The 144,179-nt window shown below is 35.7% G+C and overlaps 5 protein-coding genes across 9 annotated transcripts; 2 read left to right on the forward strand and 3 right to left on the reverse strand.

Moving 5' to 3' along the window:
• Positions 1-5,400: 5,400 nt before the first annotated feature.
• Positions 5,401-31,173, reverse strand: LOC129255765 (protein CFAP20DC-like). Its single transcript, XM_064096672.1, has 19 exons — positions 30,888-31,173; positions 21,902-22,027; positions 21,166-21,252; positions 20,720-20,813; positions 19,087-19,159; positions 18,429-18,543; positions 17,614-17,770; positions 17,127-17,224; positions 16,427-16,508; positions 15,807-15,922; positions 14,778-14,841; positions 13,122-13,253; positions 12,001-12,621; positions 11,422-11,491; positions 10,790-10,907; positions 9,852-10,328; positions 8,382-8,603; positions 7,575-7,657; positions 5,401-5,612 (listed from the first exon to the last, which is right to left on the reverse strand). The coding sequence occupies exons 2-19, from the start codon at positions 21,920-21,922 to the stop codon at positions 5,459-5,461; spliced, it is 2,784 nt and encodes a 927-aa protein (XP_063952742.1). The 5' UTR covers positions 21,923-22,027; positions 30,888-31,173; the 3' UTR covers positions 5,401-5,458.
• A 6,754-nt stretch (positions 31,174-37,927) lies between these two features.
• On the forward strand, positions 37,928-44,336 carry LOC129257584 (death domain-containing protein CRADD-like). Its single transcript, XM_054895951.2, has 3 exons — positions 37,928-38,315; positions 40,840-41,198; positions 41,908-44,336. The coding sequence occupies exons 2-3, from the start codon at positions 40,853-40,855 to the stop codon at positions 42,309-42,311; spliced, it is 750 nt and encodes a 249-aa protein (XP_054751926.2). The 5' UTR covers positions 37,928-38,315; positions 40,840-40,852; the 3' UTR covers positions 42,312-44,336.
• An 11,590-nt stretch (positions 44,337-55,926) lies between these two features.
• LOC129257583 (centromere protein K-like) lies at positions 55,927-67,296 on the forward strand. 2 transcript variants are annotated; one of them, XM_054895949.2, is made up of 9 exons: positions 55,927-56,152; positions 57,850-57,996; positions 58,700-58,759; positions 60,093-60,168; positions 60,722-60,851; positions 61,471-61,578; positions 62,325-62,448; positions 63,020-63,061; positions 63,626-67,296. In XM_054895949.2, the coding sequence occupies exons 2-9, from the start codon at positions 57,916-57,918 to the stop codon at positions 63,782-63,784; spliced, it is 780 nt and encodes a 259-aa protein (XP_054751924.2). In that variant the 5' UTR covers positions 55,927-56,152; positions 57,850-57,915; the 3' UTR covers positions 63,785-67,296. The 2 variants fall into 2 exon arrangements, with proteins under 2 accessions (XP_054751924.2, XP_063952743.1); XM_064096673.1 differs by having other exon boundaries at positions 55,961-56,152; positions 60,671-60,851.
• Positions 67,297-80,535: 13,239 nt separating this feature from the next.
• LOC129257582 (inner nuclear membrane protein Man1-like) lies at positions 80,536-101,046 on the reverse strand. The gene is made up of 14 exons (XM_054895946.2): positions 99,438-101,046; positions 98,095-98,123; positions 97,090-97,159; positions 96,112-96,194; positions 95,028-95,122; positions 94,134-94,285; positions 93,176-93,277; positions 92,733-92,835; positions 91,680-91,848; positions 90,947-90,986; positions 89,117-89,204; positions 87,261-87,366; positions 85,322-85,400; positions 80,536-84,744 (listed from the first exon to the last, which is right to left on the reverse strand). Exons 1-14 carry the CDS (start codon positions 100,969-100,971, stop codon positions 84,605-84,607), a joined length of 2,790 nt encoding a protein of 929 aa, XP_054751921.2. The 5' UTR covers positions 100,972-101,046; the 3' UTR covers positions 80,536-84,604.
• A 5,358-nt stretch (positions 101,047-106,404) lies between these two features.
• On the reverse strand, positions 106,405-130,197 carry LOC129257580 (dystroglycan 1-like). 4 transcript variants are annotated; one of them, XM_054895944.2, is made up of 3 exons: positions 129,992-130,197; positions 122,281-123,162; positions 106,405-113,179 (listed from the first exon to the last, which is right to left on the reverse strand). In XM_054895944.2, the coding sequence occupies exons 2-3, from the start codon at positions 122,581-122,583 to the stop codon at positions 110,798-110,800; spliced, it is 2,685 nt and encodes an 894-aa protein (XP_054751919.2). In that variant the 5' UTR covers positions 122,584-123,162; positions 129,992-130,197; the 3' UTR covers positions 106,405-110,797. The 4 variants fall into 4 exon arrangements, with proteins under 4 accessions (XP_054751919.2, XP_063952745.1, XP_054751920.2 ...); XM_064096675.1 differs by lacking the exon at positions 129,992-130,197 and adding an exon at positions 123,490-123,543; XM_054895945.2 differs by lacking the exon at positions 129,992-130,197 and adding an exon at positions 123,372-123,510.
• Between the last annotated feature and the right edge of the window lie 13,982 nt (positions 130,198-144,179).

Consider the following 144,179-nt stretch of genomic DNA (forward strand, 5'->3'; position numbering starts at 1 on the left):
ACAATTTTGGAAATTTGATTTTTGCAATTTCATGGCTCTCTTATACTACAAATATACCAGAGAGTAAAATCTGTAAAATGAGTAAAATGTATTGTGAAAATTGGCAACAAGCAAAACCACTGCAAATTATTCAGCTTTAGATTAAGACTATAATAATTGGTCTAAATTATTTGGTCAACATTCGACATACTGCTATTTCATCTATTTCCAGCAATCTCCAGTTCATATACTGTCGGTCTAATACTACATTGCTACCAATCTGATAAGAATAAATGAACAGATAATAATCTAAATCAAAAGGTCATCAAACAGAATGAAGGAAATTTATGAAGCTGAAGTGGCAACTAGAAAATTTAAATGACAATAACTTAGTCCCAAAATATAAAGAACTAAATTGAAATTAAACAAAATTGATGGTATAACAAATGAATATAAAGACTAAATAAAGGCTGCCATGCAGAGCATCTACAGGTAATGGATATGTATTAGGCTTCAGTCATCCAATGGATGTAGGTAGGATTCAAACCTGTAATGCTATTGAGGTTTTAAACAGATCAGTATCCTGCAGAATCTTAGCCCCAAGGTATGAAATACTGCAAAAAAGAGAGCATACATATATATGCAACCTTCAAGTGTTCTTTTCTTTTTCGATTCCCTCCTTCCTTTCCAACCTTCCCTTTTGCAGTTTTCCATATCCAGTTTCCACCTAACAACTCTCTACCTTTCTTCCAATTTTCTGTCTTTCTCATCCTCATTACAAGATGATGATGACAGATATCCTCTAAAATTGTATTTGCTTCATGACTTTCCTTCAGATTCATGGGAATTTATTCGTGAAAGCTTCTATGAGATTTTGTCTTTAAGACAAACTGATTATGATCTTACATGGGTGATTTCAAGTTTGGTGTTGAGAGCGTGAAAAGGCTGCTCGACCGAGCTCCAACACCGAGCTGGATTCAGAGGAATGATATCAATTGCATTATCGATAGCCTATAACCTCATGCCTATGTGCTGCACTGTTGATCATCTCAGTTTTATGTGAGAACTTCTTCATGAAAGTGAAATCGGGTAGAAATTACAGTAAAATCTCATCATACAGAATGCTAAGGCTAAAATCACTTCAAGAATCCGAAAGCGTAAACATTATTGTCCATTAAATTGTTGAAGGCTTGAATGATTTGCACTTAATCTTAACTGTAAAAATCTCATTTCACGGGGATATTTCATCTTGTTCGCCATCTGTTCATGGGCTTCAACTAACCAACACCAACACCGAGCTTGAATTCATGATTTTTCCCAATCCCTGGAGGTTGACGTTGGTGAATTGGAGAATTACACGAAGATCGTCAACACCAGTTGTGATACTCGGTTCAGCAGACGACATTCAACACCAGCGCTCAAAACAAACTGCCGGAAATATGTCACATTTTCCGAGGTCAATCCCAACACCAGCATGATTCAAGTACGGTGTTGTGGCTGGTGTTGGTGTTATCATAACACCAACACCAAATTTCAACACCGGACTTGAAATCACCCAATGTCATTTCATACAGCATCATGATGAATGAAATTCAAGATGTTTATATAGGTCACATTGTTGCTGTGGGTATCTCAAATTTATGTCAAAATCACTTGTTTAGTTTTTACGATTATATATTCAGGGATGCCACTAGATTTCCTTTAAAAAAATCTGAAAATGTTTGGAGGTCAGGAGCCAAAGCCCTAAGCATGGTCCAGGCCCCTGTAGGAGATTAGGGTTCTGGACTTCTGGGGCAAAGCCCCCCCCCCCCCCCCCCCCCCCCCCCATCGATGATGCTTAATTAACATTTGACAACCCAAATGCCATCAAATTAACACTAATACACACATTTTAATAAAGTGTCAAATTAGTGGCATTCTGGAACAATTGCAACATACTGAAAATCATATATACTCTTGTAATAAGATGTCATCCATCTACAGTACTTGACAGGAGTTGGAATTCCGACTTATTCAGAAAAGTGGCATTCCTGTGCAGATAAATTCTACCTGTTCCTACAAAGCAATCATATTTTGAACTCCTTCCAATAGAAAAAGAACTGTGATTGGTTTGACATCAAGAATTTCAATTCTTGATACAGAAATAGGATTAGATGGTGAAACAGTCCCTTTATTTTTTCTTTTTCTTTAGTCTATTCTTGATCAGATGAGATTATCATGAGAACTTGGGAGAAAAAAATTCAAACTTTGTTTGAGGGCCTACCAAAAACAAAAAGAATTTTCAATAAGCCAAAATACTTCATTGAAATTTTATGTATTTCAATTATTACATCAAATACCAGCAAAGTTGGTATTGTTTACAATTACATATGAGTCAAATCAAACAAACATGAAAATAATATTTACGAAAAATACCAGAAACTTTCTTGTAAACAAATGAATTTAAGGTACAGAAAAAACTTCTAAGGAGGCATGAGAACCATTTTCCAGTAGGGGATGCTTAAATCATTAATCACTCCACACATGAAACCTGTTTCTCTTGGGCGTAGTCACGGTTCACATGCCCCGTCATATAGAAAAGCATATTTACACATCACGTGTAGATAACAAGTGATAATGGAATTTTCTTCGGCAGATGGTTATAGCTCCCCTTGGCATCTAACTGGACTTGATTATTCTCCTTGAAGAGTATGTAAACACCATTCCGATAAATATCCCAGGATGGAAATTTAAACACTTTCTCGACACATATCTTTCTCATGGAAACTCTGATGTCTATTCCAGAGTACGTATCAGTGTTTTGCTGTCATTGCCAATTTCATGATTCAATTGTGGATGCTTTGTTGCGCACATGACAATCACATTCCCTTTTCTTTGTTTTTCAGCATTGTAAAATGAGGTCTGCAATATGAAATGGACACCGGAAATTGGATGATGATTGAGCTGAACTGTATCATGTGTTCTCTTTACCATTGTGTGATAGGGACAAAGGAGCATGCACTGCTTTTGTTTAAATTGTTGATTAGTCAGTAAAGATTATTGTGGTTTAAAAGAAAAGGAAAACAAGAACTCTATCATCTTTACAATGATGGTGGTTTCAAGTGATGCAAGGATAATTTTCCTATTTTTTTCAGGAGAGCTACAAAGTATTCACTTTATTTCATTAAGACGGTGCCATGGACTATGAATGGCCTGGCAGTGTAGTTCTTGCCCAGCAAGAAGTAGATGATAGGCTCAGATTCATTTGGTTTTAAGAGTGATTCTACTTTATAATTTCACAGATCAATCAATCATTACTTAAATGGTGCAAGATCCTAAATCTTTATATTGATCAAATTCTCTCAAAATTGTTTATGCACGAACTAAGACAGCTTTAATCGGACATAAGAAGAAAAAAAACACTAAAAGGACAAGTCCACCCCAACAAAAAGTTGATTTAAATAAAAAGAGAAAAATCCAACAAGCATAACACTGAAAATTTCATCAAAATCGGATGTAAAATAAGAGAGTTATGACATTTTAAAGTTTTGCTTAATTTCACAAAACAGTTATATGCACATCCTGGCTGGTATGCAAATGAGGAGACTATGACGTCATCCACTCACTATTTCTTAAGTATTTTATTATATGAAATATTATAATTTTCTCCTGATCGTCAAGTGATACAACGATTAATTCCTCCCTAAACATGTGGAATTAGCAATGTTTAATACTATATGGTTCAGTCAAGTTGGTCCTTATTGTCAAATCTATAAAAAATGAAATATTGTATAATTCAAACAATAAAAAACAAAAGAAATAGTGAGTGATGGACATCATCAACTGACTCACCTAGTTGTGCATATCACTGTTTTGTGAAAAATAAGCGAAACTTTAAAATGTAATAACTTCCTTATTTTACATCTGATTTTTATGAAATTTTCAGCACTATGCTAATTGCTAGTTTGATTTTTCTCTATTTATTCAAGTCAGCATTTTCCTGGGGTGAACTTGACCTTTAAAAAGGGTACAAAATTATGAACAATAATTTTTTTTAGCAACTTCACAATTTGTCTTTTTATACACATAGTTGAACTCATTTTCACTTAAAAAAGGGCTGGTTTCATGAAATGTGTGACCACAAATTCTAGTATTCTTATGAAGCATTGCAATAATCTAATCTCTTACACATTCCAGTTGCTAAGAAATCATGCGGGGAACGGACCTTTGTATGTTTCAGGGCCTAACCTGTGGAATTCTACAGAGTTTTAAAACCAAGACTTCAGTGACCACCTTCAAGGGCAACCTGAAAACATACCTGTTTAAAAGTGCTTTTTGATAGACATCGACTTATTGTTCAGACATGTATTATATGTAAATAGCTTTTGTTGTTCTGCTCTGAAAAGCCTGGAGCATCTAATCAAGATGGAAAGTGCGCTATACGAACCTCATATATTATTATTATTAAAGTGCAAACTTACAATTACTTGCTGGTTTGTTTCTTACAAATACAGTAGATAATGATCTGCTAGGCTAATGATGTTAATATCACATTGATCTTTTTATTGCAAATTATCAGTTGAAATTTGCAATCAGTTGCTATTAGCTAATTAAATAGCAAGATTTTAGAAGCTTGTTACTTTATGATAATTGATTTTCACCACTTGACTGTGGAATGGGTATAAATAACATACATGTACTTGGTGAGTGTCCATTATGCATGGAGCACGTAGTACATGTATGTTATATGCTCTTCCTATTGTCTGTTTTAAAGCGTCAGCACTGCGTTATTTATATGGCAAGTTCCCCCAAGTCTGCGCAGTCCCCCTTGTCTATGCATACGCGTATCTGCGCTATTCTAGTAAAAAGATACGCAATGAACACAAATTTTTCACATGCAATACATAGCGTAAATATTAATAAAAATATCTGACTCAAAATGGTGGAAAAATAATGAATTTTGGGCATTTTATGTGACAGCGTCTAGTGAATGGGTGCGCAGACATGGGGCACCATTTTTTTTTAATTTGAAAATGACTGCCTGAGGTTTTTTCTAAGAAAATCATTAATTTCATATAAATTTTTATGAGATATTTGGCCCACTTACTCATAATAACATAAGGAACATTATCAACTGAAAGATTTTGTGAAATAAAAAGAAATTCAAATTAATTCTTAACTCAAAACGTTAGGTGCGCAGACTTGGGGACCACCATCATATTCTACAGTTCAAATAGTACATAATATTGAAATCAAGATGGCGCTATTCCACAAAAATTATTGGGGCTTTCCCCAAGTTTTTATTAGGGCCCAGATCCAACCATACACATCATTACAGTTCAAAATGGCATCTTACAGTGGGATGTGACTTGTTTTAAAGATGGCTATAGTGAAGGATAGGGATGATTAAGTTATAACAATAGTTTGAATTTTTTAGTTTTTCATATGTTAGTTTGTTTGTATGTCAAGAAAACGAAAAAATTGCCTTAGCATCATGGTTTCATTCCGCGATATAGCCTATAGCAATTAAGTGGTTATGACTGATATGCTTACCTGATCCAAACTCATTGACAGGTGAAAGTTGGGACTGTTCATTCTGAAGCTTCTTCTCACTAGGTAGCACAATGGGTGGACTAAAGAGATTGGACCAGTCTCTGCAGAAGTACCAAACAATAATATTCTAATAGTTAGTGGGAGAAATTATGATAATTAATTTTCAAACTAATACTGGAGCCAATAACAAAAAGAGTTGAAATCAAATTCACCCTGATTTTGAGCCAATCAGATGCACACATTTAGACTTGCGCTTGATTATTTTACTATTTCATGTTCAGAAGCTTCAAAATGCTGCCGTTCGCATTGTTTCTCTATCCACCAGGTGCACTCACATTACTCCTATTTTAAGATCCTTACATCGGCTCCCTGTAAAACAACGTATTATGTTCAAGATTTTGTTGTTAACTTTCCACTGTGTCCATGGCTCTTCTCCCCAGTACCTCATTTCGCTGATCAAAAGTTATACCCCTTCAAGATCCTTACGTTCCTCCTCTTACGTTCCTCCTCCTCGTTACCCCCAAAGTTTCCAAAACCTGGGGGGAAAGATCGTTTGTTCACTCATCCTCCAAGTTGTGGAATAGCCTCCCTGAAAACATTAAACAGTGCTTGACCTCTGGAACTTTCAAATTCTTCAATTCTTCTTAATTTCCTTTATAATTTCCTAAAAAGCACCTTGAGCACTCTACAGAGTGGATTTGGCGCGATATAAGTCTAATTATTATTATTATCATTATTATTTTTCTTAGTTGTGTTTAAGTGCAACTCACTGTGCAACAGGCACCAGGTCACCTGACTAACAAACCAGATGGAGTTCTGAGAGTCATTAATTCTAAATTTTAAAGGAATATGTAAATACAATATCAAACCAAAATATATGCATCAAAAACAGAATATGTTCTAAGATATTAATGTAAATTATACATATTTTTGTGAGAACTTTTAATTTGCAAAGCCATATCAGGCTTTTCCAAAGGTTCTCCTTTTCCATTATTAATCTTTGTAAATGATGAACATTTTTTATGCATTATTGTTTCGATTTTAATATTTGTATATACATATGCATTGTTTGTAATAATTGTGTAAATATGTTTTTATGAGAATGGAATAAACGATCAATCAATCAATCAATCAATCAATCAAAAATAAAAGATTAGACAATAAGCAGATAAAGAAATGGATTCTTGACAGTGCAGTAAAAAATCTTGGCCGCTGCCACTGCTAGATCTAATATATATATACTTCATTCATGAACTGGAGTTTAATTCTAATTTATTGGACCTTTAACCTCTATGCCCTTTGACCTTGTGACCCCCAATATCTAATCGGACAACTGCCACTCCAGTATGTATAAATGACACAAGTTTGAAATTGATCCATTAAACAATTCTTCGGTATAGATACAATGGTGCCAAAATGTTTAGATTAAAAAAAAGAGTTGGGGGGTCAAACCAATGTTTACACACAATAGTTCGCCCCTCCTAAAGCTTTGTCTTGTCGGAATGTTCAAGCACCACTGGATAGATAGACGGACACAGGGACAACCCCAAAAGATAATAGTGAGAAATCAATATGCACATTCTCTAGAGGACTACAACAAATTTACAAAGCATGGTTGATGAGGCATGGACATAAATCTATACAGACTATCTATACATAACTAAACTGTGATTCTTTTATGAATTTTTTTGCGACAATTTTGACATAAGGGAATCACAGACAAAAAAAATGTGTTACTTTTAGACAATTTACATTTCAACTACTCTCTGCTTGCAGAATAAAGTCAATGGGATCCATTTTGTGACTTCTACTGTGTTATTGTATATTTTGTATAGTTGACTTGTTACAGTCCGAACACCATAACAAGAGTGAACAGGTTCGAGAAATCTCTTACAAATGATGAGCTGAGATGCGTATTCATACTGCTTCAAATTGGGCTGCTTACGTCATATCTGTTTGTCACAGTCGACTAGTGAATATGCAAATCAAAAGTTTAGTAATGCCTCCAGCAATTATCTATGGTGGGCAGAGGCATGAAAATTTACACACTCCTCAGTACTCACCTTGGATTTGACTGCATAAGAGGGTTGCCAGTTGGAGCATAATTCATTTCTTCTTGATAACCTTTGCCTCTCCTCAAATTATCCTATGAATATAAGGAAAATATTTACAAAATGGATTATGTACAAACTAGAGTTTAAAATACTTGAAGGAAACATGGAACGCATGCTATTGGAGATTCTGAGGGATTCTGCGTTTACAAGATTTCTAAATTCATATCTCATAATTTGAAAGTAAAAGATGCTGTTTAGAATAATGTCATGAAATTCACATTGGTAATAATTCTCCACAATCTTCACTCTGATGCATGAAACTTCTCATAGATTAAATTGCTAACAAATGCAAAATTAATAAGACAAATTGACTCTCAAAAAATCAAACATTGTTCCCACTCATGATGGATAGTACAAACAATCATCAGTGGTGATCAGCTAAATATCATAGCACATTATTCCCACATTATGAACACTTGCAATAGGTAACACATTTTACTCTCTTCATTGGTAGCACTGTGATGTATAATGTGTCACTATGCATTTGTCCAACGCAAATAAACGTGTGCTGTATTCACTAAGCTCTGCCCAATTCCTGCCCAGTTTCAGTGTATTATACAATCTATCAAACATACTTTAAACCATGAGTGACCTATATTTTTAGCATATGTCTTCCAGTCCAAATGCTTTAATTCATTATTTTTGTTTGCAAGGAAGAAAATAATAAAAAAATTCTAAATAATCATACTACAATTGATCAGTTTGACATTTGTAAAATACATATTTGTATCTAATGAAATGAGATTAAATTCATACCGGTGGTTTCCAAGTGCTAATGGTTGTATTGGTATCATCACTGGAGCTGCTCTCATCATCGTCACCATAATTGTGAATCTCAAAGCTATTGTTCGCTGCTCCCTCATTACGATCTTCATAGAGCTCTTCAAGCTGTTGTCTCTTAAGGCTTGCCAGCATGTTGGCTTCAAGTGAAGAGGCCAGCGAACTGTTATTAGATTGGTATTTCCTCCAGTCATAGTCCTGTGGAGAAATCATTTGATTCTATTTGATGATGCATGGTGTAATTTGGTGCTTAAGATTTGATTTTCTCCAAGCTATTAACATACTACTTATAACATGGTATTGTTTTAAGTATGGGGATCCATTGAGAGAAAATTTGATGCATTTTGGTCTTGACCATATGGTTTTTTTTTGTATGTTTTTAAAGCTAGTTTCTCTTTTATTTTTGTTTTCAATAAATGAAATGAGAAAATAAAATCATAAAAATCTTCTATTCTTACTCTTTTTTCCCCCTCCTATTTTGTAGGTGCTCAAACCTCCACAATTAAATGCTCTGTTTGATCTTGAAGCAAAGCATGAAGAATAAAATATCGAACTGTTTCTGGTTATCTTGGCTGCTTAACATCAGTTTGCTTTTCTATCAACAATCATGTGATGGCAGAGATCAATGCTCAAGGCATTTTTCAGATCCTGATTGACAAAACATGATTCTTCTCTAAAACATCATGTCAGTTGTGTGACATTTGATGTAACAGTTTTTAAATCTAAAGATGCTGTACCAAATGTTCACTGAGAATCAAAAGAGAATTGAATAATGTTTATATGTATTTCTCCCAGTGATGTTTTGTAAATGATTTCATTGTGTTCCTACATAATTCACCATCAAACATTGATATGTTCTTTGAGACAGTCTAAGACAGTATCACTAGAAGATTTGGGTCAAATGTGCAAACACTTCTCAATGCCAATTGTATCTAGATCTAGGGAGAGGGGGCAAAATGAGCTTTGATGATAAACAGTTGATGATTATGTGCTTATGAAATCAATGGATTATTCAAAATTCACTGGGAAAATAAGCAGTTGTTTAAGAACATAGGTGCTTAGTGTGAGATATGATAATTATAAATTTTATAACAAATTTGTTAACTCTCCATAGATGACACTAAAAACATAACTGAGTACATAGACTCATATGCAACCTGGCATGAATGTTCTGCCAAAATTTCATTTTTTTTTATTTTTCATATATCCAATACGAGTCATGTGCAAGGTGATTATTCAACTTTTTGTAAGGTAGTTTTAACTGTGATATTTTTACTAATCACTATGATAAAATTCAAAAGGTGCTAATTAAAAAAACCCTCTTCCATTCATGCAATCTTATTCCCACAACAATCACTCAGTACTCATTTTCTTTAATTACCTATTTGACACTTGAAAAAAACATTCATATAAGTTAGAAATAAAAAACTTATTACTACTACTTACATCAGACACCCTTGGATCATCCTTTGGTATTTCTTTGAGGTGTTTTGATCTGATACTCATCCTTGATACAGAAAGCCTAGCAGGTTGCTGCGATGCCCCTCCTTGGCTTTGAGCCAAGGAAGCAAGCTTACTCCGACGTAACGTTGGTGATAAACTCATCGACGGCTGTTGACGTTGATTAGATCTACTGCTCTCAGGCATTGAAGTAATGTTTTCATTTCCATCATCATCACCTATCCTATTCTTCGGGGAACGTGACCGCGAACGCTCAATCGTTCTATTGACATTCAATCTACCGTTCCCTTGCCAATCGTCTTCAAGATCAGAGTCATCGTTCAGCTGGGCGTGTCTCAAGAAATCCGTCTCGGGACTAATAAGTTCTCTGGATGATTGTTTCACAGTGTCAAAGTTGTCCTTGTGTTTGTCCTCACTGAGGTTGCTTGGAGTTGAACTATCTAGGATGGCTTGCATTTTCATCTGAAATATACATATCATGAAACAGGTATTCCATGGAGATATTACAGAAATAAATATGATTAGATATCCACGCAACAATAATGTCACAATTTATCAAGCTCTACATAAACAATACTCCTCTCTTGGGTAAATACTAAAGAAAATTTTTAATTCAGATATATGTGGGTTTTTTTTTATTCACACTAAATCTTCTTGTTCAAAGAAATACTCTGCAAAATCAATTATCAGCATCTATATAAGAATGTATTGTTATTGATAGTGTAAGTGACAATCTCAAAAGCAATCCAATTGGCTTCAACAACGTTGAGGAAATATATATGGAAAGAAAGGCAGAGAAAAGTTATTTTTGTAATAATTGACATTTTTCAATTGAAAATTAATTTTTTCATTGATTCAAAAGATCTAAGCTTCATAACCTATCGATGAATTCATATATAAAGCAGAGAGCTAACTTTACTTACCTGAAGTTTACTTGGATCTAGTTGTCTTGAATTGTCTGGTGCTCGAACTGGAACAGTGTGAGGAGGTGACATGAATGTATAAAGGGCATTCTTATCTTTACCATCTGTTTTAATTGATCTACAGAACAAACACAAAATATCAAAAATCAGTCAGAAACTCAATTGTATGATGAGATGCTTGGGACAGATATCAAGTTTAAAAATTACCTAAAACTGAATCATCACAAACTTCAATTAGATGTGTCTTCATCTCAATACACTTTCTTTGCTACAATTCTGAGGAAAATTGTATTTCTGCCCCAAAAATGTGGGTAGAATCTCCATGCAAACACAATTAGAAATTTTAAGGATATCACAGACAGAGTGAACATAATCATTGCAATAGAAATCTTGATAGAAAAATCCTCGAAAGAACCTCTGATTGAATTTACTGGTCATGGATGCTTCTATTACAAGCATTCGCACGTTCCATTTTGGGGGGGTTTGTATACGAGCAGTACCAAATTCAAATAAGGAATGTGCCAAATACTTTGCATAGAATTTCACACACTTCTGTTGATTGAAATCGCACTATACACCAACACAATTTCCATGTCGTCAAATGTGTGAGAGAGACAAGCTTTAAATTTTACCTGCTTGAAGATACAACAGAATGACTGCCTTCAGGTTCAGACATTTCAACTGAGAATGCCACACCTGAATCTAAGAGGGAGGGAAAGAGAAAGGGGGACAAAGAGACAGGAAATGTGATATTTATGTATAAACACTTTTGATGTACGTTTAGTGGAAAACATTGCAAATTCAGTAGGTTTTGAACTGGTATATAAATGAAAAGCCTTGATCAAATGTTAAATACTGTTGTATGCAAAATATATTCTTAATAGAATCACAGGAATATCATTTGGCTTAGCACTTTGCTTGGTAAATGTATGTGATGAATATAAGGATACTCTACATGTTGCACTATAACAATCTAATTCTTGACTGCATGTAATTACTACTTTTGCCTTAACCCTTGCTGAATAAGAAATATACATGTATATTACACACTTAACTTCAAATAGTTCAACACTAACAAGGTCAGCTATGACTTTAATTTTGTATAAAAAAAAAAAATATTTTTGAGCACCAACAAGTTTCCTTTGTAGAGGAGGTTTCTTGAAATATATTTATAATAACAAATACACAGAAAGACAAGAAAATAATTCTACCTGATTCTCCCATCTTCACACTAATATCATCACCATTCTTTACAACTCTCCCTTCCACAGATTGCACTGAAGTAACTCTATCTGATGACTCCTTCTTGTCTCTTGATCTAGCAGTCCTTGAGCCAACATTATCACTTCCTACCAATTCTTCCTTTTCTGACACACCAGTCATTTTACTGCTACCGTTGCTTCTGTCCTTCTTCCTTCTCCGAGGGATCTTACTGCGCCCAGAGGCAAGTCTTCCGTTGCGCCCATCTCCAATGGCCTCTTGGTGATCGTCCGATTCAGACAGGCTATCTAAACGAGTCCTACCTCTTCCTGCTGATTTGCTGTTCATGTTCTGCATGCCAGTGGACAAAGCGGCCATTGAATCACTCTTATTGGCATTTGAGGTATTAGCACCCGAGGTGTTGCCTCTTAGGCTGAATTTTTGCTTCCCTCTGGCTGAGGTCAGGTCCACATCGCTTGATTCCGAGGCATCGCTTTTCTTCCCGCTGCTTGGACGAACCTTGACAACTCTGCGTGACTTTCCACCCGAATTCTCCCTGGGTGGGTGTGGATGCCTTGCAGAATCCTCCCTGATTACAGGTGCTGTCCAAGTCTTACTCCCAGTTAAAGTATCTTTGATTTTAAAAGTTACAGATTATAAAGCAAGGTTTTAGCAAAGCTCTATTCTGGTAGACAGAATATCAATCAATGAAATATCAAACCTTGGAGGGAGTTAATTTTATGATGGTATTAAAAACTTCAGCATAGCATTCTTAATATTCTCAATCTATTTGTTAAAATGACAGTATACAAATGTAAATTAACATTTTAATACCTTATCAACATCTATGAAGCCAATGACATGTCTTTTTCTTAATCTCCTTCAAGATTATCAGAATATAAATAAATACATTTGTTGTTATGCCTTTAAGCCCCTCCTGTTCAAGTTTTTCAGTAATGCCATGTATAATTTCACAACGAGCTTTATGATAACACCAAGGGTATATTATAACAGACTGCTGTTCATGTGTTGTTGATGCTTGTGATAGATAAATAAAATACAATTAGATTCACACAGCAGGGATTTTAATTATCATACAGTATGTCTAACAAGAATATCAACTAAAAGGCACCTTTATCAACTTTGTCTGGATTGTCAATCTCAGTTCCTGGATCTGACTGCTGACGAGTGTGGCCATGCACAACTAGTTTGTCTACCTTTTCACCAATAGGAGGAGCTACACCTCGTGCACTAGGTAAAGGATCTAGGGAGGAATAGATGAGAAAATGTGTAATATTTGTATTTTATCGTTTGAAGAATCTATATTTGTAAAAGTGACAATAAATACTTTATCTCAGCAATGCAGATGGAATGAGAGCTGTATTAGAGTCACCTAATCACTGTAAAGACATCAAATTGTCTGTAGACTACATGACAAACTTGTGGAAACTCTAGTCTCTGTGTATTTCAGAGATGTCTCCTGGAATTTATCCAGGTCTCCAGGAAGTAAGAGAAATCTCTTGAGACTTTAAACAATCACCAGTAGGTCTCAATGGTTACTAGTATGCAGCAAGGTTTCCATGGTGAAAAAGAAAGAGAGTGCAGAGGTTTCATGGTATACCATGTATTCTTTGATGGGCATGTGTTGGTCCTGTAGGGACCACCAAAACTTGACGTTTCAACAGTGTGTTCTTCTCTTGAAGACGAAAAAATACACTTGTCGATAAGTCAAATTTGGGTGGTCCATATCAAAACCAATACATGCCCAGTAAAGAATACATGGTGTACCGTGGAACCCCTACAATGCAGCAGTTACTGAATATAGCATCAGTGGAAGCATAAACCCTTTTCGTCTGTAGTTACCAAAGGTGTCATGGTAAACGTGGTTAGGTTCATCCCATAGGATAGGCCCTTCAAAGTATAACAATGCAAATTACTGTATATACTTGTACATCATGTTCTACTTCTGTCTTAAATCCAACTAATTGGGAAATATAAGGAAAAGGTAACTATGAAGCTGCATAATATTATGTTGACAGTTGTAACTCAATTTCTATTGCTACTTAATGATCTTCCTCTCATTTATTGTTCATATATACAGATTGAGGCCAGAAGTTAACATACACACACCCAGGAAATTCAAAGAAAACCTGACACTTGCCAAACATCATAAAATTTACTGTATCTTATAAAATATGTGTGTTATCATGATGAATTTGATATCAAACAAATGAGTATGTCATGCCCCTTCATCAAATTGCTTTGTCACCATGGGCTGAAAAATATTTAGGTGTCATTTTTTCCCCAAAAAATCTTTATATTTTAGACAAATTAAAAATAAAATCTTGACAAAACATTTCATATTTGTACAAGTTACCTCTCAACACAAACATTTCAGATTACACTTTTTAGTTCAGTGGTTACATACCATGGTAGAAAATGTAATATAAATCATAGATTTGACATTTATATATTTCTACGAAATGATGTTTGAAAATATAATAACTAACAATAGAATACATCTGGAACGAATATTACTTTTTTTCTTCAAAGAAAATTCCACCTGAAACATACTTTGATCCCAACGGCATTCCAATCACGTGAAATGGCTCAATATGCTGTTTCATTTGATACCAAATTCGTCATGGTAGTATTTATATTTCTGAAGATACAGTGAATTTTACAATGTTGGGCAAGCAAACAAATTTCACTGAATTCCATGGGTGCATGTAAACTTTTGGCCTCAACTGTACCATTAAGATAATTCAACAGAAGATGGAAATCTCACCATCTGATGCCTGTGACCTGGAATGTGACGATCGACTTGGTCTACTTCCACTGTGACCTGAACTCTGAAAATATCAAATCAAATTCATGAATGACATGAGCTGTAATCAATGACAGTTTACAGGCTAAGAAATCCTAGTTGATTGGATGACAGTTGCATATATATATTACACCTTTCATAAAACAGAGCCAGGCCAGGGGATATAATACAAATGTTTACATTGGATTAGAAAAATGAGAGAGCAATTCTGATTAGTTCTTGGTCAGTGTTCCGAACAAGATTTACATGCAACAATATACAAATAATGAATGTTCATGAGTGCAATGGACAGAATACTTCATGAGGTGAAAGATGAAATGATCCATTCAACGAGGCGTAGCCTAGTTGAATGTATCATTCATTTCATCTTTCACCAAATGAAGTATTCTGTCCATTGCATGAATGGAAAGAACATTCATTATCTGGTTTATACGACACCTAAAAATTTATTCTTTTTCATATGAAATTAATTAATTTTGATGCAAAAGTGGTCATGCAGTGTGCGCTCGGTCTGCTGATTATCGTGTACATAGAACATGCCCGCTTCAAACACGAGTTTGTTTTGTGGTGCCTGCTGCACTGTCTCGGTGCGTGCGTGCAATGGACAAAATTGTATGGATCAAAAATTGCACGATGAATGGATCCTAAATTGCATGGATGATGATGTCATTGTAAAATGGACTGAATGATCAATATCAAACAACCAATCAAATGACAAGTATCTATCTAGGTGTCATATGATCTTTATTGGCCACTGCCATGCAAAGATTGATTGAAAAACCCTTGCGCTGTGGAGCTCAGAACATCATAACATTTCTTCTGTTCCAATTGGAGAATGAAGTATTAACCACATTCTCTATTCTTTTGAATATGGTCTCTCATTGGACAGTATAATAAAGGATTACACCTGCCGAGACAGACTGATCCTTATGTTTTCCTTCATCTCCCATGATGCATCATGATCTACAATACAAACTAGCCATTACTTACCTCTCTTTCTCTTGCAGATACCTTTCTCCCAGATGATGTTTGAGGAGCATATACTTTAGTTCCAAATGCTATGTGTGTTGGTCTATCATCTTTGGCCCTCAGACTGGAATTCAAATCTGGAAATTATATCAAGTGTGATATTAAAATAAGCTCCAACAAAAGTTTGGTGACATCTTTTTCAATAGAAAATATAAACAATTGTAAAAAAAAAAAACATCAACAAGAACAGGTTCAGATATTACTTATGTACAGCACTATGCAGGTTGCCATAGCCTCTAAATATCTGTAGCAACAAATAAACATTGAAGTACCAGTAGGTCTACACTTAAAAGTATACTCCCCAATGTATGAATTCATGTGGATAATCATTTGGTACACAATGGAAGACATAGTAGAACGTCTCTAATGTGTGATACTATGATTCCACTTATCTGATTTTACTAAATCTGCTTGGCCTTTCTTGAAAATTGGTTCAATTAAACCCAGCAACATCATAATTCTGTTCAAACATTTGTAACCCCTCCCTGTGTAAGAGGAGATCTAAAATTCATTTGCATATAAACCTCGAACGTAAAACTAACTTTTGAAATGCTGAAGAAAATAAAGTTATTTTTTCTTACCAGGTTCACTGGATGATGAAGGCCTGCTTCCGTCTCCTCTTAATTTGAACTCAGCATGTCTTAACTTAGACATTGAAAGAATCTAAGGAATGAAACACAATATAAATATCAAGTATTGGTAATGGTGCTTTCAAAGAGATGGCATGTGTTTTTTTATTTTTCAAAAGGAAATGGCAGTGTTAGCTACATGAGTATTAAGTGTTAAACAAACATGAGTATTAAGTGTTAAACAAACATCTGTAAGCACTTTTTCATTTATTCATAATAAGAACCATTAGCATAAAATCTGAAAATTAATGGGTAAGAAAAGGTGAATTCATCAGATCATCATACATTTTTATCACATGCACAAAATATATAAAAAATGAGAAACAAAGATGTCAAGTGAAACTTCAACTTTATCATCAAACCCCCCTCACACCTCTCCTAACCTGAATGCTCAAGCGCCCAGGCATTTTGAATTGTTGACAAATTTGAAAAACAAAAAATCAAACCAACTTTCAATTCAAAACCATTATTACATAATAGATTACATGCAACCTATACAAAAATAAATAATTTTGTTACATCACATAATTGTATGTAGGCTTATGTAATCTTAAAAGAAATCACTTTGTATTTCTGTTAACAACAAATCTTTTCTACAATTCAATGAATAAGATCAAGATCATTCTTAATGATCTTAGAGTTGGTGCTTTACCTGGGTGTGATAGGGAACATCTGAAGTAAATTGGCAAGCTTTTGGTACAGGTGAAATATCTGAAGCACTGTTGGTTAATGGCGTACAATCATACAAATCTGTAGAATATAAAAAAAACATGAATGTTTATTAAAAAGTGTCATTTACCAGTACAGCATACATACTGACTTAGCTACCGTACATAAAAAGTATATCACTGGTCTCGCTTTATTTCTTGCTACATGGGTGTTTACACAAAGAGTTTTTGTAAAGTTCTTAATTGTTAGTGGTATATACCATATCATGTTGGTCAGATCAGTAAGAGGCAACACTCCTTATTTGGTATTCTCCCAATATCTTTGATGGAATAAAACAAAGGTCCAAAGAAAGAATGGTCCTAAATTGGAAGGCTTTGACAGGTCCCCTAGAGTGAGCGTAGCAATCTCAGCATATCAATGAAGGGTTTCTTTAGAAGATACAAAAGATCAATTATCTTAGAGTTGCTTACCGTCATCATCAGTGGTATCTCCAGGTTGGTCTTTCAAGGTGAATATCTTCCTGAGCTTACAGCATGCTGAGATGATGATGGTATCAAGTGACTTGAACGTTTGACCCCTGAACATCTCACCAACAAGTGAAACCATGTCAATAGTAAGATTTAGCCACTACAGAAATGGAAAGGTTACACATCACATTATGATCTCACATTATGATCTGACTAAATCCAATCTCTAGATAATTATTGGTTTTTAGTCTTACCTAATAGTCTATACTCATTTAAAAAATGTCATTTAACTATACCAGCACAATTTTAATCTTCAACATCACATGGAGTCAAAGCTTGACAGTAATTTTCTTCATTTATTTCTAGTTAAACTTATACACAACACAATAAAGAGGGCTCCATCCTTGAACCGCCATTCAATTTGTCCTAGACCAGGGGCCCATTTCATGAAGCTGTTCATAAGTTAAGAGTGACTTTAAGAACGACTGGTGATCCTTTCTTTGGGTAAATGATATTCACCATTTAATATTCATTGGTGATTATTTAGCATGCAAGACAGGTTCACCAGTCGTTCTTCTTCAAGTCGCTCTTAACTTACGAACAGATTTATGAAACACCCACCTGCATGTTCATTTGTCACTTTAAATCCATCAAGAAAGCAGTCCACAGCCCTTGCTCATAGCTTGTGGAACAACATTCACATATCACAAAGCACACACAATAATCCCATGTTAAAAAAGCAGTACTTTTATAACATCTTCACTTCTCTCCATTACAGGCAATACTCCAGATTCCCTGAAGTTTGAGTTTGTACTCACAATTGCTCTCTTAATAATGGTGAGAGGTACTTTAGCATGGAGTGGTGTTGCAGAAGTCTCCTTCTGAGCAGTAGAGAAAAACAACCGTCTCTTGTTGTTGCCCATATCAGTGACCCTGAGAACATAACCAGATTGTACATCATCTTTAAACTTAATGAAAGAACAGGGCCTTGCTTTATTAACACTTTAAATAGCAAGTTGTAAACTACTGTTAATGAAATCCAGTTATTTCAAAGGCCAATAGCTATTTGTCCTGGAATTTCAGGATTTATCATCAATAATTAGATTTATGAAACAGGACCCATACACATACCAGTAGCTGGGTCCTTCTACAAATGAATATATAAAAAGAATTCATAACTATGATTGAAATAAACAAGGAATTGCATTTAAAATCTGCAACTGATTCAATAAGAAAATTCAATACATGACTATTAACAATGTAGTCGTAATACACAAGCACTTTTTATACACTTTTTTAACAAATATAATTTCATTTCACGAATTAAGTTTGTGATGATTTCATACAAGTTTCAAGCTCGAAGAGGGTAGAGCCAGCAACTTTCATTCAATCCTGTGAACCTAACAAAACTGTCAATATTTTCTGATTATACTCCCTTGACATGAAGTACTTGTTTAATCACAAGGAAATACTTACCCCAGTTCCATGGAGAAGTCTTGACCAAGAGGGATGAATGACTGTATTACCAGATACCGTTGAATAAGCAACACTGTTTGGGATAAGAGTACATTTATGGCTTCAAAAAGACACTACATAAGCTGAAAATATTGCAATGAAATAGTGTTTACATCTGACAGTAAACATACATGTACAGCAATCCATTAGCATTGAAGTTTAAAGTAAAGGAGCGGTAATTTGATGTCCTAAAACGGCTCTACAGGAACTATTGGAAGAATAACATCGCTTACATTCCTAAGCTTCTCATTAAGAGTTTTGTTCATAACCTTTCTGTTTAACATTTCAATTCTCTTTCTTTAGTCAATGCAAGATCCCCTCTTTACAAGTCTCCAAACACAGTTATTCTAGGGACAGTGATTTTCCGTTTCAAAAAATTGCCTTTTCCGTTTCAGAAAAATCTCAAATTCCGTTTCAGCATGTCAGAAAACGGAAATTCCGTTTCCCCATAGACTTTGTACACACGGAAAAGTGACAATTCCGTTTACACATTGAATAGCAAAATCACAACACGTACACTCGCACTGGTCAAAATTTGTATCTGCTACTGTACCAACAACACAATAGAATCCGTTCTAATCGGATCTATGCGGGTGCATAAAATATTTTTACAAACCCATTTAGCATGCATACATCCTCACCTTTCACATTATTTCAAGGTGAAATGATATTTCATCGATAATTTTGGGTTTTTTTGGACATCGTTATCATCAGTCAACGGCTTTTGCCAATCCGCCATCTTGGATTTTAAGACCACGATATCATGCTGTTACATCTTCAAACGTAGAGGGCAGCAACACACGACCGTGTAGTTGAACGATATGTGTGCATGTGAAGCCCAACCTGGCCGGCCGGGTACGGGTGCGGGGTGCAATCGAGTGTGCTGATGTCGAGTGCAGTCACGACGTGTGAATTGTCATGATAGTAGCGAAGTGAGATCGTGTTTTCTGGGGTTTTGTGGCCATTTAATATTCTCATTTTGTTGTGATTTTGGAGTAATTTCTGTTGCTATTCTGTGTATTTTGAGGGAAAATATGTTTTCCGTGATTTTCTGTTTGAAATGCCACTTTCCGTTTCAAAAGGCCCTTTCCGTGAATTCCGTCCGTTTTCCGCGATCGCGGAAACGCGGAAAATCACTGTCCCTATTATTCTTTCTCCCAAAAGTTAACAAAATGGTTCTAATGATTATGCAAAGTACGACAATATCAATACTATAACCTCCAACAATGACTATGTTTGAATTATTTCCTTTAGTACATATATTAACACATGCACATATTGCAAAGGGTCATGAATCCACGAGGCAAAGTAACACCTAAATAAGTGTGTCTACATGATGCACTCTGCTCTACTGGTAAACTGGGTCACCCAACTTAAGCGGTTCATGGACTTTTCACTGTGCTGCTATCCAATACAGCTAGCAACTCACAACACAGTCTTGATGTCATAGCTGCACAAGGCCATCACTGAAACAATTTGCATTGAGCGACCAATTTTACCTAGTATGCCGAGCTCCTAATATAGGATAAAAACATAACCAATGTCTGGAATGTATACATGTTCACCCAAACTGTTAGAATGAAATGTAACTCACAAGCTTGTTTGCTTTCTTTAGGCAGCTGTATCTTGGTGGTTGTTGATGCTCCCTCAAGAGTGTGAATGTAACTCTTGCATTCTTTGTCAAATAACTGGAAAAATAAATCATAGAGCAATTTAAAAGACAAGGCCTCATCAGGATTACTATTGAAAATTTGATACATTCTAATTTCAGTATGTGTGGGATGCGGGTATTTTCATATTTACTGATGTGATAGAACAACAGTAGTATTTAATCCTTACTTTGAAATTATGACTTGACGTGACACTTTATCATAATTCTACACTGTAGAATAAATTTATTATTTATTTATTATTTATTCAATCAACTTTACATTAGCAGAAATATATGTAACTGCATCTACACAATCTTTATTAACAAAGGTTAATTAAAAATCAGAAGTCATATATGTAGGAGATGTGTTTATGTTGTTGTTTTCTTACCTTCTGAATAGAAGTCTGCCCTGACAGCTTCCATTTAGATAAGGGTTCTTTACCCTGTGAACTGAATACTTCCACGAAGGGACCACCCTTCAAAAAGGAAAAAATAAAACATCTTTAATATTGAATTGAATGCAATGTCAATGTTGACATCTACATCAAATCTACCATTCTCTGAAACCTTACCCCCCCCCCTTGTATGATCAATTGCACATAGGGGAACGAATAAGAATTGTTACTTAGAATACTAATAAAAAAATCTGTCTATATTTAGTGCAAAAAGAATAAGTTGCTGGGGCCTGCTTGAATTTTGGGATTTTTACCCAGAGTGACATTCCTGAAATTAAAAAAACTTTGATGATGTTCATTGTTGATAGGAAATGAACCAAAAATCAAACTAAAATGTCAACAATAAATAATATTGGATAATGCATTAAGAGGACATACCATCTCTCATGATGCATGTGTTAGAAAACACATACAGTGTATATTTCATCAATTAAAAGAATAAAGAAAGCAATTTAGCCCATGTGCAGGTTATAAAATAAATGAATCTGTAATCACCCACAGAAAAATAGAATTGACCATAGGATTTTGATTTGTATCTAAAAATTGGAACATACATTTTTGTGTGGTGTTATGTTAAAGCAATACATTTTTGTAATGAAAAACATAGCCTATATATTCTTTTTAAAGTAGGCCTTAAGTCAAAAGAATCCTGTCACTATGATCTACTTACCTGGAATTCATTCTTGAACATCTTTAGTTTAAACTCTTTCTACTCTGAAGTCCCATTAGCTAAGAAAATGTATCAGAAGTGATCAACTTGCAGTCTAGATCTGACATTGCCCTAATGACTGGATTTCTGCAAGATCAAATGATAGAAAGTTAGAGGCATCTAAATTAACTTCAAAATGACTTATACCAATGTGGTTTGCCATAAGTGCAAATAAAAGGCTCTGGACTTTGGTGTTGAAATTAGGTAAATGGATTAAACACAAAGACGAGATGAACAAATTATCAAAATTTTATTGACCCGACCCAACCTCAAAACAGCTGTTTATTTTCACTTCCAGGCTTGGACTTTTATATGACAAACATTTTCTTTCAGATATCATATTTAGTGAAATTCAAAACCATAATCAACTATTGGTTTTAAAAAGAAAAAAAAAAAATCTGTGATTTTAGATTCCCATTGAAAATGGGAAAACCATGAATTAAAAAAATAATAATATTTCCAATTTTCCCAAATATTTTTTCATGCAGGTTTGGATAAAAAAGACTAGAATTTACTATTTCACATGATACCAAATATTTAATTATAATCAATCAGGAGCAACTGTCAGACTTGCAATGAAATATTTAAAAAATTACTACTTTGAGGTCATCATTCAGCACCATTTGGAAGACAAATCAGACTGTACTGTGGTCTTCCTAGTAGAAGTAGAACAAATATCCCCCAGTTGTCAATTCATGTGCCATATAGATCTACTTCATAATTCCATAGCTCAATGTGGAAACAGCGAGACAACCAACCAGCAAGATGATATAGATCTAGAACTGATTCGGAATATTCATAATATCTCTTAATTAATGTGCATCGGTACCTGTAGCTGCATTTGCAGGAACCGTGTGTTTCTTTGGTGAGCTAAAAAAAAAGGGAATTCCCCATCTCAGCATCGCATATCCCTTTTTTGTTTTGCTCTGCTCAAGCAGACTACACAAGTAATTGCAATTTCAGTGCATGCATATTGGTATAGATCTAGATTCTATCAGATTTCTTGATATAAAAAATATTTTGAAGCGGGGTTTGGGTCTGGTCAATCCATTTTTGATAAATTCGACAAAATTTTTACCTTTTTATCCTACACTGTACTTTTCTCTCGTAAAATCAATTCTTAGTGCAACTATGGCCACACTGCGCCTACTCTCCGATGCATAGTGTAACTTGTAATACTGGTACGCAATTTAAGATTGGTTTTAAAAGAGGTGGTCGATATGTGGTGGACTCACAATAGATCTACCTCTGCGTCATGAAAATCTTTTATCTGACCTGGGTCACTGCCTGTGGCAGTGAGCCCACCTGCGTTAGAGATAATTCAGAGCAACAAATGATAATCTGCTTAAGTGTCCAGACAACGGACCCCCCCCCCCATCCTATCAAAAGAGTAATGTAAGCACTGTTATCAATATAAATAATAAAGTAATATCAATATAAAGTAATATCAAAGGTAATATATACAACTCACCATCCATGACTATACTCTAACTTTAATCTATAAGATTCGATATCCGCAAATGGTAAGATTTCCAGCTGCCATGGCATGGGCTCAACCTAGCCTTGAGGACTCCATGTCTGATATTTTTTAATATTTTGACATATATAGTACTTCTTCAGACATGGAGCCTTGACACTCTTTCCATAGACGCTGCAGCGAGACCTACATATACACACCCGGATGGATTTCCCTAGGAAATCCATAGTTAGAGGGTGAAATCGGTTTGTAGGGGTAAATTTTATTTATCTATGAATCTTCATACATAACCTTTATATGCATTAGGCGCATGAAGGTTCATAGATAAATAAAATTCAGCCCTACAAACCGATTTCACCCTCTAACTATGGATTTCCTAGGGAAATCCATCCGGGTGTGTATATGTAGGTCTCGCTGCAGCGTCTATGGAAAGAGTGTCAAGGCTCCATGTCTGAAGAAGTATATGTCAATATATTTAAAAATATCAGACATGGAGTCCTCAAGGCTAGGCTCAACCGGGGGCTTACCTCAAGCTAGCGATGTTCGTGCAGACTCCACCCGATGTACCGCTACACTACGCTCCACCTGGAGCGTAGTGTAGCGTTAGTGAAGTGGAGTGGAGCCTGCACGAACATCGCTTGAGGTAGAATGGGGGGGTCGAGTGTCCAGACAGTTTTTCTTTTTGTCTTTGGGTTACACTAAAAATATGAATTCAATACTTGTAATCATCTTCTATATAATTCTTTATAATATTTCCTAACGTTTTGTACTAAGACTTGATGAAACTTCGCTTGTAATTTTTTCCAAATGACTTTCTAAAATTGATCGTCCGGACACACAACCTGTCCGGACACACAACAACTGGGTATACCAGGGGCTCAACATAAAAAACTCAGTCAAAGTACACGTATGTTCATCACCCATAGGCTATGTATCAACCCAGCGGAGTTCGCCATTAAAGGCCCTTAAAGGCCTTTGCACAGTTTCAACGTTGGTGTCGTGATACTTTTCAATAAAGAAAATGTGTGTCATACCCATGACAACATGTATTGTTGCTGGAATTTCCAGGAATTTAAAGTGGATATGGTGTGATCAAACTATGAAAATTTATAACCCATATGTCAATGGTCATATCATGACTTTAGTTAAGAATATTGTGCACAAATAAAGGCATATCAGCCTAATTTCATATCATTGTCTAATACGTAATAGATCCGAGTGTGGGAGACGGGGGTAAAAAATTTCAACATTTTATTCTCTTTATTCTACCAAGTTCTCAATTTTTTTGATACTTTCTTTCTATAGTATGTCATTTTGTTGTTATTTTATTGTATATTTGTGTTGAGTTTGAAAACTCTCCATTTTTTTTTAATGTGTAAGCAAGATGAATAGTCAGTGGATCTTGGGGCTATATGGCAATTGAAATCACGTACGTCAAGTGGCGTAATTTATCTGATCGGGGGGGGGGGGGTGTGAGAGCAATATACTAGTATTGAGCTGAAAATTTAAAAAAAATTGGTGCCCCCCCCCGCCTCCATAAAGAGCTGTTAGTAGACAGGGATATATAAAACGTGTGTGAAGGGGGTGGGGGTCAAAGCAATATAATGAGCTGAAAATTCAACAATAATATTTATAGGTAACCCATCCCCCCGTCAAGAGCTATCAGTAGACAGGGGCGGATCCAGCCTTTGCCAATAGGGGGGGGGGGGCGAATTTTTTTCAGCCACATTTTCCCGATCGGCCGCTCGAAGTTGATTTTTGTTTGTATCTTTGAAGGGGTAGTCTTATAATAGTCATTTCTAAGCTTTATTCTTATAAATCAACATAAATATATAATAATCTCATAAGCCTTATTTAAATAGTGCGAGTGCAAAGAGCGAGCTATTTTTTTCAAGTATTTTGTCCTAAAATTTCAATATTCTGAGCAATGTTTGTGATCCTAAACCAAATGTGTATCCACCAACTAAATAATTACTGCGAGCGCGAAGCGCGAACAGAAAATTTTAATATATGTTTTTATCTGATCAAAAAGGGATCTGTTAACGGCTGCTTATAGTTAGCCATGAAGACCTTACATTTTTCAACAATCAAATAATGCGAGCGAAAAGCGTGAGCTGAAAATTTTGACATTTCTAAACGAAGTATGGAAATTCTAAGCACTTTTTGTAATCGTGATAAGGATAAGTATATAACTAAACAATTGATGCGAGCGCGATGGGCATGCGGAAAAAAAATCGAGATTTACATCTAAAAATGGGACACTGTTCATTTTTTGTAAATCATGAAAATGATAATTGGAAATCTTTCTACATTAATAATGCGAGCACAAAGCGCAAGCAGAAAATGTTTGATATATTGGATGATTTATACCGTGTTTACACTTAATCGGCTTTTGCATCAGCTCGCGGTTCTGTTCTGAACCGCGAGCTGTAACAGCGTGTAAACGCAGTGCAAGATAAACCAAAAGCCGATTCTGCATCGGCTTTTGGTTCTGAACCAAAAGCCGATCAAGTGTAAACACGGTATAAAATAGAGAACAAGATGCGTATCTGAATAAACATGCGCGACCTAGAATCTGGGCATTCTAAATTACTTTTTTTATCATGAAAATCAATAAAGCGAGTGCGAAGCGCGAGCTTAAAATATTTGATATTCCGATCTGAAAAAGGGACAATTTAAGCTCTATATTTCAAGCACTTTGTAGGAAAATTGTGAGGTGGATATGGATCACAGTTTAAAATAAGCTGATATGTTTCAATATTATTCCTTTGAGCTTTGACATATAGGACCGGGGCATCCTAAGAACATTTTGTCATCAAATGAAAATGATGACTCTCTTCCTATTTCTCTTCCTAAGCACGAAATAGAACTTGTCGATATTCCATTCTGAAAAAATGACATAGTGATTATTAAATTAATATCTTATTTATTAATGTAATAAGCCTAATGAGAGAGCGAAATCTCTTAATATTATGGCTTGAAAACTGGACATTTAAAGCACTTTTGTAATTATGATGCACAAGTTAATATATTTTCAACAATCAATGCGAGCGCAAATCGCAAGCCAAAATTTTTGTTAAACTGTCATGAAATTGGGATTTTAAGTAGTTTGTTATAGAATTAATATTGAGATAATATACATAACTCACCAGGTTTATATGAAAGAGAGGGGGAAAGGAACGCCCCCTTCTCCCGATCTGCTTGAGACAACATTATACATGTACCTTCTAATTTCTTCTTTCTATTTTTTTTTATATTTCTTGTACATACCATCTCAAGATCTTATTTATTTTTAATAGTAATTCCTATTGGTTTTTATAGTGTAAACAGATTTTACCTTTTATAATTATAATTCTATACGTGTTGAGGACCCCACTGGAAATAAGCTTTCGAACTATTCTGTTAAAGATTACTGACTTTTGTTTTTTAATTTCATTTATTTATTCGTTTATTTATTAATTTATTCATCTATTCATTTAATCATTTATTTATTTGTTTATTCATTTATTCTTATTCATTATTATTTTTTGGGGGGAGGAGTCCTTTCAATCATCATACAATAATCGTTCCGAATCCTCCTTCATTTAGGCTATGTAAATGAAATACTAAAATATTAAAGAGGAAGACACAGTAATTTTACTGACTAGTAAAGTATATTCATTTGCTAAAAAAAAGGTATTTCTTTTTTATCTTAAGACCATTCCGGGGACATTCATAATGTAGTTTATAGTCAAAGAAATGAAATGTGTCAGGAACTCGTTGGCTGCAGTAAATGAATATTGTTTTTTACAAAATGGATAACCGTTATTAATAAAGTACCATATCCATCTTTAGTCGAAGTGCCAGGAATGAGCTCTTAAGTTGAAAAGTCATGTTGTTTAACTAAAAACACAGAGGCATAATTTTGCATATTTGCCACTCCCGACGCAGGTAATATATGATTTTTTAAAAATCTATCTGAGGGGATATTCAAATAACTTCAGCCTCATATCCCATGGAACCAGTATTGATTTTATTGAAGGTTCGGTAACAAATACCATTAAGAACTCCGTACGAACGATTTTTAGACCTCAACTTACACCAGTATGGGACTAGATATCCGTCCCCGCAGACACGGCGATCAGCCCGTGTGCGCATGCTAAAATTTATCATTCTGCGGCTCGCGTGCGAGGAATGAACTTGATTTTTCTCTCAATTACGAAACTCATCGTTGAAAAGGTTATCCAACATGCATTGATATACTCGTAAAATTCATCGTCATGTATCATTTACAACACAAAAAATAGAATATAACCCTTCTTTCGGAGAACTATTAGTAAGTTGTTCGATCTAACGATATAGACAGCTGGCAGCCGTCTGTTTCGAGGAGTTTTTAAACATTTTTTTATTTTTTAAATTTCTCCTCGTACACAGACGGCTCGCTATCGTGCAGCCACCATTAGGGGACTTACAATGCAAAATCCCCACGTCGGGGCTCTTCAATTTTTGTCTTCAATGAATCAAACTTTTGAAAATTAACCCAACCGAAATGCAAATTAATATTCCCTCTTGGCATTAATTGCCCCAAAAACGGGGAAAATCAAGTTAAAAGGAACAAAAACAGTGACTTACCTCGGCTGTTGCGCAACTTCACTGCCCTGTTTTATCCGAACTTAATACACATAAACATATGGCCATTGAGTCCCCTGTACAGATCGCGCTAGAACTTTGGTCTCTGTATTTGGTGAGTGAAGCCAACGGAGTTCAGCTGAACAACCAACATAACAGAGACCGAAGCTTTTGGTCTATTAAAAATATAACAAAAATTTACCTGATTTCAAATGCCTGTCATTTCCTTAAAAAAAATGGAATCAATAATCCACCACCGTTATCAGTTATGAAAAATTCTAGGAAATGTACTAAGATGCTTTTGAAGAAATTTAAAATTTAAGGGGATTCGAAAAATAAGGATTTTGCAATGCTATATCAAATTTCTGTTATATTTTCATCAATTTTGGGATTGCATCGAAATTCTAAATTTGGTAGGCCTATATGTTGGTACACTGATAGTCAACGTAAATGATAAACATTCATAGCCTCACTGAAATTTAACGATTCCAATGTTTTCATGATTTTAATGTCGCAGACATTTTAGAGAGTGAGCAAAGTGATGCTCACGAACGTCGCTAACAATACGGCTAGGCGAGAAGGCCTTTCAATGGCGCGCTCCACTTAGTTGAGGCCGTGAACATACGTGAGTAAGATTCAGAATCACTGATCCATTGGCATTAGCCGTTACTTCGACTAACAACTAGTAAGTTACTTAGTTAGATCTAATCTATTTTGGCCTCGGTTTTAAGTTAATTTAATTTTAACTTGTTTAAGAGTAGGGTGTCTGAAGCCACACTGAAAAGTGTCAGCATAAAACAGGCTGATTTAGGGGAAAATATGGCACATTTTTTCGGGGAAGTTCAGGCTACTAGAAAAATGTGATCTGAATTGATTATTAACTTGTGTTTGGCATGTATGGAAAGAGAAAATTCAGGGGCTTCTTTTGACAGTAAGGACAAGTTTATGTGATCATTTTAAATAAGGATTTAGAGATAAATTGCAAACCCTTATTTTTGTGTGTGTTGAGATTGCCATTTCTCCATGCGTTTTCTATGGGAAAATGAAGTTTCTGTTTTGCACAATTTTTTTCACTTTGTCGCAATTTTTCATTGTGATCTGGTTTCCAAATCTTTATAAAAATCGTACCATCAGATAGAGCATAAAAAATCCTATTGGACTCTTTATGGACAAGTTTTTGGCATTAATAATAAATTTATAACAGCTCTCGGAAGCTAAAAATTTGGATTTGTGTGTGTCCATTTCTTAACTACACAGTCTATGGCAGAGAAATGCTGAAAATTTACCTAGAATTTCATTCTTCTTTTTTGCAGCCAATAATTGGATTTTTTTCAAAAATGTTACATTTCTGTAAGTCTGAAGGTCATTTCTCTTCAAATTCACAAAGAAAATGTGATATTTTCTTGAAATAAGAAAAATAATTTTTTTCTCCAGACACCCTATTAAGAGTACGGTATGGTAGTGTATCCTATTGCCGGACACCTTTATTTCAGTGCTTTAAAAATGACAACTAGAAGAAATAAAATCAAGAAAAATTCGCACTTGCTATTCCAAATATTATGAAAATTATTAATATGATAAAATTATTTTATATTTACCAACCATTTTCTTTGCATCGCACTTGCCGCATACCCCTCCACGAAAAACAATTACTTTCGTGCGCGACAAATTACATCATGATTCCGGACGCGCGCCGGACGGGTAAAGATATCCTTGATTATAATGATGTGAGAATAAATTTCTGTGATTTCTTTCTTCTTATATCATATCATGAATAAATTTTAACTTTTTGTTTGCTTTTTTAATATCGAATCTGAGCAGATGTTGGTAATAAATTCGTGTTTGATAACTTAATTTATTTTTTATTTTTTGGTTAGCTGCATGTTTCATGGCACGTACTTTCCAGTGCTCGTTCGTATCGTGACGCTCATCAAGTTCTATCGATGCGCAGCCGATCGTCGACGGCTCTACTCACGGTAAACCTCGCGCACGGTACCTTGAGAACTAGCCGTCGACGATCACCCACAATACAACTCACCTCATCATTGGATCGAAGGAGCCGACGAGATTGAAATTCGGCAAATCAGGCCCATATTTCCGTTAGAAAATATATCAATTCATTCAATTGTTAATGCAAAACTATGTTATATGATATTTTAAGCATTTTCTGTCATTTTAGAGATAAATAAGGTAGAAATTTGATTTTTTCGCCTTGTTTTTGCAATCTTGTTCTATGTATTGATCTGTGAAAATGAATTGCGGAAGTCTTACGGTACGAAATTGTTTTCGAACGCATTTATATGCGCGTCCGGAATCACAATAGTGTCCGGTAATACAATACGTGACTATACCGTAAGTAAGACAGATCTACATACGGTACATCATGATCTAAGTTCTAACTTTGTTTAGGCCTAACTTATTTCATACATCATTACATGAACTTAAGATTATAAGAATAAGTAACTTATATTAATGTAAGCACTGTTATCAATATCATGGAAAACTCATCATCTAGATTCTATATGATTAAATTTTTGTAAGATTTCCAGCTTCCTTGGGGTCAACACACAACTCAAATTAAAATGATCTGTCTGTTCGAACTATTTTTGCCTCGGATTGAAGTTAATTTAAGACAGATGTAACGTTGTCGTTAGATCCAGCCTAACTTACTTGATACTAGACAGGAATAACCGTCGTTTCTGGGGATTTATTCAAAAATTTCTGACATTTTACTGTAATCCCCATTTGAGTGGAGCCAACGTAGTTCAGCGGAACAACCAAAATACAGAGACTGAAGCTTTTGGTCTAACTTGATACATGAACTTAAGACTAACGCAAGCAATGTTATCATGAAAAACTCACCATCTATCTGATTGATTTTTGTAAGATTTCCAGCTTGCTGAGGTTGGCCGTTGGGCTCAACACAACCGCATCAACTAGCTTGCGGATTCTAACGCCGAATAGCTGAGCGGTGCAGTGAAATATGCGGCTAGCTACGCCAGCCAGCCGGGGAGATTTTCACCCAAGATATGATGAGCAAGTTGCGACAAAAATGCGATGTCGCAGAAGCATCTCGTTACCAAGTTGCCGGATACCCGTAAGCACCGGTTTTCACCTCTTGAAATGAATTTGCAAATAGCCCCATCTCCCGTTTTGTTCATGATGAAAGTTACATTTTAATTCAATTCAATTATTTATTTTCCACTTTCAATTTCATATTTACAATTATGATACAATTGACATAGTAACATATAATCACATTTGAAGTACATACAAAAATTGATAACATTATAAAATTACAATAGACAATTATCAAATCGAAATATAAATAATTGAAAGGGAGGGAGGGCCAACTGAAAAGCAGAGCTTGTATAATGTAGCCCCCCCCCCCCCACTGATATTGTAATTACGTGTTTATAGCAACTGAATTGCTCTTTTGTAATAATAAAAAAAAAAAAAAAAAAAAAACATAAGAATATTTACATTATGTAATATATACATTATAATACAAATCATATGCATCATATTTATAAAAAATTATTGATAGTGTATACAAATTATTAAAGGTTTCCTACTTAGCACCAAAGGCTTAATTTGTAATTGATGAATTAGATATTTAGTAATAATTCAGGAAAAATGATTTAAGTCGTTTTTTGAACATTTGTATAGAATTGCATTGTTTTATATCAATTGTAAAAGAATTCCATAGTTTAGGACCCATAAAAATAAACGTTTTTTGAGCAAATGATGTTCTGTTCAGTGGTAAATGAAAAGAGTTTGCTTGGCGAGTGAAGTGACTATTTTTAAAAAACATATCAATTAGAGGCAAAGGTAGTTGTTTAGTATTAAGCTTGAACATAAACTGTCCAAGTTGAAAAGTATACAGTTCTTTAATTTTCAGAATTTTATTTTTCAAGAATAGATTATTTGTATGTGCCCGGAAATCTGCATTATTAATTACACGAATAGCTCTTTTTTTGCAATATAAATAGTCTATCGATCAGCCAATTTGTTGCATTACCCCAAGCGATAAGTCCATCAAGTAAGGGAGGATTAATGTGGAATACAAGGATAACATAATAATGTGTGGAAAGAATTGTTTTAATTTACCAAGGATGCCAGTATTTCGAGCAATGATTTTGCAGACAATGTCAACGTGCGGTTTCCAAGAAAGCTTGTCATTTATGATTAGTCCAAGCCAAGGAATCGAGTTGATCGGACCCTTTGGATGACAGTTGAGTACCATCAGAAATTACATCATTTGGTAAAGCTTCAAATTTATTACTAAACAGCATATAACTAGTTTTATCAAGGTTTAGTGATAATTTGTTTGCTTTTATCCAATTTGCAACGTTTTTAAGTTGCGTCAATTGTCAATTTGCGTCAATTGTTTTGGAAGTGAAGCTAATGGAATTACTATTGTATTCCATGCATGGATGGACCTTTTTTTTTTAATTACTTTACAATTTCAAAATTCTTTACTCTGCAGTGCTGCAAAGTATGACGACTATGACCCCGGGTTTGAATAAAGAGTGGTTAAGGTTTTTCCTTACATAACTTGGATACAAAGCATTTGGCGCGTTTTAATTCTCTCATGTACATGTACCTTCCTTTAGTACAACTTCACAAAGTTTATGGAAAATGACATGGGTTTAAAGTGCAGCATTTAATGATTGTACTTCTCAAGTTTGTTATTAAAATTTAACGTTTTTTTTTAGATTGGGCTTTTGTTAGTTTTACGCTATATTTAAGAAATGACAGTGCTGTTATAGGCCTAATTGAGTTAAAAATGAAATAGATTCTCCATCTAAAGGATGAAAGGTCAAGTCCACTTCAGAAAATGTTGATTTGAAAAAATATAAAAAATTCACACTACAGCATAACATTCAAAATTTCATCAAAATCGGATGAAAAATAAAAAAATTATGACATTTTAAAGTTTCGTTTTTCTCACAAAACAGTGATATGCACAAATCAGTGACATTACATTCCAGGGGCCACGGAACGGTTTTCAAAGTGGGGGGGGGGGGGGGCTGACCATGCAAAAAATCACAATCATATGGTCATTTTTACTTTTTAGTACACGGTTTTGGAAAAAAGTGGGGGGCTGGAGCCCCCCCCCCCCGCTCCCGCGGCCCCTGCATTCGATGATGTCCCTCACTCACTATCTCTTTTGTTCAGTTAGTGAATTATACATTATTTCATTTTTTACAGATTTGAAAATAACGGCCAACTTGACTGAAACATATAATATTAAAAAATGCTAGTTCCACATGTTCAGATAGGGAATTAATTTTTGTTTCACTTGACAATGAGGAGAAAATTAGAATATTTCATATTTTCAGTGTTATGCTTGTTAGATGTTTCTGTTTATATTCAAATCAACTTTGACTGTGTTTGGTTGGACTTGTCCTTTAACTATACAGTGCGTAAAAAAACAAAACGGGACAGATTTTTTAAAAGTCTATAAAATTTTTGTTTCAAATTATGATGTCTATATTTTGGTGTTAATAGGTGCTCTAAGGTCTTATCTTTAAAATGCTATTAAACAAATTTAGTTTCGTTCATGCTTGAGCGAACACGGAATGTTTTTGTCTGGGGTTAAAAAGGAGACTTGCGCCAAAATGGCATAAAATTATAAGTATGATGATCGGACTTCTTGCTAATTAGCAAACTTCCTCTTAACCTTTTCATTATCTTTGCCATAATTTTCAAATCATGCGGTCAAAATTCATTTTCAGATCTATTTATTTGCTTGAATTGTTCTGTTGTTGTTTCTCTTTAATATGCTCTCTGTTAGCTTTGAATATTCCTTCTTTAAGCTAAAACAATTTTGTTTCAACCGAAGTATGGGAGAGCGTGGATTTTTTTTCAAATCCTTTCATTGTGTGCTATAAAGGTTATGGTGCCTTTTGAACAGTGCCACATAGATGGGCGGGGGCCCGGGATACTCCCCCCCCCCCCTCAATTAAAAAAAATAATGACCAAGAAAAAAAGTGGACAGGAAATAAAAGAAAAGATAAAAAGTAAAATATGATATTATTTTCTGAATATTATGTCAAAATCTATCACAAAATTTGATATTGTAATAAAAAAGTGGGAATATTTGCGTGCATGCTCACTTCGCTCGCTCACAACTTTTAAATACATTTTACCCGATCTGCCATATCTAGCTCCTTAAAAATTGACTCAATACGCCATTGTCATTGAAAGACATGAATCCCTTTCTGTGTTTCCTGTCAAGCAATTAAACTGGTCAAGGAATCAATGACCCCTTGAAAAAAAAATTCATGTCTTTTAAAGGTACATAACATAATTTGTTTCACATAATGAAAAGGATTTGAATAATCACAAGTTTTCCCAATTAATAATGCAAATCTTCTTGCTTGGGTTGACAAAAAAATCTTCTTTTCTCAGTTACTTATGAAGGAAAATTAAAAGGTAAGAGAAGTTTAAATAAAAAATAATAATAATTCAAGTAAATAAATAAATTTGTAAATAAAATTTGACAGCATAATTCGAGAATTGTGGCACAGATAATAAAAAGGTCAAGAGGAAGTATCCTGATTAGCAAGATAAGAAGTCTGATCATCATATTACTCATATTCTGAAATTCTGGCGCAAGCCTCTTTTTGAACCCCCAACAAAAACGTCCCGTGTTCGCTCAAGCATGAACAAAATTTATTTTGTTTAATTGCATTTCAAAGATAAGACCTTAGAGCACCTATTAACACCAAAATATAGACATCATAATTTGAAACAAAAATTTTATAGACTTTTCAAATCTGTCCCATTTTTTTAAATACGCACTGTAGTGCGAAATGTTATGACATTTTCATGGATTTTGACTGAGTAATAGAGGTTTAAACCACTGCCGGATCCGGGTGCACGGGGGCACAGCCGGCCCGTTTTTTTTTTGTGTGTTTTTTTTTGCTTGTCAAATTTTTCCTTGGCAAAATGTGCCCCCCCCCCCTTTTTTTTTTTAATCCCTGGATCCAATCCGCCCCTGGTTTAAACTCATTGTCTTGATCTCGTGAGGTCTAAAAATACCAAATTCTTTTGAATGCGTAATTATGAACATCCATTTGAGTAAAGTTTAAAGCTTTATAGCAACAAATCAAGCACATGCAATTTTTGCATGTTTGGAAAGTGTGCAAAGTTTGGTGAACATGACATGGACTTCACTTTAACTGTGGAACGTCCTTAAAGGGACAACGGAAACCTCTGCAAGCAAGTTTGACTGAGAGAAAAGTCGAGATAAATTTGAAGAATAAAAAAGAAAAACATTGAGAAATTTATGAAGAATAAGTAAAATGCCAAAGGTGGGTCAAGAGCAGCAGGAAAGGGGCAATGCCCTCTCCCTATAGGAAAATTATTAAATGCAATAGTGCGTAAAAGAGGGAGGAGTCAATAGGTCATCCCAATGTTAAAGGGAATTTTCGAAAGAAATGCATCATTCAATAATACTTGTCATTTATATTGCAGTCAAAGTAGGCCTATTATCCCCTCAGACAACTTGAATTCAGTTGCAATAAGATGGTCTAAAGATAAGCGATCTGCCAATCCTTTAGCATTATCGGGTAATGAGTTATAGTGAAGGGGCAATACCCATATACCCTTTGCTATATATTTATAGTAAAAAAATTGATAATGGGCGCAGATATTGACATAAAATGATGCTTAATATTTTACTAAAACTTTTTATTCTATTGAATGAATGAATGGCGAGCAACTTAAGATTATTGTGTACATGTACATGTATTTTGTATTTATAGTCGTCAATTCACTCTCACTAATAATATACATTTCATTTTGTGTCGTAATTAATGTCAATCGTATATTCAACTTTAATTATGTGAGTACAAAGTGTATATAATTCATTAATTTTATTTTTTTCAACAAGGCAAATATTTTGTATTTGAGCATTTTAATGTACCAGACCCGACTAGCATTTCTGCTATTTTCTGGTTCCTATATCCTGTAAACTATTATATTTCATTGTACTTCTTAATCTGATGTATGGTTTTTATGCAGTAATTTTTTTTAAATAATAAAATTAAAGTTCAAGTTCATGTTCAAGTTATTTAATCAGTTTCAAAAGCGGGGACTGAACCCCAAAACAATTGACACATAGCAGTAATATAGGTCTACTATGTGTGTGTGTGTGGGGGGGGGGGGGGTCGAGAGTCATTAAAAAAAGTATTCCTGACGATATTTTATTATTGTTTCACGCATGGCCATACAGGTATACATGCCTATGATTATGTTCTTGCTGGGGGAGACTTTGAACATGCACTATCCGATGCAGAGTAGGCCTATAAAGCGGATCCAGGGGGGAGGAGCCGCCCATTTCCATTTGCAGCGCAAAATGTGAAAGAAAAATAAAAGTCGAATAAGGAAAAAAATGAAACTGGAGAAAAAGAAAAAGAGGAGAGGGTAAGAAACTAATTAAAGAAAACTTACAAACTCCGATCGCAATTATAGCTTTGTTTAGTAGATATCTGTTAGTGATCAGGTGCATCGATCCATGTCGGATTGGGGGGAGGGGAAAAAGTATGTTTTAAATGTCAGAAATTGACATTTTTGGGGGTGTTTTATTTAAGATTTTTAGATTTTAAGTTTCGCTTAAAGGTCAAGTCCACCCCAGAAAAATGTTGATTTGAATCAATAGAGAAAAATCAAACAAACATAATGCTGAAAATTTCATCGAAATCGGATGTAAAATAAGAAAGTTATGATATTTTAAAGTTTCGCTTATTTTTCACAAAACAGTTATATGCACAACTCAGTGACATGCAAATGAGAGAGTCGATGATGTCCAACTCCATCACTCACTATTTCTTTTGTTTTTATTGTTTGAATTATACAATATTTCAATTTTTACCAATTTGACATTAAGGACCAACTTAACTGAACCATAAGATGTTATAACAATGATAATACCACAAGTTCAGGGAGGAATAAATCTTTGTCTCACAGGACAATGAGGAGAAAATTAGAATAATTCATATTTCATATAATAAAATACAAAAGAAATAGTGAGTGAGTGATGTCATCAGTCCCCTCATTTGCATACCAACCAGGATGTGCATAAAACTGTTTTGTGAAATTAAGCAACACTTAAAAATGTCATATCTTTCTTATTTTACATCCGATTTTGATGAAATTTTCGGTGTTATGCTTGTTGGATTTTTCTCTTATTTTTCAGATCAACTTTTTGCTGGGGTGGACTTGTCCTTTAATTTCACAATTGCACTACAACCTGGTCGGTATGCAATCCCATGCAAATGAGGCGACTGATGATTGACTTCACCCATTCACTATTTATTTTGTATTTTATTGTATGAAATATAAAATTATAATTTTCTCTTCATTGTCCTGTAAAACAAAGTCTCGTTAATTCCTCCCTGATCATCTGCATGGAATTACCATTGTTTTGAGATTTTGGTTCACTGTCGGAAGAAAATTGGTCCATCATTGAAATATTGTAAATTCAAACAATAACAAACAAAAGAAAATGTGAGTGAGGGAATTAAATCATTTTCTCTCTCATTTGCATATGTCACTGAGTTTAAAAATAACCTATATATGCATGTTTTGGATTTAAAAAAATAAGCGAAACTAAAAATGAAAATGTCTCTCTCTTACGTAACATCCGTTTTTTGAAAATGTTTGATTTTTCCCAATTTTTCTCTATTCATTCAAATCAACAGACAACACTTTTCTGGGATGGACTTGACCTTTAAGGTCAAATCTCCAAAAAGCGATCGCCTATATAATTCTTCAAAAAGCACATCGACCAGCCCCCCCCCCCCTTCCGCAAAAAAAAAAGAACGAAAACATCAACAACAAATTATGACCAAATACGATGACGCAATGAGGTTGATGGGAAATTGGGAATCCCCTTTTTCCTAAACTGTATGTTTGGTTTATTATACATCGCACAGATCGACGTTCTTGCCAGGATTTTCTGCCCTTTTTCAGTTTTTGTAGTTGTGTACGGTGATGACTGCATGACTTCACTCATTCTCTTTAAGATTTTATAAAGTATGGGCCATAGTTTCACTAAATGCATTTAGAAAGGACCAAATCCGGGACCAAATCATTTACGAACTCGAGTTGAAGTTTGAACAGACGTTGCTCGACTCGGCTCGACTGCTGTTTTTTTTTTTACCGTACCTTACGGTATCGTACCGGCTCCCCGAGCGACTGGGGCGAGGTCGGTTTGTTTGAGTGAATGAACTCCTGCCGCTTGCGCTGGTTTCGTGTCCACGTCCGTCTGATCCCACAGTGAGTTGTTTCCTGTTATAGTGGTAGTGTTAATACCCTCGATCTAACTCTTCTTATCCCCCATTCCTTCTTATCCCCCATTCCTTCACCCCACTCATTACCCTCTTCTCCTCTTTACTCTTGTTCTTCAGCTTCTCATCTTGTCTTCATCCATGCCTGTTATTGTTAAACTCTTTGCATGCTGAATCAATTTTGGGGGGATAATTGACAATTGTTTCCATGATGTTATTTTTGTATCAAGGACAAGATTTTCATTTTGAACCATTGATACTGATAATTATTATGTAGATCAAGATGTTGTCCAAAAACTTTTGCCATTTATTAGAGCTGGATCTGGATGTATACGATGCAGGGCTCTCCTGGGGCTGGGCATAAACGCATTGGGTTTCTTTAATAGCTTCTTCAATACATGTATGAAGTTAGTGAGGGGAGAAAAATAATTATTACAATTGTTGAATTTAATTGTACGAATGTGCGAAATTGCAACATCAGCGTGCAAAGGGTTAACAGAATTCACTGAGTTCCACTCACTGTTTTTGTGACATGACAATGACAATGTCACTTCTCTGAGTCAGTTAGTGTCAGTGACTCAGTGAGTGGCTTCACTTCAGCAGTTTCAAGACTCCAAAAAGGCACTATTTTCAAGCATTATGATAAAAAAGAATCTGTTGAAAATGAACTCAACTGTAAATTATCTGAAACTAAGAAAATAAAGTATAGATCTACATACAAATATAAGCTAAATAGTTAACAAATAACAATAACAGATCTATACATGTACACCAGTTTCAAACTTTCAGTTTCAGAACATGAAATCAGATATTTATGTACCGGTAGGCATTTTTATTACTTATTAGATAACAATACTGTATCCTGAAACTGGGATTAGTCAAACTTTACACGTAGGTTAACTCCTAGCATTAGACTTTGTGATGATAGTTAAATGTGATATTTTCATCATCGTAATGTACTGTAGGCCTACAGGCAGCTAGGCCTGTGCCCTGCAAGCAGTGGCGGACCGTGACCCGGAGGAGACAAAGCATTGGAGGGGCACTGTATTGTTTGTGAACAATGCTGTGCCCCTCCAATGCTTTGTCTCCTCCGGGTCACGGTCCGCCACTGCCTGCAAGCTGCATGGTTAAAATGTACAGGGGTGTGTGTTAAATTAAATATTAAAAAGTGTGACATGAGTGACATGACCCGTTTGGATGTAGTTCAATAATATGTATCTAATTTCCACCCATGCCTACGTGTAGTTGCATGACTAAAACTGAATTGGCAACAATAATGTTACATCAAACCAGAATTTTCCCTCTGAGTTGCTTGACATAATTCCAAATCATGCATGCACTGACAGTCAATTCTAAAGACTAAATCAGGCTACCTGTCACATTACAAAACTATTTCAGGAACTAACTCCCAGAATTAGTTTATATACTTTTCCTAAATTTGAAATATAATTCTGCTGATGGAAAATTGCACTCATACAGTTAAGCTATTTTTCTGAACGAACCAATACTTATATTAGCATTTAATAATATGGCCATTGATTATGCTGTAATGTCAACTATTCATTCCGAGAATAAATGACTGTCACAACCCTGGATTCTGATGAAATCTTTAAAAAAATACTTTAATTTGAAAGTGTGTAAGACTAAAAGTTGATATTTTTGTGTTGAAAGATTATAACTTGCCTATATAATGTTAATAATCCAATTGTCTTCTATAAATAAATGAATAAATATTGAGTAAATAAATAGCTTTAGAATGACTACAAAAGATGTTGATTTGCATACTATATCCTCAGCACGATGTTTTGACTTGAATAGATACCCAGTAACTAAGATGTAAAAGGGAATGTAATTTGATCTGCATGTGTTGGTTATTATACATGCCAGTCAGGTAGAAGACGTTATGCATGCATGTTTTGGGTATGCATGAATCCAGTTAATGTAGCCATGTGTTGTATATATTTGCAGGAATCCTCAGCCTGCTAATATACATATATATGTACTTCATCATTGAGAGTATATGTACATATAATAATGATAAATGTGATCTGTAAAGCGCCAAATCCACTCTGCAGAGTGCCCAAGGTGCAGTAAAAGAAAGAGAGAGAGAATAGTACAAATACAAAGATAAATTAAATGTCTCATATTATATACATCTGTTTCAAATATATAGTTCTGTATAAAGGTTTTTGATTAAAGATAAAATGGCCATGATAGATTTTTACCACCAAAGAACCATAAAAAGGGGATGGTCATGATGTATTTAAACACTTGCGGTGTTATAGTTCTTCTCTGTCTGTGATCAGATCAAGTCTTACTTTTGGTCCAGGCAGGAGAACCTCCCATTCAGGAGATGCTTGCGAATGCAGGGAGTATCGTTTTATCAACACCTTGTGAAACCATATTAGTAGGCCTATGTGTATTAAGCAATAAGCCTGATGTATTAAAGTCATTTTGAATTGATAGAACATGAAAATATATATTTTTTCTTTGTCATGTTATCATTGTCACAGATACTAGAGCACAATGTCTATGAGTATGACCCAATTTCACCGAAGAGTTCTGGATAAGGCTGGTCCTGAACTTTTAAATGATCTCGATTGCGATGATATATTACCGTATTTGGTGAGTGATGAAGCTGTATCGAAAAATGATGTTGAGAGAATCTGTGCCAAGGGAATAAGAAGGGACAAAGTAGCATCCCTGCTGGACCTCCTACCAAGGAGAGGGGATGGAGCATACGTCTCTCTTTTGAACGGCATTGCAAGAATAGAAGGAAGCCAACATCTTTATGAGGTCTTGAAGAAATGTGAAGACGTGATAGCACAACAGCTTCAAGATGAAATTGAAAATGAAAGGCCATCAAGTCCAGGTAAGTTTTCTTTTCTGATTTTTCAGTTTCTGATTCTAACATGTAGATCAGGAACCATCAGTCTAATAAAACTAACAGTGTGTGTTGGTCATGGCCTTTCCCTATAAAGAATTTGAAGTCTTTGACCTTGATATTCTTTGAGCTAGTTTTGGAATGGCCAAATTCATTTTATTTTTTTTAAATGACTTGTTCCACGGGAACAACTACTATTTTTAATATAAAATAGATATACTGAAAACGCTTTTTGGTATAGGCCTACTTTGTTGGCTTAATAGGGCTCCAATCAGTACAAACTTTGTGTAAATGTTAGATTTGTCTGACTCTCGCCTTGTAACTAGAGTGACGTTTGTTCAAATCCCACTGCAGCCAAGCATCCTTTGGCAAGGCATCAATCTAAACCTTGTCCCTCTACACCCAGGTGCTAAATAGACACTTGATAGGATGTAAAGAATATTGTAGCTTGTTTAGCATTATGAGCACCTTGCATCATTTAAATACTCCCAGGGAGTGGAGGATGTGCATACATTATGTGCAGGAATGACTGATTGAATCTGGTGACCGGGGAAGTAATAAATTTGGAAAAGCACTTCGATACATACATGTACAGTGCATGTCCTGGGAGCTACTCCATTAGTTGCTCCATGGTATGTCTTAAGCATCTTGTTATTACCCATTCATTGATTTGACCCATTTTCTTCTTACTTTTCAGAGGGCATTGACTCTATTAGCATGCCACCAAGTGATCCGGACATGATCAGTGCAGTGAATCAAGACGTGAAAGTCCACATAGGGTTCTTACCCTTACGTGATGCTGATATGGACCGTCAGCCAAGACACCCCAACAAGGTTCTAAATGATCCAGATCTGTTAGATCTCGCCCAAGAACTTGGGGAACACTGGGAAATGCTGGCCCTCAACCTTGGCATGAGCAGAGCTGTCATCTATCAGTGCAAAGAGAACAATAGATACAATACCCAGCAGCAGATCTTTGAAATGCTCTACAAGTGGAAGTGCAGTCAGGGGAAAAAAGCTACTGTATCCGCCATGTTGAAGGCATGTAAGAAAATCAAACTTCTTGGTGAAGATGCCTATAAATCCCTCTATGATCTGTAGTGTAATGAGTCCATCAATCTCTCCCTGAAGATTCTTCGATAATTATTTAGTAAACCTCTCGGTGATGTGCCTATGAGGTCCTATATAGGTGGTTTCAAACTGCCTCGATCACAAGAATCTGTTTAATTACAAGAAATTTTTTCAGGTTAAAAAAACCCCGTTAAATATTCTCGCATTCAAACTGCCCCGAAACATACCCTTAGAGATAAGTTCTTGAAGTTACGAGCATGCGCAGTATGGTCTGATTAGCAAGCAAGGCGCGAGATTCAAAATCGCTAGCTCAGCAGCCTCCCATGGTGCCCGCGCCCAACTACACGCTTGGCTAAAAGTTCCCGTAATTTGCTTTCACACTACCAAAATTACCTGGTTTTTGATCGAGGTAAATTTCCCAATCAGAAAATACCCAATAATGACGAACTTTGAGGCGGTCTGAAACCACCTTATGATAGCAGTCCTTAGAACTTCATCTCTCGCTAATACTCAATAGACCTGTCACCTTATTTCTTAATAGGGCTGCATGATGTATTGAAGATAATTAAATAATGTGACATTTCAAACATCAAAGGATTAATGATATTGCTTTTGCAATGGATGAAATATTGAGTTCTGATTTCAGACAATGTTCTATATATCAACTATACAGTATATCAAAGAAAGAATGCGATGAAACCCAGATATTTCCGCTTATTCAATTCAACAGGATGAGGAAAGAATCTACCGGTAGTTCGACTTTTTAATATTGTCCTTTAAGTCCAAATTATGAAGATACATACATATACATTGAAAACATTTCTTAAATCATCTTGTTAAAGCTTGTCAGTTGTTTTCACTGATGAAAAACCCTTCACCAGTGAATGCAGGACTTTCAGTATATACCATAGTTGTCCTTGAAAGTGCATTGCATCATGTTGACGAAAATATTGTACATGTATCAACAGTTATTCATTCTCTCTGTGTTAAGTGGGCTAAAATAGCAAATTTGTTGAAATTCACTGAACTATGGAAAAAATTTATTCATCTTTATTCATTCATCTTATTCATCTTTATTCATCGCACCAGCAAAACTGTTGATGAATAGTTTCAGTGCTTGAAGTAGCACTGAAACTAATAAAATAATAAAAAGTATCAAAGGTGCAGTGAGCAAAACACAGATTTAAGTAAACATAAAATAATCAATAGTTCTTTTATTGACATTTTACAAAGATTAAAAGTAATGGAAAGTAGTTTACTCCACCTACAACCTTATTTTTATCATTGAGAAATAGATCACATGTAAAAAAAAAATAATTGTGATGTTCATATATGGAATGGTGTGTGAGTAATCATGTAATTAATTTAATCTACTTCACATCAAAACGAACATCATAAGAAACAAGCAATGATGGATTTACCCCCCCCCTCCATTCTGGTTGCAATTATGCAATACATTCCAGTAAAATATCACTTGCATTGAATAAAAAAATGTAATGGATAAGAATATCAAATAAACAATCACAACAATCAAAAATTGGATCAGGATCAGTTCAATCAGATGTGATGTTATAAAATATCAAACTTTTGTTTAATTTCATAACAAAGTGATATGATATTGGTGGTATGCAGTGAAATTTCACCAATTTCTTTTTGTAATTTGTTTTAGTATTTCTTTTTTTTTCAATGAACACTTTGTTGTAAGTCTGGAACTATTATATAAGGGCTATTCCACGGTTACTCATGTTACATTTGGAGACACCTTGACTCATACTTGGAGCTGTAACTCCATTATTATTGATAGGAACTAAACATCTCTTTATCACAACAAAGTACACAGTCTGACTATCCTTTGTATAAAAACAAAACTTGGGAAATTTTATTATGCTCCTGGCAAATCTTTGGAATGTGTCGGTTACTCACGTTACATGATTTGGACATGCATAAAATGAAAAGTCGACATAAGTGAAAAGTCTCCTCATACAAGGCTTTTATGAAAGTTGATTATATCCATTTCAAAGAAGTATATTAGGGAGACAAACTTTGTACATAATTAAAAAAATAAAGAACACATGGTTTTTACTTGGGGTGCAGATAATATGGTTACTCACGTTACGGTTACTCACATTACATTTTGTCCATGTATGGTTAACAACACAAATGTCATTAAAAATTCAATAATGTGTGTAAAATTAATTGCTAGGAACATCAAAAAGAGATTTTATACAAAAAATTGGAACAATTGGAGCTTTATTAGGGAGTAAGAGGGAAAAGTATGATTTTGCTTACTAATTATGCATAAATTAGCATAATTGCTTAATACCAATTTGCATGAAATAAATTCGCCCACCGAATCTCAGGGACCTCATTGTTCGTGCTGAAGTGCCCTCCCTCACTAACCATTCTTCTCCCATACAGCATGGCACCTTCAAATGCACCAGCAACAGGTGCATCATATGTGAAATACACCTTCACGAGGGCGATACTTTCACCAGCAACTCTACCAGCCTGTCTCACCAAATCAAGGGCAACATCACATGCACTACCACTAATGTTGTATATCTCATCACTTGCAGAGTTTGTAGGGTACAATACATAGGGGAAACCAAGACCACACTCAAGAAACGATTCTACGGGCACAGATCCACCGTCAACACAGCAAAGCTGGACACTCCAGTTGGCCGCCATTTTAACCTCCCCAACCACTCCATCACTGACATGATGCTACAGGGCATCGAATCTTTAGGTACCCGTCCTGACTCAGTCCGTACTAGCAGGGAGAAGCTCTGGATGAGACGACTTCGCACCACCCAACCTCATGGCCTGAACATCCAAGAGGGGAACGACTGATTTTTCTTTCCTATCCACTTTCAATTTATATATACATATAATTTTTCCCCTCAGCTCTTTTGAATAGTTACATTATAGTTTCTTACTCTACTTTCCTCCCATATCTCATACAAGCTCAGCTCCAATTTTTCCTTCCTTATTCAGGCGATATAATAATTATTATTATATATATATATATATATTTGTTTTTTCTCCACTCACCTCTTTTAGATTTACCACATTTGCTTATTTACATGTATACTATGGTTTCTTCATAATACACCCCCTCTCTTCTATATTTGCTTTTACCTTTTTAGGCAATTTGCTTCCTCCTTTTCACATATACAGATTTTTTTTTTTTTTTCTTTCCTACTATATAGTCTTATGTTTTTTCCCGTCACACCTAGCGGATTACCATATCAGTTACACCATATGTGTATATATTTATATATTTTTTCATATACATTTCTTTTTTGGATATATTTATATACATATCACTTATAGATACATATTTACACTTACCTTCTTCTCTTAGTTTGTTTAATGCTTTATCATATATACTTATATGTCTTTTGCACATTATCAGTTGTTCCCCATTCTTTTTCTTCTTTTTTCCCCCCACTCTTATGCACCAGTTTATTAAGCCTTTCTTTGTAACCTGTTTGACCCACCTCTCACTAATTCTCTAGTTATTCATCCCTCTATCACTGTTTTGTTCCAGATCCTGTTTGATGTTGCCTGCCTCATTATCTTAATCCCTCTTGGCCTTACTTACACTAACTTCCCTTTGTGTCTGCCTACTCCTTTTCTTTCATCCCCTTCACTAACCTGATTGGTCTTCTCTACTCACTAATGCCCCTTTTGTCTCCTTGTTTCTAGTGTTGCTGTAGCTTGTTTGTGGTCTATATTATGGTTGTTCCACTTTATATGTTTGTCATTTTGCCTCCGACGAAGATTCTGCTAGGATCGAAAGCTTAGGCCCCTTTTTGACTTTCTGAAATAAATTACTGATAGTATTGTAGATTATGTCCAAGACAACCTGCGTGCAAATTTTCGGCGTGATCGGGCGGCCAAAGGCCGAGATCTCAAGGGGGGCCTAGGAGGCCCCCCCCCTTGGGCCATATTAACTCCCAAAATACCCCAGCCTAGATAGGGTTACAGGTAAGGACATTCAATGGGTTGTTCGAACACTCTTTAAAGTTTGGTTAATTGAAACCAAGTCTTACTAATGCACTCTCGTATTGTGAATACTTCTACTAATATTCAATTTTGTGTGTGATTGTATGACCACTGATATTTTGATGAACAAAGAGTCACATCAAAGAGGTGTACCCTCATTTTGCTTTTAATTAATCAAAAATAACTTCACAACTCACCATGAGACTTAAAACTTGACATCCCACAGAAAATGTTACCTAACTGCATAATTTTTACTGGTTACTCACATTACATGATGGTTACTCACGTTACAAAGTTACTCACGTTACAGTTTTTCTTCATCATTTTTATAAAAAATTGTACTTTTTAACGATTTTGTTAGTCATCACTGTGTCAAAGATTGTTTGAAGGAAGAGAATTTAAAATCCCACCAATTAACTGTGAAGAATTTTTCTCTCAGAAAACAAAGTCAGTTTTTTCGGTTACTCACGTTACATCACCTGAGCAAGTTGCAATATTCATTTTTGAATGAGTACTACAAATTTACTTGAAAAGCTGTTGTGTATTTTAGGTAATTTGACTCTTCTAAACTTCAGAAATATATAAAGTGGTATGTTGTTGCAATAACAAAATGGTAATAAGGCATATTTCATTTTTCACTATTTTTCTTGTATTTTGGTACAGAATGGAAGACACATCTTTTGACCATTTTTTTCCAAAGTATACATATGAAAATAAACTTTTTATTTCTTGTTCCTGAAACTATCAAGCATGAAGGACTTAAAGTATTAAAAAATTCAAGAAAATATTGAATTTGAATTTTTAAGCTCATGTCCATCAACCTGTGGAATTGCCCATAACACTGTGTGATGTAATAGAGAACTTCTCTATTACTAGTATCACATCTCCAAAAAAATGACACATTGACAACTTGTATATATCTTTGTATGCCAGTGCAGGCCTACTCATACATCCTGTATAGTGAACAGGTCATTTGCTGTATTTAAAGGAAAATAAAACAACAGAGATAGCTGATGTATCATATATGTGGATCTGTAATAGGATATCCTGGTAGGGAAGTACCAGTGTATGTATACCATGAGTTGTATGCTTTAATACACAAGAAACCTGTACTTGATTCATAGACATAGTAGCAAATAAGTGTGTACATATATTGACATGACATGTGTCACATTGATTTCCCAATAGTCATACTGATGATTTAAACTTTGGTTTGAATATATGGGCAAATCTAATGAAATACAATTGTTAGAAAAGAAGCACTATTTGGAGTATCTTAGAGGAGAATTGGGGTTTATAAACAAAATCAAAATGAAAGGTGAACTGTAAATTTTTTTTCTCCATCCACTCTTTTGGGATGTACCTTTGAAATTCTGAAACCATTGTTTGGCACATTTGTGAAGAGAGTGGGTTTAAAACACCAAAAGCCAATCATTCAAAAACATTGATTAAAGAAGCTTCTTAAAATGTGAATATGACTTTGACAAAATGGTTATTTTGTGTAAGTATGACTCATCAACCTGTGCAATACATTGAAAATTTTCCTTATTCCTTAATAATTTTTTCTTTAGATTTTGTGTCTACATTAAAGCTTTACTTAAGTTGTCCCAGTAAACAATGATCCTGAGAGAAATCCTTAAATTAAGGTAAATTGTTAACAAACTTCATAAATCCTTCAAATCAAGGTAAACTGGGTGATTTCAAGTACGGTGTTGAAATCTGGTGTTGGTGTTGAGAGCGTAAAAAGGCCGCTGAACCGAGCTCCAACACCGAGCTGGGTTCAGAGGAATGATATCGATTGCGTTATCGATAGCACATGACGTCATGCCTCTGCGCTGCGCTGCTAAATCATCTCAACTTCACGCGAGAAGTCTCGACGACGAAAATGAAATCGGAGAGAAATGCATGAAATTCTCATCGTACAGAATACCAATGTTTTAAGTAATTCAAGAATTCGAAAGAGTGAACATTATTCTTCATCAAAATATATACAGCTCAAATGATTTGTACTCATCTTAACTGTAAAAGCTAATTTTACGGGGATGTTTCATCGTGTTCGCCGCCTGTTCACGAGCTTGAGATTGCCAACACCAACACCGAACTTGAAATCATGATTTTCCCAATCCCTGGGGGTTGGTGTTGGTGAATGGGGAAATTGCACGTAGATCGTCAACACCAGCCGCAGTGCTGGGGGTTCAGCAGACGACATTCAACACCAGCATTCAACACGAACTGCCGGAAATACGTCATATTTTCCGAGGTCAATCCTAACACCAGCCTGATTTCAAGTACGGTGTTGTGGCTGGTGTTGGTGTTGTCACAACACCAGATTTCAACACCGTACTTGAAATCACCCATTGTAAGCTCATATAAAAATAGTGAGAATAGAGCTCTGAAAACCAATTACACCACATGAGTATGTAAATAATATTTGTCATTTGTTTAATCAGAATCTTGTGTTTTTCTTTCTTTTAAAAATCCAAAAGCTGAATTATAAACTGAATTGAATTGAATTGAACCACAGCTAATTTTTGTGAGACTGAAATTTCAGCCTTTGATTTGTATAGATGAATATAGACTTTATGAAACAAAAAGGAATAATTTTTCTAATAACTCACAGTAATCACAGCTCTTATGATTTTATTTTATTAGTACTTTTTTTCTTGATTGTTTTTTTTTTTTGGTAGCAGATGCATTAATGAAATTTACTTTTGACATTTTGTATATAATATCTGTATACCTGTAAATTGTTAATGCATGAAATTGTCTTCTATACTGTTACTCTTTTCCAACTAAATATGTTTCATTTGAATCTTATTTTTTCACAAATATTTCATATTGAAGCTACCGAGTTCCACAATAGTTTGCTATATCCCTGCATACTGTATATAAAGTAAAATAAGGAATTGGAGGAGGTAAAAATGTATGTATTGTATGTTGTTTTGATAGTTTGCCACTTTGAGTTTTTCAATTAAGGCATTCAAAATCATGCTCGGAGAATCATGCATCTTTGCACTTGTGCAGGGTTCTGACCATATCCATTATTGATATTCATCAACAAATTCATGTGCATTCAATACCCTTCATTTATTTGTGTTATTCAAAGGTAACATTAAATTGTTGAAGTGATATTTAAGAATAAAAAAAACACCTTGTCACATTGCATGACCTTACCCTCATATATACTATTTTGTATGTTATGGCCTTTAATACCATATACTTATAGCTAGTGTAAGGCTTTGCTTCTAAATTCCTGAATTTATCAAATATTTATCAATAAGGAGACGCTGTAGCTCAGTCGGTAGAGCGGGGGTTTCGGATTCCGGTGACCTGGGTTCGATTCCCACTTGGTGCGCTACTGCTCCTTGGTAAGGCATTAATTCTCATTACCAGGTCCCCCGGAGAGGACCTTAAGACATCAGTCTTCTGGGTGCTTGCTTACAAGCATTGAATGCTTTCTTAGCAATCAGGTTGAAAAAAAAACACCAATATCTGTATTTTCACTCCAGAAATACATAGAAACTTTTGTATACTATGTTGTTGTTTGTATATATATGTACATTATTGAAAACTTGAATTTATCAAAAGGAAAGGCAAAAACTTTATGAAGCTCTGAAAGCAAAGAATTAAATATTTTCTCCAAAACTATTATCAATTACAGTCCAGAGTTGAAGATAAAGCCTTTCACATTCCATTTATTATAAATTTTCTTTATCCTATTGCATCTTCATTGATAAATCCCACTTTCTTATACCTTCTAACCAATCTTGACATGAATATGTTTTAAAAAATATATGAAAGTTGAAAACAAAAGTATTATCAGGTGTAATCCAATTATACATTGAATCCTTCTTACTATACCTTTGAATGTTTGTTATTCTCATATATTTGCAGCATATTTTCTAATTGAGAAGGTTAATTTCTATAACATCTATTACATAATTCACTGTTTGATGATAAGAAAGGTAAGATATAGAATCATCAATTAGCTTGTGCTCAGGTTCCATAACATTATGGTATTACTAATGAGATGAAGTGTTCAAGAATTCAATTCTCATGTTGAAGAGCACTGTTTAAATTGTTCTTTTTCATTTCACTTTCAATTGTACCCTCCAATGGTTACACTTCGTAATTCCGAAGGTTCGTAAATCCGAAGGTTCGTAATTCCGAAACACGTAAATTGCCTATACCTCGATGTCCGTTAATCCGAAAACGTAAAAGGGTTCGTTAATCCGAACATTTGTGGTGTTATTCCGAAGGTTCGTTATTCCGAAGGTTCGATAATCCGAAAACGAAATAAGGTTTGATGTTCCGAAGGTTCGTTAATCCGAAAACGAAATAAGGTTCGTTGTTCCGAAGGTTCGTTAATCCGAAAACGAAATAAGGTTCGTTAATCATTTCGTTTTCGGACTAACGAACCTTCGGAATTACGAACCTCACTTCGTTTTCGGACTAACGAACCTTCGGGATTACGACCCTTATTTCGTTTTCGGACTAACGAACCTTCGGAATTACGGACCTTCGGAAATACAAACCTTCGGAATAACGAACCTTCGGAATATCCGAACCTTCGGAATAACGAAGCTTCGGAATTACGAATGTATGCGCCCTCCAATAGGCTTTCACAATAAATAGACATATATTGCCATCAAGAGATATAATTTTTGTTTTTATCATGTTTTTAATATGAATATTCAAAATAGGTTTTATACAATCAACTATGCATGTATAGTGTTAATGTTTTGCTGCACCTGACCCATGTGAAGTGAATAGGTACCCAGCATGCACTAACTGCCACACTAAGCACTCAAAGCGGCAGCTTGTGGTGCGCTTCTGGAGAGATTATTTTGAGACGGATGGCATTATTATAAATGCCTATTAGTATTTTCAATGCATTTAATATGATCATGTATACTTGTATCATAATAAATACTCCATCTTTTATCAATAAAGTTATGGTGGGCTACTTTGTTAAAGTGGTTAAACTGTGTTATTCGCTATGTAAGTGAGGTATGTGAAACATTAAACAGAAAGATATTATAATCACATTTATACACTTACAGTTGTACAATTGAATCATATTTGGTTCATAATTATCATGCAGGGTAATATGTTTGGACAGTTCTAAAAAAATAGTTTGTTCTTGATTTAGATTATGGTTACATATACTTGGAAATTGTAAGAAAAATAAAAAAGATCAAATCAAGCTTTTCCCTTGGTATGAGTCCCGAAATGGGGAGAGTCCAAGAAGGGGTCATTATGTGAGACGGGACAAGGCTTTACAGGCAGTTTGCTTCCATTTAATGCAGGGTAAAGATTTTTTTTTTTAAGGTTCTTTGGGCGTGATGTTGCCATCAAAACATGATGAAAAGTGGTCCGTATGACTGCCACATAGTAAACCAAATTCAAATAACGTGACAATAGTAATTAGATGGAATGGGCAGTCAACCCAAACCAAATATAGCCAGGAGTCGAAGTCACTTGCTCCTGGGACTGAAACAGGGTTTCCCTCTTCACAGCTCGCATGGATGCAATCTAGGGTTTTAAGTACACAAGTATACACCCCCAACAAAAAGTTGATTTGAATAAAAAGAGAAAAATCCAACAAGCATGCATTTCATCAAAATCGGATGTAAAATAAGAAAGTTATGACATTTTAAAGTTGTGCTTAATTTCACAAAACAGTTATTTGCACATCATGGTCGGTATGCAAAATATGAGGAGACTGATGACGTCATCCACTCACTATTTCTTTTATTCTATTACATGAAATGTGAAATATTCTAATTTTCTCCTCATTGTCAAGTAAAACAACAATTAATTCCTCCCTAAGTGGAATTAACATTGTTTAATACTGGTTCAGTCAAGTTGGTCCTTATGATTATATCTGTAAAAAATGAAATATTTCATAATTCAAACAATAAAAAACGAAAGAAATAGTGAGTGAGGGTCCGGACATCATCGACTGACTCATTTGCATGTCACAGAGTTGTGCATATCACTGTTTTGTGAAAAATAAGCAAAACTTTAAAATGTCATAACTTTCTTATTTTACGTCCGGTTTTGATGAATTTTTCAGCATTATGCTGGTTTGATTTTTCTCTATTTATTCAAATCATTGTTTCTGGGCTGGACTTGACCTTTAAAGGGGATCTGGTCAGGGGTCAGCTAGGAGCCAAGCTAGACAAGCTTGGCTTCTAACCTCCCCTTAGTCCCTAATTAGACTCGAGCAATCAATATATTTACAGGTATATATTGCCCATGGCTTGTCCCACACTGAAATCATGACAGTAAGAATGATTGATATTGTGTGCATTTGTGTGTGAAAGATTGAGAAAGGGAGAAAGAGAAATGGATGGAGTGAGTAAGAGGGAGAGAGAGAGAGAGAGAGAGAGAGAAATAAAGTGAAAGAGGGCAAAAGGTATATCAGTGGACCCTGTTAAATTGGTATGACAGTCATGTAGAGTTGAAAGCAATAAGTTGACATTAATGCATGAACCTTTGATAAGAAGCAGAAGAAAAAAAACAGGAAAAAGTACGTAGAAGATGGAGATAAAGCTTAGGATTGATTTTGAAATAAAAATATTTCTGGGGAGGTGCAACTGACCTCTTATGATGAATTTAATTTTCATAGTTTCATAAAATTAAAATTTCCTGACTTTTTCGTGCTTTCTCAATTACAATTACTACAAGGGCATAGATGTATACAAGGCCATGGTCATTGATAATGATGCCCTAACTTCAGTGGCATCAGTTCCCCTCTAATTAGCCTTGGATATTTTGGGAAGTTCACCCTAACAAAAAACTTTGTTGTAAAAATAGTTGAAAAAATGGTCATGGTTTGAGGAAAATCCATTAAATATTAAGAAAGTTTTTTTAATTTCAAGTCTCTTTTTTTAATATAAGTTTTGATTTGATCTGTTAACTGCTGCTCGGCATTTAGCCATGAATACCTTACATCTTTCAACAATCAAATAATGCGAGCGCGAAGCGCGAGCTGAAAATTTTGACAATTCTACCTGAAGAATGGAAATTCTACAAGCACTTTTTGTAATCGTGATAAGGATAGGTATATAACTAAACAATAATGCGAGCTCGAAGCGCGAGCAGAAAAAAATCGAGATTTACACCTAAAAATGGGACTCCCTATTCATGTTTGTAAATCATGGAAATGATGAGTAATTGGAAATCTTCCAAATGCGAGCGCAAAGCGTGAGAAGAAAATTGTTGATATATTGAATAATGATTTAAATAGAGAACAAGCTGCGTATCTGAATAAACATGCGCGATTTAGAATCTGGGCATTCTGATTACCATTTTTTATCATGAAAATCAATAAACCGAGCGCGAAGCGCGACCTTAAAGTGAAGCGATCTTGAAGTGAACCGTGACTTATGATATTTTTCGTTTCTTGTTGATCCGTAATATTCGCTGTGAGTGCCGGGACAAGAATCTGGAGACTATTGATCTCGTTTTTTTTTTCATTTTCTATTTCTTTCTTTCTTTTTTAAACTTTACATTCAAATGGATTCATGCTCAAATTTCTACTATGTTGTATTTGTGTTTTATTTACATTGTTTGAATATGTAATAGGAGGCTGCATTCTACAAGCTTCGCTTTTTAGCAGCTTCCTCCGTCTCTGACCTGATACATGGTTATCTTGATTAGTATACATAATAAGTTTCCCTGTTTTATTGATAATAATTATTTCAAGATGTATGTAACAAAACTTATTGTAAATGATTGTTGGAAATGGAAAATAAACGAAATGAAACGAACATGAAATGAAAGTATTTGATATTTCGATCTGAAAAAGGGTAAATCTAAGCTCTGTATTAGTCAAGCACTTTGTAGGAAACTTGTGAGGTTGATATGGATCACAATTAAAAAAAGAGCTGATATGTTTCAATATTATTGCTTTGGGTTCGACATAGGACCGGGACATTCTAAGAACATTATGTCATCATAATTATGAAAATGATGACTATCTTCCTATTTCTCTTCCTAAGTGCGAGATGGAACTTGCCGATAATCAATTCTGAAAAAAAGGGTCAGTTTGATTATTAAATTAATGTATTGTTTATTAATCTAATAAGCCTAATAAGAGCGCGAAATCTGTTAATATTATGGCTTGAAAACTGGTGCACTAAAAAACTTTTGTAATGAATAAGATGCGTGAGTTAATAAATGTTCAACGATCAGTGCGAGCGCATATTGCAAGCCGAAATTTTGATAAACTGTCGTGACATGGGGATTATTATATAGAATTACTATTGAGATATACATAACTCACCAATCAAAATGCGAGCGTGCAGCGCTGGCTGCATGAAACGTTTGACAATCTGGGCCCCGTAACTCAAAGATTAGCGATTAATCGCTAAATAAAATGGCCTATCAAGATCATCGTTGCACGCGCAATTTTGTACGATCATGATTATTTGTATTATGGATAATTATTTGTCCTTTGTGAACAGTATTTTGTTGATATTGATTTTGTAATATTTTGCAATGTACCATTACTTTGATTTTGAACTGAATGAATTATATTATATTACAAAAACATTTTTTTTTGCCGCAGACTGGCTAGGAACTAATCAGAATACGGGGCCTTGACCTGAATAGAGATATTTTGAGAACTTTATGGAATACTGGAAATAATAGGTACCTGACAAATCAAATTTTGCGAGCGCGCAGAGTGAGCAGAAAATGTTAATATTCAGACCCTAAAACGGAAATTTGTACAGAGTACTTAAAAAAAATCAATTTGTAAATTAAACAAAATAATGCAAGTTCGATTTCAGAGCTGTAATATGTTTTGTATATTGACTTCAAATATTTATATTTCAAGCTCCATATTGAGCAAGATATGTGATTCACCTAAAATTTTATATAGTAACATGAAAGATTGTTAAAAGTATTTCCCAGGTCTTCCCCTCATCTTATTCACTCGTCTTCCTCCTCTTATGTTTCCCTTTTTTTTTTCCTCTCCTTTTCCCTTTCTTTTTTCTCCTCTCCTTTTCCCTACTTTTTCTTTTTTTCCCCTTTCTTTCCCCCTTTTTTCTTTTTTTACTCCTCCTATAGGGTCGCCTATAGATCCCCCTGGATCCGCCTATGCATTACCCTATTCAATTGGCGGCAGAATCCAAAAAAATTAGGGGGAGGGGTCCACTTGAAATTTTGGGATTGACACAGGTAAAAAATTTGACAAGCAAAAAAAAAAAAAAAAAGGTTATCAACCAAAATTTTCGGGGGTCCATCTGAATTTAGGGAGGACGCAGGGAAAAAAAATTGAATTGATAAGCCCCCCCCCCAAAAAAGGTTATCAATCAAAAAGGGGGACAGGACCTCCCGCCCCCCCCCCCCCCTTCCGCCCCCTATGACTAGTCTGCTATGCAGACTCTGAATGGCTCGTGAAGTGGGATCTGCAGCTGGTTTGCGAAGCAAACCAGCCTGAAAGGGCGAGCGAAGCGAGCCATTTCAGATCTGCAGGCTCTAGTAGACCTAGTCTGCTATGCAGACTCCTTGAATCAGCTGTGATACACACACTGCAGATGTGGGTCTACAGTTGTAGACTAGCCTATGACCTATTCTCTTTTCCTACATGTATTTCGTTTTCTCCTCAAATTGAAGGTCCCTCGTTCCGCGAAATTGCTCGTCTGCCCTCTATTGATAGAAAGCAGACGAGCTATTTCGCGGAACGCGGGACCTTCGATATGCCAGCTGCGCTGAGAATGGATAGATCTGTGGGGCTAGCTGGGATATGGATGCGACCGCCCGAGCCGCTCCGGCCGGCGCGCTGGGCGGCTGGGCCGGCTAATCGCCGTAGCTGCCGAGGATGGGATCTTGTGAGGACCGAGGAGACGGTAAGTTCTTTGCAGACAATTCAATTGAATAACTCAAAAGGTGTAAAATAGCCCAGGATAGACTTTCTTGCGATGTTTTTTTTTTGTTTAGCATTCAGAATATCTGCATCAAATTGGTATAAAGAGAAACTAAAGATTGAATGACGATTGACGGGACTTTCAGGTTTCAGTTTCGCAAGAACATTGGCAATGGGCTTATCGGCGCATGCAATTTGTGTACACATTAACGGGATGGGTTTATCACGATTCCGTGAAAAAGGTATTAGAATCGTACAGGAGCCAAATTACCTGGTGTAATAGCTGGGTTGTGTGAAGTTATGGCTTCAGAATACAATGCAACATTATTTAGAGGGCAATGTTTTTAGATAATTTCAGATGTTTTTTTGTATTATCTTTCGAGTTTCGATTAGATCTATACCTTTACCGACTAATATGCTGACCAGTCTTTAGACTTTAGTACCAAACATGCACATTTTTAACTCTTTCTTTGCACGCTGAATTAATTTTTTTGGGATAATTATGACAATGTTTCCATTTCCATGTTATTTTCTTTATTTCAAACGGGGGGGGGGGGGGCACTTACATTGATGAGTGGATACTATACGTGACCAAAAAACACATAAAAAGGCACTCACACTAATTAGTACGAGGTTAGTATGCGATACACTAAACTAACCTTGTACACCAAACCGCATTTGACCCTTGATTTCTAAGTAGTCGGCAAACATCGCTTCATTGCAGAAGTAATATTTGCCGAAACTCCTTTTCGCTACTCACCGGGCTCTTTCCGGTAAGTAGCAATACAATCATAATTTTAAAATTGAATTTGTTAATCAAAATCGTACAAAAAAGAGCAAATTCGCTTACCTTGGCCTGGAAAGTGACCATGTCTCTTCTACAGAAATACAAGGAAGCCCGTTGGTGGCGCTAATAAATTTCACCTTGATTCAGCTCCTCGGAAATTTTATAACTGTGTCTAAATTCTTTGAATGCTCAATTCTTATGATTAGTTGACTTATTATGGGCACCAATAAATGAAATACTTAAAAAAACAATTCAATATTAGTATTGGCGATGATAACACTTTTTTGCAAATAATTCAAAACGATGACTAATAAAAAAAAAATAGAAAAAATCTACGTACCTGGAACGAAACCAGCAGTACAAGCTTTCACGAGTTCACGTCAATAATACGGTCTACCAAAGTCTATACAATGAAAAGATTGGATACTTCACGGACTTCCCGTAATGCTTTGCGTCGATTTGCGTGTAAAATAGTTTAGGTGCCTAGTCTTTCCCTTGTCGTGTCTTTGATATGAATAGAAATCGCGCGCCCTCTTTAGAGCCAAGTTAGAAAGTAGAAATAGAGCTAATTTTAGGGAAGTAGATTTAGATTAGGTAATGGAGGAAGATGAGATTGAGAATTAAATTAAAGGGGAAGTACACCCAATCCAAGGGTAATTTGGTTTATGTTTATTTTAACGAGGGCAGAAAAATCAGAGATCAAAATGTTTTGTTGAGTTAATAAGTGTCATCAAATGTGAAATAGGTCTATGCATATTTGCAAACAAGGCCAAGGAGCACTGCACTGGTGAGATTAACACAACATTTGACTTGACAAGCTTTTGATTAAATTACTGAGTATGTCTATATGAATATAGTTTAATTTGTGTTCCTTATTTTATTTATTGCTTCAGTTTTATACCACCCACCCAACACAGGACAAGTAATACTTTGAATGTTTAACCTCTAAAGTTGGAATCATGGCATCACAGAATTCCAAACAAGAACCTGAATCAACATTGAAAGCAGAATGTGAAGAGTCATGGAAGCAAGTTAACAAAGTAAGTTCTCTTTAAACTTTCCAAGTTTTGCCCCCCCCCCCCCCCCCCTGTTAGAGCAGATTGCCAGTGGATTAAGCTCACCCTTTCATTCATTGCACAAAATAGTGCCACTGATTTTTTTAAAGCCAATATAAGTAATGAAATGACTTTTCAGGAAAAAGTAGAGAAACATAGCTACAAGATGGATTGTACGTGATTTTACTCTTTTTTTCAAGTAGAGACATCATGCCTTTTTACTTGACATCAGATGACATGGTTAGTGCCAGAATTTTGGCAGTTTGTCCATATAATAGCACTAATTTTTGTGTCTGTGAAAGAGTTTGTACAACAAATAGCTGCAAAAGAACCTGGTTTACAGTTTTCCTTGTCAGTTCATGAAATGTACAATTTAATGTACATACATGTATCTTTTGGGATAACAGAAATTTGTTTAACTTGGGTGAAATTCAATTATAGGGCTGTAAAAGTAATAAACATGTTTTTGAATTCCTGTAAAAGAAAGATTTAATTATTGAAATGAATGGAAAATTGAGAAGGAAAAAGAAGTTGCTTGATGCATTCATTACATTGTCATTGACTATACAAATGATTAACATAAAAGTAGATTTTTCATTATACTTCTGTTAAAGGGATCAATATAAGATTAGTGAGGTAATGATTGCTAGATACTTTGTTTCCATTTTTTTTTCTTGGACAACTTTAGAACCAAGCTGTCTTGCTATCACAGCCAATACATGGACCGGTTGGAGACTCACAGAATGCTGTAAGTCTAAAAAGACAAAATATGAATTTGTATTTTAAGAATGGTGGTTTTATGATATAAACCCATGATGTGATCAACTTTTTTAGATTAAAAAAAAAATTTTTTTGGTGAAAAAGTCAAACAAATTATTGTATTGTAATTTGAAAATGATAATTTGAAAGTCTCATACTATTATTTGACAAAATCAAGCCATTATTTGAAAATGATATCACTCTGCATTGACATGGCTATAAAGCACATTACTTCATTATAGCAGAAATTGGGAAAATTATAATAATAGTCAAGATATTGGATTTTAGGGACATTGGACATCCCCAGTCACTTAAAATTATGAACAAGTTTGTGAATTTGTGCTTATCTAAAGTATTTCTTTTCATTCTGATTAAATTCAAACCAAAATTTATTTGAAGTGGATGTAACACCTTTTGCAAACAACTAAAATGGATCTAACCCCTTTTGCAAATAAATGAAAAGGATCTAACCCCTTTTGCAAATAAATGAAAAGGATTTCGCACGACGGCGTAGTGACAAAATTTCTCGAGGGGGGGGGGGGGGCTCAAATTGACCCCCCCCCCCCCCCCAGTTTGATAAGGGTTATTGCATTAGGGGCCTACAATAGGCCTTAAATGCACATTCAGACCTAACTGATAAACAAAACAAGCATGGTATACAATACATGTTCAGAAGAGTGTGAAATACTTTATATATTTTTTTCTTATATCCAATGTTTTTATTCATAATTATGTTCCAACTAGCCCCTTCAATTTTGTTCCAACTAACCCCGGAAGCCCATTTGACGTTTATAAGCTTACAGCACAAAAAAGGGACTTCACCATGGCATATTAATAACCTCATTTTGTAGCTTGGTACAAGTATCTATTATACCCCCAAACTGGCCAACTTGATCTATAAACTCTGAGATAATAATACATTTCTGAAAGAGAAAAAAAACTACTCAGGTCAAAAAACAAAAATTCCTTTCTACCTTCACCAGGCTTGTTGCACATGTGTTGTCTGTGATTTGGTGGATGGCTGTTGATAATGACAATAAATTGAGGGCAGTATTTCAGAAATTTATTTAAAGACGTTAAAGAAAATTACAATGTTTCAACTTACCCCGTGTTCCAACTAACCCCGGTCTCCCCTACATGTAGATGGTGATTTTATTGCCAATTTAGTTGGCTTTTCAGTCATATATGATTTACATCCAATTTAATAGACTTAATAAACATTTCTTATGATATTCCTTTAGAAATTAAATATACTTTGTGTGCAATGTTTGTTTGCTTTTGTATGATAGTTTGCATTTTCATTTTTGTAACCCATTCAATAGCTGTCTGCCATATTGAAGATGAAGGAAAGATGTCTTCAAGGAGAAATCATTGCTGTTAAAGCAAAAAAGATTCAAGGTAAATTATATCTCAGTTTCTTATGTGACTGTACAATATAATTTTCCCAATGTTTCATACCTCCTTTTTTTCCTCTAACCTGTAAAAGTTTCTACCATATTTCATTTACAATTTTGACAGTTGTAGTTTCAATGGTTTATATCACAATAGTGATGGTAATTCTTTCAGAAACACCAAGTTTAAAGACCAGCTTTGCCCTAGATTTTCTGCTATTTAGTGACAGGAGGTCAAGAAATTGTGCAGAAAAAACACATTAGCTATTATCTCTGGATATATTCTGTGAGGCCAGGAGTGTCACATAAAGCTATTTTTAGGTACACACAGTTTTAAGTGCAACTTGGACTTGGACATGTTCGTGGTGCTAAATCAGATTCTAAATAATTTTGATTACTAAGAATCACTTTGTCTACACATATACTCTAAGTTAGGAATATTAATTTCACCGATCCAGATCCTTAACCTAATCTTTTATCCTATTTCATTCCTGTTTATTATTTTTCAGTCTTTCAGATTTACGACCGTGCCATATTATGTTCCCCATTTCTTATTTCAGTGCTTCCTAATGATCAAGTGATTTTAGAATCCTTGTTGAAAGAGGAGCTGCAGAAGAATGTTTCCCAGCTAGAGGAGTGTCTCTCTGTGGTGGAAGGGAGACGGAGAGAGCTGGATGATGATCTTGCCAGGTAAATACAGTAGTAACATGGGAGTTACAGTCTCATTTAGAAACCTAGAGGTCTTATGATTTTTATGCCTCAGCCCACCCCGGCCCTGTCTTACAAAGAGTTGCGATCAATCGCAACTATGGATGGCCAGCAACGTCAACATCTATAATGCATGTTTGTTCAAAATATTTTCTAACTATGATGTATATTCATGCATTCATTTTTTTCTTGAAAATTCACTGTGCTTTTTTTTTCATATTTTACATAGGACATTGGGCAAAATTCCTGTAGAAAAAATTATGACACTGATGGATTTCCGTAGAGTTAAGATTAATTGGATCAATCAAAGACGGGGCCCTGAAATATGGATGGCTACTGGAGGCATTGGGTTTTTGTGCAATTTGTTCACCTTTCGTTTTCATGATATTAAAGAATTGTCTGACATCGATGATTTGATAATTTGGGAGGTTATCAAGGTCAAAGGTCACAGGTCATTTTTTCTATTGTCTCACAGACTTTGTTGCCATCATGTTTGAATTCAATTGATAAATTGTGTGTACAAGGTATATGTCATTATCTATATCTGTCTGTCGGCTGTTCAGCTATTCATGTAGATGTCTTAATTGTCTTTGCACCGCAGGCAAAATGAGTTATTATCACAACATCAGGATATGAATAGAGCTTTAGAATCCAGATTGAGAGAAGCAAAAGAAGGAGGAGGAAAGAAATCAAGGCTTAGTGAAGATGGGTATGTCCCCAACAGTTCTTATTCCCATTGTGGTATTATATTATTACAAGGGGACATTTGCAAGCTACTGAAATCTGTGTATCTGAACATGCTCTTGGTCATAGCAAAGTTCATCATTTAAGGAGAATTCTGGCAAGATTTGTTCAAGTGCAGCATTGTTATTAAATTGAATCATACATGTACAATCTAAATTACTTGCACTTCTGTGGAGAAAGCAATGGACTCTCCTTGAGGAGGTATTTTGTCAGCTTATACTGATAAGGAGTTTTCCAATTGAATTAAAACTAGATAAATGATTCTAAAAAAATTAAATTCTTGTTGATTCTTATTTTGACTTCTATTAGTTGTGTGAAATCGTAGGAATTTTATGGGTTTTTTTTCTCCAGTGTTACAATTTATCTCTCTAGATTATAGATACAGTCAGTGGTGTGAATTACAGTCATTGGTGTGCATACCTGTATCCTTAACAGATGTCACGCAGGCTACTGCAGATACATGATGTGAAACTTATTGACATGTTTGCCATGAAAAATAATTTTCATTCCTTATTGGGGCATTACAAGAAACTTATGTTCAATTCCAAATCAAATATATATGAAAAAATCAAGCATTCATCCTTCGATTAAACACAAATTTGTTTATTTTTACGTATAATTTCATTTAAACTTCCTTGGTGTTTTACTTGAGTGAATGTGTAAATGAAAATCCCCTATTTAATGGTGGTAATATTTTTTCTTTGTTCCCAGCCAAATAAAGATATTGAAGAGAAAGCAGGAGAAAGCTCGTGAAGTTCACAAGGTTCTCCTGAATCAGATAGGAAACTTTGTTGGAAAACATTTCCCCTTGCCTGATACATCAAAAAAGCGACATGTAAGTCTTTCTGATTGTTTCGTAAAGTTCCCTGAAAAAAATATATTCAAGCTTATAGACAATAGGACTGTACTACTGGATTTATGTGAATACTTCATAACCATAACCGTTTTGCTAGCTTTTTAGTTCCTCCACCCACAGTAGGTTAGAGTCATTATTCTTGTTCTGTTTGGTTAATTTTTTATTTATTCTCAAGTCTTTTTTTTTACCCACCAATTTTGTGTGATTTGATAGGTACTAATATGCAAATGTAATTTCAAACAGTAAATTAAAGTTTTCCAGTACAGTTTCATAAATTTCATTAAGAGTTTTTAGAGGAAGGAATACAGGGGACGGTAGTTGTAATGATTAGTATATATGACAACACATCAATAAATTCAAAAAGTAAAAGTGGAGCTCTATGGTAATTTTTTTCTTCATTTTTTAAAGTTAAACCAGTGTGAGAGTGTGTGTGTGTTTGTTTGTATGGGAATTTGGAGATTGAGCTGCTTGTAATGCCAGGGAAAAGGAACATAACAGAGTGTGGGTCAAAAGTTCTCACTCATGCATCTTCATATTTTTGTATTTACAGACGGAACAGATTCAGTACAAATCACTCCTAGAGATAATTGAGGTATGCTTGCTTTCATTTTGCTATGAGATGAATCGGGAAATATTTGATGATTCAAAGATTTTGTATGAACTTTGTATGATATTTTTGTTGTTTCTACCAGTTTCACTAGCCCAACTAATTTATTTATATCAAAGGCATTTTATTTCTTAGGTTTTAAACTGTTGAATATTATATTATCTTTCGTGAAGATACAGTACACATGATCATTTTACGGTATAGATTATTGCATTTCTTTGAAAAGATTTTTTGTATTTCTTTTTTTTATATACCCATTCAAAGGCAACCATTATATTGAGTGGTGTAGGTTTATCAGTTGAGTTTCTGTTTGGTGACATTTTTCATTAAGTTCATAAATACTTTCTTATCTCTAAATTTTTTTCAAGCTCATATATTTATGTCTGTATTTTTTTTAATAACTGTTCCTGATGATAGTAATGTAGTCAGAAACATTCCTGTGAATTGAAAAACTCAGCCTTAGACAATTTTCGCACCCAAGATACTATATTTGTTTGCTAATCAAATGATAAAACAAATTTCCTTTTTTTTCTCTCTCTCTCTATCAAGATCTTGATGAACAAAGGGATGGATGGTGGCACTGATCCGTATGTTTTCATACATGAAGCATTTTGGCCTCCTTACATAGAACTCTTACTTCGCTGTGATATAGCATCCAGACATCCACAAGACGCCAACCGTATAAGACTGGTACCTCTCCATCTCTGAATATGGTTGATTAACTCTACAAATCTGGAGTGCTATGTTCACATAGAACTCTTACTTCACTGTGACTGTGACAACATCCAGACATCTGTAAGAAGCCAACCGTATGAGACTGGTTTCTCTCCATCTCTAAATATGTTGGTTTATAAACTCTGAATAGCTTGAATATTAATGTTTGAAGTCATACATTGCTGCAATACCTTCTTGACATCCCAACCAGGGGAGAATTTCATCAACATTTTTGTCCGACAAGTTGTCAGATCTCACATCTTTCCTTGATTTTGATTGACTGAGAAGCATTGTTCCTATGGAAACTGTCGGATAAACGTCCGACAAGTCTTTTCACGAAACGCTCACAGGCTTGATGCCAATTGTATCAGACTGGTTCCTCTGAATCCTCTCTACATTGAATGATAGACCTTGAAGGGTTTAGGCTTTTACATTGCAACATGTATCAAGCCTTTATAAATGGAACAGAACTATGATGGAGGTTTGCTTGCTGATGTATTGACCTTTGACCTGTTTATTTTATCTTAATATCAGTTTGTGGTGTGCCTGATCATATATGTATATATATATATATATTCGTCAAACAGTGTTAATGAGCACTGAAAGATGGTTAATTGCCTATCATTTGCAATCTTCTTTTCGAGCCTTTGGAGAATCCAGCTGTTGTTTTTGTGGGTTTTTTTACATTACCCAAAGCATTAATATGTAATACAGTCAAGAATTCCTTAGTAATAAATATGCACATCAATGTGAAAAATAGTTTTACTGTCATTCAGTCCCAAAATTATTTTATCATATTTTGTTGCCTTAAAGCTAAATGACAGTAGTTGCAGTAAAATACTGATTTCGTGAGAAAGTCTGTAAAACCATGTTTAAGTATTACTATATCATCGTGGATCTAGATCTGGTACAGTTACATAAACTGAACTTTGTGAAATCATAATATCTAAGCTAAAAAACGATCACACTGAAGATCGCCAACACAGATTGGCACACGTGGGACAGTGTATTATTATTGCTGGAATAAAGACCCGACGGAAGTGACAGAATCCGCGCTTATTTTGCTTATTTCTCACCAATTACACAATTTCTTCCAGAATCCTTTGGCACATATTTTTTATTCATACAGACACTTTGGTGATCATTATATTAAATTCTGTAAAAAGTCATTTTGAGATCGTCCCCACAACTTAAATTTATCTTTACATTTTATTGCTTAATTTTATCTGAAACAAACTGCTAATTCTTAATTTTTAGATTTTAGATCTCAGTGCAGTATATGGATATTTCTATGGGAATTAAAAAATGACTGGTATTACTCTTTCTTGACAAAGACTGCACTCAATGGCTAATTGATATCAAAGACCTCACTTGCACATACAAATGAAGGCGATGTGAGGCCGCCCTCACACCGCCTTGAACATGTTTGTAAACACACAAGTGGACTGACACCGCCTTGAAGCCGCCCCGATTTCGGTTCACCTCTGGAGGTGGTTTGAGGTCGCCTTTGAGGCGGCATGAAAGGCCGACTTCTCGTATGTGTAAACACAAAAGCGGACTGAGGTCGGCTTTCGGGAGTTAAGTGATCATCGGGTTAAATCATCGATCTAGCTATTGCATTGACCTAGGTATCATGAGCTTGTAAGTGGTATTTTCGTCAGGAAGCGCAGGCCACGGTGCTGTATGTGTAAACGGTGGGTTGTCACGTCAAGCCGACCTTTCTGCTTTGTGTAAACGCACTTTTGTGTTTATTTGGAGGCGGCTTGCCGCAGGCGTGAGGCCGAGTGATGAAATTCGGTCAAAGTGTGATGGCTGGTAGCATGGTTTTATTTTTACACCCTTTTGTGGGGATCAGATTTTGCAAATCTGTTAACACCCTTGAAAATGCTGAATAGATTTACAGTTTTGTTTTACTATGTATAGTCCAGTCAGATGCAGTTATGAGAAATGATGTAATTGGTACATTTCAGAAGACTCATTTCTTCATCTATTCACTCAAAATAATACTTATTCACATTGAGAATTATGGAAATCAGAGCAAACAAGGGTGGCCACAATGCAGATTCGAATGTTAACAGAGTTGTGATTACATCTGCCAACTTTAACTTTCTTGTTTTTCACATTACCAAATTTAAAAAAAAATTGCAAAGAGAAATTTTATTTGAAATATTATGTGCTTGAATGACAATAACCATTATTTTGTGATTTGTTGTTTTGTTTGTCTCTTATTCAGCTGTGGCTGTTTTGTCCAGTAAGGTTGTTGCATACAACCTGAATGCAGACAAATGGGTGGAAAGCTGTGCCAAATAAAGAATGACCAAAAACATGTTCTAGAGCTGTAGGTTCCATCAATGTGAAGCACGAAATACTATCAATGTTGGTTCCATCAATGTGAAGCACGAAATACTATCAATGTTATTTTTCTGTGCCAATTTCCAAATTTTGAAATGTTAAATAAGAAAATTAGAATAATTAGAAATTAGACAATCTTTTCTGCAGATTCTTCAAAGCATGTAATCAAGCTCCATTCACATACAATGACATCATATAATACAGGCCAGTGAGAAACTGCAATAAATCCCCAATTTCAAGGCTCTCAAATTTGAATGTTTCTAAATCAAAGTCAGCAGTGTAATGCTTGAAACTTGCATTGTATTCTGCTTTTTTGTGGCTTTCAAATGATGTATAGGTTTATTGACTTCCAATGTGAGCTTTAATTTTTATTTGTATGTATGGAAAGTATGACTAGCCAAGGAATGTACTGGTGGTCATATTTTTTATTTTGCATTTGACATTTCCTGCTTGAGTAGTTTATCTTTATATAGATCTCAGTTATCTAAAAGCTGGTTTCAATTTGACCCCATTCCTATCTACTTCATTAAACTAGTTTAGTGGAAACCAATTTAGTAGAAATCAGTTTAATATGTAATGGGGATGCTTGAAGCGATCTTAAATGGTCTTCCAAGGACAATTTTGCCGTAATGCACTGGTTTAAGCATTTGTGAGGACTGAGGACACAACCTTGCGATCTTCGCACGGAAGTATGAGATGTGTATGTTGGACAAACTGCTCAGTAAACACTGTGTAGAGTGCCTACGATGCAGTTTCAAATTTAATGTGAAACATGTGACTCCACTGAGAGCATTCCCAGAGCAACAAGACAAATTTAGTGAAGTAGTTCTGGTGATGAGGACGTTAGCAAACCAGTTCAAGAAAGTAGTCTAGAACAGGGTCTTTTAGTACATAGAAAGTGGCACAAAGTCTTCAATTTTTTTTGTTAACCAGACCAATCAAATAGTGACGACACAAGAATGAATTATAGTTGCCCCATTCTGCCCAAGTTTTAATCTCCATATTTGTTTTGACTTATTCATATAGTAGGGAAGTTCGTCACCTTAAATCAGGCCTCTGGTATAGTACTAGAAATATTTTGTAGAAATATGAAGAAAACAAATGATGTAATGATTCTCTGAATCTTTGTAAATAAAGTGTTTTATATCTATATATGTATATAGTTCAAAGGTGTGTTATTTTGATCGTCACATGGATATGCTCAAACAGAATCACTTGATAAAAACTTATGCCATTCAATATATTTATAAGTTATTTCAAAATCATAGTTTGTTTATAATTCAAAATAGAATATCTTTCTGTTCTGAAGAAAATCAAGACACACCTTACCCAAGTTCTTCAAACAAAACTTTGGCTTTTCAATTAAAATCGACCTAAAATCATTCAGCCTCAGAACCTACATTGATATATTACCCCTGGATAATCTAACCTTTTTCTTGAGAAACACCCACAGAATATTTCAGATCTGAATTCAACTTCAAAGTTTCATTACTACTTCAAATATAATAAGATGGCAATCTATTTCCTGTTGATCATTTTAATATTCTATATCAAAACTTGTACTTATTATTGACCTTGTACTTATCGAGATTCATATTAGTAAAATATCACAGTTGCACATACATGGGTTCCTTGGGAGCCCCCCCCCCCCGCAAAAAAATAAAAAAAAAGATAAATAAAAAAATTTTAGAGGGAAAGGGAGAGTGGGAAAAAAAGTGAGGGAAAGGGAGAAGGAAAAAAAAAGAGTAAACATGGAGAGAGAGAAACAAAAAGAATGGATAAGGAGGGAAGCAAGAAAGCAGGGGGGTTAAAGAAAAAAAGGACAGCCTCTGTGCATCAGCCCAATTGGTTCAATTAAATGTATCTGCTTCAATTAATTGTTCAGACAAAGCAGAATAAATCATCAGGGCTGGGGGGTCTAGTGACCACTAAGTTGCGTTCAACGGCAGATTCAGTGACCATGTCCATTCACCAACAGACGCCAGTTGGTAACATTGAAAATTAAATTATACCAATAACTTCTACAGTATATCCTACATAAACTTATCTTTCTCTGAAGATGACATCAGATTCAACTTCAAAATTTGTTTGAATTTTCTTGCAATCAGGATTAGACTTGTAATCATTCAGATCACATTCAAGTGCTTTAATTTCAATTACTTACTTTAATATAATGTAACATTTTCAAAGATTTTTTTACTAACGTTTGCATAATTCCGGGGAAATTAATGTCAAAATTCTGCAAAACTTTAAATATTTATCTGATATCATATCGTGTTTATTTTATTTATTTTTTTATTTCAAGAAAGTGAGTTAAAGTAGAGAAATGTAATTTCCACTTACCACTGATTTTCAGAGAACAGGCTTAATGGTTACACTGCATATATATCTGGTCTCATGGCTGTAAGAAACTGCAGCTCAAAATCAGCAATAATAGCTACTTTCCATTGAATGCAACTGAAGATATTTGTCTTCAAAATGCTGATTATAAATGGCAATTTTCTTCTTTTTACTGAAATGTGCACATGGCTTGTGTGCCAACCAAAATCAAAAAGAGGTGTATAAAACATCCACTGAGAACTACAGGCACACACACCCTTGCCATAAAACATCCAAAGCAGCTGGTCAAAAACAATGCCCAGGACAATAATAGGACCTGTTCGAGGCAAGAAGCAATCACTGCCCAGACTATTTAAAACTGCAAAAGTTATGTAAATGAGCTAGTCATGAATGGTAACATCAATATAACAAATTCTTCTCATTGCTATGTAAACTAAACTTCCTTTTTTTTTGGCATCCTGGCTAGCATACAGGATTGAGCACAAGTATAATAGTTAGGCTAATATAAAATAAAATGCAAGCAATCAATGTGACATCAATAATTTATTGGACCTAAAGAGTGCTTCATATATTATTATTATAATTTCCCTCACCTTGCCCCCCTCCTGTCTCCCCTACCCTCTTTCTCCCTCTCCCCTACTATAAATATCACTTTCCAATCCAAGTATCTCATTAACATCCTTTCCCTCACAAATTGCAATATTCCATGTCTTTTGTAATAGGGAAACAAACACACATCTGTTCATTTCAAATAACTCAAGTTTTTAATAAAATTTGCTGATCCCGGCAGAGATGACTTTTCAGAATCACAATGACCTTCCATACCATAAAACCTCAAGTGATGAAAATATCATCAAAAGCAAAAATATTTCTTCAAATACACATGTAGATTGGTGGGCTGCCGTCATATTTAAACATTTTGAGGACAGCTCATTAAAAAAAAAGCTGCATTTCAGAATGACACCAATGACAACCTCATTCAGATAACAGATGATTCATTATAAACGTGCACACACTCATCAATATCATGAAAAATTGCCACTTGATCAAATACTACAACAAGCAGCTCCCCTAATGACCTATGGACTAATTGCCTTTTAGGTAATATATCACTTTGCATAAATTTCAACTATGTCCAAATTAGAATGAAGGGTATTCAATTGCAGACCTTACACTGATCCTACATCACAGAAGTGGTATAACATATCAATAATAACTTATGCCCATGTCGATCTGACAAACTATACACAACAACTTAACTATATTTTTTAAGAGTTCACATAAATATAGGCACATTGACTTTGTATTATAGATCAATACACAAGAATACAACAAATCGATCATGATTTAGGTGAGGTTTCCTTAATCTTCACAAATATCCACCATTGTTCTCAATTTCACATAGTGAAATGGTGTAGTTAACTCTTTGCATATAATCTATATAATAAAATATTCAAGTTCAAAGTCCTCCAGAACACATTTAGTTGGTGTCATGAAGCACTTTTTTCTTCTTTCTTCTTCCTCTCCTCTTCTCTCCTCCTCTTAGCTTCATCTCTCATCCTTCCCAGCTCTCCAAGGGCTGGAGGAATATCTGGTATCTCCTGCATTAAAAAAAGATTTTTAAAAGGTACAAAAAATATTGTAGACATTCCAAACCAGTGAATCATACCTCAGTGGTAGAACATTCTGAAACTGTTAACTGCCATGAAGGGAACAACCATGGTAACAGGGATCAATTGCCAATAAAAATACAGTACTCAATGGAAGTTAGCATCAATGGCAAAGTTATATATCAATTTGAAGTTTTGAGCAACAAGACCAGTGCAAGCTGGATTAACTTACAAATTATCCAACAAATCTGTGGTAGTCTGGTTAAACCTATCTCAATCAGTTGCGGCATCAACGTATTTGATGGGGGGACAAGCAAGATGTATTTTTATGCCAATTTAAATCATAATGTCATGTTGGTTCCAAGAGATTGTGATCTTTTAGGAAGTATTTCCATGTGTCTTATTATTTTACAACCAAATCAATATACCTCAAATGAAATATAGACAATGGATGTCAAGATGAACCCTAAGTATTTGATATGGGAAGAGACAGGCATCATGATTCATTTTTTTATTTGGCCTGACACTATGCTTACGTAGAGCAACATACTTCAAGAAGTGATAAGATAAGACAATAGAGAAATAAACAAATAACAAACAATTCATCTTACCAGTTCTGGCTTATAATATGAATGTACCATCTGAGCCCCTAGGAACATGGTCAGCATACTGGCCGTCATGAACTTGAGATATGGGAACCAGTCAACACCTGCCGGCATGTTGAAAGACTTATTCAACAACAATTCAAAAAGCTTCTCCAAAATTACCTCTTAAATGTGTCAACTTCTGGCCAAGTCAATAGCCAGACACTTTATTTCAGTTTGTTTGTCATTTACAGTGTTTTTAGTTACTCCTGATATTCTTCCTCCAATCGTTTTGCATAGCGGCGTTCTGATTCTTTTCGCCTGTACACGTCATCTGCAACATAAAAAGGAAAAGAGAGAGAGAGAGATGACAAAGAGATGGAGGGAGAGAGCAAGCAAGAGATGAACGATTCACACCTTCAAAATGTCTACAAGACTACCTATCCTATTATGTGGGTTGCGTTGATGCGGATGCTGTTCGTAGATTAGTGCCCTGACTTGTTTACTTTCTTTAATAGGGCTGGAATTCTCCTTTGTTCCCATTTTAATGTTTCAATTTCAAACGTAAGGATTTTCTCATGCCTTCCAGTAGATTCCCCACACAAAGGATGGTTGCAGAGAGCAAGTGGTCTACTCGTACTTTGTAACTCTTCCCTATTGACTCTTGATTTTATTTTTATAGCGCTATGAAGAGGTGGTACTGGTGGTTAATATCTTCTAATGTTACAACCGGTGCGAAAGTGCAGTTAGTAGCGTCGCCTCAAAATGTCTTGCATCTATACTAGTCAAGATCAAGCCTCAAGCTAGGAGTAGGGAGTTTGGTGAAATGCCACTTTCAGAATTTGTATCTGCAACCCGGGGGGGGGGGGGGGGGGGGGGGGGGGGGTACTCGAAAAAAGTAGTAGGTATGTGCCGCGGGCGAGACCAAAAACGGGGGCCTTGGAGCGGGCTTATTGTAAAAAGGAGGGTCCTCGGAACGCACGTACGTGCAGTCGCCGCTGGCTAACGTCAGCTTAATGGACGACGCCATATTGCCAGATTCAGGCAGATTTGGCCCGCGCCCTCACCGGCTAACGCTCGGCTAAAGCTCGAACGCCATTCACCCATACACTAATTCCCCTTGATTACCGTTGTTAAAAACCTCTGTCCAATCTTTTCCAGCATTTTTATGAATTAGCGATTGATGTTTTTCCGTTTATCAAATATCCTTCATTATACACATATTTTTTTCATATTTATAACATTTTTATTTTAATCACAATTTCAGTCCAAACGCGGGTCAGTTTTTGTTAACCCACGTTGTTTGTGCGTGCCCACGTACATGTATAGCCTTACGCGTATTGAAAGGAATGATGTTGGGTCGAAAAAACAGAATTGTTATTGTTTGTTCCTTGTTTGTTGGGGATGAAACTATGATGGCGACCAGTCACGTTTGACTGTACCGCCAAATAGTTAAGATTAATTAATTAAGGTCAAGGTGAGATAAGAGAAATGAGCAAGGGGCATTGTGGTGGGGGGGGGGAGAGAGAGAGAGGGGGGGGGTTACGAGGGCCGAGCCGAGTGGGGATACAGTTTCATCATGCAGTACAGGGCGTCGATGAACACTTTTATTTTTTTCTCCAAAATATGGAAAGTGACAGAATAATCAGAAAAAGGTTGATTGGTTCTGATTTTGAAAAAAAAAACAGAATTTATCAAGATTGCTGTTATTCTTCATGGTTGTAGAATTTAATTTAGTTTCTCTGATAAGTATAATTCTTTCAAACAACTCAAATTTTGATTAATCGTATTTCATTTATTTCACTCTTTTCTTTCGCCTCGTTTTTTTTTCTTCCAAAAAATCAGGGAGCTGAAAAATATGAGAGCTAGAACCTAAAGATATGGGGTAGCTATGACGTTGGAGGGGGCGCAGCCTCATGCACTTGCAGATCCAAATGAATTTTCATAGGGGACACTTAGAGTAGCCCCTATTTCTTTAATATTATTTTTACAAGCAAAAAGAAGTCAATGAAGACATCAGGCCACCGACAGCTGCCTCGTCAAAGGGGGGGGGCGGTCGATTATTTTGAGTATTTTTTTTCATTTTGTCCTCAATAGGGGGGGTTCAATTAATTCTATATAGGCCTACACTTCTATTGTCTTTATATATGGGGGGGGGGTCTGCTACTATAAGCATGTTTTTAAAAGGGCTTAATAAGGGGCTTAATACAACAGAAATTGTACGATTTAACACAATAAAATGTATCATCGAGGTTAATACTAAATTAATACATAATTAATAATTGTTTTAATTGAAAATGAAAATAATAAAGGCACTCATAGATCTTAACATCTCATAAATACAGGCCTAAACCTGTATTGGAAGTTGAACAGGCATAAAGTATAAATGTTTAGCTATAGCTGATGCTTTGATCCCGCAACCAAATAATGTTATCATAAACTAGTAGATGTTATATCAGTCATGTCAGTGGCGTAACAAGTGAAAATAATTGAGGGTACTACGATATGGCGTATCAGGCAAAATTTATAAAATATATAGTTGCAAGCAAGCGACATAAGCATAATTTTGACTTTTGGTTACAAAAATCCAATTGAACAATTTCGCAAGATTCTCTTACCTTTTCCTTTTTTTTTCTTGTTCGTGAATTGGGGGCATGCAAGACCCCCCCCCCCCCATACAGCACCACTCTTTGTTGTCACTGTCTAAAATTTGATTCAAACTTTGAGAATTTGAATTTCTCATCTAAGTAATCCAAAGGGATAAGACAAAAATATTTGCAGATTACTTATTTCAAAGTATTTTTATACCTATAACTCCCCAACTCTGCTCTAGCTGCACTGCACGTTGCCTAACGGCCTTCCACCAAAGGGCCAGGCCGACTCGCCCCGTGAGCAAGTGACCGCGTTCGCGTAAGTTCACCCGAAGCCATGACTAAATTCTGACCATAAACATCACCTAACTAATCACTCTCTGACAATATTTCAAAGTATCTTTTATTACAGTCGATCCTTTGGGCCATTAAACGATAATATTTCCAATGTTATCATGACAAACAATTTTAATGAGATAGTGGCATTGTAGAAAAAACAAATTTATAAGCACGAAATGGCACCAGATAAATCATCAAACATACAGCGCAGCGTTCGGGACTGGTGAGTGGTACGGCTCGCTTGGAGTTTTCGCCCCGACGAATTCGGCGAAAACGCTGCCATTGCGCCGTGCGAATGTTCAATCTGCGGCTCTCAATCAGAGACTTGAATGTCTCTTTTTGCATTATCGAAAATGTATCATAGACTTTGTTTGATTTGTTTACAAGTAAGTTGCATATCCGTCGTGATAATTAGGAAAATCCACGATGTCTTCTTCTAATTCTGTAAAAATTACCTCTTCAAAGTGCCTGTGTCAGAAAATTGCCGGAAATCGTAAAAACTTGCCTTAAATTTCTCTTTTTGAAAGTTCATCCATGGTCTGGAAAAAAATGTTATAATTTATGTAGACGTATACCGTAAACAAATACATCCTCGATCACTGAAATGAAGTGTTTGCTAAGCTTTTATATCTCAGACCGCGTTACCATGGCAACTTGGGAAAACCTTTATTTTTTTGGAATAAAATTCTGGTTTTAACGGTCATTTTAGAGACATAAAACTAACCATATTTTGAAGTATTGGGTTTAAATTTCACATAAAACTGAATTATCTATGTTTATACTTTCGTATATGAATATTCATATTTCTTATAGAATCTTAGTTCTTGATTGGTCAATGTTTCAGTCATGGATAATAACTGAGCGTTAAAAAATCTGAAAATGCGCATTTTATCGGCAACCAACAATCAAGATGGCGGAACACATTAAGTTGGCGCTATGCACGTACGTGAACGGGCTCCAGATGTTTGTGAGAACGGGGGTCCTTATCGAACGTGCATGCAGCTAGCCCGGCGGCACGGGTGCCGGTAGACAGGAATAACCGTCGTTTCTGGGGATTTATTCAACAATTTCTGACATTTTACTGTAATCCCCATTGAGCCAACGCAGTTCAGCGGAACAACCAAAATACAGAGACTGAAGCTTTTGGTCTAGGGTGCCGGGTGCGCTGGCACAGAGGCGATGGTCGGACAGCGCAGCGCTCTGCGGCCGCTTTTCACCAAAATTGCGGCTCATTGTAGCAGATCAATGCAGCCAAAACAGCGTAACGGAAAATATGCGAAGATTTGTTGTAAATTTGCTGTAATTCCTTCAAGATTTCAAAAAATCACCGAACTCCCTCCCAGCTCCCTACTCCTCCCATCAAACACACACACACAAAATCACTCATGGGACTAGGAATTCAAACTTACAAAAGGTTTCTTGCCCTGGTGCTATTCTAGCATTAATCATAACCCATTCCAGTGCAGCTCCTGTAACGAAAAATATAGGTAAGAACCTAAACACACCGAATGTCTTCTTTCCCGGCCACTTATTGAAGATTCTTCGAAGAGTTTTACTATAAAACATTCTTGCCGATGATATTGATAATTACGCAATCACGAGCTCATGGAACAGTGCGCATGCGCAGCGCAACAACAAGCATCATTAACCCCCCCAAAAGAATAAATAATGATAAAAATAATGATAAATAATGATGATAATTAAGGAAAGCGTCGCGGGCAGGCGGAGCCGAGGATGAGGTTAGACCAGATCGAGAGGGGGATGGGGACGGGGGGAGGGGGTAAAAGAGAAAAGAACTGGAAAAGAAACTGAAGGAAATTCTGTGATAAAGTAAATAAACTGCTAATAAAGGGAGGTGGAGGTAACGTAACCATGCATCCTATAACGTTAGAAAATACCATTAGGATTGATTTAATTAAATTGAAATTGCATTTAAACCTCCTTGATTGCATGCTAAAATTGGGGGTTAATGTCACCTTGAGATAGATTGTGGCCTTGTAAGTCTTGGCAAATAGATTATGAATATATAGGGAGTCAATATTGCTTTGGGATTGGTCAGTTTATCATAAGATAAATAGTATCCCGTAATTAGTAACCAACTGGAATAAAATTATTGGAAATGGTTTTTTGACTGATTTGAGTAGGTATGGGTGTCAACATTTACCAAAAAAAAAGTAAGGAGGAATACGGGTTGGGGAAAGTGCTTTTTTTCAAGGTCAAAGGTCAATGACCTTTTTAAATATACTGTATCATGGTATCTCCCAGATAAAATATTACAGGTTGGTGATAATGGTGTCAAAATGCACAGATTCTTACAAGAAGATCAAATAAAATAAAATCAAGTACCTACAATGCTCATTCACCCATGAAATTCAAGGTCAAAGCCTTTCAAAGTTCAATGACCTTTTTTACATTATATACCATATATGGTATAATGGTATCTCTGAGATGAAAAGGTGCAGGTTGATGATCTTGGTGTCAAAATGCAGAGGTTCTTACTGAAAGATCAAATATAATCAAATCAAGTACCTACAATGCTTATTCATCAATGAAATTCAAGGTCAAAGCCTTTCAAAGCTCAATGACCCTTTTTTTACATTGTATACCATATACGGTACAATGGTATCTCTGAGATGAAAAGGTGCAGGTTGGTGATCTTGGTGTCAAAATGCAGAGGTTCTTACAGGAAGATCAAATAAAATAGAATTAAGTACCCAGAATGCACATTAAACAATAAAATTCAATGTCAAAGCCTTTCAAAGGTCAATGACCTCTTTTTACATTATGTATCGTACTGTATAATAGTATCTCTGAGATGAAATGGCACAGGTTGGTGATCGTTGTATCAAAATGCCCAGATTCTTACAGGAAGGTCAAATAAGATAAAGTTAATCACCTAGAATGCATATTAATCCATAAAGTTCAAGGTCAAAGGTCAATAACCTTTTTACATAGGCTATATATCATATAAAGGTATCTCTAAGATAAAACGCTGCATGTTGGTGATTTTGATGTCAAAAAGCAATTTTTGCAAGAAGATAAAAAAGACTCAAAATAATCATACAGAATAATCCAATATCCAAAGTCTAAGGTCAAAAGTTTATAGATATTTATATATCCATGCATGATTCCCCCCAAAAAAAGAAATTAATCCATTATATTAACATTTTATTTGTAAATAATAGAAAGAAAGATAATTATTTGTAATGAAAACATGGAAGTCTAATAAATAATTTCATTCTGAATTAAGGATAAAAAATGGCCATGGAAAATACATTTAGGAGTTAAAGGTCAATCAACTATGTTAATAACGTCATGGAATTTAAGTAAATAGGTCGATATAACGTGATTGTGGCATGTAGGTATAGTGATTCTGATGGAAAAAAGACTGACCCGCGTGGAAAAAGAACACACATTTAATAGTTGAATCCTTGACCAATTATGATGTCAAAATACAAGTCCGAGGTAAAATTGGATCAAATAACACTTTTTCTTATAATATACTGTAATGGATTGACAAAAGTGTAAAAAAATCATGTGTGATATAATTTGAAATGGTGACAATGGTGAAGTTACCTAAAGTAGTAGCATTTAGATATGCATTTTATCAATCTAAATCAAGGTACTAATTTCTCTGTAGCAATAGGTCACTATAACCTCAAATGCTACAATCAATACTATAAAACTATAACTTAATCTGTAAATGGAAAGGATAGGCCTAACTTTTAGGGCAAGCATCATCCGATAACATTTTCATATAGCCAGGGACAATGACGAAGAATTAAAATAAGGCAATCATTAGAGCTGCAGCTAATTTGTCATAGATGAAGTTAAGTGTCTCAACTTCAGCAAAGAGTAATTGAACTCTTGAAAACCTTCTGACATTTTCAAGACTTTTATCTGGCCCATTCAATGAAAGCCTTACGTTCTGTCAAGGGATATCAGACCAGGATCTATATTATGACTGATATGTTGCACAGCTTGATTGTCAAGAACTGGAAGTGGTGCTGTAGGACTTTTGTTAGGTCGATGGATGTGTACTTGTAAGCTATTATCTCCTTTTGAATTTCATTGTTATATGCCTAATTTGTGCATGATAGCAATCAGTTGTTCTGGACCAAAAACATGATCCTTGCACAAACTGATACCTAGTAGAAATAGCATCATGGGTGACGTACGGCAGAGAGTAGATATGAAGTTTTCTCCTGCAACATTAGCATCACAAGAGATTCTGGCAGTTCGCAATGAACTGATGAAAGGTAATGAATAATAATACGGGAATTCACCTTTGTTGAAGTTGATATATATGTAATTTACTACATGTATGACAGAAGCTGCAGCTCTAATGATGGCCTTCATTTCATCATCATCATCATCCCTCTGCTGTTTGGAAATGCTCTCAGATGATGCTAGCTGTGACATGAGAGTTAGACCTATCCTATCCATTTTCAAAAGATAAAGCTAATAGTTTATAGTATTTATTATAGCATTGAGGTGAGTGGCCTATCGCTGGAGAGAAAAGACATGACAACCTTGATTTAGATATAATGATGCATTAATTATGCTGCTACTTAAAATAAAAATCATTTCAAATTATATACTTGATTTTATTTATTTTTTCAGTGCTTTTGGCAATGCATCGCAGTATATGAAAAAGTGTTATTTGGTTATCAACATTTTTTTACTTAATTTCCACTGATATTTTGGAAAAGGCTTATTGACATCTGACCCCTAAATACATTCTCCATGGCCTTCATTATTTCAGACCGAAATGATGAAACCTCCATGTTTTCATTACAAATTAGCCATGGTTATTTACGTTATTCAGAAATAAAATATGAACACAAATTTTTTTTTTGTTATTTTTATGTCATATAGATTATATATTTCCTCTGATGTAGGATTTTAAGGGTGAAAGTTTATTCTTTATACTTATTTTAGTGTTGTTTAATTGTATTGTACAAGTCTTTGCATTTTGGCACCAAGATCACCAACCTGCGGTGTTTTATCTCAGAGATACAATTATTATTATCTAATGTTAAAAAGGACATTGACCTTTGTCCTTGAATTTTATGGGTGAATGTGCATTCTCGATGCTTAATTTTATTTGATCTTCTTGTAAGAATCTGTACATTTTGACACCATGATCACCATCACGTACCTTATCATCTCAGAGATACCATTATACGGTATGGTATATGATGTAAAAAGGTAATTAACCTTTTGAAAGGCTTTGACCTTGAATTTTATAGGTAAAGGTGCATTCTAGGTAATTAATATTATTCTATTTGATATTCTGGTAGGAATCTGTGCATTTTGACACCATGATCACCAACCTGTGCTTTTTCAGCTCAGAGATACCATTATACAGTATGGTATATAATGTAAATAGGTCATTGACCTTTGAAAAGCTTTGACCTTGATTTTTATTAGTAAATGTGCATTCTAGGTAATTAATTTTATTCTATTTGATATTCTGGTAAGAATCTGTGCATTTTGACACCATGATCACCAACCTGTGCTTTTTCAGCTCAGAGATACCATTATACAGTATGGTATATAATGTAAATAGGTCATTGACCTTTGAAAAGCTTTGACCTTGAATTTTATTGGTGAATGTGCATTCTAGGTACTTAAGTTTATTTTATTTGATCTTCTTGTAAGAATCTGTACATTTTGACACCATGATCACCATCACGTACCTTATCATCTCAGAGATACCATTATACGGTATGGTATAATGTAAAAAGGTAATTGACCTTTTGAAAGGCTTTGACCTTGAATTTTATAGGTAAATGTGCATTCTAGGTAATTAATTTTATTCTATTTGATATTCTGGTAAGAATTTGTGCATTTTGAAACCATTATCACCAACCTGTGCCTTTCCATCTCAGAGATACCATTATACAGTATATACAAAAAGGTCATTGACCTTTGACCTTGAAAAAAAGCACTTTCCCCAACCCGTATTCCTCCTAACTTTTTTTTGGTAAATGTTGACACCCATACCTACTCAAATCAGTCAAAAAACCATTTCCAATAATTTTATTCCAGATTGGCTCTTTTGTGGTCTAATTTAGGGATACTAAAAGTGTAGTTTCTCCAGAGAGATGTATCTATTGAGTTTACCCTTTGTTTCGCTGATAACTTCATTTGGCATTCACCCCACAAAGTCCAATTAATTTATCAATCATTTTTAGTATAAGTGCAATAAATTTCCTCTATTTTTGTTGTTGTTTTGTTTCATTTTCATCATGTCAGTAAATTGCCTAATATAAAGCATACTTTACATTATACAGCAGTAAAACATGCTCAAATCGACTCCGTCAAGTTCAAATTTTTTCAAGGGAAACCATGATTTTTATACTTAATCTTTCTTGTAGATAATAATGATATAGTTTTCTTGTTAAGTAACTTAGTAAGTAAAGATTTTCAGATGTGGAATATACAGCAAATTAATCAATGATGATTTCATGTAACGCAAACTATCAGTTCCTTGGTGAGCTGAATGTACACACCACCTTTCCTCAGGTTTGCTTCACCAAGATAGGTACATCCAGCTCACCTCAATAGTTTGCCCATCACCATCACTAACAGTGATTATTATTTGCTTCATATTTTAATAACCAAAAGAGATATTGATCAATCAAATATCAATTGGTGAGAAATCAAATGACATCGCACATTTAGAAGAGAAGTTATGTTGGTAAAGTCCAAACATATGGAAACAAAAGTAAATTCAAGGGTGCAGTTGAAAATGCTTGCTAAATGACATTTTTCTATATGTATTAAAAATAAAGAATATGCATCATCTTATGAATGACTGAAAAAAAAACCTCCTCTTACATGGTGATACCACTGATACTGACCTCCAAGTCCACACAGATTGCAGAAGAATAAAGAAGAAAAAAAAGCCCAGACAAACAAAATTATTTGTATTTACATTTTATTTCACAATTTTATTCATACAGAACACTCATGCAAGAAGCATAACAAGTGCACACTCTCCTCCATGTTTCCCTTGCCAGTTGGTTTATGTTATTAATAAAGATGGAATTATAATGGCAATATTTCCCTATTGATTACAAATTGTTGTATCATACAGGTGCTAGAACTATTCATGGAATATTACAAGCATGGATATATATTGTTATAATTCTTGATTATGATTGTAAGTACATTAATCTGAGTACAGGTATTACATTTTTTTTTAAATACAAGTTTGTTATAATGTTTGCAAGTTGCATCTACTGTATTAAGCATCTTTATATTGGCCTAATGGTGAAAAGGGGAAACTGACCATTGATGGTAACTATTTTGCTGTTAATTACTGTAAAATATTAAACATTTCTGAAATTAAACAATTACATTTCCATAGCAATACAACATAAATAGAAAGTTATATGATTTTTAAAATAGCACCAAATCATTACATTACAATATCTTCAGCTAATGTAAGCAATTTTATATTGTAAATCCTTTGTTCTTGTCACCAATTTCTACATATTTCGGATACAAGTAAATAATTGGCATTCTTATTAAATTTGAAGGGATAAATATAACTTTTTAAAAAATGTAGTAATTATATCATACAAAAACACTTTGAAAATAATTCCTACTTGATCTGTGGTATTCTAAACTGTTCAAGAAGAATTTTTTTACTCAATATCATCAATGAAAGGCACGCCACAAGGCCCTGTTTTACAAAGCTTTGTTTTGAATAATAAATTGTGAAATTATATGACAAGTGTGCTCTCGGCCAATCAAATGCCAGAATATCAGAAGCTTGAAACTTGCTATCAATAGGTTTTATGACAGAAGACCCTGTTTGGGCTGATGATTTCACAGTATAATTAATAAATTGTTGAAACCCAGGATAACAAGATAGCACATTGAAAACGGAGAAGATATCTTATATATCAAATGTACACTACATACACAATTGACAAATAAACAAGACAATTAATAATACTGATAATTACACAAAACTACATGTAGATGGATACTCAACTGCATAAAGCCAAAATCCATGACCCGTATTCTGAAGTCAGGTTTAATTCAAACTCTGGTCTAAAGTTGTGATTGAAGTATTTAATTATGACATAAATCTCTAACAGCAGAGGTTCAATGAATCAGGTCATTTTACTCTCAAATCATTCTATACTGTCTGGGAAGGATAAAAAATTAAGAGCACAGTGAACATAAGAAGCATACAATGCAAACAAAATTTTGACATGTTTGGCTTTCCATAATTTTAGCACAGAGTTAAACCATGGTCTAAGTTATACCCGACTTCAGAATACGGGCCTATGCCTTCACCATTCCCAGATCAGAAATACGTTACACACCAAACTTCTACAGAAATTCAAATAATGACCTCTACGACCTTTGACCTTGTGAACCCAAATCATATCATCCTCACTCACATTTGCATACATGAGAGAAATTTGAAGTTGATCTCTCAAGCAGTTCTCTAGTTATTGCAAGAAAAATATTTTCAGGCATATGACCTTTGAACCCATGACTCCAAATCTCCAAAATCTTTTCAGATCATCATGTCTATATGCATACATCAGCTAGTTGATCCCTCTAATGGTTCTTTGGTTATTGCAAGATGGGGTATTTCGATGTACATTGACCTCTGAACTCTGTCCTCATGAACCTGAAATCTGATCACATCTTCGTCTTATGCAAACTTGAAACAGGTTTAAAGATGATCCCTTAACAGCTATTCGATTATAAGAATAATTACATGCATATGACCTGATGCATCATCTAATAATTTCCTAACTTATATATGAAGTTTCATTTTTCAACTTACTGAACAAAGTATAGTTGCAGTATTAGAATATATATAAATATGAATATTAACATCATACAGGCAAAAAAAAAATTGTTTATATTCAGGGGCTACTTCTTCCAACTTAGGCCTACTGGCTGAATCTGGAACGATTGAGAAGCTTTAACATTACAATGAATGGGAATTTTCCAGGTCACTTTTTTACTTAATTTCCAGGGCTCTTTTGAGCCTTTCGGGGGTGAAATCGTCCTGAGCCCAAAACATGATCGGACTAGTGCAATGAAGTGGAAATACACACAAGCTATTTTAGTCGGACCCCAGTCGCTCAAAGCAATCAGTGTCATAGTGCACATTCTCCACTCCTTGGGGAGTATTCCCCTAACCTTGTCACATTCACATGCTAATCCAACAAGAACGTCGCACCCTACAGGGTACTCAACAAAGATGGTCAGGAGCAATGTAGATAAAATACAAGCCACAAGATAAAATTGACCAAATTTAAACCAAACTCAACAATCTAATGATTACAATGCTATACCAACTCTTTTTAAATATTATGTAAGGTACAATAACTTATCACACAGAACCATCTACACTAACCACACATAATCACATAATCACTAATGGCTGGTATGAGATCAATTCAAAATAACAAAAACTGAAATGATTAGACACAAAAATTGTTATACAGAGAAAAATCATTAGAATTCAACAAAACAAATAATACCTAAACATTCTCTCTCTTTAAAGTTTAACTTTTATATTCCAATAATTGATCATTTAACTCATTCATAAAACTGTTTACCAATAAATATTATGCATTCACTAATATTGACACCAGCCATCAGTATGATCATGAATTTTGTGTGGTTTTCATTTCAAACACATCACTATTTCCTTTCACTTTACAGTAATCAACAATGTACAATCTTTACAATCTATACATGTTTATATTTCACTCTCACCGACCAATCTACAAGAGGTAGATAATGAAATAACTCCCAGCTTCAATCTTAAAAAAAATAATTTTGGATTACCTTTCCTTCCCATTAAAATGCAATCAATTAATAAGTTAAATCACATTCATACTTTTTCTTCCTTTCCTATTTCTTGTTTACTATAATTTCATGCAAATTTTGGGGTATTTTGATATCATACTTTTTGAAAACCCGAGTGGGTGTTTCATAGAGTAAGTTACATATAACTTTACACACAACTGAGTTCTATTCTTGTTCCCAATTTTTTTCCTGTTTAACATAGTTTGAATGAAATTTCTATAGTATTTTGATAAAAATATTGATAAATAATAGACTGTATATTCAGAAGCTTGTAAACAAAAAGAATATGAGAATGTTGATGACAAGAATTTTAAGTTAGAAATATTGGATTCAAACTTCAAATGATTGGCATCAAAATGACTGGGGATCTGGCAAACCAAAAACAGGTCATCAGATGTTGGTCAAGCCTTGCATGACTTTAATTACACATCACAAGTTCCAAACATGATATGCCTCTACAAACAGCATGATGAGTTTACAGACTATTTATGTTGCTTGGTGGAATGTCTTCCCAGAAAAATAGAAAAAAATATATATAACACAAGGTGGAATACATTTGACAAGTGTTACTTTTCTGAAATTATACTAGAAGAAAATATACTGCTTAAAACAAAACCATCCGATCTATCAAGAACATAAATTCCTTCAATCATCTAGACCAATGTAGGCTTATGATTAGTTGTAACATACTATTTGTAAGGAAATATTTTCCTAGTGTGTCCTTTTCAAACAGGGTAACCAAGCCTCTAATATAAATGGGAGTCAAGGTTGACCTCATGGCCACATTGTGCAGGCCTCTGCCTTGAGTCACTGTACAAAGTCTATGGAAGAGAGTTTTCCTTAGCTGTCTAGTGACTCAGAACTCCTGTCCTCTACTATATCTCTGCAACTATCTTAACATTTCCTTTAAATACCCCAATAGAAACTAAGAACGTCCTCCGATCACTTTGTTTGGTTGCAGGAGAAAAGTGGTTACTTGCTTGGCACCATACTTGACTTTGGTATAAAAATGGGCCTCTGAGATTAATAATAACTCACTTTCTCTTCCTTCATATCAATATCAATTAGAAAAGCAGAAAGTTGCTTAGAAAAAGGTTTATTACAATTTTATATAAGGTTGGATGAACCACAAAGGGGTGATCAGCTGGGTGTGCTGGGAGGTGACTGGAGTGACATACGGAGATTGTTGGAAGGTTTCAGCAATGATGTCACATTAAGAGCTGATGGGAAACGCTGATGGTATCGGTCAAGTCGAATGTATTTGACTGTCACAAGCTTACCTATCAAGAGAAAACATAATAAAAATGGGTTTGAAGCCAGCCTTTTTCTTTGTTTCTTATAAACATGGACCTCAGATTATCATACAAAGATCAATATTTAACCTACAATATTGATGATTATTTAACTTTTTTTTTATGTTTGTGAATTCTAATTTGATCACTAAATCAGATTTAGCAACATAATCACAAGTGTCTTCATTACACAATCTTACCTTGTATTGAATTGACACTTTGAATATTGGCATTCTTTAGCTTTACATTTATACTATATTCTTAAGCATCTTGTTCCTAAAAACATATCATGGCTTTGAATAATTCTTACCTATTATTGTCTTTTGAAAGTAAGAAAATGTCAGCAATAACAAAGATACACTGATGTTGACAGTAAAAGATTGTCAAAACTGATATGAATCCAATGTTTATGTTTATGACAATACAGGGAAAGTAACTTCCATAATTTTCTTAACAAAGATCATTTGAATTAAATTTTAAAACTGCACATTTTGAAAATATACTATCTAATAGCTTTTCAATTAAAATGAATAGAATTACTTATAAAATCATGGCATAGTCTTACCATCAAACCAGCTTCCTTGAAGGCACCGGAATGCTATGCCTGCCTTCTCTGCTGAAACACACTTCACATAGACACATCCCTGTAAATTGAAATAAACAAAAAAATTGCACCATAATGACACAATTAGGCAGAAAACATTTATTTTTTAAATGAAAGATTGAAACAAATAACTGTGATTTTGATGAATTAATATGATAATTTAACTTGAACCCCTTTGAGATCTAAACACCCTTCACACTCACGGCGAATGCCGCGCTTTAAACCGCCGAGCACAGCGCCATCATTTTTGTTTACTTTTCCAAAAAACTATCACAATCTCATAAGTAATGTTACACTCTGATACGATTGGTTACCACTTTGCGGGACAAATTATTTCCCCTACTTGTTACGGTTCCTCACGCTTTGATTAGGCTTTGATAAGATTTATTACGCTTTAATGCGGTTAAGATGCTCTAAATCAGGCTCTGAGACGATTATCAAGCTCTGTTGTGCAGAATTACTCTCTGTTACGCATTGGAAAATATCGAGATCGCCAATTTCATGCCGCTTTTGATCCAGAGCCTATATAAAGATGCAGCAGATCCACAAAATCATTGCATCTCCAGGGCTCTCATTTAACTCTTTTCTTTGGTTGCCAGCCAGGCAACCTATCAATTTTTAGGTTGCCAAATGGCATTTTAGGTTGCCATAATGAAGTTCAGGTAATAACTGTTGATTGTACACAGAATGTGTGAACCATCCATAGCAAATCGCTTCAAAATGTTGCATGTTTCACAAGACCTACATAGTCCTATTGTTATTATTAAATGTAATAACTGAAATTCAGAGAAATCACACTAGACCCTGTGAAACCCTTTGTTTTAACCAGCCACTCCTTGATTTAGATAAGCTCATGCCAAAGGGAGCCTTCAAATTTTTACAGAATCCATGAGCGAGGGAGCGAAGCAAATTGTGTTTTCCTTCAGACGAATAACTATTAGAGAGGAAGGTATTTCAAGCTATTTTACTCCTGTGATTAATATAGTTAACCTATGAAAACTATTTATTATAATATGATAACATTATGTGATTTGCTAACCAATCAGTAGATAATTTCACTTGGCGTTTGCACCATAGACTAAATGTGCTACTCTGGAAAGCCTGGGGCAAACTTTCAGGTTGTCAAAAACAGGCACTATGTATAACTTTTAGGTTGCCCGCCGGTAGTTTTGGTTACCAATGGCTCCCGGGCAACCGCTAGTTTCGAGCCCTGATCTTTGACTCCAGAACACAATGGCAGAACAACAAGATCCAGAAGTTCCAGAGCATGATCTATCTGAAGAAGACACAATGTTTGTCTCCCTGCTGGTACTGAAGTCGCAGCGCTATTTTATAGGGATGGAGACAGAGCGTGGATATTGTAGGAGCATGTGAAAGAGCGTTCCAAGCGTAACAAAGCCTTATAAAGCGTGTCAATCCTTGATCAAAGCGTCTCAATTCGTGGGAGTCCTTCATTAAAGCGTAACAAAGCGTTCAGATCTTGATGAAAGCGTCTAACCTTGCGTAAGATCTTCATGCCAGATCGTAGCAAATCTTGAGACATCTTAACGAAGCGTGTCAAGTGGTGACAGACCGTGAAGACTGGTGTCCCCGCTTTGAACCAAGCTCTGTTAAGCTTTCCTACGCTTTGAGTCAAGCTTTGCTGAGCTTTGTTATGCTCTCAGCGCTTTAGTCAATTTGTGACAGAGCTCCCCAAATTTATAAACAGTATACAATATTTTGCCGCTCTTGCCGAATGTCCCACTTTACTCCAAGCTTTCAAACGATCTATTACAACCCTGATGCTTTGTTACACTTTGGTGCCACTTTAAAGCGCCATCAAACCGCTGTTGGTGTGAACTAAGCATAAACAATTCGATGACATCCTCTATAAGCAATACAGTATACAATAAACATTTACCTCTCTAGAAGTCTTCTCGACAGCAATGTGCATGATACCACTGTCATCCCCACATCTCTCTAAGATGGCATCCTGTATGGTCAAATGCCAGTTGATTCCAGACTCCCTGTCATATTCAAGATTATCAACAGTAAGTAATCAATGTATACAAACTACAAAAACAAAATACAACTTAAATTTATTTTGGAAAACCATATCAATGGTGAGAATATTAACAAGTGGAATGCCTCTGGCCGTCTCACCTGCATCACGCGATTCAATATAGCAGCAGTGCTGATTTTGAAAACTACTATAACTCGCACAAGATGTTCAGTGATACTTGGTTACTCTTATTTCCACGTTTTATGAACTAGACCAATACACTTATAGAGATATGATGGCAATTCAACAAATACCCCCAACGTGGCCAAAGTTCTTTGACCTTACATGACCTTTGACCTTGATCATGTGACCTGAAACTCGCACAGGATGTTCAGTGATACTTGATTACTATTATGTCCAAGTTTTATGAACTAGACCAACACACTTTCAAATTTATGGCTGTAATTCAACAAATACCCCAATTTGGCCAAAGTTCATTGACCCTAAATGACCTTTGACCTTGATCATGTGACCTGAAACTTGCACAGGATGTTCAGTAATACTTGATTACTATTATGTCCAAGTTTCATGAATCAGATCCATAAACTTTCAAAGTTATGATGGTAATTCAACAGATACCCCCAATTCGGCCAAAGTTCATTGACCCTAAATGACCTTTGACCTTGGTCATGTGATGTGAAACTCAAGCAGGATGTTCAGTGATACTTGATTAACCTTATGTATAAGTTTCATGAACTAGGTCCATATATTTTCTAAGTTATGATGACATTTCAAAAACTTAACCTTAGGTTAAGATTTTGATGTTGATTCCCCCAACATGGTCTAAGTTCATTGACCCTAAATGACCTTTGACCTTGGTCATGTGACATGAAACTCAGGCAGGATGTTCAGTAATACTTGATTAACCTTATGGCCAAGTTTCATGAACTAGGTCCATATACTTTCTAAGTTATGCTGTCATTTCAAAAACTTAACCTCAGGTTAAGATTTGGTGTTGACGCCGCCGTCGCCGCCGCCGTCGCCGCCGCCGTCGGAAAAGCGGCGCCTATAGTCTCACTCTGCTATGCAGGTGAGACAAAAATGAGGTTGTTGGGCATGATCAAAGAAGAAAGATCAGGGCGAACAATGATTTCATAAGAAAGTCTTAAAATAAAGATTCATTATAACCGTATCATGATATATCTATAACTGTGAAATCGTGAAATCTAAGCATACAAATAACCATACTGATGATCACCAACAAAAAAAGAGTAGATGTGGGCAGTGTATTGTATCGTTCATTGGAAAAAGACCAGACATCTGACTGGAATGCTGTGCTTGCTATGTCAATTTCTCAGCAAATTGCACATTTTCTACCAAAATCATTTGGGTCATATTTCTTATTAATTGATATAATTTTGATAATCATTTCATTGGATTATGTCCAACTCATTTTTATCATTAGCACAAGTGGCATTTAATAAGAACACTTACCTCATCCATTTTCAAAACAATGATTCTTGTTGAATTATGCTTAGCGCACACTTGACAATGGATAAAAGAACAAATTGCTCCAAAGAACATTTTCCATGATTCTTGATACTATTTTATCATTTAGAACGATGAAATTTCCCCTCCCAAAATGTGGATAATAATCTTAGAAATGACAGAACTAGGTTTTTTCAGTTTTTCCACAGAACAGCTATCTGTCTCAACATTTTGACTGACAGGATGTTAACTATACAGAACGTACCAAGTGTGACAAAGCAACTTACAGTGTAGGATCAAACATATTTCTGACTTTGAGGCACGGAGTGTAGTTATAGGCACTGGCTTTCACTGCACTATCCAGGCTTGCAAAAGCTGCAAAAGACCAAAAAAATAGACCATTGAGATGGTTCAATTATCTTAATTGCAATAATTGATGAAAAAGCCATATCAAAATATTGTCTTACAAATATTATTTAACTAAAAAAAAATGAGGATATATTGTACCCATATTCTAGAACATTGTACAAATTATACGCAGATCGTCATATCATAACAATCACACTTTTGAGCTAGTAATATTAACAAGTGGAATGCATCTGGCCGTCTCACCTGCATCACGCGATTCAATATAGCAGCAGTGCTGATTTTGAAAACTACTATAACTCGCACAAGATGTTCAGTGATACTTGGTTACTCTTATTTCCACGTTTTATGAACTAGACCAATACACTTATAGAGATATGATGGCAATTCAACAAATACCCCCAACGTGGCCAAAGTTCTTTGACCTTACATGACCTTTGACCTTGATCATGTGACCTGAAACTCGCACAGGATGTTCAGTGATACTTGATTACTATTATGTCCAAGTTTTATGAACTAGACCAACACACTTTCAAATTTATGGCTGTAATTCAACAAATACCCCAATTTGGCCAAAGTTCATTGACCCTAAATGACTTTTGACCTTGATCATGTGACCTGAAACTTGCACAGGATGTTCAGTAATACTTGATTACTATTATGTCCAAGTTTCATGAATCAGATCCATAAACTTTCAAAGTTATGATGGTAATTCAACAGATACCCCCAATTCGGCCAAAGTTCATTGACCCTAAATGACCTTTGACCTTGGTCATGTGACGTGAAACTCATGCAGGATGTTCAGTGATACTTGATTAACCTTATGTATAAGTTTCATGAACTAGGTCCATATATTTTCTAAGTTATGATGACATTTCAAAAACTTACCCTTAGGTTAAGATTTTGATGTTGATTCCCCCAACATGGTCTAAGTTCATTGACCCTAAATGACCTTTGACCTTGGTCATGTGACATGAAACTCAGGCAGGATGTTCAGTAATACTTGATTAACCTTATGGCCAAGTTTCATGAACTAGGTCCATATACTTTCTAAGTTATGCTGTCATTTCAAAAACTTAACCTCAGGTTAAGATTTGGTGTTGACGCTGCCGTCGCCGCCGCCGCCGTCGGAAAAGCGGCGCCTATAGTCTCACTCTGCTATGCAGGTGAGACAAAAACTGTATTGCCCTTGTTTTCATGAGCAATGAGAAAGTGGTAAATTATTTGTCATCCTTTGCATATAGAATGTATGTGCTTAGCCAAAAGTAAACATATCTTTGCATGTTCTAGTCTCATATTCAAGGAATTAAAGACAAAGCTCATTTAATAATTATACTCAATTTTTATTAAGCACAAATTATAATTAAGTCTCTTCGCACTCTAAAAGATAGTATGAGAAAGAGAGAGAGAGAGAAAGAAAATGAAAAACAATCATATTGAACCTAACGTCATTAAAAATAACCTAAAAAACATCATTATACATATTTGACACTGAATTTTGAGATAATGCATCTTTATGAAATTTGATTTGTTGAGAAACCATTGCTCCTTGTAATGTGGGCCTGAAATTCAGTGAGTCCCAGTAAGTTTTCACATACACGCACACACTAACAGCTTGTTTTATTGTTATTACCAATGCCATCAAAAGCACCAATGCCATCAGTATTACCATCACAAGCTCCAATTCTAAACCAGCTTACAAACCTATTAATCAGCCTACATCATAGTATTCATTTACATGAAAGCCTTACCTGTTCCTTGCCACACCTTTGCTCTTTTGGGATTCATATCCTGAAAAAACAAAAACAATAGAGTTACTCATATTGATCAACTACATAACATTTTAGTGATCTTAACTGGACAGCCTAATAACATTATGATGGACTGCACAGGTTGGGACCATCCACCACTAAACATTTCTGACTTGCACCCAATGCAATCAATGACCAGTACTTATTTCACAATTGACAAAGAAAATGATACTGTCAATTAAAGCCCACTAGTTTTTACCCCCCCCCCCTCTAACCATATGGTGAGGTGCCAGGTATTTTTTCACCGTATGACAACCCTGCTGGACATACATGAATATAGGGGAGGGGTTTGTCTGGAGGTCATGAAAGCCTCTTTACAGTATCCAAAACATATGAAGTTTTTTTTCTTTCTTCAAAACAAATTATCAAGCTTTTGAAAGCCAACCACCAAGAGACAGAACTAACAAGACCGTACACCACCAGTCGTCATATACAATCCACTTCTTTAACTTGCTTCAAATTGGCAACACTCTTCTTCCAACAAAATTGCATTAAAGAGCTGGAAAATTCTAAAGATACTATGCAATCAAGATATTTTTCCCCCCTAATTCGGCTCTTTCCCATTATATTTTGTATCAAACCTGATAGAAACACACAGGAACTAAATGTACATTGTGTGTGCCTATTGCTATTTGCGCTTCCCTTGCTGATTGAGTGTACTTGGTCTACTTACCCTATCAGTGATGGGTACAAACGATGTGACAGCCACAGCAGGAGACGGTTGAACCCACCTCCATACAGCAAACTCTTCACCAGCAACCTGCTGTGTCTCTACTCTCACACGAGATTCATTGACGTTCAGGAACTGGACAGCTTTCTGCCACAGGTGCTGCTTCTTATGTCTAGTAACAAAGAGATCACATGAAGAATAAGCTTTCAAACTATTGGGCGAGGTTAAACTCAACTATGGATGTTAAAAAAACTTAGCATCCTGGTCATGCAAATATTTATAATAATCATCTTCTTATATTTATGTTTAATCACACATTATTTGAAATAGGGCATTGTCGGACCTCTATAAAAATATTGAAAGATCAAGTCATTTGAGAACCTACAATTTATTTCATGAGCTACTGCCACCATATCATTTTGATAGATGAGAGCTAGTTAACAGTAGAAATCCAGCAGTTGTTATTGAAAGGTTTCATGGAAGAGGGTCATAAAGTTGTCCACAACTTTACTCCAGTTTACTTAATTTATGATAGTCTTGTGATTTGCCCTTGAAAATTATCTTTCAAATTGATGTTAATGATAAGTCTTTTTTTTTTAACCTTTGTTGTCAAAAGAATTATTAAAATAAAATATTTCTTTACAATGATGTTCTATTGTGAACGAGTTGCTATTTACGAGGCTGCATATTCAAGAAATAATAAAAGTGATATGATCTCATTATATTGATCAAAATCAATTTCAAATTCATTACCAAAACAAAAATAAACCGGTGGATAAGTTATCATAAATTGCAAAGACTGGTCAACTAACCATCAGGATCATTATATATATTTTGCACGTTTTTAATTAGTCAATCCTAATTATCCACTACTTCACAGGGTTAAAACAAAATTATAGAGTCAACTCATAAATTATTACACAAACGAATGTCTGCATGCAGAAATACTATTAAATAACCTACCCCCAACACTAACCAAATACCCTGAAGCCAAATCTACACTGCACTGTGTATCACCCCCCCCCCCTTGACTGAATGGAATTGGGGGAAGCCTACCTTTCAGCTGGAGGGATCAGTGTATCTCTGACATGAGGAATAGCTAGGTATGGTGTCAAACTCTTGTCTTGGTAGCAGGCTTGTTGGTGGTTAGCAAGGACCTCTGTAATTGACAAGACATTCATATTGATTTGAAACAACAAGTGTTCTGCCTTACAAAGATATGTGAATTGATATCATTTTTATCTAATCAATGTAAGGTTAGACATATAAAACACATTGTGTCAAAGCATTCTCCCAATACTGTCCATGCATCATTAGTCAGCAATATCCTATCATTCAAAAAAGTTAAGTAATTTATTGTTAAGCTGGATTTAAATCAATCAAAATTCTCTCAAAGCAGACCAAAGAACAAGAAAGTACTAATAACCTTATTGTGCACAGAGAGAGAAAAAAAGCATACATTAAATGAAGAGAAAGATTAACCACCATGGTGGACCTACCAATTATCTTTTCTACTAGCTGAGTGACTTCTTGCCGAGCCTGTTCTTTCCTCTGCATCTGGTACTTGATAAGATAGAAACCTGGCCACAATACCAAAAGAGCTAGACAGGGAAAGTCAATTGATTATCAAGAATTTAATTTCAATATGAAAAAAAAATCTTTGTTTTACTGTCTACCCCACCTAATTTCCAATGCACAATATAATATCAGTCGAATACACAAAATATGTGACTGATTTTCTATGTAAAAATCAACTTCCAAATTGTAAAATCATGTTTATTTCTTACAAAGTTTTAAACACCCAAGATGCCTTACTCTAATGATCCTCTACCTTCATAAGTTCTTTGTTTTACATGTGGACACCAAGAACAATAGGGTTACTTGACTATTTCTAGTGTTCTCTTTTGCTGTGTGTAAAGGCAAGTTATCTATTGCACACAAAAAAAATGCTAGCTGGGTCTGTATCATGATTTGATGCATAAATTACTAGTAGGACAATTTAAATTTTAAATAACAATTTTGAAGATAATATAACAGTCCACAACTGACATACCAAGGCGTACCCCCCCCCCCCCCCCCCCCCCCCCCGGCTGTCAGAGGGGTCCAGACAACACGGCCGGGTCAACTTCAACCATGGACTATTCAATTTACCTCATCCAACCCCATCAACATAGGACCAAAGTACAGTCATACTGTAATCATAAAAATCACATTGAAGACAGTTCCTTGGACTTTTTTTGCATGTTCAAATCCGACCAAACCCTAGCGATTTAGACTACATGTAAATTTACAGCACATGGAGTCTTTAAATTTCCACACGCTTTGTACTAAAGACTTATAAATTGACATATTATAAAGATACAGACTAAGTTGGGCTCTTGAGAAAAAGGATAAAATATTTAATAGACAATTTAATAAATACACAAATAGGGTCTGTTCAGCCAGACTATCACTTACAGATAACAAGGATGGTAGCCCAGAAGAGTAGTTTGATTGCTGTAGTCTTGACCTGACAGAATAAGTTCATGTATACATGAGAAGATTCCAGCCACTTCACATCGTTATCATACTTGTATTCTGTCAGATGTTCTTTCTTTGTATCAAACAGCCTGGAAAAAAGTAATATAATGATAACACGTTATCCTTGGCAGTTGGCACATAGAAAAACAAAAACAAAACAATTTGGGAATATACTACATCAAAAGGCAATATAACACTTTCCAGTTAAAGAAGAAAAATAAGGAAAAAAACGAAACACGATGGCGAAGTTTGTAAAATTAAAATTGGATGAGAAATAGAAAAGTTATTTATATCTGATAAACAAGTATAGCTAAAACAAATTGCTAAATCAAATCAAGATATTTGATTAATCCTTTGTGATCAAAGATAGGATAATCATAGGGACAGTGACTTTCCATTATATGAATTACTCAACATACATGTATTTCTCTAGCGATGTTACTATTTTGCCAGAATCCATTAGGCTTTAGTACTCGAGTATTTGGACAGTACTAAAGAACAAAATAAATCAAAATATGCAAAAGAGCTTAGGGTATTAACACAGAATAAAATCTCTCAGCCTTTGATGATCATACAGATGACAGATATTTGTTACGCAGATCTGCACACATACAGCGTACAGTGTGGATGGTACACTATCCCTACATCGGCTGTGACTTGAATATCAGTAATTTTTTTTTCGATAAAAAATACTTTCAAACATAAAGGATATATGGACAAATTTGAATGATTTTAATATCCACCAATTTGCATTTTATACACAAGAAAATTCTCAATTTACCGCTACATAATAAATCTGCTCATGTGCAATGTTTATTATATAAGTCTTACCTTATACTCCATTGTGGATTTGAAGTGATAAGGAAAAGAGTTCTGGGCATGTACTCTGAAACCCAAAATGGATTACTTCTTGGTGTACGTTTTTGCTAGAAGGAAGAAAAACACACACACAAAAATTAATAAAATATAGATATGTGAATGCTTGAGTACTGGTACATACAGTCCAAATTCATGCATCTCTCTCTCTCCCAGATCAGAATTACCCACCTAACTTCTATAATATTCAATTAATGATGACCTCTGGGACCTTCGACTTTGTGACCCTAAAATCTAATCAGATCACTGTCACTCTTACACACACAAAACTCACATACATGAGTGATGTTTGTAGTTGATCCCTAAAATGATTTGGACATTGGAAAAACAATTTTCATGTACATGTAGGTAATGAACCTCATGTATACCTAAAACCTCATGACTGTCAATCTTATCAGATATGCAAACATAAGATTGAAATTAGTCTCTTAAACAATTGCTTATTCATCACGAGAACACATTTTCAATTATATAATGGCCTCTCTGATTTTTTATTTTATAAACCCAAAATGAAATAAAAAAGAAAATCAAAGTTGCAATATGAACCAAGTTTTACATTGATCCCTGAAAAAATTATTCAGCTATTGGGAGTAGGCTAATTCCGAGAACAAAATATTTCAATGTAGTAATAATCTCTTTGACATTTGACCTTGATACCCCAAAACTAATCAGATCATCACTTCTCCTACTTGTGCAAAGTATGAAATTAGTCATTCAAACTGTTCTTTAGATATCCTGAGAAAACTAAAGGGACAGAGTGAGACAACCCCAAAACATAATACCTCTGGTAATCACCTATGGAAACAGAGGCAAAGTAGTCACAACTATCAATACAGCGGCTACCCATTTAACAATAGAATGACATTCACTTTAATTTAAATAGCCAGGCATACATAAGATCATGTTTGCATATGAATTGCAAGTGCAGTCCCTCTTTTATAACAGCTAACTGATCAACATCCGACTAGCATATACACCTACCAATGGCTACATGTACATTCTTGAACCCACTTTATAATACATTTCATAAAATACTCACAATGGAGGGATATTCCTCCAAATAAATCTTAGCTTCATCCATCGTCATATTCTTTACAGGGGATTTACCACACAGGAAATCACCTAACAAAAGACAGGGAGAAAACAAAATGACAATTGTATCAGAATATAGTATAAATTGTACCAAACATCAACAACAAATGAGTTGCCTCCATTTATGATAATGGATAACATTATTTAGTAACTACTATTCATGATCATTCAGGCAGACTAAACAGTGTGAACATATACAACATTCACTTCCTGTGTTAATTGAAATTCAGCATCACTTAATTATGCCTGTGGACAATTCACAGGTACCTGGGTCCCGCTCAAAAGCTTTTGAGTCCCGGGCACACAAAAAAATCATAAAAAACATAATTTTAAAGATAACTTATAATTGTGTGGTGTAATCATTTTTGCATTCTCTCAATGAAATTACATAATGGAAGTGGGATTGGCATTACTTTTCTTGATTGGCTTTAATGTTATTCTGATTAACCTTGGATATTTTTGTGCCCTTTTGTATTTTTCCTGTTTGGGCTACTAGTATAAATGTAATACAGAATTGCGCACTAAAAAAGTGGGCCTTGCCCTGAAAATATAAAAAATTACGACCTGAAGGACTGTGACATAAGCAATCCAACATTCATTGCATTTCTGGAAATAACCATATAGGAGGAAAAATAATTGATGCAATAACATGTTATGCAATGTAATGCTACAAATTGTGTCACCTTACCAATATTTGTTGTTGAGTATACTACACATAGATAAGTTTCAAGCATTCCAAAAACCTCAAGAGAAATGAAACATGTGAATGTAATTTTTGCTCCTTATTTAAAGTGGATAATCTTGACACCACTGAAAGTGCAAATGTTGCATGATTTTTACAGGGCATATTATAATAGTTAACTACAATCATGACCAATACTATGCACAATATTAAAGTCGCTGCAGTTGATTACATGTACACTACCTCTTATTTCACTCAGTTTTTCATGCAAGGCCTGTCCCATCAACAGTGGTAGCTCATCACCAGAAAAATCCTAAAATCAAGGGGAAAAAAGTATCAGTAAGAAAACAGGATCCAGTAAAAAAAGATGAGTACAAATCTCAACTCCTACGGTTAAACTCTGACTAAATAATTTTATCTAAAAATAGTAATAAACTTTTCTAAGATAAAGAAATGATACAATAATTGCTACGCAAGTAGATGTCTTGCATATAAATACCTCAAGCGATGTTCGTGCAGGCTCCACTCCACTTCACTACCGCTACACTATGCTCCACCTACATGTACCCGAACATCGGGCCCCAAAACTCACTCTTTGCCGAGTGGCAAAGGTGGAAAAAAATGCATATTTATTGTAAAATCCTACATCAAAACTAGCTTAACAAGAATAAGAAGCTTAATTTCTTACTTTTCATCCTAATTTCACTCCATATCCATCCTCCGGTTAACCTCATAATTGGTGATTTAGAGCCAACATCGAGCTCCTCACACGTATAAATAATTCGCTGCTGATTTAAAAACATCGCATGCGCGAGGGTCTGAGCTTCTTATTCTTGTTTTATGGTTTCGATGTAGGATTTTTACAATAAATATAAAAATTTTAAATAATTTTTTTCCCACCTTTGCCACTCGGAGTATCAGAGCGAGTTTTGGGGCCCTATGTTCGGGTAGGTGGAGCACAGTGTAGCGGTAGTGAAGTGGAGCCTGCATGAACATCGCTTGAGGTAGCGTATTTAAACTCAGATCACATATTTATCTAAAGTGCATGTAGACTAAAGGTACTTTTATGTGGTTTGGACATTTCAAAACAGTATAAAAGACACACACATTTCATGTACAACCCTGTGAAACTATCAATAATTAATATTTACATGTAGCCTATCTCCCAATTTCCACTACTCTGCAAGTTTTAGACACTAATAAAAGGTAAAGCATTAACTTTTTGCCAGTGCGAAAGTGTATACTCACCACATCATCTCCACCTGTAATGTCAGCAACTGCATATGAAAACAAACATACTTGATTAAAGGTCAAGTCTACCTCAGAAAAATATTGATTTGAATCAATAGAGAAAAATCAGACAAGCAAAATGCTGAAAATTTCATCAAAATCGGATATAAGAAAGTTATGTCATTTTAAAGTTCTGCTCATTTTTCACAAAATAGTTTGTATATGCACAATTTAGTCACATGCAAATGAGAGAATCGATGATGTCCCTCACTGTTTCTTTTGTTTTTTATTATTTGAATTACTAGTATACAATATTTCATTTTTTTAAGATTTGACAATAAGGACCAACTTGACTGAACCATTTAAAAAAAATGGTAATTCCACTTGTTCTGGGAGAAATAAAACTTTGTTTCACAGGACAATGAGGGAAAAATTAGAATTTTTCATATAATAAATTCTGAAAGAAATAGTGACTATGTCATCAGTTCCCTCATTTACATACCGACCAGGATGTGAAATTTTCGTGAAATTAAGTGAAACTTTAAAATGTCATAACTTTCTTATTTTACATCCAATATTGATGAAACTTTGTGTTATGCTTGTTGGATCTTTCTCTTTTTATTCAGATTAACTTTTTGTTGGGGAGGACTTGTCCTTTAAAAGCTTTACCTACATACATCAGAGATAATATTGCTATTCCTGGATGTGCAAATTGCAATATACAATAGTGACAAAAATGCCCCAAAATTACATGTATCTTGGGTCTATTAAATTGTTCAAACTTTCAAAGTATAAAATATAAAGAACAATTTTAATCCACTGACATGTGTAACATAGCTCCTATAAAAATGTAGGCCTACAGGTTTGACATTAACGTCAAAATTATTTTTGAACAGTTACTAATTTCTACTACATCATACATGTACAAACACTTGGTCATATTGTGGACAATTTTAGAATCTATTATGACTGGAATGGGCTTTATAACAACAAATTATTTGGAGCACAACACTCTTTGGATGGTACATGTATAAACAGTGCTGCATATTTTTTTTTCTTAAAAAAAAATTAAAAAAATGAGGGGTGTTTTAAAACAGCCAGAAAAAAAGCAATCTCCTTTTGTCTGGTTTCATTTTCTTGGGAGAATTCTAACATAACTGTATATCTACCATGTTCAAATTGTCACAAAAAGCATTGGGTGAAAGATATACCATAACAATTGCAGTGATCTAAAACAAGATTTTATATTGTAATGTATGGATTAAATTGCAATTTACAATCTCTTACGAGACTAAATTTCTGTCTGATTTTATGTTGAAAATACGGGTACCATTTTAATTCTACAAATAGATCTTGCTTACTTTGCAAATATCTGGATTTCACAGTACTGTTGACACTCAAGTACATCAGCCCAAGCATGATGAAGAACAGGCAGACACTCCCAAGAAGCACTTTAGAAACAAAATGACTGTATTGAGTCCTCCAACTAGAACCAAGATTCTCTTCTGTAGCAAATATCTGAGCCTCATCCAGTGATTGTTCTCTGAGTGGAGTCTGAGCATTGGTCTGAAACCTATTTTCATTTGGTGCTGGTGTAGAGTAGTCTTGTCTAAAGCCGCTGCTCATCGGTGTTGGTGTTTGCCCATGAAATGATGTATGGTTGCTAGATGATGCATCTAATGTGGAGCCTCTCAAAGTTGGCCTACCACTGACAGGAGTTGCTGCAGCACTTGCCGGGGCATCCGGTTGAAATGAGTTCCCAGGGTTGATGGAGTGGTAGGTTGTGTCATCTCTGCTTGAGCTGGCTTTTCTGGGAGTCGATGTACGAGATGAATTGAACGGAGAAGTGAAAAATGTCCAGTTTGAAGATGTATCCGTGTCCTTAGATCTTGAAGTATTTGATGTGATGCGAGGTGGTGAATCCGTTTTTGATTTATATGAACCAGAGAGAAAATTCCACCTCCCTCTCCTACTGTCTTCTTTTCTTGATCCGTCTTTTGACGAATTAACAACAAACGTGTTCCTTTGCCCTGAATTATCACTAGCAGAGTCATCTTCATCTTCTTCAACATTTTCATTATCATCATCATCCCCCTCCTCATCATGAACAATCACACCTGGTTTAGTTTTAACTTTGGAAAACTTATAAGGTTCAGAAGTTCTAGCAACAGTCGGTTGTTTCTTTGTTCTTGTTTTTACACCTTTATCAAACAATTCCTCATCAGAGTCTGAGAACTCTCCTCTTCTACTACTAGCAGTACTACTAGTGACAGTACTGTCACCGAGTTGTTCACCATTAACTCTGTTCGTATTACTGTCCCCTGCACCTCTTCCTTGCCTGATCGATCTTCTCCTACCCTTTACCGTTCTTGAATTAGAAACATCATTTGTTGACTGTCCACCACGAAAGTCTCTCTCATTCGGATGTTGATATTCATGTCCCCGGCCCCGATCACTTTTTTCACTCCCATCATCATTGATGTCATCCTCAACCTCATGGTAATTTATACCAACTCCTAAAGACCTTCTCGAACTTGTCTTTCGTGCAGTTTGAGAATTTTTAACACCAACTGAATTGCGCTTTGTTTTGGGCGCTGGCCGCGCAACCCGTGCACCACTGCGGCGTCTGGTTGAACTGACCGGGGCAGTTACCCTGGAATTTCCCACAGCCTCTCCTTCGCTTTCATCCGAACTCAATGCAAATACCTTGGGCGATGAAACCTTTCTGGAAGCTGCTTTTGCAGTAATTTTCTTCTTCTCACTTCTCAGTTTGTCGAGCTTCTTCAAAAGCAAAGATCTAGTGGTTCCTGTTATCGGACCTGGCGTGTATCCATACGAAATCAACTCTTCACGGAGCTGACTGTCGGTCAACGGAGGATCTCCCCTTGCCGCCATTTTGAGCGTCAGGTCATTTGCGATCACAGGAAAATAAAATCGAGATTCGATTGTCGATGTCTCGTCACTTACCGGTATATGGAAAGCAAGGCGGTGCGAAATGCAAATAAACCACATACCCGGGACCACATACCGGTGTAGGTTTTTTTAGGTGCTCGTTGTCGTTTCTTTTAAATTTGGGTACAAATTCAAAATGAGAAAATAGATAATTGCATCTGATTTGATTTTATAAAGAGAATATAATAGATCTATATATGGATTTATGTCACTATAATGCACTGTAAGGCGCGATAGCTCAGTCGGTAGAGCGGGGGTTTCGGATTCCGGTGACCCGGGTTCGATTCCCAAGTGGTGCGCTAGTGCCCTTTGGTAAGGCATTTATCCTCATTACCAGGTCCCTCGGAGAGGACCTTAAGCCGTTGGTCCCCTGGTTGCTTGCTCACAGGCATTCGTGCTTTCTTAGCAGTCAGGTAAAACAACCTCGGTATAACATAATTGTCCATTTTCATTCTGCACAAGTGACAAGTGCATGAATGATGTGTCAAACAATCACGATTTCTGGAGAAGTTTTGCGATTCTCTGTTTTGTCAAAATAGGCAATAATTGATGGTGGAAGTGATGACTTTTTCTGACTGCAAATAAAGCATGCATGCTTGTAAGAAAGAAACAGGTAGATCAACGTCTTAATTAAAGGTAGGCATGGCCATAGGCACGTGCTCTCGCGCGGATGGGCACAAAATGTGCGGGTTGGTTCACTTGTGAATGCGTTGATGCTGATCGCGGCGAATCCCTAACGTTAAGGTCTATGGCAGGGCGGAAGAATACTCCATTTCCTCCTCTGTGATTGTACCCCTGTACAGTGCATATGGCATTGTAACCGGCTGGATTTTAACCAGATTTTGTTACCAAATTTAGCTTTGAAATCCAACGTAATCCGCTCAAAATAAGCTAAAATCTATTGATGATTCAGAGAATCCGATAGCTCATTTTACGTTTCGCATTTTATGAATTTTGGGTTCGAATGGGACCAAATTTATGGATCGTTTTCGAAACTTGAATTGATGAAGTTTCGATGTGTGGCCATATAAAACCTGTGCAGGGCAGCACCCAATGCATACTAAAGCCATAGATATAGGCTTGCATGATGAAGTTCATGGATGCGCACGCATCTGTGCAACGTACAGCTGAGCGAACTGCATTTCTTCTATGTACTTTTTAGCACATAAACATGATCTACTTTGCCACTTTTTCAGAAGTTATATGGAATTTCTGTAACTTTTAAATATTTTTTATTATGTTTATTAGGACTTGAGTTTTGTTGTCCTACCATCCCTATGCCCACAAAAATGAATGTCCTTATGCCTATCAATGAAAATAATGAAGCCTTACAAAATTTAATCAGCACAGTGGTATGGGGATTGAGAGAGAGAAAGAGAGAGAGAGAAGGTGGGAGAGAGAGTAAAGTGTTGCCCCCCCCACCCCATATCCCTGACTGTCGTTTTCCATGCAAGTTATAGGCCTACTTGGATGCTACGTTGTGAGCTAGCTTCCATCCAATATCGGCCTATATGTTCAGTGCCCCATTCCCAAAACTCCAAAGAATATTGCACGTAGGGGTCGATAATTGCTCACACTGCAACATCTAGAGTGAATTCAGACTGAAGAATTAGCCTGGCTGTCTGTATCCACCTTCTACTGTTAGAATGAGCATGGACCTACTGCAGGTCCATGGAATGAGCAACAGGTCGTTAGGAAACATTTCATTAAAAAAATCTGTATTCCACATCATCGCTACGGCGCTGCGTTCACATTTTGCAACACCTCGCCTTCCATACTTCCAGACAACGCGTCACGGAACTCGATCAGCCCAGCTTCTGTTGTGAAAGTAGTCTTGTAGATTAGTTCGCTATCAAATATAACTGATTTTCTTTTCAATAATTTTGGGTTATATTTACCCTTTTCAAATTATTTACTCCATTGTCATGTCTTATATTTCAATATTTACAGAAACTTGTATACTCGTGTTTTTCATGGACTGTTTTTACCGGGGCTTTTACCTGATGATAGAATTCGATGATATAAGGTATTCATATTTAGACTACATAATGCCAAGGTCAGACAGGCCAGAAGCGCTTGTTAAAAACATAAAAGCAGAAACAAAACATTAGGAATGTTGGAGTTTGAATATCCATTTTATCTAAAGCAATGTGTAAGTAGTGTAACCCCGATTCTCATGATACAAACTGATTACACATCAGATATAAATTCCCTTTATTTATCTATTAATATTTATTTTTAATAGAATTTCCTTTTCCCGTTTTATTTCCCCACAACTACAGGTGAAGCGGAACGGTTTAAAGGTGGGGGGGGGGGGTGACCATCGGCAAAAAGGGGCAAAAACTCAAAATCAGATGGTCATGTTTATGTTTTTGTACACGGCATTGGAAAAAAAAGGCGGGGCTAAAGCGCCCCCCCCCCCCCCCCCCCCCGTTCCGCAACCCTGACTACTACAGCGGCCCTTTATATAACCATAGAGCTATTACCGTCTTTCTCCGTCTCCATCAAGAAAATACCTCTGATGGTTACAAATTATATATGTAAGGTTTAGTGGCAGATCAGGGGGGGGGGCGCATCCGGCCCGTGCTCCCCCCTTGAGATTCATATTCAATATTTTTTCTTCAATAATGTTTGTCCAATTTTCCGTGGAACAAAATGAACTTCATTTAGAGAAAACCTTTTTTTTTTGCTTGTCACATTTTTCGTGGACAAATGACCGTCAGTTTTTAGGGAGAAATTGTGTTGTCAATATTATTCGTGTTCTGACAAGCAACCCCATCCGACAACAGACATCCTCGCAATCTATATGCCAGTACTTGCCGATCCCCCTCTCTCTATCTCTCAGTCATTCTCTTTACACTTTCTGCCAGTGGCGTGCAGGTGCATGGGGGCTCTTATATTTCACAATCTTTCCAATTATCACAACCGAGGAAGATAAGGAAGAAGAGTGAAATGTGATATAATTTTTTTTAATATTATGCCAAAATCTATCACAAAATGATTTTGTAATAAAAATGTCGAAATGTTTGCCCACTCGCTTAATTCACTTTCTTGCAACTTTTCATAAATTTTGCCCGATATGCAATAACTGGCCCCTTCCAAATTTTTGGCTCATACCGCCACTGCTTTCTGCCCTACAGCCCACAATCTTTTGTGCAGTAGCAAAAAATAATAATCATTCATAATATTTCCCCACATGGCGTAAAGCGCGAGTATATGATTGCATTAAAAAAAAACGAGTAGTAACTCTGCTATAAGCTACGAACGTCCGTACCACTACATGAATTATTATGGAGTGTCTGTTCCTAACTAACTTGATACCATTTTAACATGCTTACGATTTGATAATCAGGAAACGGTATTCTTTTCAATGGATAACCATATCATGCATTAAATCAGTTGTGAATCCATTTTATTTTAATATAGGACAAAATTTGGGGGAAAATCTTTCATATAACGAAATACCAAAGAATGGAAATATGACATAATCAATAATAGAACTGTAATGGAACTGTTTCACTGAAATATATCTTTATAATGTCATATTTTTTTTCCTTGTCCGGTTGTGATCAATCTTTCAGTGTTTTATTCGTCTAATTTTTCTGTATATGTTTATAAATTAATATATCATTTTCAATCTGGAGTTCCCCTTTGAGGACCTTTTGTTAAAACTCATGAATATAATTATTTCACCAAGGAGTTGATCACACTAATCAAGATACAAGCACGCAGTGTGAGCTAATAAGTTTTGATGATAGACACCTGAAAAATTGTATTTTTTTTGGGGGGGGGGGGAGATTTCCTGCAGAGGATATCAAATCAATCTCAAATCCAATATTGCCAGCGCGCAGCGCGAGCTCAAATTTTTGATATTCAGACCTGAATATGCCAAATGAAAAAAAAAAAAGAATCATATAAACAGAACGTACCTCACTAAAGAACTAAAGCGAGCTCGTAGCGCGGACTGAAATTTCTATCATATTCCATAGAGGTAGATATCATTTTATCCAACTCTATGTTACATTCAGACCTGAAACCTGACATTTTAAACTCATCATGAACAGGATCTCACTAATCAAATACTACCAGCGCCTAGCGCGGTGATTTTTTTTTTTTTATATATTCAGACCTGAAAATGTGACATTTAGTTGAACACCTCTTTTAATCACGAACAGGATGTAATCAAACAAAATAATAAAAACTCAGTATGAGAGATGATTATTGAAGTGTTGGTGGTATATTAACTTGAAAACGGGACATTTTGAGGTGCCATTTATTCCTCTTAGACTAGGCATTGCAAACGCGAAGCGAAAATTATGGTACACAGTATATTATCTAATTCTCCCCCTCTGCCTCCGTATACATATCGATTTCTTTTCTCTTCCTCTCCTTCCCCATTTTATTCCCCCTGTTCCGCACCACTAATATAAGGAAGGGGCAGCTTCGGCCTCATTGGAATTCATAGGATCCGTCTGTGTATTTTCCCCGATTCTTTCTAATCACACGTAGTAAATTCAATCTGAAGACATGGTAGGTCCCCCTACCAAAAAGTTTGACAGAATGGTATCTGAATTTCATAAAGAAAATTTATGTCTCGAAAGTTGTACATCTGCTAATTGAAAGAAAATAACCCAGCAGTTGCGTGAAAAAAAATGATTGCATTACATAATGTGTTTTCATATAGCAATGGCATGGTTTTAATGAAATTATGGAAATTAAAGCATTATTAAAAAACAACGGAGCTTTGGTATTGATTTTCCTTTTGAATTTTAGGTACCATCCGTCAAATCAATTTTTCTGGTACCTAATCCTTTAAATAATTTTTCCCTATTTATGCATGCAGTATAAATCATACACTCTTTAAAAAAAATAAGTCAAATTGACTAGACCAGTAGTCAGCTGGGTGCAACTGCATGTCTATAGTCACATTTCTGACATATATTCTAGTCAGAAATAGCTGTTCTAAAATACGACTAGAAAAGTTAAATACGACTGAAGAACAGTTGCACCCAGCTGACCCTATTAAATAGTAATTTTTGACTGATTTCTTTTTAGAGTGTGGTAGATGAAAGAATACTCTTAAGCTTTATAATAATGTCAGTGAGGTTTGTGATTAAGTTATGATAAAGCATAAATCAGTCTTGGTTTCATTATATTCTGGGACACACTGCATAATCCTGCCGTTACTTATCATTATTTTAATCTACCCCTCTTCACACACACACACTCTCTCTCCCACTATCTGTTCCTCCTTCCCCCTCTCTCTCTCTATGTCTTTCTTTGCCTTTCCTATTTTTTGCCCCCTGTCTCAATTCCTGCTAGATTATTGTTAAGAAAATTCCCTCAAAATCATAATCACACAAGTGACAACACACATTTTTTTTCATTATTATTTTTTAATCATTATTGATGAACATTACAATAGAAACAAACATACATACATACATGTACATAATAGAGGTTGATAAATACTAAATGGGCCGCACAACGTAGGTTACCTATGATCGGCAAGTTTGGAGTACAAAAATTAATATACACAAAAACTATCACTTTTGGCTGCATTGATGAAAAAAAAATGTGAGAAAATATGACAAAGCAGCAAGTCTTTCCATAAAAAAATGAAAACTATATATATAATGATCATAACTATGTAAATTTAACTGAAAATGTTTTATTTTACAAGTCTTCTTTTACAAGATGTACATGCTACCCTATAGATAATATTAGATTTTAATTGAATACAACTGACATATTTTCATTGATGAATACTATATGGTTCTAATAAATCTAAAATATGTGTGATTCCTTTAATGATTATCCTGTATGAGCACACAAATCAGGCAAACTTTTGCCTTTTATTATCTCTCTTTCATACAAGTTATCCATTTATAATCATCTGGTGTATTTTATAAACACTACAAATATCTCTGGGGTAATGGAACCATGCAGAAAAATATAAAAGAATTCTTTTAAAAATGATCACATTGGAAATATTAGAAAATACTGCCATGTAATTCAAGTAATGTTGTCATTTAAGTTTTGCTGCATTTAAAGTAGTACTAATTTAAAGGATGAATTATCGAAACCTTATTTTGCTAAACAGAACGTAGACATTAATTGATTCTCCATTATACTACTACTAATAAAAATATACTGGCAGCACAAACCTGGTGGGTGTTTCATAAAGTTGTTCATAAGTGACCTAAAGAACGACTGGTGCACCATTTTTACATGCTAAATATTCACCAATGAACATTCAATGGTGAATATCATTTACTGCAAGAAAGGATCAACAGTCATTCTCAAAGGCACTCTTAACTTACGAACAGCTTTATGAAACGACCCCCAGTAATAAACTAGCAGCTCTTATCTAATATCATACTATAGTTAACAAAATTCCTTGCTCTTTACAATGAGTTCTCATCTTCATGGAAACTTAGTATGCTTAGTATTTCTTGTGCAAAATAGAAGGCTGTAAAATATGAATAAATTTTATGCATATCCCTCAGAATTATTTTCTGTGAGATTTGGTCACTCAAAATTAATATATATAAAAAAAATCATACCCAAATCAAAGATCTGAGTGAAAGTTGGCTAAAACAAAACTTGGTTTTAAATATATGTACAAGTTGTTTTATCTAAGCACCTTTGATCCTTATACATAACTCTTTTAAATAAAAAAAAATGATAGAAAGGGGGACATTCAGAACTTTGTCTTGATAAATACCTTAAACGTCATCAAACACAAAGCTATGTGTTGTCTTTCTGTTTAAAAACACACACAATTCCATGAAATATCCAAATCGCTGTCATTGATAAGCAAATAACAACGAAAGAAATCTTATGTACAAAAAGTTACATATATTCTGTCAAATCAAAATGAACTACAAGATAAAAAGTGTCAAAACCAAACAGGAATTTAAACATTCTCAAGTTCCTATCTGAATAAAAGAAATTGAAGAGTGCAAAGTGCTGTAATTCTAGAAAACCACAAATAGTTCCATGCTATTTACCAGTAATTATCTTCTTATAAAACATAAATACTATAAGATTTATGTCTACAGTTTTGCAGGCTCTTGACAAAGAAAATGTAACAGACAATATCTTTACTTTCAAGAAAATCAAGGCTATTGGAACATTTTAGTATGTTTTCCTACAATTCTACAATGATTTTTTTTTATTGAATCATGTCATATAGTAATATGTATAGTCTAACAAATATCATTCTTCCCAACCTATCAGATCAGCTACAAAAAGGCATAAAAGTGTCAATTCCATGTATTGTCTTTAAATTCAAATGACAAGAAAAGGATTCACATGTCACATGATTTGACAAGCTATATTATTTTTTTTTCCTTCTACAATTCTTTAATCACAGTCAGATCCCAATGTGCTTTCTTTAGTACACCACAGATAAACAACACTCTTCTTTTATCACATAATTTTTTTCATGATTTGTCAAGCAATCTGTACACCCATAAAAATGTTTTCAAATAATCATTTCAACTCCAATCTAACCTTAAATAAAAGAGACAAATCTTAAACTCTAATAAGCTCAAGTATTAATTTAATATTTTCTCTGTTTTCCTTTGTATACCAAAAAAGTCTCAGAAAGCTTTTCTGCTTTAAGATATACTATGCTTCACGCTGCACTATGGTTATGAATTATCTTATTCGAGGTAACATCGCATAAACTGCTGTTCAAGCCATTACATCAGATAGTACACAAGACAATTGTTCTTAAATTCTTTTTCTCTGACTTAATATGAAAAATAGGCAATGGCAAAGTAGTACGTTCAACAAAGTTGTCGAGAATTAGTACTAGAATCATGTAAAGAGTACTAGGTATTCTGGCCTTCTTTGCCAAAGACTACAGAGTACTGTTGCAATTAGGACTAGGACTTGGCTTGCAATACCATGCAAAGTGATCAAATTATGCTTTAGAAATTTATGAATGAAAGATATGGCTACACAGCTGTCTTTAATACACAATGATGAGTAATCTCTACATAATGATCTTCACATTCCTAATTATGTACAATATTTCATCTGCCCTCATGAGTCTTGAGACAAAAGGTATTCAGTTGTCCAAGAGAACTGGACACCTGAAACATATTACAAATCGACTTAAAAAGAGATTCCTGAACAAAAGCATCCATATGACTTCAGTGGATGATGTATAAACCAATATAAACAATGCAGTTTTGTAACATAGATAACAAAATAATATACAAACAGAAAGGACTAATCCATCTCATTTGCATATAGGTATATAATGCAGGAATGAGTTGTGCATTGTACTACAAATTAATCTCTCACTTTCCTATCATTTACGCAAAAATGTGTTTTCTGATCCCCATGTTCAGAAAATACACTACCACAAGCAATATGGATGATGCCTGCCTGAATATCTAAACTCTTTACTGTAATGACTATAATGTGACAGAGAGAAGAGACAAAAATATAATATATGATGACTTCATGTTCATTATTAATAAATACATAATGCATAGTGTACAAAATAAGCTGACAGAAGATGCTGATCAATGCAAACATGATGCTATTTTGTTTTCATGGGACTGTATTCTGAAGTCAGATTTGATTTTAACTCTGGTCTAAAGTTGTGGTTTAACTATGGATAGCAAACTGTGACATAAATCTCTACCTGTAAAAGTTCACTGAATCAGCTCACTTGGCTCTCAAATCATTCTTAACTGCCAGGGTAGGATGAGTATGATAGTTAGTAAAAGAAGCATACAATGTAAACAAAATGTTGACATGTTTGGCTAGCCATAATTTCAGCACAGAGTTAGACCATGGTCTAAGTTAAACCTTACTTCAGAATACGGGCCCAGTTTGTAACAGTCAATGAAAGAACTAAAGGTATCTGAAACATGAACAGGCAACATTGTTCCATCATGTTGTCACCTTCAAGTTTATTTATTCTATCACATCTTTCTTACACCTGTACAGGTATATACATATATAAAAAAAAAAATCAGAAGTCAATATTGCAATGACATATCATTTATGCCCAGGAAGTACACGTTAACTCTAGACTAAATGCAGGTACACTACTGCTTGCTTCTTTCTTGCAAGCAAAGGCTTTACATAATGATTGCATCACATGTGATTGAATACATGCCTGACCACTGGAAGAATATCATACAACCTTGAAATGTTTGTAGACTTTGTACTTAAATAGAATCCAGAGCCATGTACATATTTCTATATGGCACAGACATTGTTGTATCAGTTAAAAACTACCTTCTTAGGATGAAAGCGAGCACAACCAAAGACATCATGACCACTAGAGTCATCGACATCCAATATTAACAAGCTTTCATTTTCATAGCACAATTTTACTTTGTACACAGCTTTGACACTTGCAGGAACATGGTACTAAAATGATCATTAAATAAACAGGTTAAATATAAAACTCACATGAATGATAGTACATGTCTCAAGGGATGCTCTTTGCATACTATACACATGGCCTGAGACGCACAAGCCGGGCAGTTCAATTTAGTTGTGAGTTTATGAACATAGACTTAGAGATGAGTATCAAGTGATTTTACATTAACCATTCTTACTCTAGAAACCTCAAGAAAGGATGATTTCCTCTGATAATGTTTGATCTCTTGTCTCTAAACGGATTATTTAGACTGCATGTAGAGAATGATGATATGAGGATAAATCATCAAGGCATTGTTTATATAGAAAGTGATACAATGATTCTAGGATCATGAGGCCAACAGCTGTTAAGAGGTTAAGGGGGAACATAGGCAGGTGGTGATTGAAATCGCGTCGTGCTTGGGGCATGGGAATTCCTACTCTCTGGTGGTGAAGGTGTTATAGGTGGTGGAGGCTCGTAAGGAGGAGAACCCCCTAGATCCACCATGGGCATTGATGGCTTGTTGGCATCATCTGTAGGTCTATGGTCACTCATCAAAGGTTGTCTTGTACCATCATCAGCAGAGTATTCTGGGGGTGGTAATGGTGGCTTTTCGTTCTTCATGATTAACGGTGTCGATGAAGGGTGTTTGTCGGCTTCGTCCAACTCTTCGGTGAATATGATGGGGATTCCTTTGTTGATGAATGTATTCTGGTCTTCGTCTGAGAGTTTTCCCTTTCGGTTCCTGCGGTAGAGAATGAATACCACAATACCTGCCAGGATGATGATGAATGCTACAATGACACCTGGAAGGACATTGGTAATCCATGCATCATTTGATTTTGTATTGCCATCTACAGGAGGAGGGAAGGCCTTGGTGGCAGGAGTCGTAGGAGCTAGAGTGGTTGCATCACAAGTGCCTTGAGGAGCTGCCTCAACACCAGAAATAGTGTAATTAGGAGCAAATGCATCAATAAGAGCTTGCGTTGGCTTGCCATCAGCTGTTACAAGCTTCTTCATGAGTTCTTCAATCAACTCAACAGGACATGTATCCTTTGGAATGGTATTATTGGTGAAAGAGAGAATGACTGAACCACGTCGTATACCAGTTATTGTCAGAGCACTAGCATCAGGATCACCAAAGACACTAGCTATCCTATTGAGGATATCAAGTTGCAATGCAGGATTGTTGATAAACTCATCAAAGTCAATATTAATTGTTGCTCCCATGGCAACTGGAGGCGGATCCTCTTGTACTGCATTGGATTCCAAGACATGAACTTCAAAGGCATCTCGTAATTCAACACCTTCTTTATCTTGAGCAACCAGGACGTAAGTTTCCACATCATGAACCTCCTCAGTGTAAGCAAAAATTGTTTGCTTTTGCTTGTCGAACTTCAGCCAGAAATCAGGGCTCAGGATTGAACCATCTGCATCAACCAGCATAAGTGACAGCTTACGGGTATCGCCATCTTCTGGATCCATGTAGGTGTCTGCGGGGACTACAAACACAAAAGGAACTCCAGCAAAGACATCTATCCTTTCAATTGGATGGACAATCTCTGGTCCTTTGTTGATGTGTGGAGTTGTTTCTGGTGGTGCAGTTGGCTCTGGTGTTGCTGCAGATGGAGTTGTAACAGGTTTAGTTGGAGTAGGCATGATGACAACTGATGTTGGTGCCATTGTTTCAACAGGACTGCTGGCTACAGGTGTTGATGTCAATGTAGGCATAACCACTAGGCTCTCTGTGGATGTCATTGAAGGAACTGGTGGACTGAATGTGCGAGTAGGTGCTTCGGAAGTTGTCATGACTGGTTTCGTGACAGCCGGTGTTGGCGTAGGAGTTATCACAGGTGTTTTGTAGAAAGATGTCTTTGATGCTTTGACTGTTGGAGAAATAGACACCTTCCCTGTTTTAGTGGAAGTTTCTTTGACAGTCATTGTCATGGTGTCTTGAGTACCTGCTGTTCTAATCATACTACTCAGAACAGGTGAGCTCTCTGTGGGGACTATATGAGTAGACGGGGTAAAAGTGGACAGAATTTCTGTAGGTTTAGGTACACCTGTTGGGAGGGGTGTGGGAATAGGGGTTCCCATCAGAGGGGCTTGTCTTCTGACTCTATTCTTGATGATTGGAGTATTACTACTGACATGCCAACCCTTAATGTCATAATTTAATTTCTCAGCCATAGAGCCATCCTTTGAAGCACCCTCTAGGATAGTAACAACTGGTAATTGTTCAATATTCCGACCACATCCAACCACCCAACTCAATGACAACCCTTCATGTTTGGCAGTGACAACATTTCCACTGCCGGCAGCTAAGGCTTGATAACCCTTGACATCATCTTTCTCAGGAAGAAGCCTGAAGGCAGTCATGGGTATTCTAGAATACTTGGACATCTTGGATACCATATCGATTCTCTGAAGCGGTGTTAACATTGACCAGTCAGCATCCAGGATGATAGTTGCTCGAACAGCTGGCTTCTCTGGTGGACAAACCACAATTCCTTCTTTGTGTTTGGATGTAGATTGATCTGTGTTCTTTGTCTGTGGTGTGTCATGTGGCAGTACATTGATGCTGAAGACATCTTTAGTGTTTGAGCTGTCCTTGGTAAGATTGGAAACCTTTCCCAATGCAGTTACTGAGATATAGTACTGGCGTAGGTCTTCTTTTCCTGGGATTCCCTGAAGTGTGTGCGTCTTGTTGCTGAAGTTCAGCCATGATGGAAGCGATTGGGCCCCAACTTCTCTTAACTGAAATTAGAAAGAAGGAAAAAAAGAAGAAAATTAGAACAATTAATCAAAATTCAAATCATTTATTTCAAAGTCATCTTGATGACATATTGGAGTAAAAGTATTTTATTTCAATGTACACCATACCCCAAAGTTGAATACTGCCCTCTCTAGCCCTTATCAATACTCTGACCTCTTGAATGCAATTTCACAGGTTATATGCCTATATAACATGAATACCAACGAGATGTAGGCCTACAGTTAGGGAGGACGAGATCAGTAATTAAATATTCTGCCAAAAATCAACATAAACAACCTTTTTGATTTCGTTGAGAGACCAATCATTTCTGTGATTCAATTGAATTCAAGTACAGAGAATCAGGAGTGAGGTAAGGAGCTAAAGAAGGAGACGGTGAATAGTCATTGTCATTGTTGGGAAGTAGGAGGGAGATGATACCAAAAAAAAAAAAATGCCTGAAGAGTATCGATAAGGAAAGGAAGAGTGGAAAATAAAGAAAATGGAAAAAGGAACTACAGCAACGAGGTTGTGTTTGTTGAAACTTGACCTCAGTACTATGCAGTTAACCACTTACAATTCTTTGGCAGTGATAATTTGAGCTTTCTGTACCTCAACCTAAGATGTTTTCAGACCTGCTCAAATTAGCAAATTTTTCTTTAGTCCACCTTGATCAGAATATTGTTGAAATACCTGATGTTTTTCCAGTGTAAAAGCAAAATAGACTTTAATATACCCAACAAACAATATCTGCTAATTAATACAAACTTTTCAATTAAAAATTCACAGGTATTCTTACAGCGAGAAAGCAAATTATGACAACTTTCTCATCACAGTGATCATGGGTTGCGGATGCCATGAGCACTTTATTTGCTAGCTAGCGGAGATTAGGTGGCAACTTTAAATGCATGAACCTCATTCGCTTCTCAGAATTATGACAAACAATTTTTAGAACTCGCCTCAAAATGATCTTGTATGGGTGGGTATAAATGCAGAAATTATCGTAGGAGGGTATCTTGAGGTTACAGGTTCTTGTAAATTGAAAGGTATTTTTTATGATTGGGTGGGTCTGAAAGCATCTATAGAGGACAGAGAGCACAGGTGGAATTCATAAAAACCTTAACTTTCAGTAAGGTCACATCAGGGCCAGTGTAAAAAAAAGTTTAGACAGACATGATTCATTGGTGCAGAATGCAAAACTACTCAAAATGTCACATTCCTCTGGAAAAAACAAGTTGGTCTTCAAGAATAATTCATGTTTTTTTATGTTCCTGCTGGAGATTTACACTTGTTTCAACCATTCAAAAGATATGATAAAAGAGTGAATTGAAATTTCAAGTGTGAAGCACTTGGCCAATTCAAAGCTGAGACTTATCTCGTGAGACAGATTGACAGGTAGATCTTTATCATAGCAAGAAGGCTACACATCCTTACAACAACTACACAATAACATTGTGTAACATTTGTGTGAAAAAGACACAAGATTTGAAAAATTACTATCCTGCCTACAAGTTTTTCTTTCTATATCTCACTGAAATCAAATCAAGGTATCAAAAAGTCCACATATGCCTTATTTCAATTTCCAACAATCTACACTCCATAAGAGGTTGACATACATGTATATTTAGGCCTAATGTATATTTTGTTGCTATTGTAAAAAAAAACAATATCTCATTCCATTCAAACTCATATATATTTTATAAACTGCCATGAATATATTCAAAGGGTCCCTTTTGTATAACAATATACTTCAGATTAAGACAACATTTGTAGCTGTTGTATACCACTATTCTTTAAGGCCTGGAGGTCTTATACACACAAGAAACATACATGTATCAAACCAAAGCATATGACTATCCAGCTTTGCAGTAAGTGAGGTAGGAATAGAGAGCAGTGTCTTTCCTCAAAGCTGATTATATGATTTATCAATCACAAACCTGCCTCGCATTGCCTGAGGGAAAGGTTTAGCATATGGACCAGTGGATTTGATTGGATATGTATCATATTTGACTGCACCTTGGAAGAGAATAGAAAGTTCGGTTCTTGACTCAAGCACCCCCCCCCCCCAATAAAAAGCACAATTCATGGAGAAACATACACAAGCAAATTAAGCACTTTCTAATATCCTTCCATACAATATAAATCTTGAATTATGATAACACAAAACAGGTCTGTAATGAATGCAATGCTTGGCCTTCAATGAGAAAATAACAATAGATTTTACCCCCAAAAATCTTATTGAAAAAGGATCAGGATAACTCAGTGGGAAAATATATTTAAAGGAAGCTCATTTCCCCTATCGAATTGGAACATCTTGTGATATTAACCTCTGATGTTTAAGGTTAGGGATGTACAATCATTTTCATTATCTTGCTTACTACTTTCCCTTCATTTCATCTCCAGTGCCAAGCACACATCCATGCTCTGCCACAAACAATGGCTGCTATTGGGAACTGATATATTTGTCCGCAATCTGGTAGACGAGTTACGCTTCCGCAGGGATGACAACCACTTTGTCAACACCCAACGACCATCAAACAAATTAAATTGCGTATTCCAAGCCCCCCCCACCCTTCAACTGGTTAGTGAGAAGTGACAAGATACTGACTTTGACAAGCAAACTAACATATGTAGTTACAAGATTTTTATTCGCAACAAAATAAGTCCTTGTTTGCCCATCTTAAAGTACGGTTTTGTAATAATCTGAACATCTGTGAATGAAATTAGAAGTCAGATGCCCATACAGCTACAAAACTGCGTAGACTGGAGATTCTGACTGAACTTGGCGACTTTCTCTCTACATGTGTGGCACATATGTAATCAGTTTCTGGAAAGAGTGGACTTTCCCATGTCCTTATTACCCTGGCCTGTAATAATTCACAGACAGTCTCAAAGTCATGAATTCTTTGATTCTGGATAGCAAAAAATGAGATTTCATTTTTTTATTTAGGTTTTATTTACAAAACTTTGATATACATGTACCGGTAATAACATAATTATGATGAACAGTCTTCACATGCAAATGATAAATATGAAATATAATCTCAAATATGCTACATAAACGAAGTGCATGAAAATGTGGAGGAAACCTTAGAAGCAGAATGCTTGTAGATGAGGTTCCCTTATGCAATAATAAAACAATATCCCAGAATATAGGGAAAAAATAAAGCTATATGAATTTCACAAATTAAAGCTATGCAATAGAGATCAAATCCTCAAAAATAAAAAATAAAATAAAGTAAATCAAAACATGCATTTCAATGGAATAGGTGGTTTTGGTCAAATAAAAAAACAGCCCCACTTTAATAGAGAACCTGCTGCCATGACTGAATCTTTCAGAATTTAAATGCAGCATCCTAAAGAAAGTCCTATACTCTACTCAAGAACAGAAGAAACACACAGATCATGGAATATTGATTTTAAGATCTGTCCTGCAGTCGTCCCACCAACTCAGCGTGAGTCAAACGCACCGGCAACTTCTTCCATTATTTTCATATGACTCATGGCACAGTAAATGGACAACAACTCGTAAATGAAATAGTAATGAAATAATAGGCTTAACTGCTCAAAGGGAAAATATGTTTTCATATGGTTGCCTCGGGGCTTGAATTCAAGATGGGGGAAACAAGCTTCTCAAAGGCAACAACATTTCTCTGTCTTACGATTTGGTTTGTAATAAATTTGTTTGTACTTTTCATGTCAATTACATTTCATGAAGGAACCTTGGATTTGCACATAACATACACGTACATGTGTATTTTGTGAATCTGGAGAATAAAGATTTTTTGTTAAAATTTAAAGGCAGAACCAGGAGTGATGCTGAAACAAAAGATGGCCACTTGCCCCAAGAAAGGTTTGATTTTTTAAGATTATAGGGGTCGATTTGGGATGAAATGTACCATTGCCATTTCACCCTCGGCGGCACCCATGCTGTTAAAACTAAAGTCCTTTGAAAAAAAAAGGGAGTCTCATTGAATATTTCAACCTGATCACAAGTGACTGGCTGGATTGTAACAATCCTAATCACTGATAAAACATGCGAATGCCAAAGAGTGCATCCTTATGTTTTATTTCTGAGAGTAAACAATCACAACAAAAGATAGATTATGTACATGTAGACGCAAAGACAAGCATTCATTCATTGGGAGTATATGGTAGTGATGTCTTATGCATTTTAACGAGAGAGCGATAGCCCTATAAACGGACTGTGGGCTTTGTGTTCTCAACAGGCTTGTTTAAACAATGGAACAGGACTTGCGCATAATGATGTTGATATTGAATGGGTCAGTAATATGGACGGAGCAAAATGCAATCTGATAGCGACACAGTCAGGCATTCTGTCCTCATGCTTTGTAAGTTCTGTCTTTCCAAATACAGATTAATTTGACAAAATGCAACCATTATAGGCCTACATTTTCAAATTATACTACAGGCCTAGATGAAACAGACAATAATTGTTTAAACCTTGATAGATGATCAACGATCACATTACATTCAAAATATACATTACATATTATGTGAGGTAATCACTAGAATAAATATTATGCTTCACTGCAATTACATGGTGAGGTGATGGAAATATTTCAAAATCATTTCTCTTCAGTTGATGAAAATGCAACTCAATCCCTGAACCGACTGCCAGCCTACGTTATCTTGTACCAGTACTGATTGTAATTGTAAATCCATTTCATCCTCTTAAATGGGATTTAAGCAACATTATTTGCAAAACAGAGTTGCGTACCACGACAAAAATTGTATGAATGCCGACTCCACCATGTCTACTTCCATTTTTTGACAAGAGAGCTGTAAGATTTATGTGCGAAATCCTCTTTAGATTAAATCTATTAATAAGATTCAGATTGGAGGGAGGGTGTTGGACCGTTTTGATAGCCCATTCTCCCATTCAACGAATACTTCCGTTTGTGCTGAGAAAAGATTTGTCACTGGTCTTGTCATGACCATTACAAAAGGAGAGGGGGTGGGATGCTGATCTCAGAGTCTCAGGGTCGACATTTTGAAATACCCCCCTCCCCCCAAAAAAATGAATGTGATTTTATACCACTAAAACTTTTATATTCAATCCATTTAAATGATGAAGTGCAAAAAAGATATATTTCCTGTTATAAAAAATGTTGCTCCCCTTCCTGCCAAAATCACCCTCAGAACAGTTAGGGGCCTAAATGAGGGACCCCAATTTTCTTTAAAAAAAATTTAATGCCAATTTCGTGTTCTCCGGTGTTCTTAAAGATAAATTCCAGTTGTGGTAACGATTTCAAAATGAGTTCGTACAGAATCCAATGAAATGACCACCAAAGTGTGTTTGTATAAATAAAAAATATGTGCCAAATGATTCTGGAAGAAATTGTGTAATTGTTGAGAAATTAGCAAATAAGCATGGGATTCGGGTCAAGTGTCGGGCCGACATTCAAAGCAATAATAATACACTGTCCCACGTGCGCTTATCTGTGTTGGTGATCTTCAGTGTGAACATTTTTCATCGTAGATTTCAAGATTTCACAAAGTTCAGTTTATGTAACTGTACCAGATCTAGATCCTCGATGATTTAGTGACAATTAAGCCTGGTCTTACTGACTTTCTCGTGAAATCAGTGTTTACTGCAACTACTTTCATTTATCTTTAACATCACATTCTGCGCTCTTTGGTGATCTATGGTCCATGTGATGAAGCAATTGTACATAGTGAAAATCTTAAGCTTGGAAAACACATTGCAAAACACTGAACAGGTTTTGATGGTAGATTTTTCACCTCTGTTCAGGTTTGTTTTATTTAATTTTGATTTGATTTTCTTGATTTTCACTGTTGTTCAAATTTTTGGCCTGAAAAATTGTGTTTTCTGTGAAATAAATGTGAATTCTGGGAATTTTCTCAGTTTTCCATATTGCATAAAACAGGGCACCCTAGCCTGCATGTTTAAATGCTTTAATAGCAAACTCTATTGAAAAATGTCTGATACCCCTACAACATTTAAGTGTTATTCAGTGGCAATCTTATTTTCCATGATGGTGGTAATGGAGTAAAGAACTAAGGCAATTTAAACTGATTTTGATTGCAGTTTGGAGAGTCTGTGTGGTTCAGAAGCAATCTGTTCTGGAGACGTCAAAACTCAAAATGTAATAACTAGAATGATTGTCTATGAATGTCCGTTGGGATGATGGTATGAATGGAGTCGACTGGACTACCAGGTGGGTGTTTCATAAAGCTGTTCGTAAGTTAAGAGCGACTTTAAGAACAACTGGTGATCCCTTCTTGTGGTAAATGGTATATTCATTGGCGATGGTTTAGCGCGTAAGAAAGGATCAACAGTCGTTCTTAGAGTCGCTCTACGAATAGCTTTATGAAACGGCCCCCTGGTCTGAATCCTCCCATTGACCACCTAAGCACTGTTTGGCCTGACAGGGTGAGGGAGCAATAACAACAGATCCCATTCAGAGAGCCAAGAACTGGTCTTGTTACCACTTAAGATAGTCCTTTCACTTTCTTTTCCTTTCTTCTATCTTGTGACATCAAGGGAGAGTATGAATAAAAGGCAAGGTTTATCAGGGAGGACATCCTGAAAGACAGAGAATCAATGGCTCATAATCAATTGAGCTCAGAAGAGATCTGTTTGATGGTAGCGCATTGTTTCATTATACAGGCCAGTGGGAGCATTGTATGGGGGTAAACAGGTATTAGGCAATCTCATGAATGGGATGACCCCATGTATAACCTTATTGGAATGCAAAATGAAAGAGAGGCTTTTCATATCACCTGCATACTCATATTACAGTTATCAAGATAATATAATACAGTAAAAGAAATAAAGAAGACTTATTTTGCATGCTATCATCTGTGAGTACTAATGGCATATAATGGCCATATTTTTAGACGTGTTTGATAAAGTGTAGGCCTAAATATTTCATATCATTTAGGCCTAACCTAAGTACAACATTCAACTACAAGTGGAGATATCCCAGTGGGTAAATCTTACATCAATAAAAATGCGAGAAATTTCCCCCACCAACCCAAATACAAAGTAAGAGGCATAGTGTGTGTGTGGAGTAAGGGGACCAAATATTATACAGATGCATAGTCTGCAATCTGGCTCCACATTACACTCAACTTTCACTGGAGACAGACGGTAAGATTACATTTTCAAGAGAGATTCCATGGAGACAATCATGGTGTCGGTCCAATTATATTAAGAAAGCATCCAAGCAGGAAACCATTCCAGAAGCAAACCATCAACTGAAAATGAAAGAGCTCCCTGATTGAACATTATACCGCTGTAACATTACTGTAAAGAATCCAGCATAATTTCCAACCTGCTTCAACTATATCACAGGTGTAAAACCAATGCCAAAATGGCTGCATCAAGATATGACCTGATGATTCCAAAAGCAAAAGCAAATATCGTCCACAATAGGTGGTTTCAGACTGCCTCGAAGTTCGTCAGTTCCAGGTATTTTCTGATTGGGAAATTTACCCCGATCAGAAAATACCAGGTAATATTGGCAATGTGAAAGCAAATCTCCCCAAAAGAAAATACCCACTAAATAGTAAGTACTTGTCAAAATTACGAGAACTTTCGTTCGGATTTTTCCAAGGTCGCAGGTATTTTGGCAATGTGAAAGCAATTTACCGGAACTTTTAGCCCAGCGTGTAGTTAGGCGCGGGCACAGTGGGTGGCTGCTGAGCTAGTGATTTTGAATCTCGCGCCTTGCCTGCTTATCAGACCATAATGCGCATGCTTGTAACTTATCCCGAAGAGTATGTTTTGGGGCGGTGTGAATGCAGCAATAATTAATGGGTATTTTTTTGCCTAAAAAAGTTCTCTTAATTTAACTGATTCTTATGATCGAGGCGGTTTGAAACCACCTAATAGGAAACATGGGAAGGGAGGTGGTACAGGCCTATCAAATAAACAAAGATTATGAAAAGGATCATAATAAACTGATTAGTTCGGCGAATCCATGTTGCTAGAAATTTACTTTTGACTAACATGTAATTATACCCGGGGGGAGTCAAATGTATAGCTGTACACATGCATGACCAAATTATTTCCAAACACCCCCTAAATTAGTTTTTTCTCTGTGTGCAAAAATAACCCCCTAAAAGTTTTTCGCGGGCTTTATTTACACAATTTGGCCCCTAAACAAGTTGTCACCAGAATATGACCTCGGGGAAAAAACATACCCTAAAGACGTTTGGCTAGTCTTTAAAAAAAAGCTTTGGAAAAAAATACATACCCTAAATATGTTTGACCCCACGATTGACCATTGACCAGTCTTTCAAAACCACCTTTTTTTTGAAAATAATTGTTTTTGATACCCTTAACGAGTGCATGCGCGGCGCGCGTCCAAAACTAAAAACACCCCTTTAAACACGTTTAATATATATTTGACTGCCCCCCCCCCCGGGAATTATACATACATGTATGCCTGGAGATAACAAGTTATAAATTCAAGTATAATACCCCTTTCATAAACCCAATAAAACATATCCTCCAATTAGCCGCCTAAGAGTAATGCGGATAATTCAATAAAAATTGCGTTCACAAACTCCATAAATTATTTTTACGAGCGCCCGTCCTGAAAAAGGCGGATAATCGTCATGACAACTGGACACGCCCCCTCCAATGCGGTTGTGTTGGAAAAGGGTGACCTTGTGACCGCACCATGGCAATTATCCGCATTATTTGGAAATACGTTCATAAACTCAAAATCTTGTCCCGATGCCGCTATTATGCTGATAATAGCAGCATCAGAATAATGCGGATAACTCTTGTCCTCCTCTGATTTTACGACCAAATTATGCTGCTATTAGCCGCATAATTGTGTTTTATTGGGTTTATGAAAGGGGTATAATAACAAGTTATAAATTCAAGTATAAGGATCAGTCATTGTTTGAAATGGGGGAGATAAGAACAAGAAGCTGGACAGCAATGCACCACCAGAGGTCACATCCAGTGTAAATAACTCTTATTAGAGTCTGAAGTAAATAGGCCTCTATAGAATAAATCTAAATATTTTACACCATTCTCTCATTTTATATAACCATCATAACGTGATGAAGCAGCCAAGACTACAGAGCCCATCTCATTACTCACCAAATACTTATCTACATCTCCTCTGAAAGCCTCCTTGGGTATCTTGAGGCTGAATGCCACTCCCACCGTCGCCGTCGTATCAGGTATACCCCACCCTGGTGATACCGGTTTCCACACTCCGAAGCTCGGCTCTGGCGCATCGTCAGATTCTTCAAGATTGTCTCTGCTTTGGGGTTCATACCAGTCCCTATACACAGCGTTGATTTCTTGTGCTTGTCCCAGGGATACAAGCATCACTGCTAGTACAGTAAACAGCAGTAGTACTGTTAAAAATGTGTGTGGTCCTGAGTGAGACTCCATCATTACTGAGTTTCTCCCTTCACCTTCTCCACTTGAACAACAATAATTCCAGCTTGAGTTGTAATAATTCCTCCTCTAACACCTCTTACATGGATCCACAAGCAAACATCAACAAGTTTTGTGTTTGCCTTCCTGCTAATGCTTGATGGTAAGAAGTACCAAATGTAGGGAAGGAAGAAAAAAAAAGCTCTGGATTTAACAGAGCTGGGGGAAAAAAACTTAACGAGTCAATGTTAATCCTCTTTTCCCTTTCTGCTAATTCTTCCAATTATTTCCTCCTCTGATGCAGCATGGACAGACAACAAAGCATGCTTGTTCCCGAGTATCCTCCAATATGAACATAAGCACAAAAAGCAGTTGTAGAGAAATGGGACTGTTTTTCCAGCTGTCAGAACACTGTTTCTGTCACCTCATTTACAGAGGGAAGATGGAGATGGATGAGCAGTAGTCCTCAGAGCGAAGTTCTTGGGAAATAGTTCTTGTCTTCCACCATGGACCCTTGGCACTGGTCACCTCAATGTCAGCTGGGCATTAGGACAATGGTCAGTTTGGATCAGGTTGCAGCACTCTGATGTTTTTCACCTGCAAGGACATAAAGAAAAATACAAAAGATTTAGAAAATTAAAATTGAATTCATTATATTTTAATATGCAATATGATAGTATTATAGTAAGTGTTTCTCGTCACAACGAATACGATCTTTAACATAAATACCATGATAGCTGCAATAGGATCCTGCATGAAGGAGCATAATTATAATCAATATCTGCTGTAAATATGACATCACGCACTGCTCAACATTTCCAAGAATCATTGATCCTCATATTGCTAAAACCGATGAACTATGATCAATTGAATTTCATCTCGGTAGCTCTGACTTCCTTAAATAAAATAGTTCCACTGACTCACAGCTCAGCAACGACCAAGAACAGTGCGGTGAAGCAAGAACTTACAGCTTCTGAAAGTAGATCTTGAGGTGGGATATGCTCCACTAGGTCCATGACTAAACATTCAATGTCTTCAGGGCAATCAATACCCTATTCTTCAACCAAGGATCACAAATACAGGTACATGTGATCCCCAAGTCAAACATTCATGTCTAACCTTTTGTGTGTATTATGAACTTTGTTGTTTTTATGGTCAAAGGGCTGGCAGACAAACACTAATTAAAGTTATCAGTAAACTAATTTAAAGTAACAACCTGTTAATTGTAAGCAAGGGTTTATGGGACCGAGTCAATTTACCCTACTGCTGAATGCAATGGAAAAAGTTGATAATGGGGTTGGTGTTATATGGGGGAAGAGGTGCTTTTTTGACAACTGTTGGAGATCCAGTGTGCTGAGCTAGTCAGTCAATTGGCCGTCAAGTTCAGCATTTCCCATAGGATTCCTTAAAATCATACTTCGTAACTGAAGATTTGTACATTGAAGACTGGGCATAGAAAAGATATGGGAGTGGTCTTTATGCAAGCTGGTCATGGAATTAGGAAGTTGTAGTGCTGCTTTCCATGTCAGCAAGAAGGAAACCATCCCATCCATGGTTCACCGAGGGCTTGTTTTTTGTACATGCAGAATGCACTACTGCTTCATTGGAAAGGTAATCTTTGCTCCACAGAATGTGAACAGAGAGGGGGGAGGGGTATGAATACATCTATTGTTGGATCAACACATTGTTCTCTTTCCTCTCTCTCTCAAGGGCTTCAATTGTCCCAAAGAATTTCCCACCTCTTTCTGACATAATAATGTACAGTAGTACTAGCTATTGTGGGGTCAACATGAATGAAAGCAAAAGAAGACAGAGAGTAGGGGAAGTGATTGAGTAGAATAATTAAATGCACACAAATAGATGACCTATATCATCTAACCAACCCACTGGGAATATCATATCTATCATAATAGTGGGAGGTTCTTTGACAATTTCTGGACAATCTGAAAATGGCAGCATTTTCAATTTTATGTCTAGGCGAATATAAACCAACCGTTTCTCCTATTGCACATTAGGTGGTTTCAGACTGCCTTAGTAGACTTGTTAACTGCAAAAAAAGGGGTGAACGCTGCATTTTTTAGTACAAATGTCCCACTTGGCACAAATGTTCCTTGAGTCAAAAGAAAAGGATTCATCCAAAGAGACATGCTGTATCTATGCAAATAAGCAAGTAATTTGCATAAATTTGCATATTATGTCGATATAGTAAAAACAAGTATTTCAGAATATATTTTTAACCAGAACTGCCCTAAAATTGGAAATAAAGACTTAGGGTAAGAAAGGGAAGAAAATTGTCATAAAATAATTGGGATATCCTTGTTTATTATTACCTAATTTACATAAATTATGCAAATTATAATTTAAAACAAAGTATTTTTTCATGAATCCTGAACTGTTTTATAAATAACAGCAATTAATACACAATGTCAACATTCTACATGAAAGAGAATATATTAGCGAAAACATCGATATGCTTCATGACAGTATTAGTGTCTTAATTTGCTTAGAAAGAGGGCAAATATGTCAAAATGTATGACGTGATATTGCGCTAAAACGAGACCAAAACAACCTCTATGTCACAGTCACACTCACGAATCGGACAATAAAGCGATCAATGGTATGTCATTCGAGATAACACAATCTCAACACAATAGCTTCCATCGGCTTCTCGTATCGCTTTTGTTGGTGTGTCTGCCACACCGTAATCTATGGTATATACGGGCAAAATGCATTTCGGTATCGGTAAAACACTATTAATTTTGTTTTATTTGTTTCTAATTTGTTTCTCTTGGAAAATTTACAGGAGACATTGCTTTGCAGGTTACTGCTTTAATGAAGCTCTGGCACATGAATCATGACGAATGTACCCCACCTCAATCCATATTTTAACTTTGTTAAAATATATATCTTTTGGAGACCCCGAAGTGGCAAAACCGCATTCCCCGCGGCATTCCCGCTACTTTACAAAACCAGTTTGACTTGTATTATCGACTTGGAAAAGACAGATGTATGAGACATCAGTTAACATGTTTCCAGAAGATAGTTTTTTTTTTTTTATTTAAGCCTACGTCCATGGGAGCCCTCCGAATTTACCCCTTCCCCTCTCTGTATTTCGACACTAAATAAAAAAAAATATCGTGTTTTAAAGCCACCGGCAAGGCAAATTGCGTTTTTGGTATAATAAAGCAACTTTTATATCTATATTTCATATTTATCTATATTAATATTATTATTATCATTAATATTATTATTATTATTATTGTTATCATTATTATTATTGTTGTTGTTTTGCAGTTTGTAATAGTGCTCTAGCACAGTAAAGGCTATAACCCAACAGGAGCATGCCTAGGATACCCTTTCCCCTTTTGGTTTTATGTATTAAAAAATAGTTTATTGTCTTTAGAACTCATATCTTGGAATAGATTGAGGTGAAAATACTCTACAATTGACATGTAGAAGAGCTGTGGTACATTGAAGAAAAGCCACACGTAAGCTCTAAAATACCCCTTTATTGATTCCACTGTATGTTAGATTTAAATATTTTTAGAGTCCATTCGGAAGAAAGATACATTTCTACTACACACAGTAAAGCCTCTTTACTTTCTCCTCTTGAAAAAAAAAACATAGAAGGCATTGTTTTATATCGCATAAAATAAGTTCGTGTACATGACGGTGGCCTGTCGAAGTTGCCCAACCCTTTATTTTGTTTTGACAATATATATTTAGAATATCGTCTAAATGAAGCCCTCATCTGGAAAAGGGCACTAAATAAAGGCAGCATCTACATTATATAGAGGAGGCCCTGGTACTTGGAAGCGGGGGCTGAAGCACCCGCAAGATTTTTCTGAAGGGGGGGGGGGGCTGTGCTGCGTGTGTTATTCTCCATAGACAGCACCCCCTGGAATTCCGGCAGATGTGACAAAACGAAAAAAAGAAACGTTACCAAAAAAAAAACCTTCATTTTGTTGTGCAATCCATTTTGTTTATTTGCTTGTTAAATGTCTTGATGTAAATTTGAAAAGCAAAAAAGTTTCAATGTAAAATTTTGGTCCGAAGAAATTTAACAAGCTTCAGCCCCCTCTTCCAAGTACCAGGGCCTCCTCTATATAATGTAGATGCTGCCTTTATTAAGTGCCCTTTTCCAGATGAGGGTTTCATTTAGACGATATTCTAAATATATATTGTCGAAACAAAATAAACGGTTGGGCAACTTCGACAGGCCACCGTCACGTACACAAACTTATTTTATGAGATATAAAACAATGCCTTCTATGTTTTTTTTTTTTTTTTCAAGAGGAGAATGCAAAGAGGCTTTACTTTGTGTAGTAGAAATGCATCTTTCTTCCGATTGGGCTCTAAAAATATTTAAATTTAACATAGAGTGGAATCAATAAAGAGCTGTGTGGCTGTTCTTCAATGTACCACAGCTCCTCTACATGTCAGTTGTAGAGTATTTTCTCCTCAATCTATTCCAAGATATCAATACAAACAAAAGTAATCTTTTAAGAGTTCTAAAGACAATAAACTATTTTTGAATACATAAAACCAAAAAGGGAGAGGGTATCCTAGGCATGCTCCTGTTGGGTTATAGCCTTTACTGTGCTAGAGCACTATTACAAATGGCAGAACAATAATAATAATAATAATAATAATAATAACAGTAACAATAATAATAATAATAATAATATTAATAATAATTATAATAATATCAATAATGATGAATGTAAATATAAAAATATAGATATAAAAGTTGCTTTATTATACCAAAAAACGCAATTTGCCTTGCCGATGGTTTTAAAACACGATATTTTTTTTATTTAAAGTCGAAATACGGAGAGGGGATGGGGTAAATTCGGAGGGCTCCCGTGGGCGTAGGCTTAAATAAACCAAAAAAAAACTTTCTTCAGGAAACATGTTGACTGATGTCTCATACATCTGTCTTTTCCAAGTCGATTATACAAGTCAAACTGGTTTTGTAAAGTGGCGGGAATGCCGCGGGGAATGCAGTTTTGCCACTTCGGGGTCTCCAAAAGATATATATTTTAACAAAGTTAAAATATGGATTGAGGTGGGGTACATTCGTCATGATTCATGTGCCAGAGCTTCATTAAAGCAGTAACCTGCAAAGCAATGTCTCCTGTAAATTTTCCAAGAGAAACAAATTAGAAACAAATAAAACAAAATTAATAGTGTTTTACCGATACCGAAATGCATTTTGCCCGTATATACCATAGATTACGGTGTGGCAGACACACCAACAAAAGCGATAAGAGAAGCCGATGGAAGCTATTGTGTTGAGATTGTGTTATCTCGAATGACATACCATTGATCGCTTTATTGTCCGATTCGTGAGTGTGACTGTGACATAGAGATTGTTTTGGTCTCGTTTTAGCGCAATATCACGTCATACATTTTGACATATTTGCCCTCTTTCTAAGCAAATTAAGACACTAATACTGTCATGAAGCATATCGATGTTTTCGCTAATATATTCTCTTTCATGTAGAATGTTGACATTGTGTATTAGTTGCTGTTTTTTAAAAGCAGTTCAGGATTCATGAAAAAATACTCTGTTTTAAATTATAATTTGCATAATTTATGTAAATTAGGTAATAATAAACAAGGATATCCCAATTATTTTATGACAATTTTCTTCCCTTTCTTACCCTAAGTCTTTATTTCCAATTTTAGGGCAGTTCTGATTAAATATATATTCTGAAATACTTGTTTTTACTATATCGACATAATATGCAAATTTATGCAAATTACTTGCTTATTTGCATAGATACAGCATGTCTCTTTGGATGAATCTTTTTCTTTTGACTCAAGGAACATTTGTGCCAAGTGGGACATTTGTACTAAAAAATGCAGCGTTCAACCTCTTAACAAGTCTACTACCTCAAAGTTTGTCAGTTCCAGGTATTCTCTGATCGGGAAATTTACCCCGATCAGAAAATACCAGGTATTTTGGTAATGTGAAAGCAAACTACGCGTAATTTCCCCGAAAGAAAATACCCGCTAAATAGTAGGTACTTGGCGAATTTACGAGAACTTTCGCGGGGATTTTTCCAAGGTCGCAGGTATTTTGGCAATGTGAAAGCAATTTACGGGAACTTTTAGCCCAGCGTGTCGTTGGGTGCGGGCGCCGTGGGTGGCTGCTGGGCTAGTGGTTTTGAATCTCGCGCCTTGCCTGCTTATTAGACCCTACTGCACATGCTCCTAACTTCAGGAATTTATCCCGAAGGATATGTTTCGGGGCGGTGTGAATGCAGGAATAATTAATGGGTATTTTTAAGCCTAAAAATGTTCTCGTAATTTAACGGGGATTCTTGTGATCGATGCGGTTTGAAACCGCCTACTGAGTACATCTCCATGTCTGAAATAGAATCCAAATTGTCTTGAAATCATTACAAGATATCCTCACTCTAAATGCTAAGGTGACCGAGGAGATAAGACGGAGGCTACAAATATCACTTAGGGTGCCCCATTAACATTTTTCTGATCAATGTAAGAGAAGAAACCCAGTCTCATCTTGTCCTAACAACAACAAAAGGTCATCAGTGGTATTTCACTAATGAGAAAGTAATTGTTACCTCATTTATCAATCAATTACAGTAGTCCCTGATACATCTGGCTGTCTATTCCAGTCCCCCTTCAAAGAAAAACAAAGCTTTAAGGATATCCAATAAAGATGCAACAGCAACATAATTTTGCTTCATAGCCTAGGCCCAATTTAACAGAATAATATTTCAAATTATTGTGCTTCACAGTAGGTCATTCATAGTTCATTAACATTATCAAGACAAGAAGAAAAAGATAGCGGGGAACTATGGAATAAAAATCAATTAAAATACACTGAGCACCCAGTATAATTTAACCAATTACAGTAGCTAAATATGAAGATTAATTGCCTAGTTGGCTTCCTGACAAGTCCTGACAAGGCTATTAAGACAAATGTAGGATACATTTAGCTCTACATTATGAGATGAGAGTGAATACACTGACCTTTCCATGCACTGTTCAGGTATAGAAAGATAGGAAGAATTTGCAGGAGAATGTGACTACCCACCCAGATAAACACTCAATATTTTATCTGGAATCCATACAGCTATCTCTTATAAAAAGGCAGTATAAACATTATTATTACCCTACTTGCCAGCAAGTCCAATCTTCTTATTCCCATATATTATTCCTACATCAATATAGCTGCGGTCAGGTCGGTCTGCAAGATAGTAGGTTCGAATTCTAGAAACAGACTTGTGAAACTTGCACATCGGTCACATGTTGTTTTACCTTGTAAAGCCACAATACACCCAAACACAGACTAGTATCACTTCCCAGCCACTGTGGCATTCCTTGACAGACACTTCTTTGGCCACATCTCACACCCGATTCCCCGACTTCCGTTTGCCACCTTAGCTTTTACCTTGTCTTTGGCTCCCAACCGCAATCCCTTAGTACATTTCCATCTCATGATATTACACCTCTGTTCCAATTGACAACACCACTATTTATTGCCTCCCAATATAGCTCTCTCCCTCCTCCACAACACAAAATAAAAGCCAACCAATAAACTACTTCAATCGTGTGACCAATGGTATATTGATTCTTGTTCTGGTGTCATCTAAACACACATTGTGGTGGGATTGATCGTGTGCCATCGAGGGGGCAGTCTGATATTACACAGTAACCCTACTACTACAAAACAGAAATGGGCCAGAGAGAATCAGACACAAAAGAAACACATTTATGGATCAATTAAGATATCTCGGGAATGTGATTGACATGAATCGATTTCCATTTAACATAACAAAACATACTGGTCATTGATTTTCTTGTTAAGGACTTAAATTGAAAGTGAGTCATAATGTTCTGTACCGGCATGATGAACCAATGTTTACAGAAAAGGAAACAACACAAATTGAGAAACAAAAATGAATAACTTATATAGACATATATAGTGATTGTGGCAAAAGGCATGAACTAAAAGACCACCCTGTCCAGTGTATCCAAGAATGGGATACATGTATATCCATTAGTATGAAAAAAGTCAATGTTCACTGGACCCCTTTACACATTATGCCCTACCAATATTGAAAACGGAAAAAAAAGAAATGGCAATTAGTAAAAAGTGAACTTGTCATGAACTCGGAAACAGTTGAACCTACTCTCTCACACAAACAATCACACCCTCTTTGAACTATTCCCACTAATAGCATCAGTGCTTTTAATAAATGATGGTGTATCTCAGAACATATCTTTAGGTGGTTTCAAACCGCCTCGATCACAAGAATCCCCGTTAAATTGCGAGAACTTTTTTAGGCTGAAAAATACCCATTAATTATTCCTGCATTCACACCGCCCTGAAACATACCCTTCGGGATAAGTTCCTGAAGTTACGAGCATGCGCAGTATGGTCTGATAAGCAGCAAGGCGCGAAATTCAAAATCACTAGCCCAGCAGCAACCCATGCACGGCGCCGCACCCAACGACACGCTGGGCTAAAAGTTCCCGTAATTTGCTTTCAGACCGCCAAAATACCCACGACCTTGGAACAATCCCCGCGAAAGTTCTCGTAATTTCGCCAAGTACCTACTATTTATCGGGTATTTTCTTTCGGGGATATTACGCGTAATTTGCTTTCAGACCGCCAAAATACCTGGTATTTTCTGATCGGGGTAAATTTCCCGATCAGAGAATACCTGGAACTGGCGAACTTCGAGGCGGTCTGAAACCACCTTTTGGGTCTTCCTACTGGCATTCTCACACTTCCCAGTAAAACTAATCTTCTTGATCTAGATCTCATTAAGTGATTGCTGGTAAGGTACTGCACTGCCATGACCTGAAATGGTGGGAATTGGTTAAACCAATCAACATTGGTAAGTACCTTTGCTTCCAGATATGAAATGTACAAACATATTCTTACCCATATATGGTCATGTTAATACTAGCTGGGGTGCCATGGTAAAAAAATATGAAAGACAATTTACAGACTATAGATAGAGAAGAGTCCATGATTTCCTCAGGAAAGTGGTAAAGGCACACCACAGGTAAAACACATAATATCCCAGTAGGACATGCCTGATTCTTTTGATAACCATTTCTGAAATTGAATATCTAGCATTCTTTTGGAATAAAAATGATGAAGCCATGGTACCATTGAATTTCTCTAATGGCGAACATGCAACGAAACACGTAATGTGGTATAGATCATGTCATAGTTCTGAACAGCACTGTTGAATGTTTTCGTTGATCTACTGTGATTGATAAACTGCATGTGTTGCAGAGATTCGCAGTGTGACCAAATCTCCCATGAAGGGGGCTATCGTCAAAGACAACAAAGTTCAGTAGCCTCAAAGGAACTCCTGGTAGCCAAGTCTAGCTGAGATCGGAATTCTCCTGCATTCGGAACTAAGCATTGCACAACACCGAAATGGAGTCTTTAGATTTGAATGACAGATGCTCCGATCCCGACACGATGAACAAACTTTGCTCGCCACTGGCAATGTAGGAATTGGAAATGTCACGCCGAGGCGATATTGGAAGTGACAGTGAGAATTCAACTCCAAGGAAGCATATGATACATGCATGAAGATAGATACTTGACTGTCATAAATGAATTGGTACAGGAGACTGTATGCCAATTAAAGGGCTTTACTAGTCTCCACTCCTTGAGGACATATACACAATCAGATTCATTAAACAATGTCAATTATGATTCATTTCTTCTTGATTGGAAGAATGAAATAATCATAATGTGAAATCATTGCAGTTTTTAGTGTCCTTTATCATTCCCTCATAAATGCAGATGTATTTAAATAATTTGTTTTAACTTACAATTGTGAGGCTAAACCTCTCCTATACAATGACAAAGTGTGGTACTTGTACATTGTAATTCATTCTGTTACCAGGATCTAGTCTCAGAAAGGAATCTTCCTTTGCTAAGTGATTTATTTCATTTATTGAAGGTAAAATGAAATGATTCATATCAAATTACCAAAAAAGGTAATAATCATACTATCATATGAAGAATTCATGACGTGGCCTTTAAGATGACCTTGACATACACACCCTACATGTGATATCTCATACCTGAGTGAGTATACCATTTATCAGAATTCAGTAAAAACACCCCCATCAAGATACACATCATTGCATCATTGGTCAGCCCAAGTGATGCTAAATGCATGATAGCAAAGTGACTGTATACTCTCTTGACATTTTCTATTCATTTTGCAATAAAGAAAAACATTATTTTTATTTCTCCCTAAAAGTTCTCAAAAATTTTGCACTAATCTGTTCAACAGATAACTGAAGCTTAAATAGCCAATGAAATTGATACGTCTAGAAATAATTAGCCCAATATAGCTCAAATCTCCCACGTTTGACCAACAACAGCAGGAGTTTGGCTTTTATGAACAATTTTTTAGATTTATAATAATTCTCACCCCTTGGAGAACAACATCTACAATTTCAAAGCAAAGAAGTGCTTGGTATTTTTCCTGTAAACTAGCCACAATGCACTGAGCTACTTATTACTCCATTTAATCCCTTTCAAAAATATTCGAGAGAATAGCTTACAGTTTTAATCTTGGAAGGACTGCATGAGAAATGAAAACACAACAGGCTAACAAAGTTCACTGACTTTCGCCAATAGAAGTTTTGTATTCAAATCTTCATTGGCTTCAGTTGCTACTGAAAATTTAAAACTTGATAAAATGCATTCTCATCACAGCATAACATTTCCCTAAACAACTAGACAACACATCTCTTAAAAATATATAGCAGTAAATTTTCTAATTACAGCTTGATATTTAAGAGTTTTTGATTGACTCGGTCCCATAAACCCTTGCTTACAAGAAATTATCCATCTCAAACTTTGGTGCCACAGAATGTAATTCCATATCGAAATAAGAACAGTGCACTAAAATCCTATGTGCTTCTTCCTTGACTTAAAATACCAACCAAATAGTATCTCTGTACCTAGCTCTTCAATATCAACCATTTACACAAGGTTGGTTGGGGCGGGGCAGACCACTCTTTCATCACTTAAAAAAAAGTACATTCTTGAGGAACTATCAACTGTTTTGAAAGATCTTGGCTAGGATGACATTGTTATCAACTTTCCTTAAATGGAGAAAGCAGGATGGATGTGTGAGCCGATATCCACAAATTCAGCCATCGAAGGATGCTTTGCTTCCAACACCATGACCTCTGAAGGATCCAATTATCTTTGGAAACAAAATTGAATAACTGATGTTCATTGTCGCAAAGGATATCATTTACAAGCTTAAGTGATCCTCAGAAGAGCATCTGGTCAACAATAATGAACAATCACAATGGTGACTTAAAGATCTCTTTTGTCCTTTAAACTACTTATCAGCAGATGTACAACTCTGCAATAACGTTTTTGTTTAACAACCAATCTTTATAATACTTGCTGGACAGACCTCGTACAAGTCTCCCGCCATAATCTGTCAAATTCACCTTCTTATATAGGATCCGTTGATCCCTTCAATCGGTCGATGACAACATCGGTTAACATAATAAGGGAAACATTAGTAGCCAATATACAAACTAAGCCAGTTGTTAAGCAAAATTTGCTTTAAAAAAATTATTTCTTTGGTTATTAACATAAATCTATTACAGCTGCACAGTACACCTGAGTTGACTTATAGTTGCAGCAGGCCCCTTCATATAGGCCTCAACAAATCAGTAGGATAGTGCATAAACTTGGGTATGCACGATTCCAGGTGTACGTGTCAAGGTACCACAGTGTTGTTTACTCTGCATATTATCTGAAAGTGATATGATTTGGAGGAAATCAGGAGAAGTTGATCATGAAAGAGATCAGAGGAGGAATGAAAGGGCAAGGTATGGTCTGTCAAGGGGTAGAAGTACAGTACCTTGAAGTTTACACATTGATCAACATGGTGATCCCAAGAAAATCGAGATTATGGTATAGTGTTTCAGAAGTGAACAAGTTACAGAACAGTGAACATAGGAGTGGTAGGGTGGAAGGAAACTTTCTCCATTTCAACAAATTGGCAACACTATAGAATTCAGTTGTCAATGGGATAACATAGGCCTATGTGATAGATGATGATGCCCGTCAGCAAAATCACTTTTGTTTAAATCGGTTCCATTATCGAAACTGACAATCGTTTTCAGATCCAGCAGCATCACGGCTTTTCAGAATAAAGGCTTCACACTTCTTTCTGAAGAATGCGTATTGATGCAGAAGTTGTACTTTATGCAGGTTTCCAAATGCAGCACAGACTTATGTTTTCTACATGGTAGGCCTATATGTTTGCCAAAGCTCTGAGTTCCAAGCCAGGTCCATTTTGTCTAATAATGGAGTTGTGTATATCTTGCCTTTGGTGTGCTCAACTAAATCTGAAGTACTTCACCTCTCTTGATCCCTTGTGCAATCCAATCCTATGTTGTCTCATCTATTGAGTCATGATCTATGTTTACCAAGCACTACCTGCTTTCTTTTCATCTGGAGCTAAAGCAAGATCTCTCTGCATAATCTTCCCAAACTAAAAGAAATGTCACCTTTCAGTAAATCCTCTTTGTTAAAAAAGCAAAGGGATATTTGGAGGAAGCCTGCAGGATGATTTCCTCTGCTTTGGGGTTTGAAGTAGTATTCAACAAAAAGGTCTTTGTGTGGGTGGGTGTGGGTGTGAAGGGGCAGGGAGGTTGGCCATCTTACCGAACACCTCTTGCCCTCCCTCTCTACACAAGATCAGGGCTGGGCTGGGTTACAAGTATACCCTATCTCAAAGATTTAACTGGGTGTCTACCAATAAATCACAAAAAATATTGTTCATAATTCAATCACTTTTCAATCATTCTATATAGCCATAGGCTTTTATTCAGAGACCACCCACAATATAAATGGTATATATCTAATGGACCAAGAGATTATAGTAACTATCTTGCTCATTTGATATTCCCTTTTATTCCTCACTGTTATCCTGCCAAGAAGAATATTTTCAGAACACCACATTCATCATTTGCATTTCTTTCTCATATCTCCATGAAATATTATATAAAGGAATATATATGTTTCCGAACAACATATATCACACCCATGGTATTAATTTTCTAAAAGATATGTTACCCTCCTCATGGCCCCAATGCAGAAATGGATTTGGTTTGTAGCTAGATGTATCGGGTATATGGATTTTGATATCCACAACCGTTGCTATTGCTAGATCAGGTCACTCTCGTTTAGAAAAGGCCTTTATCAGATCAATAAACAAAGATGAATCTTGGCAATAAACATGTCTCTTGTCACATGGATGCGCTTTATTATAGATGTCATAAACTCCATGTTTGAAGACTGAGGAGTGATCTATTACAGGGTGGACTTGAGAAGCCCAGAAGAGATGGATAATTCTGCTCAACTCCAGCAATACACACACACACAAAAAATTTAGATACAAAGTTGAAAATGACCTTTCTGTAACATCTCAAACAAAAGAGCATTGATTGGAAACAAATTCAATAAAGATAAAGAATACTATAATCTTTGGCATTTTTCTTTAAATCTCTAATATTTGACTATTTGTGATGAAAATGACCTTCATGCAACATTTCAAACAAAGGGGCAACTAATCACTGGAAAAACACTAAAAATGAGGAATAATATGATCTTGTCAGATTTGGCAAATGAGTCAGATTCATTATCATTCACACCATGATAAGTGCGTTCAGTGGCGTCAAGGCAACTTTAAACATTGACTTTTCGTCACCACGGTGCAATTTGCATTTCTTATCATATCCAAATGAAGTCAAAATAAAGAACAGAAAGAGAAGAGTTTGTGACTACTGCATGTGAAGTGGAGGATTGAGTACATAGAGTCAGTCAACATTGCCAGACCTATTGATAAAACTGACCTGACAAATGCTCTTCAAATATTTCAAATTCCTAATCAGTTATCCACGATGTCAAATGAACTAATATTTCAAACACAAAAGCAATGGTATAACAGTTTATCATATTCATATCACATCAAAACTGTCATATCATATTATGGTCAATATAAACAAAGTTAAAATGAATCAATTGGTGCTGTTTACTGGTACTGGTATCAATTTATCAAGTATTTTATACACTCTCTTCACAATGTTAGGGTTTCGATAATGGGCAGCTCTCATGATCAATGTTGGACTATATTCAGCCCATATTTTTTTCCCTTTATGCAGGGCTTACATTAAAAATATAGGCATAAATGCGAACTATGAATAATATTCATAATTCTCTATCCTCTTCATTTAAAAAAATGCAAACTTTAACAAATTGTCAACCTTCCATTCCCCAAGAGATGAACCCTCTGTATGTATGAACAATATTTCAAGGATGATTGCTGAGATTTTGCAAAGAAATACATAAATAGATATCTATAAACCAATCATATCACTTCAGATCTGGGTGACACCAACTGACACATAGCTTACTTTCGATGGCCACTGAATTATAATCAAAATATTCTACTGTGCAAATTTGTTATGGCAGTGAAAAATTAGCGCCAGTATTGAGAATGATACCAGGAGTTGATTGATACAGCTAACTGGGTGACCTGCCAGTGTTATGATGCGTATCCCATATGGAGCCCAGGCTCCTGCAATATGATGATGAATTATTGATCAAGACCCGAGTCTCATTCATTGGCTTTCCCCTATATCATTTCCTTCATCTCCGTTCTTGGAAGGAGCATCTTCAAGAAAGATACGGAATGGATGAGGGGAGAAGGGTAATGGTCCCAGCTGAGAGTAAGATGTTGATGAGAAGAGCCGATGAAATGACGAGGCCCTCTAGAGATCATGATATTTCACAGAATAAAGGTTTTGAATCAGATAAAACTAGAACATGTCAACTAGACATCTAAATACTTTATTTCCAGTAAGATGACATCATAATGAAAGTTGCTTCTGTTACCTAATCATACCCTATTTACAGGTACAATAGATAGAGCTGCATCTTCATCAAAATCAGGGGACTGGGGACTTATCCTTCCAAGATTCAAACCTGGTGCTTTAATACAAAAGAAAGTCTAAGGATTTGTTGGGGTTTCCTTTTATTAAGCTCTTGGGTCCCAATGGTAACCATGGATAAACTATCAAAGTAAGTATCTCCATGGTTTAACCATGTACCTACATGGTTAACAGATTTAGAAGTATCTCATTACAGCTTGGACCATTCCCCTGACCTTACTTTATAAACTGAAGAATATTAAAAAAACATATATATTAGTAAGAGTGTAATCATATAGGGAAATTCAGTTCAGATATCAATTAAGAGGCCACCTTAAAAGGAGTCACAGGAGGAAATATGGCATACAAGTAGGAGAAAAACATCATGGCATAATATTCAAATGAAATTTGTTGACAGTCTTAAAAGTGGCAAAATTCTGGACACTGCTCATCACATCACTCGGAAGAGAAAAGAGATTCAACGCTCATTTGATATTAAAATCACACACTTTTTGTGTTTTCTACCCTCTTGCTAGTACGGGTGCCCCTCCTATCATCTCTGTAAATTATACCCTCATAGGTCATTCATAGTTGTGAATGAAGAGGAATGGGAGATAAAAGTCATGTTGAACTTCTCATCAATCAATAGTCACTCCATCAAGTTCATAAAATATTTTTTAGATTAGGATGCATGAATCTACTCTCTCCTCATCAAGAGATGGGCTCATATTGAACCTGCTTCAACAGATTCCGGGAATCATTGACAGTGAATCTTTTCTATGAAACAAGTTATTGATATGCATCATTGGAAATAAACATGGGGGATGTTACCCTTTCTTCCTTTTTTTTCAATAAAGAAACACATCCCTATCCCTGAGTACAGGATATCAATTAAATGCATTACAATTTATGATAAGTCTCTGATCATGTGGTTTTTGGTACATTGATTTTGTGTTTGTAAGTTATGACGTAGGTTTCTTCAGATTCTTTTTTTTTCTAGCAAAAAACACTCAAGGTAATCCAACTCATTTCATTTCAGTGGCTGCGACATAACTTCCAAACCTTTCTGAAAAACAACATGTATGGAATATGATTAAAAAATACATGTGTAAAATAGAATGATCGACTCCCCCATCCTCCATCCTCCTAACTCACTCATCATCATTCTGCTCAACAACAGCAGCCCACAGAGCAGCATGGGACATGAAAGAGTGGGTAGGAGGATGTTCATGATAGGAGGATGTTGCTGATGCAGGAGCAAGGTTACTCTGGAATATTCAAGTGGGCCTGGATACATCATTTCTCAATCATCAGACACTCCCTTGCATGCATCAAATATATTTCCTATGATGAAATCAAGGCAGTTGGCAGAGCCAATCCATGTAACAATGGTATAACGTTAATCCATTTATTTTTTTAAAAGATATTTTGAAGCGAGAAGGCATTATTGACAAGGGCCTAATAATATACTCAGAAATTTGCTTTTTAAGGGGAAGAGAAAAAAGTCCTTGATAAAATAAATAAACATCCATTAAAGAATAGAAAGATCTTGATGATTGGGCTTCTACTCTTTGAAAATTCAAAGTAGAAAAAGCAGACAAACAAATTGGACCATCCGGCAAGAGAGAGTGTGAAGATGGCCGCCATTGGAGCCCAGTGAAAACCAGTAGACCCATTATACACTCGGTGGATTCGCTTCCAATAATATTGAATATCATTCATCATTTATCATCATGTGGAAGCCGAAGTAACACTTGAGCATCTTGAAAGGCCAAACCACAGCCATGTTGCTGACGTAACAAGAGGAGACACGTTGGGGAGCTTCTCAGTGCAAGGAAACCAAATCTTCTAAAAGGCAATCATTAGCCGCAATTACAGCTCTTGGTCTGACAGATGGAGTGTCTATGCATCTCAGGTTGATCATCAACTCAATTTTAAGGGACAAATTGGGGGGTATGAGTTGGCGATATATCTCATTTCTATTTTGTTTTGGATTCTTGCTGGTATTTGCACGTACTGACCGACTTTTGGTTTTCAAGTACACCAAAAGCTCCTAGTTTCAAGGGGAATAACTTCACCAGTTTATTTTCTGCATTATCAGCTGCCCCCAAAAATACATATGGTGGTCAGGGTTTCAAAGATAATTAAAAAAAGAATGTTCCAATATTCAATAACCACTATCATTAAATCATTTTCATTGACTTCTGACCTGCCATGTTAAAACCCTTTCGCGGCTGGCCCCTCGAGTATGCTGGAATTGTCTATTACTCTACTGATCTAGTACCTCCTCACTCCTATTTTTGATAAGATACCTCTCTTTATGTCAGTACATGCCTACATGGCAAATTCAAAATCAATGGCAAGAATAAATACAGGAGTCTCACTCTGGTATCCATGAAGTATTGTTGCTAGACATTGTCAAACATATTGTAGTACAGGCACACATATAGCTGAACAGAAAGCTAGTTTTTCTTCGCTCCGACTTACATGAAAATCTGCTCCGCCCTGTATTCGGAAAATAAAAATAATTCACATCCTTAATGACCCCAGCTTGTACTTCTGGCAGATCTCCATCACATGGCTCTCATTCACTGGCACAAAAAGCAGAAGAATAGGGTGACATTTTTTTTTTGCCTGTGAAGTAACAAATGTGAACTTGGGAAATTACCTGGTCAACTTCAACTGGTAACTCAGGAATAGCTCAAGGCATGTACGAAAGGGGTTACCTCTCTCTTCCCCCCAAACACTTTTCATTTCCATACTGCCCTCCCTGAACCCCTCATATCCATTAGTCCATACTAATCTTTCTTCATCCTGGCCTAATAACCCATCTCTATATCATCATCATCCCACACACAGTCCACATCCATGTCAAAGGGGACCATTTTACACAAACCCTGTCAAAAATCAAATTTCTGTATATCCTGTATTTAAACAGGTTTTTTTGTGCAATCTTCTCCAGGATTTCCAAGAATTCTGACATAAAATGGTTTTGTGAAACAGGTTCATCTCATCTACCATTTTGTGATATTTATTTTAAGGACCATCCTTGCGGGTAAGAGGTAACAAGGGTCAATGATGGCCCAAAAGAGAAGTTTCGATATATAAGATACTAATATCATTTTCTTGGTAAATAGTACTTGCCAGTAAACAATTAAAAGAAAGAGTATGAAGATAAGTGACCATGACCACCCACATAAAATTTCTTGGTCATAAAAATCACATTCATAAACTTGACATTATAAATATCCATCAGTCAAACTTTGTTTCCAGGAACATAAGAGGTTGGTTACTTGCAAGTATCTATTTACCTGTTCCTGTTAACATGTTTTTTTTTTACAGGAGCTTTACTTTTAAAAATAGAAGTGAAAATACTAGAAACTTTAACAAATATCAAGTGCGAAACAATACCTTACATGTGACCAAATGATTTCATCTTACAATTAACTTTTGGGAGCAAGGACCCCCCCCCCAAAAAAAAAAAAAAAAAAAAAAAAAAATCCATCAGAGCAATAAAGAAAACCTGTATTAATTACCTCCTAGTTAAAAAAAGTTTTCCCCCTAAATTATTTTCAAATTATAGAGTCAGATGAACAACAAGCCAATACTCAATATGAAACATGCAGCAACATCTTGGCTCTGCAATTATACACAAGTTCTGGTGAATTAAATTGTGTTTTTCAATTTATACTTTCAATTCCATGAATCTTTTCATCCCATTTCCCTTCTAAATTTTTAAACACAGATTATGAAAATATACTCTTCCTTTGTCTGCTGCCGATTCTCGGTAAATAATTCATTTTCTAACCTCGGCTCTCATCACAGCAAGGGATATAAAACCAATCCAATAATCTCCCTTTGTCTGCATTGATCAGCCAATTATTCAAATCTAATTCATTTACATTTCCTCTCTTTTCTCCGCTACAGATATGATTTGGACTGTGCCCATGGGAGGATTATCGACCTCGTCATATCTCTGTTACTTGTGATTTTTGGTTCTATTCTTCCCCCGAATCCATCATCATTTTGAAAAATTTATGCCAATGATGTATGTCTGGCTCCCCACATCCTACAACCTCAGGCCAATCATAGTCTCCATTCAAGATGTATTTAAAAATATTTCATCCATATGATCGCTAATCTCTATTTTGTATATTTAAGTTCAGAATCTCAGCTTTTACTAAATTCCACATAACTTTCACCTTCAGGGTTGTATTACATATTTTTTGGCTGGTATTAACTCAATGCTATACACAAAGCTTTGATGGCAGGCCTAAGGAATAAAATATTGTGAGTCATTTTGAAGTTGGATATTACCTTGTTACTTGTTATCATATCAATATTTATTTATACTATGTGATCTTCCCTACCCTTTTGAGAGAAAGAGATAAAAAGCTGTCTTTGCCATATTTGAAATCGCATCATTAATGTGACATGATTTTCAACTATAGCTTCACTTTGGTAGTGTTCAAAGATGTCATGAAAAACCCAAAATATTTTTTCAGGTTTTATTAACTAGTAAATCATAAACAAATCTTTGTCAACTAAAGGAAACTATGTCATGGCAAACCCTTTGTGTCTATGTCATGAGGTAGCAATCACGGTCAATTATTTTATCCTTGAATCATTTTAATGAACTTGAAAATAGCTCAATTGCATGTGAGGTGTTACCACATGGATTGCAACTGGCATTCTCACAAACTAGTTTCAATTTCATAGAAGGAAAATATCTGATTCATATAGGCTTACCTTCTACATATAGGCTGAGGGGTTTCTTTAACACTCGTATGGACATACACCGACTTAAATTTGCTACATTATATAATTTCAATGTGAAAAATCAATTTAAAAACATATATTTATTATCTGAAGTTTCTGAACTATATAATCTCACTTTTGACAAGTGCATTTGCAATGCTTTTAGAATTTTGAAGAACACTATTCTAAATCTGCCAAGACATGCAAAGAAAAGCGAGAAAATGGAAGAAAGGGCTGCATTCTAAAAGAAACAGTAACTCCACTTTATTGTGAGGTGTGCCCCCTGGCTACATGTTGGCCGCACGCTAGATGAGGTCGATGGAAATACGAACGCTAAGCCCAGAGCACTGTTACAGCACTAACAAAATCAATCCATTTCTGAGTCAAGGCTACAAAATAATGCATGCCTGGTACCAACGTTCTCGCTACCACGCGTCACGGTTGGCGGGCGCCGACAACCCTGAAAATTTTCAGGGCAAATCCGCCAACCGTGAACTTCCCCGACAACCGTGGCCGACAACTGTAAAACAGGCCTAGATCCACACAAAAAACTGAATAATATATTTAAAATAAAAACAATCTGCTTTTCAGATCCTAAAATAAACTTGTCGATTATTTCTTCCACGATTTCTTCCCGGGATTTCTTTGCTTCGCTACTATGCTGTATACGATACGACCTCGACTCGAGGCCCAATTTAACTCTCTCTCTCTTATGTGGGAAGTGCGAAGATGTTTACCTCGCATTTGCGTATCGCATTGCTCTCATTATTTACGTCTTTAAAATGGTAGTAAAATACGCTCAAAAATAAAGTGAGAAGAGAGGGGTACCGTGGGTTACTGGGTTGGGCAATGTAATTTAGATGTTACGAATTTCAGTTGATATTGTCATTTATTTTGTCAAAAGTAAAGTGTGTCAAAAAATAATATAAAAATTCGATCGAAATTTAGTTTCATCTCGTCCCAGGCCCCAGCCTTATTATAGCTACATCTACATGAATTCATTGAATGCATTTCTGATGACACTGCCGTAGAACGAATTGAGAAAATTATTAAAAGATCACGTTAATAATGACAAAGCCACAGCCACAGGAATGGATTGATATAATGTCCAACTCATTTACTTACAGCAAAATGATTATTCACATTTATATTCCAATTTTACTCCATAATTTCCAAAGTCTTGATCTCTACATCGATCTTTTGAAAGTGTTGATTAATTTCGCGACGGTGTGTCTACCAAGTTCTGTGTCACTGCACTAGCGCTCGCCATGGCCACATACATAATACAAATCGCACATGGCATCAAAATCTATCCGAGTCTTCCAAAATTAGATGGGATCCAAAACCGATTTGAATGTTTTTTTTTTCTTCAGATATTCATTGAATCTGTTATAATTTTCATAAGTAATAATCTTTATTAATTTTATTCACGCTTTTTATCATATTACGACTCATTTTTTTATGTGAGTTATACGTACAGTGTATTTTCATTTGTATTGTTCTTTATTACTCTTTGCCTGCCAATTAAATAATGAACGCACCTAGCTGTCACCGTCCTGAGAAATGTTTTTAGTCATTACAGTGAATGCTTCATGAATTTGTTGTACAATTGCTTAACAACTCCCGGTAACAACTACGATTTAAAATAAAATATTATTTGAAATTAATTTGTGTAAAGGAGAAAGAGAATAATGGGAGGTGGTCGTGGGCAATATAAATTAAAATGATGGGATGTTTGTGACTTTGTGGGGGAGGGGATTGGCGAAAAGAAGTCAATGTTCGGAGCGAATTAAATTAATATTCTTTTATGGATGTGTCTACTGTGATTGTGGCTGCATAATCTTTATGGCGAGTGGAAAATTAACCCTTGGACT

The sequence above is a fragment of the Lytechinus pictus genome, chromosome 3, assembly GCF_037042905.1.
Source record: "Lytechinus pictus isolate F3 Inbred chromosome 3, Lp3.0, whole genome shotgun sequence".
NCBI classification, from domain to species: domain Eukaryota; kingdom Metazoa; phylum Echinodermata; class Echinoidea; order Temnopleuroida; family Toxopneustidae; genus Lytechinus; species Lytechinus pictus.

What these genes read in the sequence shown, in the direction of transcription:
- LOC129255765 (XM_064096672.1), bottom strand. Translation starts at nt 21,922, where the DNA reads ATGTTCAAGAATGAATTCCAG. An exon ending in TGTTCAAGAATGAATTCCAG is followed by an intron (nt 21,253 to 21,901) that starts GTAAGTAGATCA and finishes TCCTTTTTGAAG; the next exon opens with GGTGGTCCCTTCGTGGAAGT. An exon ending in AGATACCACTGATGATGACG is followed by an intron (nt 17,225 to 17,613) that starts GTAAGCAACTCT and finishes TATATTCTACAG; the next exon opens with ATTTGTATGATTGTACGCCA.
- LOC129257584 (XM_054895951.2), top strand. Translation starts at nt 40,853, where the DNA reads ATGTCTATGAGTATGACCCAATTTCACCGAAGAGTTCTGGATAAGGCT. An exon ending in TGAAAGGCCATCAAGTCCAG is followed by an intron (nt 41,199 to 41,907) that starts GTAAGTTTTCTT and finishes CTTACTTTTCAG; the next exon opens with AGGGCATTGACTCTATTAGC.
- LOC129257583 (XM_064096673.1), top strand. Translation starts at nt 57,916, where the DNA reads ATGGCATCACAGAATTCCAAACAAGAACCTGAATCAACATTGAAAGCA. An exon ending in CTGGATGATGATCTTGCCAG is followed by an intron (nt 60,852 to 61,470) that starts GTAAATACAGTA and finishes TTTGCACCGCAG; the next exon opens with GCAAAATGAGTTATTATCAC. An exon ending in CACTCCTAGAGATAATTGAG is followed by an intron (nt 63,062 to 63,625) that starts GTATGCTTGCTT and finishes CTCTCTATCAAG; the next exon opens with ATCTTGATGAACAAAGGGAT.
- LOC129257582 (XM_054895946.2), bottom strand. Translation starts at nt 100,971, where the DNA reads ATGGCGGCAAGGGGAGATCCTCCGTTGACCGACAGTCAGCTCCGTGAA. An exon ending in TTGTACCCATCACTGATAGG is followed by an intron (nt 90,987 to 91,679) that starts GTAAGTAGACCA and finishes TTGTTTTTTCAG; the next exon opens with GATATGAATCCCAAAAGAGC. An exon ending in TCGAGAAGACTTCTAGAGAG is followed by an intron (nt 85,401 to 87,260) that starts GTAAATGTTTAT and finishes TTCAATTTACAG; the next exon opens with GGATGTGTCTATGTGAAGTG.
- LOC129257580 (XM_054895944.2), bottom strand. Translation starts at nt 122,583, where the DNA reads ATGATGGAGTCTCACTCAGGACCACACACATTTTTAACAGTACTACTG. An exon ending in GAGATGTAGATAAGTATTTG is followed by an intron (nt 113,180 to 122,280) that starts GTGAGTAATGAG and finishes TTCTAATTTCAG; the next exon opens with TTAAGAGAAGTTGGGGCCCA.